General features: G+C 66.3%; 3 protein-coding genes across 3 annotated transcripts; all 3 read right to left on the reverse strand.

Moving 5' to 3' along the window:
* Positions 1-5,211: 5,211 nt before the first annotated feature.
* LOC120394853 (laminin subunit beta-2-like) lies at positions 5,212-38,548 on the reverse strand. Its single transcript, XM_039519017.1, is given in 37 exon segments — positions 5,212-5,406; positions 5,505-5,664; positions 6,331-6,507; positions 7,209-7,350; positions 7,554-7,761; positions 9,941-10,085; positions 10,833-10,966; positions 10,969-10,983; positions 10,986-11,031; positions 11,460-11,701; positions 14,877-15,061; positions 15,236-15,608; positions 15,725-15,821; positions 18,209-18,426; positions 18,971-19,195; positions 21,961-22,124; positions 22,941-23,172; positions 23,442-23,585; positions 24,101-24,293; positions 24,506-24,626; positions 24,758-24,885; positions 25,505-25,660; positions 25,964-26,099; positions 26,233-26,312; positions 26,986-27,098; positions 28,044-28,223; positions 28,354-28,463; positions 28,465-28,537; positions 29,101-29,124; positions 29,127-29,217; positions 29,471-29,632; positions 32,413-32,553; positions 33,709-33,897; positions 34,799-34,872; positions 35,593-35,722; positions 36,157-36,326; positions 38,453-38,548. Coding segments are annotated over 37 exon segments (5,343 nt in total). The 5' UTR covers positions 38,481-38,548; the 3' UTR covers positions 5,212-5,269.
* Positions 38,549-45,757: 7,209 nt separating this feature from the next.
* Positions 45,758-103,179, reverse strand: LOC120394854 (laminin subunit beta-2-like). Its single transcript, XM_039519018.1, is given in 37 exon segments — positions 45,758-45,908; positions 46,106-46,262; positions 46,857-47,033; positions 48,781-48,945; positions 49,104-49,245; positions 50,657-50,864; positions 51,108-51,252; positions 51,523-51,726; positions 57,202-57,443; positions 57,561-57,745; positions 58,104-58,482; positions 60,250-60,346; positions 60,533-60,747; positions 61,409-61,633; positions 62,932-63,095; positions 63,878-64,109; positions 66,858-67,001; positions 68,005-68,197; positions 70,790-70,910; positions 71,324-71,445; positions 76,926-76,995; positions 76,997-77,082; positions 78,508-78,660; positions 79,110-79,266; positions 81,671-81,750; positions 81,826-81,938; positions 82,931-83,110; positions 84,165-84,353; positions 85,618-85,738; positions 86,091-86,293; positions 86,679-86,742; positions 91,721-91,909; positions 92,344-92,417; positions 92,816-92,939; positions 94,477-94,640; positions 101,954-102,001; positions 103,045-103,179. Coding segments are annotated over 36 exon segments (5,649 nt in total). The 5' UTR covers positions 101,985-102,001; positions 103,045-103,179; the 3' UTR covers positions 45,758-45,774.
* Positions 103,180-117,982: 14,803 nt separating this feature from the next.
* LOC120394861 (coiled-coil domain-containing protein 71-like) lies at positions 117,983-129,621 on the reverse strand. Its single transcript, XM_039519035.1, has 2 exons — positions 129,570-129,621; positions 117,983-121,432 (listed from the first exon to the last, which is right to left on the reverse strand). Exons 1-2 carry the CDS (start codon positions 129,614-129,616, stop codon positions 120,193-120,195), a joined length of 1,287 nt encoding a protein of 428 aa, XP_039374969.1. The 5' UTR covers positions 129,617-129,621; the 3' UTR covers positions 117,983-120,192.
* Between the last annotated feature and the right edge of the window lie 8,611 nt (positions 129,622-138,232).

Genomic DNA, 138,232 nt, shown 5'->3' on the forward strand with positions numbered 1-138,232 from the left:
CGGGAGGGGCTGGGGGGAGCTGTGCCCGGGGGGGGGGCTCCGAGCGGGAGGGGCTGGGGGGAGCTGTGCCCGGGGGGTGGCTCCTTTGCGCTGGCAGCACCTGGGCAGCGCCAGGGGAGACCCGCTGCTCTCGCTCTGACACCCTGGGAGCTTGCCCTGCCCCCGCAGCACCCTGCCTGGTCCCCAGCTGGGACGTCTGGCTCTCCAGCGCCCGGGTTCCAGCCCCGCGCGGGGTGCTCAGGGTGGGGGGTTCCCTAGGCACTCTGTCCCGCTCCGCGCTGCGTGTCCCGGGGCCGGCGCCTGGCAGAGCTGGACACAGGCTGTGGCTGGAATCCGCGCCAGTGGAGAATGCGGAGGCCCGGCTGGCTGGGATGTCACCGCTGCATGACTGGGCCAGCCAGTGCCCTGGTGGGCACAGAGGGCACAGGCCTAGCCGGTGCCAGCCTCACTGCAGGGATCGAGCAGGACCCCACAGAGCCGGAGAGGACGTGGAGCGCGGCAGAGCTGGGCAGCTTGGGCCTGGGCTCTGGCTCTGCCTTAGGGGGATCGCAGGTGACCCACTGGATGCTCCTCGCCCTGCCCCCGCAGCACCCCTTGCTGCAGCCCAGGGGAAAGCCCTGTGTGGCAGGCTGATGGTGAGACGCACTGGCGGGAGCCATGGGTGGGCCGGCCCCGGCAGGCTCTGTCCAGGTGCTGGCAAGGCTGTGGGGCCTGGCCTCGTGGAAGGGTGGGGCTGGAGGGGCCGGCGTGCTGCAGGGAGGCTGCTTGAAGGCCCCGGCAATGCACACTCCGTGCCCCACGGACCCAGAACCACCCGATGGGCCATCCCCACTCGGCTACGGCAGCCACTGCCTGAGGCTGCACAGAGAGGTGCAAAAGTTCCCCTCTGTCTACAGGGCATCTGGGGTCGTGCTCTGGAGCCCGAGGACAGCGGGCGGCACAAGAATTCCCGGGGCCTTGCAGCAGTGTTCCGGGCCGGGCACGCTGCTGCCTGCCCTGTGCCCACAGCCCAAGCGCCAGCCACTCGAGCCCAGGGCATGGCAGGCAGCAGGACGTACTGGGGGCAGGTGGAGGCTGGGCACTTACAGCTCAGGCCCCAGAGCGGGAGCCCATGTCACACCCCCCCCCCCGCTCATTTCCTGCCAGCAGGACGTGATCCTGGCAGTACCCACAGCCCAGGGCCATGCTGTACTGGGGCCTGCCGGGGGCTGTTTACAACAGTTTCCAGCTCAGAGCCGCTCCCCCGGTGTTGTTAGCGCAGGCTACATGGTGCCAAGGTGCCATGCCCCGAAGTCAGGGGAGATGAACCCAGTCAAGGGGTCACCACTGCCCCCCCTCCCAAAGCCGAGCAGTGAATGTGCTAATGCGACTCCCACAGGTTAACCAGGGCCTGACCCCAAGTACTGGAGGGGAGGGTGAACCACTGACAGTGGGTTTGGCAAATGTGATACTAGCCCCCAGGGCAGGTCCCTGCCAGCTGAGGAAGCAGGGGCCATTCCTGCCAGCCAGGGACACGACTGGGAAATGTAACGAGAGAGAGAGTGTGTGTGTGTGTGTCCCCTTCCCCCGAGGGACGGGGAAGGGTTCTCAGCCCCTCGCCAAGCCCTCGGAGCGGGAGGTGTGCATGGCAATGCAGCAGGCAAGGTGGTGGGTGCATCTTTTACACAACTTCCCTGGGCTCAGAACGAACCCACTGGCCCAACACACTAGTGCAGAGCAGGGCTGCCAGGATGACACCAGCGTGGAGAACCTGCCTCGTGAGCACAGTCTCAAAGAGCTTGGCTTGCTTAGCCTGGCCCACCGCAGGCCAGGGGAGAGCTGATCGCTGGCTATAAATCCGGCCGAGGGGGAACACCAGGCAGGGAGAGGAGTTATTTCAGTTACGTGAAAGTCTCAGCTGGAAATCAGGAGAGGGTTTCTAGCCATCTGTGACAAAGTGGGAATGTTTTAATGTTTGCTCTGAATACTGGGTGGGTGCCTCAGTTCCCCCTATGCCTTTCTTAAGGATCTAGGTGGTGGGATCAGGGGGTGGGATTGTGGCAGAGCCCTAGAGGGCCAGTGTGATGGTGTCTGCACAGAGAATGGCCGACACCCTGTCTCCTGGCAACTGGTGGCCTGAGCCCCTCCCCTGCCGGTGCCAACAGGTGGTGTTGGAGAACAGAGAGATCAGGGGCCTCCTGGCCCGGGAAAGAGACAAAGGGCAGAGGGGGGGCTGGAGAGAGTCTGTTTGGGGCTGGCTGGGGAAACAGGGAGGCCCAGGACCGGGGTCTGGGCTCCCCACCCGCAAAGATGAACATGGCTGAGGGGGCCTGTTCTCTGGACCTACAAGCTCTGTTAGGGACCATGTTCCTGTCCTCTAATAAACCTGTGTCCCCAGCTGGCTGAGGCCCAGTGAGTCGCAGGAAGTGGGGGGTGCAGGGCCCGGCCTCCCCCACGCTCTGTGACACCATCAGAGGAGTGAGGTTCTGGAGCAGCCCCCAAGGGGTGCAGAGGGGGCAGAAACCCTAACTGGCTTCATGCCTGAGCTGGATCCGTTTTCGAAGGGATGGTGTGATGGGGCTGCCTCCGCTGGCATGGAGCCGATCGGGGACTGCCAGCAGCACGATCCCGACCGCCGGGGATGGGCCACTAGCTGGGAAGGGCTCCGAGTCACTGCCGAGAATTCTCTCCCGGGGGTCTGGCTGCCGGGGCTTGCCCATGTGCTCAGGGGCTAACCCAGGAGCGCGCAAACTTTTTGGCCTGAGGGCCGCATCGGGTTTCGTAAATTGTATGGAGAGCTGGTTAGGGGAGGGGGTCACGGCCCAGCCCCATCTCCTATCTGCCCCCCTGGACTCCTGCCCCATCCAACTCCCCCGTTCCCTGACGGCCCCCGGAACCCCTGCTCCCATTCAACCCCGTTTCCCCCCAACCCCTATCCACACCCCCTCCCCCTCCCCACCACCCCGAACTCCCCTGCCCTCTATACAACCCCCCCGCTCCCTGCCCCTTTACCGTGCTGCCTGGAGCACCGGTGGCTGGCAGCACTACAGCCGCGCTGCCCAGCTGGATCCAGCCACCGCCACCGCACAGCACTGAGCACCGGGTCAGGCCGGGCTCCGCAGCTGCGCTGCCCCAGGAGCTCGCAGCCCCACTGCACAGAGCGTTGCTCCTGAGCCAGGAGCTCGGGGCCTAGGCAGGAAGATCCCGGGGGCCGGATGTAGCCCACGGGCCATAGTTTGCCCACCTCTGGTCTAACCAATCACCAGATCTGGGGTCAGGAAAGAACTTTCCCCTGGGGGAGTTTCGCCTTCCCCTGCAGCCTGGGGCACTGGCTGTTTTGAACTAGTGGCAGTGGTGGACGCCAGTGACTCAGGCAGAGGCTGGGGTCTATGCCCGGAAGGGGTGGGTGAGACTCTGTGGCCTGCACCGTGCAGGGGTGAGGCTAGATGAGCTGCATGTCTGTATTGTAGGGCTGTCGTGGGCACAGGGCCACACAGGAGTATCTGGCCTTCGGGGGGTTGGTCGGAGGGGATGTGCTATGTGGATAGAAAGCTGGCTAGATCATCGGGCTCAACGGGTAGTGATCAACGGCTCCATGTCTAGTTGGCAGCCGGTATCAAGTGGAGTGCCCCAAGGGTCAGTCCTGGGGCCGGTTTTGTTCAATATCTTCATTAACGATCTGGAGGATGGTGTGGGCTGCACCCTTAGCAAGTTTGCAGATGACACTAAACTGGGAGGAGTGGCAGATACGCTGGAGGGTAGGGATAGGATACAGAGGGACCTAGACAAATTAGAGGATTGGGCCAAAAGAAATCTGATGAGGTTCAACAAGGACAAGTGCAGAGTCCTGCACTTAGGACGGAAGAATCCCATGCACTGCTACAGACTAGGGACCGAATGGCTGGGCAGCAGTTCTGCGGAAAAGTACCTAGGGGTTACGGTGGATGAGAAGCTGGATAGGAGTCAGCAGTGTGCCCTTGTTGCCAAGAAGGCTAATGGCATTTTGGGTTGTATAAGTAGGGGCATTTCCAGCAGATCGAGGGATGTGATCATTCCCCTCTATTCGGCATTGGTGAGGCCTCATCTGGAGACTGTGTCCAGTTTTGGGCCCCACACTACAAGAAGGATGTGGAAAAATTGGAAAGAGTCCAGCGGAGGGCAACAAAAATGATTAGGGGGCTGGAGCACATGACTTCTGAGGAGAGGCTGAGGGAACTGGGATTGTTTAGTCTGCAGAAGAGAAGAATGAGGGGGGATTTGATAGCTGCTTTCAACTATCTGAAAGGGGGTTCCAAAGAGGATGGAGCTCGGCTGTTCTCAGTGGTAGCAGATGACAGAACAAGGAGTAATGGTCTCAAGTTGCAGTGGGGGAGGTCTAGGTTGGATATTAGGAAACACTATTTCCCTAGGAGGGTGGTGAAGCACTGGAATGGGTTCCCTAGGGAGGTGGTGGAATCTCCTTCCTCAGAGGTTTTTAAGGTCAGGCTTGACAGAGCCCTGGCTGGGATGATTTAGTTGGGTTTGGTCCTGCTTTGAGCAGGGGGTGGGACTAGACACCTCCTGAGGTCCCTTCCACCCCTGATAGTCTATGATTCTGTGAGAGGATCTAGAGGGCACAGAGGAGCTGGGGCATAAGGGCTGCCCTCCCCCTCATGGCCACGCAGCTCCCCCCGCCCCGCTGGGTGGGTGCACAGCTGGCAGCTCTGCTTCCAACCCACCATGTTCCCTCCCCTCACGTGCCCAGGCCAGGCCCAGCTCCGGCTCCGAGCAGGCTGGTGCAGTGGTGGAGGACACAGTCTGCCGGCTGCCTTGGTTTGCATGAGAGCAGGTGGGGGCAGGGTGGGCAGCGTATGCCTGGGACCCGGCTGTCCTGCACCGTCTGTCACCAGCCCAGGAACCACAAGGAGAGGCAGTGAGTCCAGGCGAGGGCTTTATTCACACGCAAGCTGCCCCCGCCACGTGCCAGGGCAAAGCACCACAGGATGCAAGACCTCGTCTCGCGGCCCCTGTGCCCCGCCCCGCCCGCTGTGGCAGGTGCGAGTCCCCCTCAGCCCCCCAGCCTAGCGCTGGGTCAGGGTCTCGGTGCCCCCGGCCGGAGGCAGCGCAGAGCCCTGGGTTGCGGAAGGGGCACCGTGCCAGCCCGGGACAGGGGCCCAGGACGTCCCGAGGGGGCAGGGCTCTCCCAGGGGGCTGGAGCCAAGCAGGAGCCCAGGTCCTGCAGACATGGAGGGGGCTGGGCATGGGGACGGGCTGGCTGGGTTGGGGGTGACAGGCCGGTGGGCACTCGGGGTCACTGGCAGGTGTTGTAGATCTGGATCTGCTGATTGATGGCACCCACGATGCCCTTCACCTTGGCCTCCAGCCCATCTAGCTGGGCCGCCTTCTCCTCCAGCACCAGCTCGTTCTCCTGGTATGACCCCTCCAGCGCTGGGGAGACACAATGCAGGGTGAGCCCTGCCCCGCTGGCACCCTGGCATGGGCAGGGCCCAGGGCTGTTCCCGCAGTGCCCCTGCCCCACTCCTCACCTGTCAGGCGCTGCAGCTTGCCTTGAGCATCCTGCAGGAGAGCCTTGGCCTCGTCACGCAGCCGCTCCGCCCGGAGCCTGGCCTGCAGCGCGGAACGTGCCTGGCTCTGCACCAGCTCCTGCGCCGCCTGGTACCCGGCCTCCAGCCGCCCCTCTGCCAGCTGTGCCACATTCAGCCGAGTCATGAGTGATGTGGAGAAAGTGGATAAGGAAAAGTTATTTACTTGTTCCCATAATACAAGAACTAGGGGCCACCCAATGAAATTAATAGGCAGCAGGTTTAAAACAAATCAAAGGAAGTTCTTCACGCAGCGCACAGTCAACTTGTGGAACTCCTTGCTGGAGGAGGTTGTGAAGGCCGGGACTATAACAGGGTTTAAAAGGAAACTGGATAAATTCATGGTGGCTGAGTCCATAAATGGCTATTAGCCAGGATGGGTAAGGAATGGTGTCCCTAGCCTCTGTTTGTCAGAGGGTGGAGATGGATGGCAGGAGAGAGATCACTTGATCATTGCCTGTTAGGTTCACTCCCTCTGGGGCACCTGGCATTGGCCACTGTCGGTAGACAGGATACTGGGCTAGATGGACCTTTGGTCTGACCCGGTCTGGCCGTTCTTATGAGGGCCAATGGGCTCCCCACAGGGCCAGCACAGACCCACAAGACAGAGCCAGCCCGGCTCCTCCTCGCCCCGGGCTAGCACAGACCCCTGGACAGAGCCAGCATGGCTCCCCCCCCCTTGGCCACCTCCAGCCCTGAACCAGAGAGCCAAGCCCCCTCCCAGTCCCTGGGCCCCCAGCTGGGTTTCCTCTCCTTTGCCCCCACTCACCTGCTTGACCTCCCGGGCCCGGGCGTGCGCAGTGTTGGCCATGTCCCTGGCCCGTGTGGCCACCAGGCTGTTATTGGCCCGTCTCAGCTTCAGCGCGCCCAGCTGGCTGTCCAGCCGCCCCACCTGCTCCATGGCGCCCTGCAGCTGGCGCTCTGTGCTCGCCGCCTGCAGCTGGATCTGCCCGGGGGGAAGCGGCATCAACCTGGCAGGGCCCCCCCAGCGCTGCCCGGACCGGCTGTGATCATATGAGCGCTCTGTGCCCAGCCCTGGCAAAGCCCGGACCATGGGGGGCTTGGCTGGGATACTGGTGGGGACGGAGTACCAGGTAGGGTTGCCCATCGCTGCCCCATGGTGCAGAAGGGTTCAAATGCCCCTGGGCACCGCAGGGGGCAGGAGCTGGCTGGGGCAGCAGGACTGGCTGGAACCGACCCAGAGTGTCGAGAAAGACCCAGCGCCTGGCCGGCTGACCCCTAGCAAGGGAGAGTTGGCCGGCAGCTGTGAGCCCAGCAGGGCCTGCAGGGAGAGGGGCTAGGCACAGGGCTCGCCGGGGGCTGGCGGACGCGGGAGAGACGAGGAGGGAGGCCGAGATGGGCTGGCCAGGCTGCCCCTTCGCTGCTCCCCGCTGAGCCAGGACTGGAACCCGGCCCCGGCCGCGCGGCACAGGGGGACGCTCCAAGCAGGGGCTCGCTCGGTGGCCTGGCCGGGCCGAGCTCCCGGGGGTTGGCAGGGGCTGCAGCCCGGCGGTTTGGGCTCAGAGGTGGGGAGGCCACGTGACCCCGGCCCACGGAAGGGAAGTGCGCAGGCTCAGCTCTCTCCCAGCCCATGGGGAGGACAGAGCTGCCCGGCCCTGGCTGTGGGGCTGGGGGTACCCGGCTCACCGTGCTCAGGGTGCCCTCCGTGTGGCGGATGTCGTTGCTGGCGCTGCGGATGGCGCTCTCAGCGGCGCTCTGGGCTCGCCTGGCATCCTCCAGCGCCCGCCTCCCCACTTCAGCCCCGTTCTTCACACTCTCTGCCCGCGACCTGCACCCGGGCACACGGCAACACATGGGGCCCTGGGCTGGCCCCACCGCCCGTCCCTGGGGCCAGGGCCCAGCCCCCTCCCCTGTCCGTTACAGTGGGCTCCCCACAGCGTCGCGGCAGGCTCGGGGGCTGTGCAGGAAGTGGGCGTCGCCGGCGGGTAGCCCCAGAGCCGGTGTGCCTGGCACCCCGCCCCGTGGTCTCACCTGGCCCTGCGGGCGTCCTGCAGCAGCTGCTCCGCCCGGCGCACATTGCCTGCCGTCTCCTCCAGGATGGCATCCACGTTGGCCAGGCTGCGGACGCGCTCCTTGATCTCCTCGGCCAGGTGGCGGATCTGGTCGGGCGAGGCCGGGATGGAGAGCGCCAGCACCCGCCCGGCCACCGCCTCAATGCTGTCGGGGTCGGCCCCCTCCTCTGCAGAGCGGGGAGCGGGTCAGCACCACCGCCCCTGCCCCCCCAGGGCCCGCCCTGCCCCCCCCAACACCCCGCCCCACTGTGCTCCCGATGCCCCTGCCCCAGTGCCCGCCCCATCCCCAGCGCCTGCCCTGCCCCACCCCAACACCCCGCCCGACTGTGCTCCCGATGCCTCTGCCCCAGTGCCCGCCCCATCCCCAGCGCCTGCCCTGCCCCACCCCAACACCCCGCCCGACTGTGCTCCCCATGCCCCTGCCCCCAGTGCCCGCCCTGCCCCACCCCAACACCCCGCCCGACTGTGCTCCCCATGCCACTGCCCCCAGTGCCCGCCCCATCCCCAGCGCCTGCCCTGCCCCACCCCAACACCCCGCCCGACTGTGCTCCCCATGCCCCTGCCCCCAGTGCCCGCCCCATCCCCAGTGCCTGCCCTGCCCCACCCCAACACCCGCCCGACTGTGCTCTCCATGCCCCTGCCCCCAGTGCCCGCCCTGCCCCACCCCAACACCCCGCCTGACTGTGCTCCCCATGCCCCCAGTGCCCGTCCATCCCCAGCGCCTGCCCTGCCCCACCCCAACACCCCGCCCGACTGTGCTCCCCATGCCCCAGCCCCCCCAGTGCCCGCCCCATCCCCCAGCGCCTGCCCTGCCCCACCCCAACACCCCGCCCGACTGTGCTCCTGTGATGGAATAGGGACTGTCTGTGTGCTTAGTAGGCAGAGACAGGTCTGCAGCTGTAACATGAGCCTGGCCTGGGGGAGGGGAGGTCGCACCTCTGGCTGGAGCTAGACAAAAGGGAAGTGGGGAGTGGAGTCAGTTCGTTTCTGGAAGCTGGGGGGTGGGTTTCAGGGGATCCTAGGCAGGGATCCAAGCACCCTGAACCCCCCAGAAAGGCCTGATTGAGGGGTCCTGGCTCTGAACCCAAGCTGGGCCGTATCCTGTGTTCCTGTTGTTCAATAAACCTTCTGTTTTACTGGCTGGCTGAGAGTCACTGTGAGTTCAGGAAGAGGGGTGCAGGGCCGGACTCCCCCACACTCCGTGACAGCTCCCCATGCCACTTCCCCCCCCAGTGCCCGCCCCATCCCCAGCGCCTGGCCTGCCCCGCCCCAACACCCCGCCCGACTGTGCTCCCCATGCCCCTGCCCCCCGCAGTGCCCGCCCCATCCCCCAGCGCCTGCCCTGCCCCACCCCAACACCCCGCCCGACTGTGCTCCCCATGCCCCTGCCCCCAGAGTGCCCACCCCAGGTCCAAAATGTGCCCTTGCTGACACCGCCCCCACACTGCCCCCAGCCCAGACACCGCCTGCGAGTCCTGGCCTGCTCCCCAGACAGTGCTTGCCCCCCAACCCACTGCCTTGGCACCCCCCATTCCTTCCCCTCCCCACCCAGTGCCCTGCCATCCTCCATCCCCGCCCCATGACAACACCCATCCTGCCCCGGGGGTACCCAGCGCCACAGCCCCACGACACTCGTGTGACGAGCTGGGAATGTTCTTAATGTTTGCTCTGAATACGGGGCTGGTGCCTCAGTGTCCCCTCGGCAGTTCTTAAGTATCCAGGTGGGGGGATCAGGGGGTGTGATTGCTGCAGAGCAAGGGGCCAGTGCACCGAAATGCCTGACACTGTCTCCTAGCAACTGATGGCCTGGGCCCCCCCTCTGCACAGGTGCAACCAGAGGTGTTGGAGACAAAGGGGTCAGGTGACCTCCTGGCCCGGGGAAGGAGCTGAGCAGAGGAGGGGCTGGAGGGGGTGTCAGTCTGGAGCTGGCTGGGGACGAGGAGTGAAGTGCAGCTGTGGGGACCTGGCTCACTGCCCCCCAGAATGGACCCGGCCGAGGGGTCCGGTTCGCGGTACCTACAAGCTCTGTGTTACTGGCTGGCTGAGAGTCACGTCTGACTGTGAAGTGGGGGGGCAGGACCCTGTGGCCCCCCCAGGACCCCGCCTGGGCGGACTCGCTGTGGGAAGCGCACGGAGGGGCAGAGGAGGCTGAATGCTCCCAGGAGAGACCCAGGAGGTGAAGCCGTGGGAGCTTCTTGCCCTGCAGACAGGCTGCTCCCAGGGAGAGGAGGCTCCCAGAGTCCTGCCTGGCTTGGTGGGGAGCAGCCCCAGAGCAGCGCCCGGGGCCCCCGGGACAGCTGGCGCAGGGGAGGGGCTCCCTGGCGGGGGGTGGGGCTGGGCACTCACGGCTCAGGAAGCCCTTGATCTGGTGGATGAGCTCGCGCAGAGCCACGTTGGAGCGCTCCACACGCGCCCTGCTCTCGTTGGCCTTGTCCAGCGCCGCCTGCGCCCTCAGCCGGGCTGAGTCAGCCTTCCCCTTGGCCTCGGCCACCTGCCCAGAGAGGTGAGAGCCACGCGCCCACACTGCCCAGGGACGGGAGAGCCACGCGCCCACACTGCCCAGGGACGGGAGAGCCACGCGCCCACACTGCCCAGGGACGGGGGAGCCACGCGCCCACACTGCCCACGGACGGGAGAGCCACGCGCCCACACTGCCCAGGGACGGGAGAGCCACGCGCCCACACTGCCCAGGGACGGGGGAGCCACGCGCCCACGGGCACTGCCCAGGGACGGGGGAGCCACGCGCCCACGGGCACTGCCCAGAGAGGTGAGAGCCACGCGCCCACACTGCCCACGGACGGGAGAGCCACGCGCCCACACTGCCCACGGACGGGAGAGCCACGCGCTGCCCACGGTCACTGCCCAGGGACGGGAGAGCCACGCGCCCACACTGCCCACGGACGGGAGAGCCACGCGCCCACACTGCCCACGGACGGGAGAGCCACGCGCCCACACTGCCCAGGGACGGGGGAGCCACGCGCCCACGGGCACTGCCCAGGGACGGGGGAGCCACGCGCCCACGGGCCCTGCCCAGGGACGGGGGAGCCACGCGCCCACGGGCACTGCCCAGGGACGGGGGAGCCACGCGCCCACGGGCACTGCCCAGGGACGGGGGAGCCACGCGCCACCCACAGCCCCTGCCCACGGATGGGAGTTGCAGCCCACGCCCTGCCCCTGGAGTCCCTCTCCGTGCCAGGTTCCCCTGCTGTCCACTCCCTTCCCCGCCCACATCGCGTACCTTGTGGAAAAGCTCGTCCACCTCACCCATGGCCTGGTGCAGCTCGGCCTGGGTGTGCCGGGCCCGCTCCCGCGCGCTGCTGGCCGTGGCCACCGCCCCCTGGCAGTTGAGGCCCCCACAGTGGCGCCTGCCGCCTCGTCCCGGCAGCCGGCCCTCCGCAGGGGCTGCTGGCGCAGGGGCATCCCGGGGCACCACACACCTATGAGCAGCAGGGCACTGTGGGCCGGACACCCCGGAGCTAGGGGTAGCCGCCTGAGCTGCTGTGCCATGGGCTTGCTGCCCCTGCCCCACATCCTCATCCCCGCCCCACTTCCTCAGCCCCCATCCCCGCCCGCCCCACTTCCCCTCAGCCCCAGTCCCCGCCCGCCCACACTGCCCGTCCCCCGCCCGCCCCACTTCCCCTCAGCCCCATCCCCGCCCGCCCCACACTGTCCATCCCCGCCCGCCCCACTTCCCCTCAGCCCCCATCCCCGCCCGGCCCACACTGCCCATCCCCGCCCGCCCCACTTCCCCTCAGCCCCAGTCCCCGCCCCGCCCCACACTGCCTGTCCCACTTCCCCATCAGCCCCATCCCCGCCCGCCCCACACTGCCCATCCCCGCCCGCCCACCCCACTTCCCCACCCCACCTTCTCGTTGACCTCCCGCAGCTGCAGCGTCTCGGTCCTGGTGGCCAGCTCGCTCAGCGCCCGCCGGTTGGCCGCACTCTGGCGGTTGAAGTCGTCTCTCCTCCGTGCCATCAGCTGCTCCGAGCGGCGCCGGGTGGCAGCCGAGTCGCTCACAGAGCTGGGCACTGCCAGGCTGGAGGCATTGGCATCGTGCTCAGCCGCCCGTGACTGGGCGTGGGACTGGCGGATGCTGTCGTAGGCACCTGGGGTGGAGCAGACGGGCAGTGAGAGACACCTGCCCAGGGCAGGGAGCCTCCTGCTCCCTCGCGCCAGCCCCCCACAGCCTCCGTCCTGGGGGCCCCCTGCTCCCTCCCCCCAGAACCAGCCCCCCACAGCCTCTGCCCCAGGGGCCCCTGCTCCTCCCCAGAACCAGCCCCACAGCCTCTGCCCCAGGGGCCCCTGCTCCCTCCCCAGAACCAGCCCCCACAGCCTCTGCCCCAGGTCCCCTGCTCCAGCCCCCGAACCAGCCCCACAGCCTCTGCCCCAGGGGCCCCTGCTCCCGCCCCCAGAACCAGCCCCTCACAGCCTCTGCCCCCAGGAGACCCTGCTCCCTCCCCAGAACCAGCCCCACAGCCTCTGCCCCAGGGGACCCTGCTCCAGCCCCCAGAACCAGCCCCCACAGCCTCTGCCCCAGGGGACCCCTGCTCCCTCTGCCCCCAGGGACCCTGCTCCCTCTGCCCCAGAACCAGCCCCCACAGCCTCCGCCCGGGGCCCCTGCTCCTCCCCAGAACCAGCCCCCACAGCCTCCATCCTGGGGGCCCCTGCTCCCTCCCAGAACCAGCCCCACAGCCTCTGCCCCAGGGGCCCCTGCTCCCTCCCAGAACCAGCCCCACAGCCTCTGCCCCAGGGGCCCCTGCTCCCTCCCCCAGAACCAGCCCTCCACAGCCTCTGCCCCAGGGGCCCCTGCTCCCTCCCCAGAACCAGCCCCCCACAGCCTCCGTCCTGGGGGCCCCCTGCTCCCTCCCCAGAACCAGCCCCCACAGCCTCTGCCCCAGGTCCCCTGCTCCAGCCCCAGAACCAGCCCCCCACAGCCTCTGCCCCAGGGCCCCTGCTCCCGCCCCAGAACCAGCCCCACAGCCTCTGCCCCAGGGGACCCTGCTCCCTCCCAGAACCAGCCCCACAGCCTCTGCCCCAGGGGACCCTGCTCCTCTGCCCCCAGGGGACCCTGCTCCCTCTGCCCCAGAACCAGCCCCCCACAGCCTCCGTCCTGGGGCCCCTGCCCTCCCCCAGAACCAGCCCCACAGCCTCTGCCCCCAGGGGACCCCTGCTCCCTCCCCAGAACCAGCCCCCACAGCCTCCGTCCTGGGGCCCCTGCTCCTCCCCAGAACCAGCCCCCACAGCCTCTGCCCCCAGGGGACCCCTGCTCCCTCCCCAGAACCAGCCCCCACAGCCTCTGCCCCCAGGTCCCCTGCTCCAGCCCCCGAACCAGCCCCCAAAGCCTCTGCCCCAGGGCCCCTGCTCCCTCCCAGAACCAGCCCCCACAGCCTCTGCCCCAGGGCCCCTGCTCTCTCCCCAGAACCAGCCCCACAGCCTCTGCCCCCAGGGGACCCCTGCTCCAGCCCCCACAGCCTCTGCCCCCAGGGGACCCTGCTCCCTCCCAGAACCAGCCCCCCACAGCCTCTGCCCCCAGGGGCCCCCTGCTCCCTCCCCCCCCGAACCAGCCCCCCACAGCCTCTGCCCCCAGGGGCCCCTGCTCCCTCCCCCCCAGAACCAGCCCCCCACAGCCTCTGCCCCCAGGTCCCCTGCTCCAGCCCCAGAACCAGCCCCCACAGCCTCTGCCCCCAGCTCCCCTGCTCCAGCCCCAGAACCAGCCCCCACAGCCTCTGCCCCCAGCTCCCCTGCTCCAGCCCCAGAACCAGCCCCCCACAGCCTCTGCCCCCAGGTCCCCTGTGACGTTATTGATATAAATTGGGACCATATAGAACATGGTTTGCAACCAAGGTCCTGTAGTGGCACCAAATCTTAGGTAAAGGGGGTCATCTAAGGTGTCTAAGACCAGGTTAGGGGTTGCTGGTTAGGATTGTGCTGTCTGGGTGCATGTGTCATTTTGTAGTTGAAGTTATAAGTATTGGCTCTGTACTGTCTGTATTTTGTATTGTGCTCTGCTTCTGGGTGACACCCCAGACAAGCTGGTGTTAGCTCTGCCTAGCTGGCTTGATGGCCCATTAAGGACCATCAGCTACACAATTGACCCATGGAGAGAAGGCAGACACGCCTTGTGACTCAGCGAAGTGCAGGGACTGGCCCCTGTGACTCCAGACTCCATTTTGCTGTAATTTTCCACAGTGGGGACAAAGAGATTCTTACACCTGGAAGAGCCTATATAAGGCTGATGCCTCATCTCCATCTGGTCTTCAATCCTGCTTCTGACCTCTGGAGGGACTTTGCTACAAGCTGAAGCTCTGCACAAAGGACTGAATGACCCATCCCAGCGGGGGATGTTCCAGAGACTTGATTTGAACCTGCAGTTTATTCTGTTACTGCTACAAGCCTGAACTAAGAACTTTGCCATCACTGTCTGTAATTGATTCCATTTAACCAGTTCTAGCTCTCAGCTCTACCTTTTTCCCTTTGTAAATAAACCTTTAGATTTTAGATTCTAAAGGATTGGCAACAGCGTGATTTGTGGGTAAGATCTGATGTGTATATTGACCTGGGTCTGGAGCTTGATTCTTTGGGATCGAGGGAACCATTTTCTTTTATTGGGGTGTTGGTTTTCATAACCATTCATCCCCAGGACGAGTGGCACTGGTGGTGATGCTGGGAGACTGGAGTGTCTAAGGAAATTGCTTGCGTGACTTGTGGTTAGCCAGTGGGGTGAGACCAAAGTCCTTTTTGTCTGGCTGGTTTGGTGCCTTAGAGGTGGAAAAACCCCAGCCTGGGGCTGTGACTGCCCTGTTTGAGCAATTGGTCCTGAATTGGCACCTCAGTTGGGTCCTGCCAGAACTGCATCGTCACATCCCCCTGCTCCAGCCCCCCCAGAACCAGCCCCCCACAGCCTCTGCCCCCAGGTCCCCCTTGCTCCAGCCCCCCCAGAACCAGCCCCCCACAGCCTCCGTCCTAGGGGCCCCCTGCTCCAGCCCCCCCAGAATCGCCCAGTGCCAGCCCCCTACAGCCTCCGTCCCGGGGGCCCTCTGCTCCAGCCCCGACGAGCCCCTCAGTGCCAGCACCCCCAGAGCCTCTGCCCCCGGGGCCCCCTGCTGCCAGCCCCCCCAGAGTCGCCCAGTGAGACTACTGCCTCCTAAAAGCCCTCACCTCTGGGGCCCCCAGTGCCACCCCCCCGAAGCCCCTGCCCCTGGGGCTCCTCAGTGCCACCCGCAGGGAAACTCCTGCCCCCGTGGTGCCAGCCCCAGAGCCCGCTGCCAGGGCCCAGCTCACCCAGGAAGTTGGAGTTTTTGAGCAGGTGGAGCTGGCGTGCCAGGTCATGCAGGGTGAGGTTGAGGCCGCGGGCGCCACGGTCCAGGGTGCCCAGGGCGCGCTTGGCGTTGTAGTTCTCATCCTGTGTCGTGGTGAGTTCGCCCTCCAGCTGGGTCAGCGTCTCTGTGGCTTCACCGATGTGCTGCCTGTGGGCAGGGCAGGGTGAGGCCCTGGGGCACAGTGCCAGCCTTGCTCCTGCCCTCCCCACCCCGCCTGTGGGACACTGATCTCTGCCTGGCGTGGGCTCAGCCCCACCCTCATGACCCAAGCCCAGGCAGTGCCCAGGCGCTGGGCGAGGCGCCTCTGCACCCCCCGCTCACCGCAGCTCCTCCATGGTGCGCAGCAGCTGGGTCACAGCTGCCGCGGTGGCGTTGCGGGCGTCCACGATGGCCCGGGCCGTGCCCAGCTTCTCCTCCAGCTGGCGGAAGTTCCTCTCGAAGGCGCCTGCGACGCCCGTCTGCTGGATGTGTTTGGCACGCAGTGCCAGGCCCCGGGTGCGGGCAGCCAGGTCCTGCACCACACGGTCCCAGTCCCCGAAGCACTGGTGGCAGGGCTGGCAGTCGGGGAAGGCACCAGAGAAGCCGCGGGCGCACTGGTCGCAGCGGACGCCCGACACCCCCTGGCGGCAGGAGCAGTGCCCGGTGGCGCGGTGGCACTGGGAGCTCGTGACCCCGCGGGGATCACAGTCACAGGCTATGGAAAGCAGAGACACGTCAGCGGTGTCCCCTGAGCCTGGCATCCTCCCCAGTGCCTCGTGCACTCTGCCAGCAGGGCACTCCAGCCCGCTCTGCCCCCGCCCACACACTCACCCCGGCACTCCCGCTCTGGCTCGCCCCAGTGGTTCTCCTGGCAGTCGGCGCAGGTGCGGCCCCCGAAGCCCGGCCGGCACGGGCACTGCCCTGTGAACTGAAGACAGACACTGCCTATGGTCAGTGCATGCGAGCCCCTCCCCACCCTGCAGGCAGGCCTGTAGGGGGAGGGGCAGGGGCAACTCAGCCGGGGGTGGGGGGGTAGATGGACCTCTCAGCTAGGGGTCCCACTACCTCGCCTCCTCCTCCGGGTGCCAAGGTCTCTTCATCATCCAGCCCCTCACCCATTCCAGGCCCCATCCCCCTGCCCCAGGCTCGGCTGCCCCAAACCCTGTGATAATGTGGGAATATCTGGTCATGTTTTTATGAAGCCTGTCCGTGCCTCGGTTTCCCCGCAATGCTGCCTGGCTTCCCAGTGGGTGGGGAAGGGCTGGTTGCTCTCAGGGTAGGGGAAGCGACATGGCCGTCTGGGCCTTGCTCCCCATGTCAGTGGGGCATTTGAGAAGACACTGGCGACTCCACTCGCCAGGACGCTGGCACCGAGCACGCAACGCCCCCGAGAGACCTGCCTCCCCTGGGGGGCTGAACCATCCCCAGCTGAGATCAAAGCACTGGGGGGCAGGGGGAAGATCTGGGGGCTGGCAGGAGCCAGGGCTCTGCCGAAGGAGGGCAGACAGACAGAGCCTGCACCCAGGGGCTGGGCGCTGGCTGAGCAGGACGGCCCATGCTGCAACCTTCACTTCTCTGGGCTGCCCTACGGACTCCCTGTGCCGCACCGGGGGACAGTGCTGGGCGAGTCGCTGCAGGCGCTGGGCAAGGGGCATTGGCAGAGCGAGACCCCTGGGGGTCTGGACCACTGCAGGGGGCCCCCAGAGCCGGTCCCAAAGCTGCTGACTCCGGAGGGCAAGTAACTACAACGTGGCGGCTCCAGCCTGGCATTGGGGAGCACAGGCCCCTGGCTGCACGGGGTGGGAGATCATGGGGCAGCTCCCCCCGGGACATGGACTCAGTGGTGAGGCTGCACCCAACCCTGACACAGCACAGGGACCAGGCCTGCCCCAGAAACACCCCAGGGCCCTGCCCCTCCATGCCAGCTGCACCGGAGTGGGCAGGCAGGATCTTAGCGTCGGGGGATCCAGGGGTGGGTTGAGAGGGTGGGACTGTCTGGGTGCGGGCTCAGTGCAGAATCTGGGTTGGGGGGGTCTGGATGCACAGGGGCTTGTTGGAGGGTTCTGGGTGCACTGGTGATGGGACTCTGCAGGGGGGTCCAGGTGAAGGTGGTTGGGGTTCAGCAGGGATCTGGCTGGGGGATCAAGCTTGGCAGGGGGGGTTGGCTGGGGGAGTGGGGCTCAGTGGGGTGGGGATCCAGGTGTGGGTAGCTCATTGGGGTGGTCTGGGTGCAGTGGGAGTGTGGCTCATCGGGGGGGTGAGGCTCAGCAGGGGGGTTGGGTGGATGGGGGTGCAGCTAAATAAATAAATGGAGACATCCTGTCTCCTAGAACTGGAAGGGACCCTGAAAGGTCATCGAGTCCAGCCCCTGCCTTCACTAGCAGGACCAAGGACTGATTTTTGCCCCAGATTCCTAGGCGGCCCCCTCAAGGATTGAACTCACAACGCTGGGTTTAGCAGGCCAATGCTCAAACCACTGAGCTATCCCTCCTGTAAAGGGATCCCTCCCCCTGCAGCTTAGAAGCAATGGGTGCAGGAAGCGGGTAGGAGTTGCAGGGGCGGCTCTAGGAATTTCGCCGCCCCAAGCACGGCGGCACGCCACGGGGGGCGCTCTGGCGGTCGCCGGTCCCGCGGCTCCGGTGCACCTCCTGCAGACGTGCCTGCGGAGGGTTCGCTGGTCCCGCAGCTCCGGTGGACCTACTGCAGACATGCCTGCGGATGCTCCACCGAAGCCGCGGGACCAGCGGACCCTCCGCAGGCACGTCTGCGGGAGGTCCACCGGAGCCGCCTGCCGCCCTCCCGCGGCACGCCGCCCCAAGCACGCGCTTGGCGCGCTGGGGTCTGGAGCCGGCCCTGGGAGTTGGCAAAGCTTCCTGCAGCCAGGGGAGAAATCTCGGGATGGGTCTGACACAGCCCCAGATGCCATGCAGGGAACAGGAAGTCCCATGCTCACCAGCCCAGCCGGGACTAGCAGCTGAGCCCGGTGTAGGGTAGGAGCCACCAGACTGGGGGTCTTCCCCAGTCTGACCCCCCCCATGGTGATTTACCTCTCTGCTGGCACCCAAAACATACTGCTGGGGAGGGTCACATCACTACTCTTGTGGCTTCCCTTCGCTTCCCCATCAGAAAGGCATTTTTCTGCGGGGAAGCAAAGAAATGTGCGGGGAACATAAATTCTGTGCATGCGCAGTGGCACAGATTTCCCCCAGGAGTAAAACCTGGGGCCATAGCCCCGCTCCTGGGGGCCATGATACTCCCCTGACCTGCCTATGCCCCCTCCCCAGCCCAGCACCCCTCCCCCCCGCTGGCTCTCACCTGGTTGCAGGCGGGGCCCAGCGAGTGCTGGGGGTGGCAGGCACAGGGCTCACAGCCCTTCCCACTGGCCAGGTTCCAGAAGTTGGGGATGCAGCGGTCACAGCTCTGCCCCTGCACGCTGGGCAAGCACTGGCACTGCCCACTGCGCCGATCGCACTGGCACTCATCCTGCGCACTGCACTCGCTGCGCTCTGTGCCCAGGACGTTACAGGAGCAGCCTGGGAACCCAGACAGCAGGGGCATCAGCAGGAAAGGGGGGGCCCAGCTGAGACCCTGGCTAAGGGCATGGGATGGGATAGGGCCCGGCGGCATGGCACCGGCACCAGTACCCATCGGGCGGACTTAGCATCGGGGCCCTGGGGGTGACGGGGGGGCGGTTTGCCCGGTCCCAGGAGGGGTGGGGGGATCTGTGCACCTGGGCCCTGGGGGTGAGGGGTCTGTGCACCCCGTCCCAGGGGTGGGGAGTCTGTGCACCTGGTCCCAGGGGAGGGCCTGTGCGCCCGGTCCCAGGGCAGGTCTGTGCACCTGGTCCCGGGGGGGCGAGGGGTGGGGTCTGTGCGCCCGGTCCCAGGGGTGGGGAGGGTCTGTGTGCCCAGTCCCGGGGGGGCCGTATGGGGTCTATGCGCCCGGGGGGGGTGCTGTGCGCCCGGTTCTGGGGGTGCTCAGATGCGAGGGTAACAAGCCTGGTCCAGGAGACTGGCAGGGCAGAGCAGGGTCCGCCCAGGTCAGCGCCCGCAGTGCCCGAGCCCGGCCCGTACTCACGCCGGCAGCTGTGGCGGGTGGCATCGCCGTAGTAGCCGGCCTGGCAGTGCTGGCAGTGCGCCCCCTGCGTGTGGTGCAGGCAGCGCAGGCAGCGCCCCGAGCGTCGCTCACACGCCTCTGCGTCCAGCAGGTCAATGTTGCCGTTGCACTGGCAGGGCTGGCAGTGCCCGCCGGCCCGCGAGGGGTTCCCGTAGTAACCAGGGGCACACTCCTCGCAGCGCAGCCCTGCGGGAACGCCGATCTCATGAGTATTGGCTCTATCCTGTCTGTATTTCAAACTTCTGCTGTGCCTCGGGGGGACACCCCAGACAGGTTGGGGTTAGCTCTGCCTGGCCGGCTTGACGGCTATACCAGGGGTTCTCAAACTGGGGGTCAGGGCCCCTCGGGGGGTCGCGAGGCTATTACATGGGGGGTCACGAGCTGTCAGCCTCCACCCCAAACCCCGCTTTGCCTCCAGCATCTATAATGGTGTTCAATCTATAAACAGGTGGTTTTAATGTATAAGGGGGGTTGCACTCAGAGGCCTGCTGTGTGAATGGGGTCACCAGTACATAAGGCTGAGAACGCCTGAGCTATACAAGTGACCCACTGAGAGGAGGCAGATCCCCCTTGTGACTCAGCAAAGTGCAGGGACTGGCCCATGTGACTCCAGACTCCATGTTGCTGTAATTTTCCACAGTAAGAACAAATTGGTTCTTACACCTGGAAGAGCCTATATAAGGCTGATGCCTCATCTCCATCTGGTTTTCAATCCTGCTTCTCACCTCTGGAGGGACTTTGCTACAAGCTGAAGCTCTGCACAAAGGACTGATGACCCATCCCAGCTGGGGATGTTCCAGAGACTTGATTTGAACCTGCAGTTTATTCTGTTACTGCTACAAGCCTGAACTAAGAACTTTGCCATCACTGTCTGTAACTGATTCCATTTAGCCAATTCTTGCTCTCATCTGTATTTCTTTCTTTTTATGAAAAAAGCGACAGAGTCCTGTGGCACCTTACAGACTAACGGACATATTGGAGCTTGAGCTTTCGGGGGTGAATACCCACTTCGTCGCATGCATCCGACAAAGTGGGGATTCACCCATGAAAGCTCATGCTCCAAAACGTCTGTTAGTCTATAAGGTGCCACAGGACTCTTTGTCGCTTTTTACAGCTCCAGACTAACACGGCTCCCCTCTGATACTGTCTTTTTATGAACAGACCTTTAGATTTTAGATTCTAAAGGATTGGCACCAGCGTGATTTGTGGGTAAGATCTGATGTGTATATTGACCTGGGTCTGGGGCTTGATTCTTTGGGATCGAGAGAACCTTTTCCTTTTATTGGGGTGTTGGTTTTCATAACCATTCATCCCCAGGACGAGTGGCACTGGTGGTGATACTGGGAGACTGGAGTGTCTAAGGAAATTGCTTGTGTGACTTGTGGTTAGCCAGTGGGGTGAGACCAGAGTCCTCTTTGTCTGGCTGGTTTGGTGCCTTAGAGGTGGAAAAACCCCAGCCTGGGGCTGTGACTGCCCTGTTTGAGCAATTGGTCCTGAATTGGCACCTCAGTTGGGTCCCGCCAGAACCGCACCGTCACAGGGAGAGGGGAGGCAAGGGGGGGGACCAGCCACGCGGGGGAGGGGAGGCAAGGGGGACCAGCCACGCGGGGGAGGGGAGGCAAGGGGGGGACCAGCCACGCGGGGGAGGGGAGGCAAGGGGGGGGACCAGCCACGTGGGAAGAAGGGGATGTGACGAAGGGGGGTTTTATTCACCTTGATATGTTGCATGTAAGTCTGGCTAATACTGGGTGTGCCTCAGTTTCCCTGTGTGCTGCAACAATGTCCTGGGGGTGGGAATTGGGTGTGTGAGTTTTGCTGAGGCCCTCAGGGCAAGTGAAGTGGCTGGAGCTGCCTGCACTAGGTGATGGTCGATGCCCTTCGTAACCTGAGACCCAGGAGGGGGATGCGACCAGGTGACTCTTGGCCGGGGAAGCGAAGTGAGACAAAGGCCGGAGGAGGAGCAACGGGCTGGGCAGGGGCCAGGCAGCTGGAAGGAGTCAGTCTGGGCTGGCTTGGGGCGCAGGGGGAGGGGCAGAGCGCTGGTTCTGGGCTCCCCTCCCCCCAAGATGGACTTGGCTGAAAGTCCCTGATTTCTGTGCTAACGAGCTCTGCCCTTCGCCGTGATCCTGTCGACTGATAAACCTGCTGTTTCCCCGGCTGGCTGAGAGTCCCGGCTGCCTGCGGAGTGGGGGGGCAGGACCCTCTGGCTGCCCCAGGACCCCGCCCGGGCGACTCGCTGCGGGAAGCACACGGTGGGGCAGGGGATGCTGGATGCTCCGAGCTCAGCCCCAGGAAGGTGGAAGCTGTGGGAGCTTCTTGCTCTGGGGACCGTCTGCTCCGAGAGCGGAGGCTCCCCCAGAGTCCTGCCCGGCTCCGTAGGGAGCAGAGCCGGCATCGCCCGGGGACTCCGTGATGGGGTACAACGGTGCGGGGGAGGGGTGGGACGGGGGTACAGCCAGGAAGCGGGGGAGGGCCGGGGCTCACAGCTCAGACAGAGCAGCACTGCGCTGTAGGGCCCAGGAGGACGAAGGCTGTGCAGGGCTGTACCCCCTAGCGCCCCCAGCCCGGCACCTCACTGCAGGGAGCTGAGCTGCCCCACCGCCCTGGGGGTCCCCAGTGCAGCCGGGCAGAGTGCCAGCTGCTGGCACAGCCACGCCCACCACTGGTGCCACCCCAGGGCAGAGGAGCCGGGCAGACGGGGGCCCCGGGCAGACGGGGGGCCCCGGGGCGGAGGAGCCGGGCAGACGGGGGGCCCCGGGCAGACGGGGGTTGGGGAGGAGCCGGGCAGACGGGGGCTGGGGAGGAGCCGGGCAGACGGGGGCCCCGGGCAGACGGGGGTTGGGGAGGGGCTGGGCCCGGCTCCGGCTCCGGCTCCGGGCAGGGAGAGGCTGGCATGTCAGGCCCTGGGGCAGTGGTGCCAGCGGGTGCCCGAGGCCAGAGGGGGCACCCACCTGTGTAGCCGGGGTTGCAGTTGCAGATCACCTGCCGGGAGCGGCTGTCCTGGCGGCAGGAGGCGGCGAAGTGGCGGCTGCTGCTGGGCCCGTCGGGGCAGGGGCAGGGGCGGCAGCGCTCTCCCGAGGCCAGTGCGGGGTTCCCATAGTGACCAGCTGCGCACCTGTGGGGGGAGGCAATGAGCACCAGGCCCCCCAGCCCTGGGGACACCCGACTGCCCCCCTTCCCCACAGGGGGCCAGCCCCACAAGTCAGAACCCCCGCGCCACGGGGCCAGCGCCAGCCGGTCGTGAGCTGGGGTATGAACTGTCCCTGTAACTCTGGGGAAACGGAGGGAGACCCAGGGCCGGGGTCTGGGCTCCCTGCCCCCCAAGACGGACCGGACTGAGGGGGTCCTGTTCTCTGTACCGGACTGTGTCCCTGTCGTCCAATAAACCTTCCGTGTTACCGGCTGGCTGAGAGCCCCGGGGACCTGCAGGTAGTGGGGGGTGCAGGGCCCGGACTCCCCCACACTTCCTGACGCCAGCCCCTTGGCACGGCCACCCGTGGGGGGGGGGACTGATGTTCTCCCTGGCACCGCATCCCTCGTTCCAGGAGAACCTGGCCAGCACCACTACCCCTGCCCCGGGAGAGCCCCACCGGCCCCCACCCTCGGAGAACCTGGCTGGCACTGCGACCCCTGCCCCGGGAGAGCCCCACCGGCCCCCAGCCCCGGAGAACCTGGCTGGCACTGCGGCCCCCGGCCCGGGAGAGCCCCACCGGCCCCCACCTGGCTGGCACTGCTACCCCTGACCCGGGAGAGCCCCACCGGCCCCCACCCCCGGAGAACCTGGGTGGCACCGCGGCCCCCGTCCCAGGAGAGCCCCACCGGCCCCCCCCCCCCGCGAACCTGGCAGGCACCGCGGCCCCCGTCCCAGGAGAGCCTGGCCAGCACCATGGCCCCCGGCCCGGGAGAGCCCCCTGGCACCGCGGCCCATCACCTCTGGCATCTGTCGCCATCCGTGTGGTCGCGGCAGTGCAGGCAGCTGCCGGTTCGTGGGTCGCACTCCTCTGAGTGCCCATTGCACTGGCAGGGCTGGCAGTGGGGGAAGCCCCAGGAGCCAGGCTGGCAGCGGTCGCAGCGGGGCCCGAAGGCGCCTGGCCGGCAGGGGCACTGCCCACTGAAGCTGTCGCAGAAGCTGCTCAGGGCCCCGTCGCTGTTGCACTGGCAGGCTGCAAGGGAGAGGCCGTGAGAGGGGCTGGGCACTGCCCGGGCACTGCCCACCCAGCCCGGCCAGGGCCCCAGGGCGCTCACTGGGGCAAAGGGCAGGCAGGAGAGACACCTCCACTGCAAAATCCATCCCCTGGGAACCGGGGACCCTCCCCCGGAACAGAGGCCCCCAAACAGGTGTGAGGGGAAGGCCTGGATCCTGTCCTCTGGGGAGCCCTCGTCGGGGGAGGGGCGGGGAGCCCTCGTCGGGGGAGGGGCGGGAGTCACTCACCTCGGCATCCGCTGGGCCCAAAGCCGAAGGTGCCCGGGGAGCAGTGGTGGCAGCGACGCCCCATCACGCTGGCCTTGCACTGGCACTGCCCCCCATTGGGCTCACACTCAGAGCTCAGCGAGCCCTGGGGGTCGCACAGGCAGGCTGGGGGCAGACAGACGAGCGCCTGACCCATGGGCAGAGGGAAGGGGGCAGATTGTGCATCGGCATCCCAGCCCAGGCACCGGGCGCACCCCCTCCCCCAGAATACACCGCCTGGAATCGGGGGACCCCCCCAGAATACACCGCCCTGAACTGGGGACCCTCTCCCAGAATACACCGCCCGGAATCGGGGGACCCCCCCCCAGAATACACTGCCCGGAATCGGGGGACCCCCCCCAGAATACACCGCCCTGAACCGGGGACCCCCCCCAGAATACACCGCCCGGAACCGGGGACCCTCCCCCAGAATACACCGCCCGGAATCGGGGGACCCCCCCAGAATACACCACCCTGAACCGGGGACCCTCTCCCAGAATACACTGCCCGGAACCGGGGACCCCCCTTGATATATACCACCTGAAAACCCCACCCCACCCCCCACCCCAGAACCAGGCCAGCAGATGGCAAGGGACTGGCTGGCGCTACCCAGGAAGCGCCTGGCAGACGGGGGCACTCACGCAGGGCCCCCCCGTGGATGATGGCCGACATGCTGGTGAGCAGGCTGGTGCACACTTGGCTGGCGGGCGCCTTGCCCACGGCCCAGGCGTGCTGGTCACAGCGGTACCGCTCGAAGGCCTCCCTGCGCCCCATGGCGCCCGCGTCGCCCGCAAGGAACATCTCCATGGAGGAATAGCGCGGCACCAGCACCAGCTGGAGGGGAGAGAGGTCAGCCAGTGGCAGGGTATGCTGCCCCTCCCCCGCGCCCTGTCCCCCAGCACAGCCCTGTCCCTGCCCAACGGCCCTGTCCCCACGGCACACAGCCGGGCCTGGCACGGCCCTGTCCCCCCAGCACAGCCCTGCAACCCCCGCACACACACAGAGCCACCGTGGCCCCATCCCCCTGGCCCAGCCCCCAGGCTCACCGAGTCGAGCAGGACGCTGGCACCGGGCACCGCCTGGCGGGACGTGTAGCGGGTGAGCTCCAGGCGCAGGGTGTAGCTGATGCCGCGCTCCAGGCAGACGGGCTGGGGCAGGAGCACGTACCTGCGGGGACGGGAGCCACGGCTCAGCTGCCCTCAGTGCGGGCCCGGGATGGGGGCCCCCCGCCCAGTGCCAGCAGGGCAACTCCCCCCAGCGCCACCCAGGCGCCTGGCCCCGCCCCCGCCCCCGCTCACCTGGCCCTGGGCGGCAGCGCCGTGGCCAGCCGGTCGTCAGCAGGGATGGTGTTCCCGCAGGGGCTGCCGGTGGGGATGGGCCCGGGGCGCAGCACCCACAGCTTCACCTCCTCCCACGGCTCCGGGAGCTGAGAGCCGGGAGAGGCCAGTCAGAGCGGGCAGGGGCAGGGGCAGGGGCACGGGCCTCAGGGAGGAGCCAGGAGGAGGCAGGGCTGGCCCGGGGCCGCAGGTGGGAGCCCAAGGGGTGGGGGCAGAGGCCTGGGGCCGCAGGCACGAGCTCAAGAAGGGGGCAGTGGCCAGGGCAGGAGCCCAAGGGGGCAGGTGGGAGCCCAGGGGGCAGGTGGCCCGGGCCGCAGGTGGAAGCCCGGGGCAGGTGGGAGCCCGGGGCTGCAGGTGGGAGCCCGGGGCAGGTGGCTCGAGCCGCAGGTGGGAGCCCGGGCTGCAGGTGGGAGCCCGAGGGGGCAGTGGCTCGGGCCACAGGTGGGAGCCGGGGGCAGTGGCTCGGGGCCGCAGGTGGGAGCCCAGGGGCAGTGGCCCGGGGCCGCAGGTGGAAGCCCGGGGGCAGGTGGGAGCCCGGGGCTGCAGGTGGGAGCCCGGGGGCAGTGGCCCGGGGCCGCAGGTGGGAGCCCGGGGGGGGCAGTGGCCCGGGGCCGCAGGTGGGAGCCCGGGGGGGGCAGTGGCCCGGGGCCGCAGGTGGGAGCCCAGGTCCGCGGGCTGGGAGCTGGGAGGTGCCGGCCCAGGGCTCACCTGGGGCTCGTAGCGGATCACCACGTCGTACTCCATGGAGGCGGGCACGTTGCTGACCAGGAACTCCACGGCACCGCCCTCTGGCACATGGGCAAACCCTGCCCCCGTCCACGTGGCTGGCCGGCCCGTGGGCTGCGCCCGCTCCACCACCGTGCCCTGTGCGAAGGAGCCGTCAGGAATGGCCCCTCCTCCCGCGTGTCTCCAGGGGGCCCAGCCTGGCCCTGCACACCCGCCCTGGGCCCCGCTCTGCCCGCTGGCTGCTGCATGCTGAGCGGGCGCGGGGGGGCCGGGCTGGCAGCTGGGCTCAGAGGCAGCCGGGGTCCCAGTCCCACGGCTCCGGATCCCAGGCCCAGCTGTTGTGGGTACTGCCGGGGCCTCGCCCCCCAGGGCACCCTCCCCAGGCAGCCCCAGCCCCACCCTGTGCACAGGCGGCGGAACGCCGGGGCTCCCCCGCCTCACCTGGCGCAGCCGGGCCTCCTCCGCCTCGTAGGTCTGGTGGTCCAGGTGGGCGAGGTAGAAGCCGGCCTCCACCTGGCTGCACGTCCGGCCCGCCATGTGGCTGCGGCAGTGGCACTGCCCGGTCTCGGCGGCACACCTGGCAGCAGAGCGGCGTCAGAGCAGCCGCGCCAGGCCCCGCCGCCCATGGAGAAGGGGGTGACCCCCACCGCCCCCCAGCCCGGCCCTGCCCCCGCCCCACGGGGTCATGGCCAGGCCCAATGCCCACTCACTGGTTGTGGTGGGCACCGCCCACGTCGCAGTCACAGGAGCGGCAGCCGAGCAGGTCGTGGCTGAGAGCCCAGTGCTCCGGCTGGGGACAGACGCAGCGTGCAGACGGTCCGCCCGGCCTCTGCCTGGCCCCGCCCAACCCCATCCGGCCTCTGCCTAGCCCCACCCAGCCTGCCCCCTGCCCAGCCCCGTTCAGCCTGCCCCGCCCTGCCCGCCCCCGCTCAGCGTGCACGGCCCCACCCAGCCTGCCCCCTGCCCAGCCCGACCCCGCTCAGCGTGCACGGCCCCGCCCAACCCCCGCCCAGTCGGCCTAGCCCCGGCCCCCGGGTGGGACAAAGTGGGAATGTTCTTAGTGTTTTCTCTGAATACTGTGGGTGTGCCTCAGTTTCCCCTGTGTGTTACTCAAGTGTCTAGGGGGTGGGTTAAGGGTGTATCATCATGGCAGCGACCCCTACAGGACAGGTGTGAGGGCCACGGTCTGCACTGTAGCCGGGTAACTGATGGCTGGAGCCCGTCCCCTGCCAGAGGATCCTGGCTAACTTCATTCAGGGCAGTTCCAGAGTACCCGGCCTGTGACAGCGGGACACCTGGCCCCTGCCCTCCTCCCACCAGCCAGTACCCGTGATCCCCGGGCACTGGCCAGGCCAGGCCCAGCCCCAGGAAGGGGCCCAGCCAGTGACACACCCTGGGCGGGATGAGGCAGCAGCCTGGGGCCAATGCCGTGGGGCAGCGCTGCCTGGAGGGCCGGCACTCACCAGGCACTGGTCACAGCTTTGGCCGGTCACCAAGCGCTTGCAGAAGCAGTTGCCACTGACGGGGTCGCACTGGGTCCCGTCCGACACCGTCCCCTGCGGGTGGCACTGGCAGCCTGACATAGAGAGCGGGTGAGAGGGTGGCACTGGCCGACACCACCCCACAGCCCTCACCCCCGCCATGCCCGGCCCCCCCCAGCACCCCCTGCTGGGAGCTCCCCGCCCAGCACCCCCGGCCCCCCCCAGCCGGGAGCTCCCCCCCAGCGCCCCTGTCCCCCGCCAGCGCCCCCTGCCAGGAGCTCCCGCCCCAGCACCCCTGCCGGGAGCTCCCGCCCAGCACCCCTGCCCCCAGCGCCTGCCGGGAGCTCCGCCCAGCCCCCCAGCACCCCTGCCGGAGCTCCGCCCAGCACCCCTGCCCCCAGCGCCTGCCGAGCTCCCCACAGCGCCCCTGCCCCCAGCACCCTGCTGGGAGCTCCTGCCCAGCGCCCCTGCTGGGAGCTCCCCCACAGCCAGCGCCCTGCCCTGCCCCCACAGCGCCCCCTGCTGGGGGCTCCCCCACAGCCAGCGCCCTGCCCTGCCCCCACGCCTGCTGGGAGCTCCCACAGCCAGTGCCCTGCCCCGCCCCACAGCGCCTGCTGGGAGCTCCCCACAGCCAGTGCCCCGCCCCAGCGCACTGCTGGGAGCTCCCCACAGCCAGCGCCTGCCCCGTCCCACAGCCCCTGCTGGGAGCTCCCCACAGCCAGTGCCCTGTCCCCACAGCACCCCCTGCTGGGAGCTCCCCACAGCCAGCGCCCTGCCCCGCCCCACAGCGCCCCCTGCTGGGAGCTGCCCCAGCCAGTGCCCTGTCCCCACAGCACCCCCTGCTGGGAGCTCCCCACAGCCAGCGCCCTGCCCCGCCCCCACAGCGCCCCTGCTGAGAGCTCCCAGAGCCACCCCCTGCCCCCCCCCCACAGCACCCCCAGCCGGGAGCTCCCCAACAGACACCCCCCGCCCAGCCCCCACAGCCCCCCCAGCTGGCCGAGGCGGGAATGGCAGCATGCCAAGTGGCCCGAGGTACCCACCCTGGCAGCCCTGGGGGTTGTCGCCGCTGAGCCCGAAGAATCCTGGCTGGCACTTGTCGCAGCGCGGGCCCCAGGTGTGCGCCTTGCAGCGGCACTGCCCGGCAAGGAGCCCCAGCGCCGGGCTGTCGTGGGCGTCACAGATCCCGCCGTCCAGGGCGCCGGCTGGGTCACAGTCACAGGCTGCGGAGCCCCAAACGGGCAGAGTCAGATGTGGCCCAGCCCCGCAGGCCATGCCTCCCAAGGGAAAGGCCCCCCGCCCCCCCACCCGAGACAGGCCTCAGTTCTCCACCCACGGCCCCGGGCCCCTCACCTCGGCAGGCCCCGGGGTCCCGCAGGTCCCTGCCAGGGTCCCTGTAGTAGAAGGGTTTGCAGAACTGGCAGCTGCGGCCCATCGTGTTGTGCTGACAGTCGTCACAGACGCCCGCTGGCGTTGCCCGTGGCCAGGCACGGCCATGTCGGGTGGCACCGGCGCGAGTGCTGGTTACAGTTACACCCTGCGAGACACCGGTGCCATGCGGTAACCCAGCCCCCGGCCACGCCGCCCGGCCCCCGGCCACGCCACCCGGTCACACCGCCCAGCCACGCCACCCAGCCCCTGGCTACGCCGCCCGGCCACGCCGCCCGGCCCCCAGCCACGCCGCCCGGCCACACTGCCCAGCATCAGCCATGCCACCCAACTGTGCCACCCAGCCCCCAGTCACACTGTCCAGCCCCTCCCAGCCTGGCCTCCAGCCATGCCCCCCGGCCCCTGGCCACGGCACCCAGTCACACCGCCCAGCCACGGCACCCACTCCCCCGCCACGCTGCCTGGTCACACCACCCAGCCACAGCACCCGGCCCCCAGCCACGCCGCCTGGTCACACCGCCCAGCCCCCGGCCACGCCGCCCGGTCACACCGCCCAGCCACAGCACCCGGCCCCCAGCCACGCCGCCTGGTCACACCGCCCAGCCCCTGGCCACGCCGCCCGGTCACACCGCCCAGCCACGCCGCCTGGCCCAACCCCCAGCCCAGCTACCCAACCATGCTGTCTGCCCGGCCGCCCCGCCTGGCACTCACTCCGGCAGGCGTTGGTGCTGCCCCGGCCGGGCGCCAGGGCAGGTCGTTGTAGAAGCTGTCGCACTTCTCGCAGTTCAGGCCCTGCGTGTTGTGTTTGCAGGCGCACCTGCCATGCACCTGCCGAGGGGGTGGGGCGTGAGAGACATGCCAAGGCCCAGGGCACGCAGCGCTGTCCCTGCTGCCCCAGCCAGACTCCCAGGGGAGCGTGGCCTCCAGTTCTCAGACTCTGCTGCAAACGGGGCCAAGCCGCGCCAGTGCAAAGGGGGCCGCCGAGACCCACAGCCACCCCGGGCCAAGCCAGCCCACGCCCGTCAGCCCGCGGGGCGGCGCTGAGCCCAGCCCTCCAGCGTGGGCGTGGGAGCGCCCCTACCATGCCCTCCACGTTGGCCTGGGCGCCGGGGCGGGCGCGCGCTCGCAGCAGAGCGTCAGCTCCCGCGCAGCACCAGCTCAGAGGGCGAGTAATACTTCTCCTGGATCTCCGCGCGAGTCCAGCAGCCGCCCAGCGTGCAGCCCGGGTCAGGTTCACCGCAGGCTGGTGAGTCAGATCTGGGGCAGACGCAGCCAGTGCAACGCCTCCAGGGCAATGCCGGGGACCCAGCCCATCTCTCCTCGGGAGCCATGTGGGAGCCCCGGGCCCCAGGAGACCAGCAGCTCCCCAGCAGCCCCCAGGCGGAGCAGGCAGGCCCTGGATCCACCTGCCCGTCCCCAGGAACCCCCGCGCGGCCCCAGAGCCCCTCACCCTGAGTCCCCAGGACCCGCCCAGGAACCCCCCTGCCCCCCCCCAGGAACCCCCGCGCTGCCCCAGGGCCCCTCACCCTGATTCCCAGGACCCCCAGGAACCCCTGCCCCCAGGAACCCCGCGCTGCCCCCGAGCCCCTCACCCTGATTCCCCAGGACCCGCCCAGGAACCCCCCTGCCCCCCCCCAGGAACCCCCGGGCTGCCCCAGAGCCCCTCACCCTGATTCCCCAGGACCCACCCATAGAACCCCTGCCCCCAGGAACCCCGCGCTGCCCCAGAGCCCTCACCCTGATTCCCAGGACCCACCCATAGAACCCCTGCCCCCAGGAACCCCCGCTGCCCCAGAGCCCCTCACCCTGATTCCCAGGACCCACCCAGGAACCCCTGCCCCCAGGAACCCCCGCTGCCCCAGAGCCCCTCACCCTGATTCCCAGGACCCACCCAGGAACCCCTGCCCAGGGCCCCTCACCCTGATTCCCCAGGACCCACCAGGAACCCCTGCCCCCAGGAACCCGCGCTGCCCCAGGGCCCCTCACCCTGATTCCCAGGACCCACCCAGGAACCCCTGCCCCCAGGAACCCCGCGCTGCCCCAGGGCCCCTCACCCTGATTCCCCAGGACCCCCAGGAACCCCTGCCCCCAGGAACCCCTGCGCTGCCCCAGGGCCCCTCACCCTGATTCCCAGGACCCACCCAGGAACCCCTGCCCCCAGGAACCCCCGCTGCCCCAGGGCCCCTCACCCTGATTCCCCAGGACCCACCCAGGAACCCCTGCCCCCAGGAACCCCAAGGCTGCCCCAGGGCCCCTCACCCTGATTCCCCAGGACCCCCCAGGAACCCCTGCCCCCAGGAACCCCTGCGCTGCCCCAGGGCCCCTCACCCTGATTCCCAGGACCCACCCAGGAACCCCTGCCCCCAGGAACCCCGCGCTGCCCCAGGGCCCTCACCTGATTCCCAGGACCCACCCAGGAACCCCTGCCCCCAGGAACCCCGCGCTGCCCCAGGGCCCTCACCCTGATTCCCAGGACCCCCCAGGAACCCCTGCCCCCAGGAACCCCGCGCTGCCCCAGAGCCCCTCACCCTGATTCCCCAGGACCCCAGGAACCCCTGCCCCCAGGAACCCGTTGCCCCAGGGCCCCTCACCCTGATTCCCCAGGACCCACCCAGGGACCCCTGCCCCCAGGAACCCCGCGCTGCCCCAGAGCCCTCACCCTGATTCCCAGGACCCACCCAGGAACCCCTGCCCCCAGGAACCCCGCTGCCCCAGAGCCCCTCACCCTGATTCCCAGGACCCGCCCAGGAACCCCTGCCCCCAGGAACCCCGCGCTGCCCCAGAGCCCCTCACCCTGATTCCCCAGGACCCCCAGGAACCCCTGCCCCCAGGAACCCCGCTGCCCCAGAGCCCCTCACCCTGATTCCCAGGACCCACCCAGGAACCCCTGCCCCCAGGAACCCCGCGCTGCCCCAGAGCCCTCACCCTGATTCCCCAGGACCCGCCCAGGAACCCCTGCCCCCAGGAACCCCGCGGTGCCCCAGAGCCCCTCACCCTGATTCCCCAGGACCCCCCAGGAACCCCTGCCCCCAGGAACCCCCGCGCTGCCCCAGCGCCCCTCACCTGATTCCCAGGACCCGCCCAGGAACCCCTGCCCCCAGGAACCCCGCGCTGCCCCAGGGCCCCTCACCCTGATTCCCAGGACCCCCAGGAACCCCTGCCCCAGGAACCCCAGCGCTGCCCCAGGGCCCCTCACCCTGATTCCCAGGACCCCCCCAGGAACCCCCCTGCCCCCCCCAGGAACCCCCGCGCTGCCCCAGAGCCCCTCACCCTGAGTCCCCAGGACCCGCCCAGGAACCCCCCTGCCCCCCCCAGGAACCCCCGCGCTGCCCCAGAGCCCCTCACCCAGATTCCCAGGACCCGCCAGGAACCCCTGCCCCCAGGAACCCCGCTGCCCCAGAGCCCCTCACCTGATTCCCCAGGACCGCCCAGGAACCCCCTGCCCCCCAGGAACCCCGCGCTGCCCCAGAGCCCCTCACCCTGATTCCCCAGGACCCACCCAGGAACCCCCCTGCCCCCAGGAACCCCGCTGCCCCAGAGCCCCTCACCCTGATTCCCCAGGTCCCGCCCAGGAACCCCTGCCCCCAGGAACCCCGCGCTGCCCCAGAGCCCCTCACCTGATTCCCCAGGACCCCTGCCCCAGGAACCCCGTGCTGCCCCAGGCCCTCACCCTGATTCCCCAGGACCGCCCAGGAACCCCTGCCCCCAGGAACCCCGCGCTGCCCCAGAGCCCCTCACCCTGATTCCCAGGACCCGCCCAGGAACCCCTGCCCCCAGGAACCCCGCGCTGCCCCAGGGCCCCTCACCCTGATTCCCCAGGACCCGCCCAGGAACCCCCTGCCCCCAGGAACCCCACGCTGCCCCAGGCCCCTCACCCTGATTCCCCAGGACCCACCCAGGAACCCCTGCCCCCAGACCACCCGCACCGCCAGGATCCCCACCCCACCTCAGGCCCCCTCGTGCCTCTCCAGGCCCCCCGCCCCCCCCAGGCTGTGCCTGTGCTCAGGGCTGGATCCCCCCCGCCTGTGCTGCTGAGACCTGGGCCGGGATCTCCCCGCGTGGTCCCGCTGGCGCAGAGCCGCGGCGTGAGCTGGACTCACCCTGGATGGCCGGGCTGTAGGGGTCTCGGATGGGGATGGCTGGGTCCAGGACTCTGTAGATGACCTGAAATACGGGGAAAGGCCCCTCAGTCCCAGGGCCGGCTGCGGGACAGTCCAGGGGCCCCGGCGGGGGTGGGGGGCAGGCCTGTCGTGCTCATTTCACTGGGCCCCGGGGCCCGAGGTGCTGCCCGGCTTGGCTCGGGCCCCGGGCCAGACGCAGCCCGGGGGAGCAGGCCCGGCCCAGCCCGGCCCCTTGCCCGTTAGCTGGGAGGCTCCCATGTTTGAGCGTCTCTCGGCTGCTGCCAGCCTCCCCGGGGGAGAAGGGACGAGGCTGGGGCTGAGCTGGCCCGGCCCGGCCCGACGAGCGCCCAGGAGGGGACGGGGAGACCGGACCAGCAAGGAGAAAATGCAGCTCCTGGCTCGGCTCCTGGCTTCCCGGGCCAGTGGGAAACAGGCCCAGGCGGCCGAGCAGCCACCCGCAGCCCCAAGCGGCCCGGCGCCAAGCGCTCCGAGCCCAGCTTCCGCCAGCCTCTCCCCGTGCCCAGGCCTGGCAGCCTCTGCTCAGACACACGGTATGGGGGGGCGGGAGGTCTCCCTTCCTCTTGCTGTTTGGGATCCAGCTGGAGCCGGCGGAGGTGACGTCCTCTGGCTTCAACCTTTGTCTGGTCGGGCCGGCCCTCGGGACCGGGACTGGGGTCGGGCCGGCCCTCGGGACTGGGGTGGGGGTCGGGTCGGGCCGGCCCTCGGGACCGGGACTGGGGTCGGGCCGGCCCTCGGGACCGGGACTGGGGTCGGGCCGGCCCTCGGGACCGGGACTGGGATTGGGGTCGGGCCGGCCCTTGGGACTGGGCCCGGGACGGTGAAGGCCCAGTGACGTTACGGCAGAGCTGGGATCCCAGGACATGGAGGGGATGAAGCTGACAGCAGGAGCCAGGTTTTCCCCCAGCATCTCTCTCGGAGGACCCCGGAGGAGAGCTGGGGGAACAGTCCAGCCCCATCTCCCAGCCCCGATGGCGGCTCACTGATTTCCCGCCCCTCCTCTTCTCGTTCCCATGCGAGAGCTCAGCAGCACTTTGGTCTGCACTGACCGCGGGTGCCTCGGCTGCTCGCGCTCGGGGAAACGTCCGCGCCGGGCGCAGGATCTCAAAGGCCCGCGGTGAGCCCGGCATTCGCCCAACCCCTGGACACGGGCCAGGGCCAGCCCAAGGACCCCACTCACCTCCCCCTCGCTGGACGGCTCGATGTCTGAGTAGCGGGACTCACAGATGACATCGTCCACCCTGCGCAGGGGCGCCGCGGCAGCGCCGGGGAAGGCCGACGCGCAGTCATAGGCGAAGTAGCGATAAACCTTCCAGGTGCGGCCGAAATCCGCCGAGCGCTCGACCAGCATGGCCGCCGGGCGGAAGGTCTGGGGGAGAGACACGGGGGGCTGGGCGCACCGCAGCAGGGCCGAGTGGGATGCTGGGGGGGGGCAAATGGGTGGCACAAGCGGGGCGTCGGGGGAGGGGAGTGAGCCCCCAGGGCATCGGGGGAGGGGAGTGAGCCCCCAGGGTGTCGGGGGCGGGGCGTGCGCCCCCCGCAGGGCCCGGGGGGGCTTTGGGGGCGGGGAGTGAGCCCCCAGGGTGTCGGGGGAGGCGAGGGAGCCCCCAGCCTGGCGCGGGCAGGGCATCGGGGGAGGCGAGGGAGCCCCCAGGGCGTCGGGGGAGGGGTGTGAGACCCCAGCCTGTCACGGGGGGGCGTCGGGGGAGGGGTGTGAGTCCCCACGGTGTCGGGGGAGGGGTGTGAGCCCCCAGCCTGTCACACGCGGGGCGTCGGGGGAGGGGAGTGAGACCCCAGGATGGCGCGTGGGGCATTGGGGGAGTGAGCCCCCAGGGTGTCGGGGAGGAGTGAGCCCCAGCATGGCACGGGGCATTGGGGAGGGAGTGAGCCCCAGGGTGTCGGAGGAGGCGAGGAGCCCCAGCCTGGCGTGCGAGGGCGTTGGGGGAGGGCAGGAGCCCCAGGATGTCGGGGAGGAGGGAGCCCCAGCATGGCACACGAGGGGCGTTGGGGAGGGGCGGAGCCCCAGGGTGTCGGGAGAGGGGAGTGAGGCCCCAGGATGGTGCGCGTGGGGCATTGGGGGAGGAGGAGCCCCAGGGTGTCGGGGAGGAGGAGCCCCAGGGTGGCGCGTGGGGACAGGCGGGGGGCTCCCGGGAGGCTGGCGTGTCCCCCATGTCCCAGGGGAGGACGGGTCTGGGCGAGGGGCCCCGTGCCCGCAGGGAGGTGGCCTGGCCCCACAGGGCTCCCCACGCCCGCCCCAGGCAGGGACCCACCTTGAAGGTCATGATGAGGTGGGTGAAGTGGAACTCGGCCTCCAGGTCCAGGCGGATGCTGACGTGCTCCACGCCTGCGGAGACGGGGCTGTGAGCTCCGTGGGGCCGGCAGTGGGGCCGGCAGTGGGGCCTGGGGCATCGTCCCGGGCGCTGGTGCTGCTGTGGGGCCGGGGCGAGGCCCCCTCCGAGCCCGGTCACTGCCAAGGACTCGGCCGCCTCCGCCTGGCAGGGCCCCGGGGCAAAGGGCCAGGCCAGGGTGGGTCCGGCCGGTGAGTCAGCGCTTCCCCGCGTGGGAGGGCCCCAGGGACTCCCAGCCCCACATGGCTGCCAGCCCCTCTCCTGGCTAGGGGAACACAGGGGCCGTTCGGCGTCAGAGCCTGGCCCGTCTCTGTGGCGGGGGGACCCCCATGGCCCAGCCCCCCGAGGCAGCCACCTACCCTGGGGCTGGATGGGGATGGCTTGGCCCGGGGGGGCAGAGTGGGCCAGGGCTCCTGGGCCCCACACACGGCCAGGCAGTCTAGGCAATGGGGCTCTCTGCAAGGGAGCTGGGGGCTACATCGGGGGACTGGGCAGGGCCTGGGGGCAGGGCTGGGGGGCAGGAGGGCTGAGCCAGGGGGGCTGGGGGCTAAGCTGGGGGCAGGGGGGCTGAGCCAGGGCGGTTGGGGGACAGGGCTTGGGGCAGGGGGGCTGACTGGGAGACCTGGGGGGCTGAGCCAGAGGTGGGGCAGGGCTGAGCCAGGGGGGCTGGGCACTGGGGGGCAGGGCAGGGAGCCGAGCCGGGGCTGGGGGCTCACCGTTCTCTGACTGCCACCAGGCCTTCCTGCGGTGGGGAGGAAGGAGGACGGCGTTCTCCATGCGGTGGCTGAGGGGTTGGCCAGGGGCGTAGGGCCGGCGCGAGTCGCACACAAAGCACTTCTTCTCCTCCTGCAACAGAGCCGCCTTAGCGAGCCCCGCGGCCCGGCGCCCCCCGCTGCCCGGCACCCCCCACCCCACCGCTGCCCCGCGCCCCCCGCCCACGAGCCCCCCGCAGCCCGCGCCCCCGCAGCCCAGCGCCCGCAGCCCGCGCCCCGCGCCCCGCAGCCTGGCGCCCGCAGCCCAGCGCCCCGCCCACGAGCCCACTGCCCTGCAGCGCCCGCCCACCCCACCGCTGCCCAGTGCCCCTGCCCCAGCACCCCGGCCCTGCAGCTCCCCGCACCCCAGCATACCCCTGCTCCATGAGTCCACTGCCCTGCAGTGCCCTCCGCCCCACTGCTGCCCAGCACCCCCTGCCCACGAGTCCACTGCCCCAGCACCCCCTGTCCAGGGCGCCCCCCCAGGACCCCACCCCAGCACTCCAGCCCCCAGCGCGCCCGTCCCACCTGCAGGTGGCTGACGATGCAGTAGGGCTGGGGTCCCTGCAGCCCACACGTGGAGGAGGCTTCCAGCCGCTCCGCTCGGCCCACAAGCAGGTCCCCGGTTACCGGGTAGCAGCTGCCCATGGAGCAGCCATGTGGGGGCTCGGGGTGCTGGCACAGGCCCCCCCCCAGCACTGTGGAGAGAGGTCAGAGCTGAGAGGGGAGCAGAGTCTGCACCCCACCCTGGGCGAGGGAGCTGGGGGTCCATGCCCTGTCCTGGGGCAGTGGGGCACCTCCCTGCCAGCCATGGAAGACAGGGGGTCTGCCCCGTCCACAGTGGGGAGCCGAGAGGTGTCTGCTTCGCCTTCCCGGGGAGCCCAGGGCGCCCCAGCTGCCTTTGCCTGGGGATCGGGGCGGCAGGACGGGGCCGCCCGGCGCCCGGGAGGAGCGCGCGGGCGGAGGGCGCCCGGCGCCCGGGAGGAGCGCGGGCCGAGGGCGCCCGGCGCCCGGGAGGAGCGCGAGGCCGAGGGGCCGCCCGGGAGGGGAACGCGGGCGGAGGGGCGCCCGCGCCCGGGAGGAGGCGCGCGGGCGGAGGGGCGCCCGGGAGGAGCGCGCGGAGGCGGGCGCCCGGCGCCCGGGAGGAGCGCGAGGCGGAGGGGCTGCCCTGGCGCCCGGGAGGAGGCGCGGGGCGGAGGCTGCCCTGGCGCCCGGGAGGAGCGCGCGGCGGAGGGGGCTGCCCGCGCCCGGGAGGGAGCGCGCGGGCGGAGGGGCTGCTCCGGCGCCCGGGAGGAGGCGCGGGCGGAGGGGCTGCCCGGCGCCCGGGAGGAGCGGGCGGAGGGGCGCCCTGGCGCCCGGGAGGAGCGCGCGGGCGGAGGCTGCTCTGGCGCCCGGGAGGAGCGCATGGGGCGGAGGGGCGCCTGGCGCCCGGGAGGAGCGCGCGGGCGGAGGCTGCTCTGGCGCCCGGGAGGAGCGCGCGGGCGGAGGCGGCTCTGGCGCCCGGGAGGAGCGCGCGGGCGGAGGGGCGCCCTGGCGCCCGGGAGGAGGCGCGGGCGGAGGCGCCTGGTGCCCGGGAGGAGCGTGCGCGGGGCGGAGGGGGGCGCCCTGGCACTGCAGGGTACAGGCACTGATGGGCACCGGGACCTTTGTTCTGCCATCACCCAGGAACTGGGGCTCCCTGGCGCAGAGCAGGGCCAGAGCCAGGGGCTGGTGGTCACACAGACGGGGGGACAGTGCCGAGGGTCTGGCTCCAGGCTGTTCTGAGCCCCCCTTGGCCACCTGCCCCTGCCCCTCAAGCAGGGCCAGTAATGTGACTGGCCGAGCCCCTTCCGCTGGCCGGGGCGGAAACAGCTGCCAGCTAGAAATAGCCAGGCCCTCACCCTCGCGCGCCAGGGCTCTGGGCCCAGCCGGGCAGGCAGCCAGGGGAGGGGTGGGGGCTGCTGCCTACAGCAGGGCCCTGACTCTGCATCCCGGGGTCCCAGGGCGCCGGCCACCCAGCCAGGAAGAGGGACCAGGACAGGGGGTGGCTGGGCCAGGAACCCAGGAGTCCGGGCTCCCTCCTCCCCGACCTGCGACGCTATTGTGCACGGGGAGGGGTGCAGGGGAGGCCCCAGCACAGTCCCTGCCCTCCTGCTGGGGGGTCGCTCACCCTGCCCCCCCCCGGGCAGGCTGCGTTCTGGGCCCCCAGCCAGCCCCCTCCCCTACCACTGAGCTTCAAAGACAGATGAGAACCAGCTGCCCTGGGGTGTGCCCCCCAGCACGGGCAGCCATGCACCCCGCCCCCCGCTCATGGCAAGGGGGCAGCACAGAGGCAGCCCGGCAGGGCTCTGGGGCCAAACTGGGGGGTGAGGGGTGGCTGGCAGCTGGCGCTGGGCACAGGTAACAAGGGAGCGGTGGCCAGCGCCAGGCACAGCTGGGACTGGACCCAGGAGTCCCGGCTCAGGGAACAGGCCCAGGGCCCTCCCTGCCCCACAGCTCCCTGCAGGAGATGGGGCCAGGCCACTGCCGGGGACGGGCCAAAGATGAAGCGTGAGCCCCAGGGGTGCCAGTGGGGAATGAGCCAGCGCGACCCCCACCTGGTAGCCCCACCGCAGCCCCCCATGCGGGTGCACAGGAGGGAGGGCGTGAGCCAGCTGCCCAGGGGCGGGGTCCCATAGGACCTGGGGGCAGTGGGGAGGGCAAGTGAGGGGCAGGGGCCATGGGAGGAGCTGCCCGGCCCCAGAGGTCCCAGGACCCCCCCCGGACACAGCGCATCTGGGGCGGGGCATCGCTCCAGGCCCCTTGGCTCCTGGTGCCCCCCCACCCCCCAGCGGGCCGGACTCACCCGCCAGCAGCCAGCCCCACAGCCTCATCGGGGCAGCCCCGGGTCCCGCTAGTCCTTCGCCGCAGCCTCCTCTTCACCCTGCGGGAGAGGCCGGTGAGCTGAACCGAGCCGAGCTGAGCCGAGCCGGATCCCCCCTCCCCCGGGGACGCGCCCAGCCCCGTCCCGCTCACCCGCCCGGTCCGGCTCGGCTCGGTCCCGCTGTGCCCGAGCCCGAAGTTGGAGAAGTTGGCGAGGGGCCGGAGGCAAAGTGCGGGGCGGATTCGCCGCTGGGATCCGGGGCCGCGGCCAGGGGAGGAGCCGGCCGGGGGCTCCCGGGGGCGGTGCCTCGTAGCGGGCCAAAGGGAAAACGGGACCCCCGGCCCGTTCCCAGCCCCGGGGCTTGGGAAAGGGCCTGTCCCGGCACGTGCCAAGGCCCCCCCCACCCCGGGCACGAAGCGGCGCAGCCCTGGGAGCCGTAGCCCAGGTGCTGGAACTGGGGGGGCTGCAGCCCCCCCTGGCGTAACGCGGTTTCCATCATATCCAGGGTTTGCAGTTTGGTTCCCTGGCTCAGCCCCGTACACATTGCACCAGCGCACATTGCACCAGCGCCCCTGGCCGGCGGGCACGGCCCCGGGGAGCTGGCGGGCGCAGACGGGGGGAGCTGGCAGGCGAGGCCCTGGGGAGCTGCCGGGCACAGACGGGGGGAGCTGATGGGTACAGATGTGAGGAGCTGCCGGGCGCAGACGGGGGGAGCTGCCGGGCACAGACGGGGGGAGCTGGCAGGCGAGGCCCTGGGGAGCTGCTGGGCACAGACCGGGGGAGCTGCCGGGCACAGATGTGAGGAGCCGGCGGGCACGGCCCCGGGGAGCTGCTGGGCACAGACGGGGGGAGCTGGCAGGTGAGGCCCTGGGGAGCTGCTGGGCATAGACCGGGGGAGCCGGCGGGCGCAGACGGGAGGAGCCGGCGGGCGCAGACGGGGGGAGCTGGCGGGCGCAGACGGGGGGAGCCGGCAGGCGCAGGCCCGGGGGAGCTGCTGGGCGCAGACGGGGGGAGCTGCTGGGCACAGATGTGCGGAGCCAGCGGGTGCAGATGGAGGGAGCCAGCGGGTGCAGATGGGGGGAGCCGGCGGGCACGGCCCCAGGGAGCTGAAGGGCGCAGACGGGGGGAGCCGGCGGGCGCAGATGGGGGGAGCTGCTGGGCACAGCCGGGGGGAGCTGGCAGGCGAGGCCCTGGGGAGCTGCTGGGCACAGACCGGGGGAGCTGGCGGGCGCAGACGGGGGGAGCTGCCGGGCACAGCCCTGGGAGCTGCTGGGCACAGACCGGGGGAGCTGCCGGGCACAGACAGGGGGAGCTGGCAGGCGAGGCCCTGGGGAGCTGTTGGGCGCAGACGGGGGGAGCTGGCGGGCGCAGATGTGAGGAGCCAGCAGGCACGGCCCCGGGGAGCTGTTGGGCGCAGACGGGGGGAGCTGGCGGGCGCAGATGTGAGGAGCCAGCAGGCACGGCCCCGGGGAGCTGGCGGGCGCAGACGGGGGGAGCTGGCGGGCGCAGATGTGAGGAGCCAGCAGGCACGGCCCCGGGGAGCTGGCGGGCGCAGGCCCCGGGGAGCCGGCGGGCGCAGACGGGGGGAGCCGGCGGGCGCAGGCCCTGGGGCTCAGCTCCTGTCCAGGCGGCTCCGGCTTTTCCCCCGCGCTGGCAGGCCCGGGCTGGAATGCAGGTCCGGGGCGGGGGCTGCAGGACAGACGCTGACAGCCAAGGCCGGATTTCAGTCAAGGGCAGCTGGGCCAAATCCCGCCCCCACCCCACCCGCTGGAGGGTTTGGGAAGCTGCGTCCCTTCCTCAGGCCCCACCCTCGCCAGTGAGCCTGTCCCAGCGCCCAGCGAGGGGGCCCTGTGTAACCAGCCCCCACCCCAGAGGCAGGCGCCTCAGTGCCGAACCAGGGGGTTCGGTGAACTGATGGCTCGGTTCAGCTAACTACACACTGGCACCGCCGGCTCGATGCTGCCCCACCCCGTGCCGGAGGGTTGGGGCTTCCTGCCCGGCTGCAGCATGCGGGGCGCAGGGGCGGGGGTGCCCTTGCGGGTCAGTGTTAACGCTCCATGGTGCTGGATGGCACCGCCCTGAGCTCCTGGTTCAGGCTGGCAGCAGCCCAGGCAGGCAGTGCGGCGCTGGCCACGCTTGGGCAATGGACGCTGGGTCTGGGCCCCTGCTCAGCACCGATGCGGGGCCCTGGCCAGCCTGGGACCCCTCCCTGGAAGGGGTGAGCATGGTGGCACCCAGCAGGGATGCAGCTCACGCTGCCTGCAGGGATGTGGGGACTCCGCAGGGTGCCCTTGGTGGGCACAGCTTGGGCAGCTCAGTCCTTGGGCAAGGCAGCCTGACCCCCATGCCAGGCCCAGCCCTGCCCACCCCGCAGGGCCGGCTCCAGACCCCAGCACGGCAAGCACGCGCGTGGGGCGGCCCTTTCCCGGCACGGGATTGGGCAGCGGACCTGCGGTCATGCCTGCGGCAGTCAGCCGCGGACCTGCTGGAGGTCCGCAGCCGCGGGAGGTCCAGCCGAGCCACGCGACCAGCGGACCCTCTGCAGTCATGCCCGCGGGAGGTCCGCTGCTCCTGCGGCTCCGGGGCGCCTCCCGCGCATGACTGCTGGGGGCGGCCAAAAAGGTAGAGCCGCCCCTGCCACCCCGCTCACGCTGGCACAAGCAGGGCCAAGCCCTCGGGCTGGAAGCAGAAGGGCCCAGCCCAGAGCTCCCCTTGGACCAGCTCCTGGGGTTTGGAGCCTGCTCCTGCCCCCGCGGCTGGGGCCTGCCTGGCCGGCGCTCACCAAGCAGCGATGGCTCCAGTCCCGTGCCAGCCTCTGGCCCGGCCACCAGCCAGGCTGCCCCGGCAGCTGCCTCCTTTGGGCGAATCTGACGCTCCCACGCTGGAGGGGCCAGAGCTGGACTCCCTGAACGGGGGGCTCTGGCTGCCCCTGGACAGGGTGGGGGCAGGGTGTTCCAAGAGCCGGTTCCACCCCAAAGGCACCGTTCAGTCATTGAGCCCGACCCCCACCTAATCCAGGGCAGAGCCCCCGGGAGCCCCGTGTCCAGCTCACAAGGGCAGCCAGTGCTTGGCCAGCCCCTTGGGGTACAAGCCTCTGGCTGCGGGAGCCGGCCCAGGGGGCAGATCCGCTCTCTGACTGCATCTGCCCCGAGCTCCCTGCTGGCCGCTGCTCCCGGGGGCGCTGACGGACCGGGGCGGAGCAGCCGTTCCCTGGACATGCTGCCCGGCCCAGTCCCACTTGCCCAGGCCTCGGCTCCTCACAGAGCGCGGTCCCAAGCGCCTCCACGGTCTCACCCAGACCTGGCTGGGTTTGGGATGCGGCCCACACGCCAGCGCCTGCAGGTGGGGCAGGGGCAGCATTGGGCCTGGGATGAAGTGGGGTTTTATTCATCTGGTTACTGTCCTATACCAATATGGTGTGTGCCTCAGTTTCCCTGTGTGCTGCACCATACTTGGAGGGTGGGAACTGGGTGTGTGATTTTTGCTGAGGCCCTCAGGGCAAGTGAGGCTGCCCAGCTGTTTGCAGCTGTGTAACCTGAGAGGGGGGGGGGGTGCGACCAGGTAACACCTTTTGCCCAGGAAGCGAGACAGAGAGAAGGAGGAGGAACAATGGGGTGGCGGAGGTGGGGTGGCTGGAGGCTGGCAGTCTGCGTGGGGGGCTGGAAGGGGGGGAAGCCAGGCCGCCTGGCCCAGGACTCCCAAGATGGACTTGGCTGAAAGTCCCTGATTTCTGTGCTAACGAGCTCTGCCCTTCGCCGTGATCCTGTCGTCTGATAAACCTGCTGTTTCCCCGGCTGCCTGAGAGTCCCGTCTGCCTGCGGAGTGGGGGGGCAGGGCCCTCTGGCTGCCCCAGGACCCCGCCCGGGCGACTCGCTGGGGGAAGCACACGGTGGGGCAGGGGATGCTGGATGCTCCGAGCTCAGCCCCAGGAAGGTGGAAGCTGTGGGAGCTTCTTGCCCTGGGGCCCGTCTGCTCCGAGAGCGGAGGCTCCCCCAGAGTCCTGCCCGGCTCCGTAGGGAGCAGAGCCGGCATCGCCCGGGGCCCCCGGGGCAGAGCCAGCATCGCCTGGGGCAGAACCAGCATCGCCCAGGGCCCCCGGGGCAGAGCCAGCATCGCCCAGGGCCCCCGGGGCAGAGCCGGCATCGCCCGGGGCCCCCGGGGCAGAGCCAGCATCGCCACGGGCAGAACCAGCAGCGCCCAGGGCCCCCGGGGCAGAGCCGGCATCGCCCAGGGCCCCCGGGGCAGAGCCAGCATCGCCCGGGGCCCCCGGGGCAGAGCCAGCATCGCCTGGGGCAGAACCAGCATCGCCCAGGGCCCCCAGGGCAGAGCCAGCATCGCCCAGGGCCCCCGGGGCAGAGCCAGCATGGGGCCGTGGTCCCTTTGGGCGCTGGGGCCGTGCCCAGTGCAGAAGCAGGCACGCAACACAGAGCAGCCAGGGCCACGGGCTTAGGCCTTTATTTGCAGTGTCCAGGGGTGCTACAGGCGCTGGCCAGGCAGAGCCTGGAGCCAGGAGGGGCCCCTGCCAGGTGGGGCCCGCCCCTGGCTTCCCACTCGCTCCCTAGTACAGTGCTGGCCCCACGGCATTGCCTGCCCATGAGCCCAGAACCCCCGGCTGGCTGGCAGCGGGCACAGCCTGTGGCCAGGGAGGGCAGCGACAGGGCACAGAGCAGGCTGCCAGCAGAACTCCTGACTCCCCCCCCCCCCCCCGGGCGGGCAAAGGGTGTGGGGGCTGGGGCATCCCTGCCAGTGGAGGGGCCTGCACGCCAGCTCTGAGCCCCATGGCAGCATGGGCACTTGGCTCTGCCCTCCCTGGGGGGCATTCCCCAGCCCCACCTGCTGTGGGGTATGGGAGGGGCAGGAAATAATCCCATTAATGTCTGGGGGGGGCAGGGGCCTCATCACACCATGAGCCTGTGGCCCCAGGGGGGCCCCTCTGGATAGGGGGGGTCCGGGGGGGGGCCGTGCCGGGGGCGTCTCTCTGCCCCAGGTCCCTGTGGGAGGTCCTGTGGATTGGAGGTGTCCTTGGGGGCCTGTGGATTGGAGGTGTCCTTGGGGCCCTGCTGGGGTGTCTCTCTGCCCTGGGTCTCTGTGGGGGGCCCCTGTGGATTGGAGGTGTCCTTGGGGGCTGCTGGGGTGTCTCTCTGCCCCGGGTCCCTGTGGGAGGTCCCTGTGGATTGGAGGTGTCCTTGGGGGGGGGCCTGTGGATTGGAGGTGTCCTGGGGGGGGGCCCTGCTGGGGGTGTCTATCTGCCCCGGGTCCCTGTGGGGGGCCCCTGTGGCTCAGGGGTGTCCTGGGGGGGGCCCTGCTGGGGGCATCTCTCTGCCCTGGGTCTCTGTGGGGGGCCCCTGTGGATTGGAGGTGTGCTTGGGGGGGGGCTGCTGGGAGGTGTCTCTCTGCCCCGGGTCCCTGTGGAGTGGAGGTGTCCTTGGGGGGGGGCCTGTGGATTGGAGGTGTCCTGGGGGCCCTGCTGGGGGTGTCTCTCTGCCCCGGGTCCCTGTGGGGGGCGCCGGGGGCTCAGGGGTGTCCTTGGGGGGGCCCTGCTGGGGGCGTCTCTCTGCCCTGGGTCCCTGTGGGGAATTGCGGGGGGGAGGGGGCAGGCACCCTCCACAGCTCCCCCAGGGGAGCCCCCCACTGCTGCCAAGGGCCCACTGAGCCCTTCCAAGGGTGGCCAGTGCCCAAGGTCACAGGCCCAGCCCAGCAGTGCAGAGGGGGCGTGGGGGCAGCACAGAGGGAAGGCGTGGGGGTCCAGACGGGCAGTCGGGCCTGGAACAGGGGGTAGGGGGCTCCGTGGGGGTCCAGATGGGCAGTCGGGCCTGGAACGGGGGCAGGGGGCTCCGTGGGGTCCAGACGGGCAGTCAGGCCTGGGGGTGGCTGGGGGCTCGCGGGCGTCCAGATGGGCAGTCAGGCCTGGAAGGGAGGGCAGTCGGGAGGCTCCGCGGGTCCAGACAGTCAGGCTGGTGGGTGGTGGGTGGGCTCCGCAGGGGTCCAGATGGGCAGTCAGGCCCGGGGGGGTACCATGGGGGTCCAGATGGGCAGTTGGGCCGGCGGGGGGGCTCCGCAGGGGTCCAGACAGACAGACAGGCTGGTGGGCGGCGGGGGGGCGGCTCCGCGGGTGTCCAGACAGGCTGGTGGGCGGGGGGGGGGCTCCGTGGGGGTCCAGACGGGCAGTCAGGCCTGGGGATGTGTGATGTTATTGATATAAATTGGGACCATATAGAACATGGTTTGCAACCAAGGTCCTGTAGTGGCACCAAATCTTAGGTAAAGGGGGTCATCTAAGGTGTCTAAGACCAGGTTAGGGGTGGCTGGTTAGGATTGTGCTGTCTGGGTGCATGTGTCACTTTTAGTTGAAGTTATGAATATTGGCTCTGTTCTGTCTATACTTCAAACTTGTGCTGTGCTTCTGGGAGACACCCCAGACAGGTTAGTGTTAGCCCTGCCTGGCCTGCGTGATGACACAACTGACCCATGGAGCGAAGGCAGACACGCCTTGTGACTCAGCAAAGTGCAGGGACTGGCCCATGTGACTCCAGGCTCCATTTTGCTGTAATTTTCCACAGTGGGGACAAAGAGGTTCTTACACCTGGAAGAGCCTATATAAGGCTGATGCCTCATCTCCAGCTGGTCTTCAATCCTGCTTCTGACCTCTGGAGGGACTTGGCTACAAATTGAAGCTCTGCACAAAGGACTGACTGACCCATCCCAGCGGGGGATGTTCCAGAGACTTGATTTGAACCTGCAGTTTATTCTGTTACTGCTACAAGCCTGAACTAAGAACTTTGCCATTACTGTATGTAATTGATTCCATTTAGCCAATTCTACCTCTCAGCTCTACCTTTTCCCCTTTGTAAATAAACCTTTAGATTTTAGATTCTAAAGGATTGGCACCAGCGTGATTTGTGGGTAAGATCTGATGTGTATATTGACCTGGGTCTGGGGCTTGGTCCTTTGGGATCGAGGGAACCGTTTTCTTTTATTGGGGTGTTGGTTTTCATAACCATTCATCCCCAGGACGAGTGGGACTGGTGGGGATACTGGGAGACTGGAGTGTCTGAGGGAATTGCTTGTGTGACTTGTGGTTAGCCAGTGGGGTGAGACCAGAGTCCTTTTTGTCTGGCTGGTTTGGTGCCTTAGAGGTGGAAAAGCCCCAGCCTGGGGCTGTGACTGCCCTGTTGGAGCGATTTGTCCTGAATTGGCACTCTCAGCTGGGTCCTGCCAGAACTGCATCGTCACAGGGGGCCAGCGGGGGGGGGGCACCACGGGGCTCCTGACATGCAGTCGGGGCAGCGGGCAGCACCCGGGCACTAGCAGGTGGCGTAGGCGTTGGCCTTCTCCCGGATCTCCTCCAGCAGCCCGGAGACGCGTCTCTCCAGCGCCTGCAGCTGCCTGGCCTTGGCCTCCAGCAGCTCCTCGCCGGCCCCAAAGCGCCGCTCCAGCTCTGCAGACAGGCGGAGACCGCAGTGAGCCCCCCCGCCATGCCCCCCCCGGGCCCACAGCCAGCTCGGCCTGCAGCCCCCCGCACCACGTGCCCATACCCCTCCCAAGTGCCCGTCTGAATGGGGGGCGGCAGGGCCCCCGGCAAGTGGGGCTGGGCACGGCTCCTGCCACCCCCAGCCGCGCGCCCGCCCCGGGTACCTTCCAGCTTCCTCTGGCTGCCGCTGGCCTTGTCCAGGAGCTGCTGGGCATCCTGCAGGAGCCGCGTCACCCGGAGCAGCGCCGCGCCCGAGGCCCCGGCCAGCCCGCCCACCTGGCTCCTCAGCGCCACGTAGCGCGGTGTCACCGCTGCCAGCGCCTGGGGCAGAGAGGCACAGGCTGACACCCAGCGCCAGGCCCACTGCCCCCAGTGCTGAGCAGACTGGTGGGCGTAGGTTGGGGGGAGGGGGAGGGCGCTGTGTGGGGGACGGGGAGGGCAGGGTGCTGTGTGGGAGGAAGAGCAGGGGCTGGGGAAGGGGACGTTGTGTGGGGGAGGGAGGGCAGGGGCTGGGGAGAGGGGCGGGCACTGTGTGGGTTTGGGGAGGGCAGGGGCTGTCATCCAGGAGCCCAGGTCAGGGACTGGGGAGGGGAGGGCGCTGTGCGGGAGGGGAGGACAGGGGCTGGGGGAGGGTGCTGTGCGGGGCAGGGCAGGGGCTGGGAGGGGAGGCGCTGTGCGGGGACGGGGAGGGCAGGGGTTGGGGAGGGGCAGGGGCTGGGGAGGGCGAGGCGCTATGCGGGGAGGGCAGGGGTTGGGGAGGGGCAGGGGCTGGGGAGGGGAGGCGAGGCGCTATGCGGGGAGGGCAGGGGTTGGGGGAGGGGCAGGGGCTGGGGGGAGGGGGCGGGCGCTGTGTGGGTTTGGGGAGGCCAGGGCAGGGGGAAGACGCTGGAAGCTGGCAGGGCCGGGGGCTCTCACCTGGCCCAGCTCCCCCGTGGCCGACACGGCTCGCTCCGCTTTCTCCTTGGCCTCCTTGGCCAGCCCCCGGTTGGCCCTGGACTTGTCCTGCAGGGCAGCCACCTGCTTCGCCAGCGCCTGCAGGGGCCGCAGCACCTGCGCCTCCTTCTCCTGCAGCCCCCGGAGCCTGCGCTCGGCCTGCGGGGACAGAGGGACGAGGGTGCCCCAGGTCCCACCCGCCCCCGCAGCGTGGACGCTACAGGCTGCCCGTGGGAGCCCCCCCGGCCCCGCCTCACGGCTGAGCCCCCGGCCCGGCCCGGCCCGGCCCCAGGGAGGAGCAGCTGAGGGGGACCGGAGGGGGGGCTCCAGCCAGCGGAGGAGGGAGGGGTTCCCCAGCCCCAGTAAGGGGGCTCAGGGTGTGGGGATGCCCCGGGGAAGGATCAGGCCTTTGTCTGCAGGCAGATGAAAAGAGCAGGCGAGCAGCAGCCATTGGCTGCGGAGCGAGACGTCACGTCCGCACAGGCCAGCTAAGTGACATTGAACCCAGGGCCTAGTGGGCTGGTCGGACGGGGACCCCCCACGGAGCTTGAGCTGGCTAACGACCAGCCCAGCGTGTGTCTGGCAAGAAATCACAGCCCAGAGCGGTGGGTGAAACCCTCCTTCCCCCTCGCTTTGTCCCGGCGGCTCCACCTCCCCCGTGTTGGGCTGGCTGGCGCTTTGCCTGTCCCTCGGCTACATCATTCATTTTGGGAGGGGTAAACGAAGGCCCTGGGGCGGGGCCAGTGGGGAACGTCGTTACCCTGGGGCAGGGCCGGTTGGGAACGTCGTTACGCCGGGGCGAGGCCGGTGGGGAACGTCATTAGCCGGGGCGGGGCCGGTTGGGAACGTCGTTACGCCGGGGCGAGGCCAGTGGGGAACATCGTTACGCCGGGGCGAGGCCCGTTGGGAACGTCGTTACGCCGGGGCGGGGCCCGTTGGGAACGTCGTTACGCCGGGGCGAGGCCCGTTGGGAACGTCGTTACGCCGGGGCGAGGCCCGTTGGGAACGTCGTTACGCCGGGGCGAGGCCGGTGGGGAACGTCGTTATGCCGGGGCGAGGCCCGTTGGGAACGTCGTTACGCCGGGGCGAGGCCGGTGGGGATCTTCGTTACGCCGGGGCGGGGCCCGTTGGGAACGTCGTTACGCCGGGGCGAGGCCCGTTGGGAACGTCGTTACGCCGGGGCGGGGCCGGTGGGGAACGTCGTTACGCCGGGGCGGGCCCGTTGGGAACGTCGTTACGCCGGGGCGGGGCAGGTTGGGAACGTCGTTACGCCGGGGCGAGGCCGGTGGGGAACGTCGTTACTCCGGGGCGGTTGGGAACGCGTCGTTACGCCGGGCGAGGCCCGTTGGGGAACGCGTCGTTACGCCGGGCGGGCCGTTGGGAACGTCGTTACGCCGGGGCGAGGCCCGTTGGGAACGTCGTTACGCCGGGGCGAGGCCGGTGGGGAACATCGTTACTCCGGGGCGAGGCCCGTTGGGAACGTCGTTACGCCGGGGCGAGGCCCGTTGGGAACGTCGTTACGCCGGGGCGGGGCCGGTGGGGAACGTCGTTAGGCCGGGGCGGGGCCGGGGGGAACGTCGTTACGCCGGGGCGGGGCCGGTGGGGAACGTCGTTACGCCGGGGCGGGCCCGTTGGGAACGTCGTTACGCCGGGGCGGGCCCGTTGGGAACGTCGTTACGCCGGGGCGGGGCCGGTGGGGAACGTCGTTACGCCGGGGCGGGGCCAGTGGGGAACGTCGTTACGCCGGGGCGGGCCCGTTGGGAACGTCGTTACGCCGGGGCGGGGCCGGTGGGGAACGTCGTTATGCCGGGGCGAGGCCCGTTGGGAACGTCGTTACGCCGGGGCGGGGCTGGCTCATAAAATGTTAGGGTAACAACTGGCTAAGGCAGAACTCCCCAGAACTCACCTCCCTACCCAAACCGGGCTCCAAAGGGACGTTCTTGGGAACCGACTCCAGGCCCCAGCCCCACGGCCAGAGCTCAGCTCTCTGCCAGTGACGCCGAGCAGAGATGGGCGCCCCCAAACGGACCCGATCCTGGCTGGCGCGGGGGGCACTGGGTCTGGGGGTTGTTAGTCACTGGAGGCGACGGAGGAGATTACCGGGTGAGGCTCTTTCACTGCACCCCTGCAGCAGTCGTGTACACCCGGAGCCCCACGGATTGGGAATGGGTGGGTGCCCTAATGGCTTGGGGGGGCCACGAGGGTCCCCAGGATGGCAGAGCCCCTCACCTCCTTCACGCTGCTCTCCACACCCCGCACCGCCTCCTTGGTGCTCCTCAGCACGTGCCCCACCATGGAAACCTGGACCGTCGCCCCCGCCAGCACCTCCTGCGTGGCTGCGATCACCCCCCTCACGCCCACCGCTCGGTCCCTGCGGGGACACAGGCAGCGTCACCCTCAGGGCCCCTCCCCCCAGGCAGCTCCCCCACCCTGCCCCCACAGCGCCCCCTGCCGGGAGCTCCCCCAGAGCCACCCCCTGCCCCGCCCCCACAGCGCCCCCTGCCGGGAGCTCCCCCAGAGCCACCCCCTGCCCTGCCCCCACAGCGTCCCCTGCCGGGAGCTCCCCCAGAGCCACCCCCTGCCCCGCCCCCACAGCGCCCCTGCAGGGAGCTCCCCAGAGCCACCCCTGCCCCGCCCCACAGCGCCCCTGCCGGGAGCTCCCAGAGCCACCCCTGCCCCGCCCCATAGTGCCCCCTGCTGGGAGCTCCCCAGAGCCACCCCTAACCTGCCCCCACAGCGCCCCTGCCGGAGCTCCCCAGAGCCACCCTCTGTCCCACCCCCACAGCACCCCTGCCGGGAGCTCCCCAGAGCCACCCTCTGTCCCGCCCCACAGCACCCCTGCCGGGAGCTCCCCAGAGCCACCCCTGCCCCGCCCCACAGCACCCCTGCCGGGAGCTCCCCAGAGCCACCTCCTGCCCTGCCCCACAGCGCCCCTGCTGGGAGCTCCCCAGAGCCACCCCGGCCCTGCCCCACAGCGCCCCTGCTGGGACCTTCCCCACAGCCAGTGCCCTGCCCCGCCCCACAGCGCCCCTGCTGGGAGCTCCCCAGCCAGCGCCCTGCCCTGTCCCCACAGCGCCCCTGCTGGGAGCTCCCCAGAGCCACCCTCTGTCCCGCCCCACAGCGCCCCTGCCGGGAGCTCCCCAGAGCCACCCCTGCCCGCCCCACAGCACCCCCTGCCGGGAGCTCCCCCAGAGCCACCTTCTGTCCCGCCCCACAGCACCCCTGCCGGGAGCTCCCCAGAGCCACCCCTGCCCCGCCCCACAGCACCCCTGCTGGGAGCTCCCCCAGAGCCACCCCGGCCCTGCCCCACAGCGCCCCTGCTGGGACCTCCCCACAGCCAGTGCCCTGCCCGCCCCACAGCGCCCCTGCTGGAGCTCCCCACAGCCAGCGCCCTGCCCTGCCCCACAGCACCTGCTGGGAGCTTCCCCACAGCCAGCGCCCTGCCCCGCCCCCACAGCGCCCCCTGCTGGGAGCCCCCCCCCACAGCCAGCGCCCTGCCCTGTCCCCACAGCGCCCCCTGCTGGGAGCTCCCCCAGAGCCACCCTCTGTCCCGCCCCCATAGCGCCCCCTGCTGGGAGCTCCCCCAGAGCCACCCTCTGTCCCGCCCCCACAGCACCCCCTGCCGGGAGCTCCCCCAGAGCCACCCTCTGTCCCGACCCCATAGCGCCCCCTGCTGCAAGCTCTCTCCAGAGCCAGCCCCCTGCAGGGAGAGGCTGGGACCAGAAACTCCCCCCACGCCCTCAGCCAGAGCCCCTGGCCTGCTCCCGTCCCTGGTAACTCACCTGGCCTGCTCTGCCCGTGTGAGCAGCTCCTTGGCCGCAGCCAGGCCGTGGGCCGTGCTGTTCAGGACAGCGTCCACCCCGTCCAGCTGCCGGATACTGGCCTGGATCTCCTGCAGCAGGTACCGGATCCTGCTGGGGCTGCTGGGCAGGGAGATGTTCAGCACCTGCCGGGCCACCAGCTCGATGCTCTCCGGGTCGGCTCCCTCCTCTGCAGACAGGGACAGCCCTCAGCGTGGGCAGCAGGTCCTAGGCATGCCAGTGGGGCAGGCTGGGGCATGGCTGGGCACCCACGGGACTGCAGCAGCTGCCAACTTGGGCCCCGGCTCACCCCATGCCTGCCCATGGCTCGGCCCGGCGTGGCGGGGCCTGGGATGCCCACCGCGCCAGGCTGCGGGGGTGCCAGAATTCCTAGGAACCCCCGGCCCACCCCAGCTCAGCTCCGGCTCCATACCTGCCAGGAAGTCCTTGATCTTCTGGATGAATTCTCGCAGCCTGGCTGTGGACTCCTCCATGTGGCCTCTGGCTGCCTGGGACCCATCCAGTGTGTCCTGGGCTCGTCTCCTGGCGCCCCGGGCCAGCTCCTGGATCTCCTGCACCTGGAAGAGACTCACAGCTGATTGCTCCAGGCTGGTGCCAGCTGTGTGCCACACCCAGTGTGGGGGGAACAAGCAAGGAGGTGCCCAGCTGGCAGCACAGGCATGGGACTGGCACATTTGTGTGTGCACAAGGCTGTGTGGGTTCCCACAGACGTGTGAGGCTAGTGGGGACACACTCACGGGGACCCCTGCAGCTTAAATCACAGGCCTGATGCCCGAGGAGACCGTCCCCTCCCCTGGAGACGGGACCAGCCCCTGCCCACACCCTACCTTAAGGGCAATGGTGCCCAGCTGCCCGGCCGCGCTTTCCAACTGGCGTGAGACATCCTGGGCGGTGCGCAGGGCCTGCGTGGAGACGGGGAGCACCCCCTTGCAGCCTGGGCCCCCACAGCGCCGCTGCCCGGAGTCGTCCTGGCAAGAGGCCCCTCCACAGGGGGCTTGTTGGCAGTCCTGATCTCCCTTCGCTCCACAGATCTGCAGGGCAGAGAGCACATGGCAGGGGGTCAGCCAGAGAGCCAGCCGGCCTTGCAGGGCCCCAGGGGAGGGGGGCAGAAACCTGGGCTTGCCATTGCATTCGCTGGGAGGGAGGCTGCGACAAAGGGCGAATGATTTGTATGACTCCAGGGTGTGCCTCAGTTTCCCCCTGTGCTCCACATGGCTACCGGGGACAGGGAGGAGGATTCAGTTTGCTCTCAGGGCGACCGAGGCCTGTTCTACCCTAGGAAATGAAGTCAGTGTTACCACGTCGCTCAGGGGGCTGAAAAATCACCCTCCCGTAGCGCCGCAGTGCCCCGAGCTGAGCCCGGTGGAGGTAGCGCTCAGTAGATGGGAGAGTTCTCCCAGCGAACCTGCCACCCCTCTCGGGGAGGTGAATTGGGACAAGGTGGGAATATTTGGTCATGTTTTTATGAGGCCTGTGCATGCAGGGCCGCCCAGGGGATTCAGGAGCCCTGGAGCAAAGCGGGGGAGCTGCGGTGCTTGTACTCACCTGGCGGTGGTCCGGGTCTTCGGCAGCACTGAAGGGCCCCCGCCGCCGAAATGCCGCCGAAGACCCGGACCGCCACCAGGTGCCCCACTTGCACCCTCCCCGGGCAGCCCTGTGTCCGTGCCTCGGTTTCCCCGCAATGCTGCCTGGCTCCCCAGTGGGTGGGGAAGGGCTGGTTGCTCTCAGGGTAGGGGAAGCGACATGGCCATCTGGGCCTTGCTCCCCATGTCAGTGGGGCATTTGAGAAGACACTGGCGACTCCACTCGCCAGGACGCTGGCACCGAGCACGCAACGCCCCCGAGAGACCTGCCTCCCCTGGGGGGCTGAACCATCCCCAGCTGAGATCAAAGCACTGGGGGGCAGGGGGAAGATCTGGGGGCTGGCAGGAGCCAGGGCTCTGCCGAAGGAGGGCAGACAGACAGAGCCTGCACCCAGGGGCTGGGCGCTGGCTGAGCAGGACGGCCCATGCTGCAACCTTCACTTCTCTGGGCTGCCCTACGGACTCCCTGTGCCGCACCGGGGCACAGCGCTGGGCAAGTCGCTGCAGGCGCTGGGCGAGGGGCACCGGTCCCTGCGCAGTGGGCAGGGCTCTGCCCGGCTCTGTCCCAGGGGGCTCGCAGGGCGGAGCAGGGGCTGCAGCCCAGAGGGCCAGTGTCAGAGGGTGGGGAGGCCACGTGGCCGACCCTGGCAGAAGGGTGGGGCCCATTGTGGGGCTGGCCCGCAGAAGGGCTTCTCCCAGGGACTGTTTAAAAGCTGGGGCCTAGCACCGACCCTGGGGATCCATGGCGGAGGGACACCCGAGCCCTGTCCCAGCTCTCCCTGGAGGGCTCCTGGCGGTAACCCTGCCTGGGCACTAGCCCCTGCAGCCCAGCAGCCCAGAACGCCGTCCTGGCGCGAGACGGCCAAGGAGGGGGCTCGGGATCCACCCGAAGGGGCAGTTGGAAAGAGCTGGAGGGGAAGAAGGATGCAGAGGCGGAGCTAGCGAAGGGATCAGATAAGAGGAGAACTGGGAAGCGAGAAAGAGGAAAGAAGGAAAAGGCGAAAGGTCTGAGGTCCGGAGACGCAGGAATGTCAGACCTGGGTCTGGGAGCAGACACTCAGCGAGGGAAATGGAGGGACGCGCAGGAGAGGGCGTCACAGCAATCCACCCGCTGAAACGGGACCAGCTCCAAAGGCAGTTTTAGCTTAAACCAGACCCTGCAAAGGGGAAGCGAGACCCCCCCCACCTCAAGCCCATGCCCAGAGACTGAGCGTCTAGTGAGGCAATACAGGTCGAAGGGGCCCAGTGCCCAGGTGAAGGCCCCGAGTGAAGAAAGCTGCTTGGTGACAAACCGGGTGCAAAGGGACAGCGCCAGGGGCCAAGCCAAGGAGAGGCAAAGACCAGGCCAGCGAGAGCGGAGCTGCCCTGCCAGCCCAGGAGAGGAAAAGCTGCCCAGGCTGCTGGCGAGAGACCCCACGGCTCTGGACCGAGCTGGGCAGCGTGGCCAAGGCCCCCCGGGTCCTGAGCGGGGAGCCTAGAGCTGCCCCTTCGAAGCATCAGGCCTTGGCCACGGGCGGGCAGATTTCAGCTCCCGCTCCCTGTGGGGCTTTCCCAGCCCGTGTGTCCTGGTCTGCTCCGCCTCCCCTCCCGGTTAGCCCAGCCGGGTCACCCACTCCTCCCAGCAGGCCCCGGCCCTCCTGCTCTGCCCGCCCCCGGCCTCTCCTCCCAGGGGCCCAGCCCGACCCCATCCAGAGACCTGCCCCCGGCCTCTCCTCCCCAGGGCCCCAGCCCGACCCCATCCAGAGACCCGCCCCACCTCCCAGGGGCCCAGCCCGACCCCATCCAGAGACCCGCCCCGGCCTCTCCTCCCCAGGGCCCCAGCCCGACCCCATCCAGAGACCTTCCCGCCCGGCCTCTCCTCCCAGGGGCCCAGCCTGATCCCCATCCAGAGACCCGCCCCGGCCTCTCTCCCCAGGGGCCCAGCCCGACCCCATCCAGAGACCTTCCCGCCCCGGCCTCTCCTCCCAGGGCCCAGCCTGATCCCCATCCAGAGACCCGCCCCCGCCCCGGCCTCTCCTCCCCAGGGGCCCAGCCCGACCCCATCCAGAGACCTTCCCCTCCGGCCTCTCCTCCCAGGGGCCCAGCCTGATCCCCATCCAGAGACACCCCCGGCCTCTCCTCCCCAGGGGCCCAGCCCGACCCCATCCAGAGACCCGCCCCACCCGGCCTCTCCTCCCAGGGCCCCAGCCCGATCCCCATCCAGAGACCCGCCCCACCCCGGCCTCTCCTCCCAGGGCCCAGCCCGACCCCATCCAGAGACCCGCCCCCGGCCTCTCCTCCCAGGGCCCCAGCCCGACCCCATCCAGAGACCCGCCCCGGCCTCTCCTCCCCAGGGCCCCAGCCCGACCCCATCCAGAGACCCGCCCCGGCCTCTCCTCCCAGGGCCCCAGCCCGATCCCCATCCAGAGACCCGCCCCACCCCGGCCTCTCCTCCCCAGGCCCAGCCCGACCCCATCCAGAGACCGCCCCCCGGCCTCTCCTCCCCAGGGCCCCAGCCCGACCCCATCCAGAGACCCGCCCCGGCCTCTCCTCCCAGGGCCCCAGCCCGACCCCATCCAGAGACCCGCCCCGGCCTCTCCTCCCAGGGCCCCAGCCCGATCCCCATCCAGAGACCCGCCCCAGCCTCTCCTCCCCAGGGGCCCAGCCCGACCCCATCCAGAGACCCGCCCCGGCCTCTCCTCCCCAGGGCCCAGCCCGACCCCATCCAGAGACCCGCTCCCCGGCCTCTCCTCCCCAGGCCCAGCCTGATCCCCATCCAGAGACCTGCCCCCGGCCTCTCCTCCCAGGGCCCAGCCTGATCCCCATCCAGAGACCCCCGGCCTCTCCTCCCCAGGGGCCCAGCCTGATCCCCATCCAGAGACCCGCCCCATCCGGCCTCTCCTCCCCAGGGCCCCAGCCCGACCCCATCCAGAGACCCGCCCCACCTCCTCAGGGGCCCAGCCCGACCCTCATCCAGAGACCCGCCCCACCTCCCCAGGGCCCAGCCCGACCCCATCCAGAGACCCGCCCCACCCGGCCTCTCCTCCCCAGGGCCCAGCCTGATCCCCATCCAGAGACCTGCCCCCGGCCTCTCCTCCCAGGGCCCAGCCTGATCCCCATCCAGAGACCTGCCCCACCCGGCCTCTCCTCCCCAGGGGCCCAGCCTGATCCCCATCCAGAGACCTGCCCCCCCGGCCTCTCCTCCCCAGGGGCCCAGCCTGATCCCCATCCAGAGACCCGCCCCGGCCTCGCCTCCCCCGGGGCACAGCCTGATCCCCACCCAGAGCCCCGCCCCCCCGGCCTCTCCTCCCCAGGGGCCCAGCCCTACCCCCATCCAGAGACCCGCCCCCCCCGGCCTCTCCTCCCCAGGGGCCCAGCCTGATCCCCATCCAGAGACCTGCCCCACCCGGCCTCTCCTCCCAGGGGCCCAGCCCGACCCCATCCAGAGACCTGCCCCCGGCCTCTCCTCCCCAGGGGCCCAGCCGGATCCCCATCCAGAGACCTGCCCCCCCGGCCTCTCCTCCCAGGGCCCAGCCCGACCCCATCCACAGACCCGCTCCCCCCGGCCTCTCCTCCCCAGGGGCCCAGCCTGATCCCCATCCAGAGACCTGCCCCGGCCTCCTCTCCCAGGGGCCCAGCCCGACCCCATTCAGAGACCCGCCCCACCCGGCCTCTCCTCCCAGGGCCCCAGCCCGACCCCATCCAGAGACCCGCCCCACCTCCCCAGGGCCCAGCCCGACCCCATCCAGAGACCCGCCCCACCTCCCCAGGGGCCCCGCCCGACCCCCCTCCAGAGACCCGCCCCCACCCGGCCTCTCCTCCCCCGGGGCCCAGCCAGAACCCCAACCAGAGACCTGCCCCCGGCCTCTCTCCCCAGGGGCCCAGCCTGATCCCCATCCAGAGACCCGCCCCGGCCTCTCCTCCCCAGGGGCCCAGCCTGATCCCCATCCAGAGACCCGCCCCATCCGGCCTCTCTCCCCAGGGCACCAGCCCGACCCCATCCAGAGACCCGCCCCACCCGGCCTCTCCTCCCCAGGGGCCCAGCCTGATCCCCATCCAGAGACCCGCCCCATCCGGCCTCTCCTCCCCAGGGCACCAGCCCGACCCCCATCCAGAGACCTGCCCCCACCCGGCCTCTCCTCCCCAGGGGCCCAGCCCGACCCCCATCCAGAGACCTGCCGCCCCCCGGCCTCTCCTCCCCAGGGGCCCAGCCTGATCCCCATCCAGAGACCTGCCCCCCCCCGGCCTCTACTCCCCAGGGGCCCAGCCCGACCCCCATCCAGAGACCCGCCCCCACCTGGGGTCGTGACTCATGGGGGCGAGGGGTGCACAGCCCTAGGAAGCTGCGGGTCGGGGGTGCACTGCCCTGGCTCTGGCCCCTGCTGCAAGGGGGAGTCTCAGGGCTGGGGCAGGGGGTTGGGGCGCAGGAGGGGGTTCAGGGTGCTGACTCCAGGAGGGAGTTTGGATGCAGGAGGGGGCTCAGGGTTGGGGTGCAGGGTGCAGGCCCGGTGGAGCTTACCTCAGGCAGCTCCCTGGAAGTGGTGATATCTCCCTCTGGCTCCTAGGCGGAGGCACAGCCAGGAGGCTCTGCACACTGCCTCGCCCACAGGCACCACCCCTGCAGCTCCCATTGGCCGTGCTTCCTGGGCAATGGGCGCTGTGGAGCCAGCGCTTGGGGGCGGCGTGTGGACCCCCTGGCTGTCCCTGCACCTAGGAGCAGCAGGGACATGTCACCACTTCTGGGGAGCTGCACAGAGCTGGGTAGGGAGCCTGCTGGCCCCGCACCAACTGGACGCCTGGCAACCTTTCAATATCGGGACTAAGGGCGTCCTGATCATTCATCGGTCGGGACGCAGGACGAGGAGTTAAATATCGGGACATCTGGTGACCCTACTCCCGGCCCTGCCCATCCGGACTCTCCCAGCCCCGCCCCACCCTGCTCACCCTCTCGTTGAGCCTGGAGACGCTGAGCGCAGCCGCCCGTTTCTGGGCCTCCCGCAGCGAACTCCTCTGTGCTGACAGGGTCCTGCGGAAGGCGCCGCCAGTGTCGTGCAGCAGCTCCTCCGCGGCCTGCCGTGTGCGCTGGGCCTGGCCCACTGGGCTGGCTGGCCCCTGCACCGAGGCACTGGCCCGCTGCGCCGCCTGCGCAGAGATCTCAGAGTAGGCCTGGATGCTCCAGTAGGACTCTGCCAGGGCACAGGAGCAGGGCATCAGGCCGGGCCGTGCGGCCAGGGAGACGTGGCTGCCCCACGTGGGGGCTGGGCAGTTAGGGAGGGGCTCTCGTGGGGACTCTGCCCCCTTACCCCAAAAGCTGGCCTCTTTCCAGTCTGCCAGCTGCTCCTGCTGGCGGGAGAGGGTGCGGTTCAGCTCCTGCAGCTCCCTGCTCAGGTTGGCCAGGCGGCCTCTCTGCTCCGCGTCCGCCCCAGCCAGCCCGTCCAGGCGCCCCTCCGCAGCCTGCAGCTGCTTCCAGACCTCGTCCATGTCCTCCCTACGGGCACAGCTCGGAGTGGGCACAGGGCGGGACCTGCCCCCCACCCTGTCCCAGGGCCCAGGCCCAGCGACCAGGCCCTTCTCCCCAGCACACCGGCGGGCGCATGGGCGCAGGAGATGGACGTCCGCAGGGCTGGCCAGCCTTGCCAGTGGGGCTCAGCCCTGCACCCACACAGGGCCTCCGTCTCCTTGGCCTCTGCTGGGCCTGCTCGCGAGGGACCAGCCATGCCAGCTGGGGCAGCAACATGGGCATCTGCCCCCAGCCCAGCTGGAGGGGAGGACCGGGCCGGTCTCGCCGGGTGCTCAGGGTGAGGGGTCCATCACCCAGCCCCTCCCCGCCGGTGCTGCCCCCTTGCCTGGTGTCGTCCAGCCGGCGGCCCAGGTGGCGCAGGATGGGGGCGCCCTGGCTGCTGCCGTCCCCGACCAGCTGCTCCGTGCGCCTCAGCTTGCTTTCCAGGTCCTGCAGGCGGCTGTTGCTGAGCTCGGGCCCAGGGCCTCCCTCCTGCAGCGCCCGCGCCTGCTCCTGCAGCTGGCGCAGCCGGTCGTGCAGCCGGGCCAGGGCCAGGTCCCACTGGGCGAAGCAGGGCGGGCAGCGGTCGCAGCGGGGGAAGTTGTCCTGGAAGCCGCGGAGGCAGCGGTCGCAGCGCTGCCCGGTGAAGCCGGGCTGGCAGGCACAGTGCCCGCTGAGACGCTCACACTGCAGGCTCTCCGCCCCGGCCGGGTCACACGCACAGGCTGCCGGAGCAAAGGGGGCACGTCACAGCCCAGCCGCCTGCCAGAGTCTGCACACAGCCTGGCACGCCCGCTGCTGACCCCTCCCCAGCCGCGCCCCCCGCACAGCTCCCACAATGCAGCGAAGCCCCACGCCTTTCTCTGGGGGGCAGGGGGCTCGGCAAGGGCTGAGTAAAGCAGCCTGCCCAGTGTGGGGGACCCCCATGGTTCGCTCCCCACCCCTCTCCGGCTCACCCCCACCCTCCGGGCTTGCCTCCCACCCCCCTCTGGCTCACCCCCACCCCCCTCGGCTCGCCCCCCCCAAGCTCACCCCCCACTCCTCTCCGGCTCGCCCCTCATCCCCCCGGGCTCACCCCAACCCCTTCCAACTCGCCCCAGCCCCGGGCTCGCCCCGCCCACGTTCACCTCCCACCCCTCTGGCTCACCCCCACCCCCTCGGCTCGCCCCCAAGCTCACCCCCACTGCTCTCGGCTCACCCCTCATCCCCGTCCAACTTGCCCCCACACCACCGGGCTCGCCCCTCTCCCGGGCTCACCCCATACCCTTCCAACTCGCCCCCAGCCCCGGGCTCGCCCCCACGTTCACCTCCTACCCCCTCTGGCTCACCTCTCATCCCCCAGGCTCACCCCATCCTGCTCCAACTCGCCCCCATCCCCCTCCGGCTCACCTCCATCCCCCCGGGCTCACTCCCATCCCCTTCCAACTCACCCCCATCTCCCCTCCAGGCTTTCCCCCTACCCCTTCTTGGTCTAGCCCCTGTCCCCATCCCAGCTCTCCTCCCATCCCCTGTGCCTGCTGTGACGAAGTAGGGGGCGTTTCTTGGGGTTTCTGTGTTTTCCAGGGGGTTGCATGCAGGGGGGGTGGGACTCAGTGTCCCCGGGTGTTACGGGTTTAACGAGGGGAGGGGAGAGGGAGTTGTTGGTGCACAGGACCAGAGAGGGAACTTGGGACCCCGGCCCACGGCCTGGAGGATGGAGACCCCAGCGACTGGTGACCTGGTGACCCGGAGACCCAGCTCAGCCGGTTCTGGCCAGTGGGGGACAATGGGCTGCAGGGAGAGGACCCCGGTGACCTGACCAGCCGGTTCCAGCCAGAGGGGCCAGCGGGGGGCTGAGAGCAGAGGAGACCCAGGTCTGCCTGTTTACGACCCTGTTTCCCTGGAGAGAAGCCAATGGACAGAGGGGGCCTGGGGCCGGGGATATCGGAGCCCAGCTGGGGGCAGGGGGGCTCGGGGCTGGAGAGGGGGAGCAGGCAGAGCCCACCTGGCTGCAGGGGGACTGGGATGTGCTGGGCTGAGGGAGGCCAGGCCTGAGGCCCTGAGTGTTTCCTGTGCTGGGTTCAACGCTCACTAAACCCTCCTGTGTTACACGTTGGCTGAGAGTCACTGGGCGCTAGAGAATAGGGGGCATCAACCCCTTCGGGGGTGAGGAGGCCCCGGGGGTCCAGAGCAAGGGGACTCCCTGAGGGGCCCACGGCACAGACAGACGTGCTGAGGCTCAGAGAGGTGCGGCTCCAGGAGGAGGGGCCTGACCCCGAAAGAGAGCAGCCCCCCGAGAAGGGCTGTCGCCCTGAAAGGGGCACCCCCCACGGACCACACGGGGCCACGAGTGGGCCCGATCTGTGAGTCTGTGACACCCCACTCCTGGCTTGCTCCCCCCACTCCCCTCCAGCTCACCACTCCACACTCCACTCCAGACTTTCCCCCCGCCCCGGATTTGCACTCCAGGTCTCTGCTCACAGACCCCCCCTCTCCCCCCCGCTCACACTCACCCCAGCACTCCCGCTCTGGCTCGCCCCAGTGGTTCTCCTGGCAGTCGGCGCAGGTGCGGCCCCCGAAGCCCGGCCGGCACGGGCACTGCCCTGTGAACTGGGGGGCAAAGCAGACACTGAGGTGGAGCAGAGGGAGCCCGGGCACCCCCAGATGCAGGCCTCCCTGGGCTGTGCACAACCCAATGTGCATGCAGTGCCCAGCTCGCCTACCCGGGGCCGAGCACCAGGCCCTGCCGGACGCCGGGCAGCACCCAGCCCCTGCTCCCTGGCACGGGGCACTCACCATGTTGCAGCTCTGCTGCAGGGAGTGGGCCGGGTGGCAGCTGCAGGGCTCGCAGCCCTGCTCCCCACCAAAGCTCCAGAAGCCAGGGGCGCACTGGTCACAGTTCCTGCCCACCACGTGGCTGCGGCAGGGGCAGCTGCCCGTGAGCCGGTCGCAGGAGCAGGTGCCAGAGGCGCAGTGAGCGGGCAACGTGCCCAGCTGGTTACAGGTGCAGCCTGGGAACAGCAACAGAAGGACTGGAGGAGCGGGGGGGCAGGGTTCAGCCCCCCCGTCTCCCCACAGATACCCACAACCCTAGGGCACTGCCCTGCTGCCCCCGGGCACCTCCATCTCCCACACTCAGGAACAGGGTCAAGCTGGGTCCTCTCCCCACAGGCCTTCGCAGTGCCAGGGCCTGGGACACCAGGCGCTGGCACCCCAGCCCGTTCCCTGTAATGTGATGCCAGACCCAGCCCTGCCCCTCCCCACAGCCCCACCCCACAGTGCCAGGCCCAGCCCCCATCCCCCATCCCCACTCCCCCAGTGCCAGGCCACCCCCCCACTCCCCCAGCCCCACTACCCAACTGCCAGGATGTGCCCCGACTCCCCAGCCCCACTCCCAGTCGCAGGCCCGCCTCATCCCCAGCCCCACTCCCCAGTGCCAGGCCACCCCACTCCCCATCCCACAGTGCCAGGCCCAGCCCCAGCCCCACTACCCAACTGCCAGGATGTGCCCCGACTCCCCAGCCCCACTCCCCAGTGCCAGGCCACCCCACTCCCCAGCCCCACTCCCCAGTGCCAGGCCACCCCACTCCCCAGCCCCAGTGCCAGGCCCTGCCCCACTCCCCCAGCCCCACTCCCCCAGTGCCAGGCCGCGCCCCTGCCCGCCCCGCTCACGTCGGCAGCTGCGTTGCAGGGCGTTGCCGTGGTAGCCGGGCTGGCAGTGCGCGCAGCGGGGCCCAGCCGTGTGGTGCAGGCAGCGCAGGCACTGCCCGCTGTGGGGGTGGCAGGCCAAGGGGTCGCTGGGGTCGATGTTGTTGTTGCACTGGCAGGGCCGGCAGCCCCCGCCCTCCTGCTGTGGGGCCCCGAAGTAGCCGGGGGAGCAGCGGTCGCAGCGCGGGCCTGGCAGCGACAGCAGGAGACACTCATGGGCTGCTGGGTGATCCCCGGAGAAACGCCCCAGCCCCGGCCCGCGGGGAGCGTGCAGCCCAGCCCAGCCTCAGGGACCAGGAACGCGCCCGGAGCCCTGCGGGCCTGGCGCAATGCACACGTCCCTGGGACGGCTGCCCAGTCCCCATGGCCAGCACGGAGCCCTGTCCCGCCGTGGCACCGCATGGGGCTAGGGGCAGCTACGGAGCCGATCTGCCCCACGTCGCCAGCCCTTCCCGCTGCATCCCCGACACCCCACGGGGAGGGGCTGGGGCTGAGCGCGGCGGGGGCGGGAGGCTGGGTTTGGTTTTCTAAAGGAAAAGGGTAAACCCTGAACTCCCTGCCCCACCCCCGCCCTCCCTGCCGCCCAGCAGGAGCCCCCCCGCCCACCGCCCTCCCTGCCGCCCAGCAGGACCCCACGCCCACCCCGCCCTCCCTGCCGCCCAGCAGGACCCCACGCCCACCCCGCCCTCCCTGCCGCCCAGCGGGACCCCGCCCACCCCCGCCCTCCCTGCCGCCCAGCGGGACCCCCCGCCCCACCCCCGCCCTCCCTGCCGCCCAGCGGGAGCCCCCGCCCCACCCCCGCCCTCCCTGCGGCCCAGCTGGAGCCCCCGCCCCACCCCCGCCCTCCCTGCTGCCCAGCGGGAGCCCCGCCCACCCCGCCTCCCTGCTGCCCAGCGAGCCCCGCCCCACCCCGCCCTCCCTGCTGCCCAGCGGGAGCCCCGCCCACCCCGCCCTCCCTGCTGCCCAGCGGGAGCCCCGCCCCACCCCGCCCTCCCTGCTGCCCAGCGGGAGCCCGCCCCACCTGCCGTGACAGGCTGGCACAGCGCCCAGCCCGCAGCTGGGGTAGTGCCAGCAGCAGACACTGCAATTCCAGTGGGGCAGGCCGTGGTGGGAGGCTCTCTGTGCCTGCAGCCCCTGGGAGCTGGGGGAGGCCCTGGAGCCCTGGGCTGGGCCCAGAGAGCAGTTGGAGGGAGCCAGGCCCTTCTCTTTCCCCTCCCCAGAGTTGTGGGTGCAGCGCAGGCCGGCTCCCTTCTCCCCCCGCGGCTCCAGCGCAGGGGCTGTGTCCTGAGTGCTCTGCCGGCAGCCGCCCGGCCGGGGGGTGCCCGGGGGCTCTGCAGAGGCTGAGCAGCATCTCAGGGGACAGACGGGAAAGGCCCTTGCGGAGCCGAGGGCCCCCCCGGCTCTGGCCCCCGCTGCCGCCGGCCCCACACCCTGGCTGAGGGGGCTGCCCCCTGCTCCCCGTGCGGCCCCCCCTTACCCCCGCTCACCTGTATAGCCTGGTGCACACACACAGACGATTTGATTGGTCTCCTTGTCGGCGTGGCAGGAGTTGCCATGGTAATGTCGAGTCCCAGGGTACCCAGGGCAGGGGCAGGGCCGGCACTGCTGCCCGGAGCCCAGCACCGGGTCGCCATAGTAACCCTCCAAGCACCTGCCCACAGCACAGAGAGAGAGAAACCACCTAGCGACCCCCCCGCCTGTGCCCCCCATTCCCACCGCCAGCCCCCGCTGACCCCAGCCCCCGCCAACACCCCCAGCCAGTCCCCACCGCTGCCCCCATTCCCACTGCCAGCCCCGCTGACCCCAGCCCCCGCCAACACCCCCCCAGCCAGTCCCCCACCGCTGCCCCCCATTCCCATGGCTAACCCCCCATCGCTGCCGACCTCTGGCCAGGCCCCCGCGTCTGCCCCCCGTCCCCACCGCCAGCCCCCGCCAGTCCCCACCGCTGCCCTCATTCCCACCACCAGCCCCCGCTGACCCCAGCCCCCGCCAACACCCCCAGCCAGTCCCCACCGCTGCCCCCATTCCCATGGCTAACCCCATCGCTGCCGACCTCTGGCCAGGCCCCGCCTCTGCCCGCCGTCCCCACCGCCAGCCCCCAGCCAGTCCCCACCGCTGCCCCACATTCCCATGGCTAACCCCATCGCTGCCGACCTCTGGCCAGGCCCCGCCTCTGCCCCTGTCCCCACCGCCAGCCCCCAGCCAGTCCCCACTGCTGCCCCCATTCCCACGGCCAACCCCATCCCCTGGCCAGCCCCTCCACTATCCCCTGGCCAACCCCCGCCGCCCCCCATATCGATGGCCAGGGCCCCCACCGCTGATCCTCGTCCCCACGGCCAGCCCTCCCTCCCCCACACTCTGGCTGTCCCCCATTGCGTCTTCACCACCCATCCCTCAACAGCTGTGCCCCGCCCCATGGGCCCACACACCCACCTCTCACAGTGGCGCCCCGTGGTGGTGTCACGGCACTGCTGGCAGGCCCCAGTGTGGGCGTCGCACTCCTCCGAGTGCCCGTTGCACTGGCAGGGCCGGCAGGCCGGAAAGCCCCACTGGCCCGGCAAGCACTGGTCACACTGGCGCCCCATGGCACCATGCTGGCATCGGCACTGCCCACTCACGGGGTCGCAGAGCTTGGAGACCGAGCCCTCGGGGGAGCAGGCACAGCCTGTGGGACAGGCGGGTGGGGCGTCACCCAGCTGGGCAGACAGACGGACAGCAAGCATGCCCAGAGCACCACCGGGCCCGATGCTTGGAGCGTTACTGTGACAAAGTGGGGATGTTTACAATATTTTTATGAATCCTTTGTCTGCCTCAGTTTCCCTGGAGGAAGAGCAAGACCCCGAAAGGCTCTGATACACCACAGGGGTTCCTCCTAGAGACCTCCAAAGGTGGGGGTGTAGCCCAGATCCTGTGGGTCTGCGACAGTCACTGTGGGATGAAGTGGGGGATTTGCTTGTGTTTTCCTTGGTTTTCCTTTGCATGCCAAGGGGGTGGGACTCAGTGTCCCCGGGTGTTACGGGTTTAACGAGGGGAGGGGAGAGGGAGTTGTTGGTGCACAGGACCAGAGAGGGAACTTGGGACCCCGGCCCACGGCCTGGAGGATGGAGACCCCAGTGACTGGTGACCTGGTGACCCGGAGACCCAGCTCAGCTGGTACTGGCCAGTGGGGGACAATGGGCTGCAGGGAGAGGACCCCGGTGACCTGACCAGCCGGCTCCAGCCAGAGGGGCCAGAGGACAGAAGAGGGGAGAGGAGGCCCAGGTGTGACGAAGTGGGACTGTTCGCACTGGGGGCTGGGTACAGTTCCTAAGTATCTAGCAGCAAAAGGCCATGCAGCAAATGCCTGACACTCTGTCTCCTAGCAACTGATGGCCGGGCCCCTCCCTGCAAAGGTGCATCTAAAGGTGTTGGAGACAAAGGGGTCAGGTGACCTCCTGGCCCGGGAAAGAAGCTGAGCAGAGGGGAGGGGCCGGAGGGGGTTGGGCAGACTGGAGTTGGCTGGAGAAGAGAGGGGAAGCAGGGAGACCGGGCTCTGATCCCCGGGGGGGGGCTGTGAGGCCCCAAAATGGACCTAACCGGGGGGATCCGGTTATCTGTGCCTGCAAGACCTGTGCTGGACTGTGTTCCTGTCGTCTAAATAAACCTTCTGCTTTACTGGCTGGCTGAGAGTCCTGGTGAATCAGCAGGGAGCCCGGGGGTGCAGGGCCTGAATCCCCCACACTCCGTGACCCTGTGTCCCTGGAGAGAAGCCAATGGACAGAGGGGGCCTGGGGCCGGGGATATCGGAGCCCAGCTGGGGGCAGGGGGGCTCTGGGCTGGAGAGGGGGAGCAGGCAGAGCCCCCCTGGCTGCAGGGGGACTGGGATGTGCTGGGCTGAGGGAGGCCAGGCCTGAGGCCCTGAGTGTTTCCTGTGCTGGGTTCAACGCTCACTAAACCCTCCTGTGTTACGCTGGCTGAGAGTCACTGGGGGCTAGAGAACAGGGGGCATCGTCCCCTTCGGGGGTGAGGAGGCCCCGGGGGCCCAGAGCGCGTAGACTCCCTGGGGGGGGGGGCACGGCAGAGACAGACGTGCTGAGGCTCAGAGAGGTGCGGCTCCAGGAGGTGGAGGGGCCTGACCCCGAGAGAGAGTGGACCCCCGAGAAGGGCTGTCGCACTGAAAGGGGCACCCCCCATGGACCACACGGGGCCACGAGTGGGCCCGATCTGTGAGTCCGTGGCACCCTGTCCTGGGCAGTGGGCTTTCCCCATCTCCTACCCTCCACTGCGACGGGTCGGACAGCTGGGACAGCTGGGCGGAGAGGTAGGGGAGTCTACATCCCTCTGGGGCCTTGGAGTCCCTATTGTCTCCCCATGCCCGCACCCCACCCCTGCCCCAGCCCGGATCCCCTCCTGCACCCCAAACCTCTCATCCCGGCCCCACCCCTGCCCCTGCCGGATCCCCTCCTGCACCCCAAACCTCTCATCCCGCCCACCCCTGCCCCAGCCCGGATCCCTCTCCTGCACCCCAAACCTCTCATCCCGGCCCACCCCTGCCCCAGCCCGGATCCCCTCCTGCACCCCAAACCTCTCATCCCGGCCCCACCCCTGCCCCTGCCTGCATCCCCTCCTGCACCCCAAACCTCTCATCCCGGCCCCCACCCCTGCCCCAGCCCGGATCCCCTCCTGCACCCCAAACCTCTCATCCCGGCCCCACCCCTGCCCCTGCCCGCATCCCCTCCTGCACCCCAAACCTCTCATCCCCAGCCCCACCCCCTGCCCCTGCCCGCATCCCCTCCTGCACCCCAAATCTCTCATCCCCGACCCCACCCCTGCCCCAGCCCGGATCCCCTCCTGCACCCCAAACCTCATCCCGGCCCCACCCCTGCCCCTGCCTGCATCCCCTCCTGCACCCCAAACCTCTCATCCCGGCCCCACCCCTGCCCGCATCCCCTCCTGCACCCCAAACCTCTCATCCCGGCCCCACCCCTGCCCGCATCCCCTCCTGCACCCCAAACCTCTCATCCCCGGCCCCACCCCCCTGCCCGCATCCCCCTCCTGCACCCCAAACCTCTCATCCCCGGCCCCACCCCCCTGCCCCAGCCCAGTGAAAGTGACGGAGGGTGGGGGAGAGGGAGCAATGGGGGGGAATAGTGAGCGGGGGTGGCCTCAGAGAAGGGGCGGCCGGGGCAAGGTGTTTGCTCAGTTTTGTTTGGCTAGAAAGTTGGCAGCCCCACAAGGCAGCTGCAGCTCCAGCCCAGCAGAGAACGGGGCCCGGCCTTGGGGAGGGCTGCAGTCGCAGGCAGCTCGGGGCACGGCCCTTTGGCACATCCCCCCAGGGGAGCACCCGGTGGGGTGAATGGGGAGAGGTCCCTGGGGCGGGCAGCACCATGGCAGTCACCAGGGCAGACAGACAGACACACACACAGGTACTCACGGCTGCAGCCGGAGGGCCCAAAGCCATAGGTGCCTGGCGCACAGTGGTCACAGCGCCGGCCGATCACGTGGGGTTTGCACGTGCACTGCCCACCCACCGGCTGGCACACGCTGCTGGTAGAGCCTTGGAGGTCGCACTGGCAGGCTGAGGAGGGAGGGGCATTAGTGGTGCTCATGGGGAAACTGAGGCACGGGGTGGGGCCTCCCCTTGGCACACACAAGACTAGAACTCAGGAGCTCATGGAGGAGCATTAGCTGCCATTTGCCCCACTCCGACCCACCAGCAAGAGCTGCCCCCCAGAGTCCCAGCCCAGGGAGCCCGCCCCTCCGACCAGAGCCCACCCAGTGCCAGTGGTGCGGGAACAGTTTTTGGAGTGGGGGTGCTGAGCTGCACCCCTCTTACCCCGTCTGTGCCCCTCACCGCCCTCTAAACCTGGGGCCGGGAGCAGGGCCGTGGCTCCGGGAGAGGGGGACGCAGACAAGGGTAAGGCAGCAGAGCTGGGCCCAAAGCTAGGGGTGGATGTGGAGCCCTGGTGTGGGGCTGGCCGCCGGGATCCCTCATGCAGGGCCGGTGGTCGGGACCATGGGGCTGGAAGCAGAGCCCCTGGGCAGCAGGGGCCAATTGCCAGGACAGCGGGCGCAAAACCTGGGGGTCCTGCAGCATCCCCTGCATCCCTACTTCCCATGCCTATGCCCAGTGCCCCTCCCCCCACCAACACTCTCCCAGTGCCCCCCCCAGGCAGCACTCACCCAGTGCCCCTCCCCCCCAGCCAGCACTCACCCAGTGCCCTTCCCCCGGGCAGCACTCACCCAGTGCCCCTCTCCCCGGCCAGCACTCACCCAGTGCCCCCTCCCCCGGGCAGCACTCACCCAGTGCCCCTCCCCACCAACACTCTCCCAGTGCCCCCAGGCAGCACTCACCCAGTGCCCCTCCCCCAGCCAGCACTCACCCAGTGCCCCTCTCCCCGGGCAGCACTCACCCAGTGCCCCCAGGCAGCACTCACCCAGTGCCCCTCTCCCCGGGCAGCACTCACCCAGTGTGCCCCGGGCAGCACTCACCAGTGCCCCCTCCCGCCCGGGCAGCACTCACCCAGTGCCCTCCCGCCCGGGCAGCACTCACCCAGTGCTCTCCCCCGGGCAGCACTCACCCAGGGCCCCATCGTGCAGCAGGGCCGAGATGCTGCAGAGCAGGCGGGCACACATCTCGGCCAGCGCTGGCATGGTCGCCATGCGGAACGCCTCCTGGCACAGGTCGCGCTCCAGCTCCTCGCGGTGCTGCACCGCTGCCGGGTCGTGGCCATGGAAAGCCGGCAGCTCCAGCACTCGCGGCAGAAGAACGAGCTGGGAAGGGAGAAGCATGAGTGCAAACGTGGGGCCCAGCCTGTGAGGCACGGGCTGGGCAGGGCATGCGGTGGGGGGCAGCAGGCTGGGCCAGGCCAGCAATGTGGGGGGCAGGGAGCAGGACCGGCTGCACGGGGGGAGCGGGGGGGCACTGGACAGGCTGCACTGGGGGAGCGGGGGGGCACTGGACAGGCTGCACTGGGGGAGTGGGGGCACTGGACAGGCTGCACTGGGGGAGTGGGGCACTGGACAGGCTGCACGGGGGGCAGGGGCATTGGACAGACTGCACTGGGGAGCAGGGGCACTGGACAGGCTGCACTGGGGAGCGGGGGCACTGGACAGGCTGCACGGGGCGCAGGGGCACTGGACAGGCTGCTCGGGGGAGCGGGGGCACTGGACAGGCTGCACGGGGGCACAGGGGCATTGGACAGGCTGCACTGGGGAGCGGGGGCACTGGACAGGCTGCACTGGGGGCGGGGGCACTGGACAGGCTGCACTGGGGGAGTGGAGGGCACTGGCTGGCTGCACTGGGGGAGGGGGGGGCACTGGACAGGCTGCACTGGGGCGCAGGGGCACTGGACAGGCTGCACGGGGCACAGGGGGCACTGGACAGGCTGCACTGGGGCGCGGGGGCACTGGACAGGCTGCACGGGGGCACAGGGGGCACTGGACAGGCTGCACTGGGCGCAGGGGCACTGGACAGGCTGCATGGGGGCACAGGGGCACTGGACAGGCTGCACGGGGGCACAGGGGGGCACTGGACAGGCTGCACTGGGGGAGTGGGGGGCACTGGCTGGCTGCACGGGGGATCAGGGTGGCACTGGACAGGCTGCACTGGGGGACTGGAGGGCACTGGCTGGCTGCACGGGGGGAGTGGGGGGCACTGGACAGGCTGCACTGGGGCGCAGGGGGCCCTGGACAGGCTGCACGGGGGCACAGGGGGGCACTGGCTGGCTGCACTGGGGGAGTGGGGGGCACTGGACAGGCTGCACTGGGGCGCAGGGGGCACTGGACAGGCTGCACGGGGGCACAGGGGGGCACTGGACAGGCTGCACTGGGGCGCAGGGGGGCACTGGCTGGCTGGCTGAGAGTTATGTCTGACTGCGGAGTTGGGGTACAGGGCATGGTGGGGGCATGGCCAGGCCAGGTGCAGAAGGGACTGAATGGATGGGCAAGTGCAGTGGGGCTGGTTGTGCTGTGGGCACATGGGCCTGGTAGGACAAGGTGTCGGCTGGGCAGGGCCAGGCAGGGGTGCAGTGGGGCTGGTGTTTGGGGTTATGGGGAATGAGAGCCAGAAGGGGCACCCAGCAGTCCCGGAGCAGCCCCTGGGGCCCTCCCCACCTCAGCACACCATGGTCCTGCCAAGCGAGTGGCACGGTACCCGTGGGCGCCTGCCAGTGGGCGAGCAGTGTGGTACTTTCAGGCAGCAGATGCCAAGAGCCACCATGGCTAATATGGTGGTGTGACAAAGTGGAGATTTTCCCTTGTTATGTTGTATGTGAGTCTTACTGTTTTGCATGAATTGTGCGTGCCTCAGTTTCCCTGTGTATTGCACCAATGTCTGGGTGGTGGGACTAAGCGTGTGTGACTTGTGGGGGCTGCTCCAGCTGCCTGCAGGGATGCTATGGCCGCCCCTTCGTAACCTGAGACCCAGGAGGGGGATGCGACCAGGTGACTCTTGGCCGGGGAAGCGAAGTGAGACAAAGGCCGGAGGAGGAGCAACGGGCTGGGCAGGGGCCAGGCAGCTGGAAGGAGTCAGTCTGGGCTGGCTTGGGGCGCAGGGGGAGGGGCAGAGCCCTGGTTCTGGGCTCCCCTCCCCCCAAGATGGACTTGGCTGAAAGTCCCTGATTTCTGTGCTAACGAGCTCTGCCCTTCGCCGTGATCCTGTCGACTGATAAACCTGCTGTTTCCCCGGCTGCCTGAGAGTCCCGTCTGCCTGCGGAGTGGGGGGGCAGGACCCTCTGGCTGCCCCAGGACCCCGCCCGGGCGACTCGCTGGGGGAAGCACACGGTGGGGCAGGGGATGCTGGATGCTCCGAGCTCAGACCCAGGAAGGTGGAAGCTGTGGGAGCTTCTTGCTCTGGGGACCGTCTGCTCCGAGAGCGGAGGCTCCCCCAGAGTCCTGCCCGGCTCCGTAGGGAGCAGAGCCGGCATCGCCCGGGCCCCCGGGGCAGAGTCAGCATCGCCCGGGGCAGAGCCAGCATCGCCCACCGGCTTCGTAAAGAGCCGTGACAGGTGGCCGCTGGTGGAAAGTGACTTACGGCTCAGCCAGGGCACCAGCAGGTTCCCTGTCACATCCAGAGCTGGCCTGGCCCATGGCTCCAGCTGGCAGCGCCGTGGGGCACTGAGCAGCTGCTGGAAGGACACTCCCTGCTCTGCGAAGCCAGGCGACGTGGCTTCAGGCCTGGCCTGGCATCTCCCTGCCCAGCGCAGGAGGCAGCCGGCCCATGCCTGGCCCAGGGCAAAGTGGGTGCTGTGAGGCACCCGGAGAGGCCACGCGGGAGCTCCGGGGCCAGGACCTGGCGCCTCCCTGTGCAGCCACGGGGGGAGGGGGAGGCTGCTGAGGGCAGCTCCCGCCGGCCCCTGCCCTTACCGAGTCGATGAGGATGAAGGCAGCCGGGTGGCGCTGGGCCACGCCTGCCCGCTGGAGCCGCATGGCGACCTCGTACTGGTTCCTGGGCTCAAAGCAGAAAGGCCGGGACAGCAGGGCGTACCTGGGGGCAGGAGGGCGAGCTGTGTGGGTGGGCCGATGGGGCAAACAGTGGGGGCTGTGACACAGGGGGGCTCTGAGCTCAGCCCAGCGTGGGACAGGGCCCGGGGAGGGGGGGTGACCCCAGCCCAGCCTGGGACAGGGCCCGGGGGCGGTGGGGGGGTGAGCCCAGCCCAGCGTGGGACAGTTTGCCAGGCAGGGGCTCAGCTGGCACGGGCTGGGCTCGGCTGCGCAGGGCATGGCTGCGATCCCGGGGGTGTGCCCCCTTGGCGGCCTGGCTCCTAGCCCGGGCAGCAGCGGGTGAGGTGCTGCATTGCGACATTGGGCCGAGCAGCCTGGCAGCGAGGGCACTGGCACCGCCCGAGGGTCCCCAGGCAGGGGGAGCGGATCTGGCCAGGAGCCCCCGTCGGCTCTCACCTCTCGGTGTGTGGCAGGCTCTCCCTGTACCTCTGCTCCGAGGGCAGCACGTTCCCGCAGCGAGGGCTCGTGGGCAACGCCTGGGCACTGACGCTGACGCTGGCCTCCCAGTCCTCTGTGGACTGCAGGGAGAGGGGTTAGGGGGCGCCCCCCAGCTGGGTCCCCGAGGGCGGCAGCCTACGGCCCGACGGAGGGAGTGGGGGCACTGCCAGGGGGTGTGAAGAAGTAGGAAGCACAGACTGCCTGTGCGGGGGAGGGGAGAGCCAGAGGTTTAGGTGAGATGCAGGAATTCAAAGGGTGAGTGGAGCCTGGCCTGGGGGAGGGGAGGTGACACCTCTGGCCAGGGGAGACAAAGGAAGGAGGCGGAGGAGAGAGGAGGGGCCGGAGAGGACGGGGAGACGAAAGTGGGCTGGAGAAGAGAGAGGAGCAGGGAGACCGAGCTCTGATCCCCGGGGGGGGGGGCTGTGAGGCCCCCCAAGATGGACCGAACCGGGGGGATCTGGTTATCTGTGCCTGCAAGACCTGTGTTGGACTGTGTTCCTGTCGTCTAAATAAACCTTCTGCTTTACTGGATGGCTGAGAGTCCTGGTGAATCGTAGGGAGCACGGGGGTGAAGGCCCTGGGTCCCCCACACTCCGTGACAACTGGTGGCAGCGGTGGGATCGGCGGCACCCCGTGGACGGCGCTTCCTGCAGTAAGTGACTGGGGAGCAGGAAAACGAAGGGGCGATTCACTCCTGGGCGAGTGTGGCCAGAGAGCAGGACTTTGCAGTAACAGGGTCCCCGGGGATCACAGCGAGCGATCCCGGGGCGGAGGAGTCTGCAGCTCGACCCTGGCAGAGAGGGGGTGACCTCAAAGACTGGCACACGAGGGGTCCCCCTGGAACCCGTGGGGAGCGGCGAGCACCCCGGCCTGCGAGTGGCCAGCAGGAAGATGTATTCCCAGAAGCCCAAGTGGGAGCTGGTGGAGCTGTGCAAGCAGGGGGGGCTGCGCCATGGGAAGCTCACCAAGGCTCAGCTGATTGCCCGGCTGGAGGAGAGAGATCGCAGGAATGCACCGGTCCCTGTCTCTGAGGGAAGCAGCCGGGCAGATGCAGCGCAGGCACCAGTGTCTGTACCCGCTGGGAGTGGCCAGTCGGCGGATGAGGGCTCCTCGAGACCCCCCACCCCTAGGCCTAGGGGGAGGAGGAGCCCAGCTACGGAGGGCACCGTGACCCCCCCGGCCAGCAGGGGATCATCCCGGCGACGCTCGGCCTCCGTGGAACTCAGGCGGCTGGAGTTGGAGAGAGAGATCAAACGGATGGAGATGGAGGAGCGTAAGGAGCTGAGGGCATATGAGGAAAGACAAAGCCAACGTGAATTTGAGGACAGGGAGAAGCAGCGCAACCATGAGCTGGCCATGGCCCAGCAGAACAACAGTAAGACCCCGGCTGCGGAGAGTGAGGGGGGGCCCAAGCCTACAAAGAGCTTCGATACGAACTTCCTGGCCCCGCGTAAGGAGGGGGAGGACATAGACACCTTCCTGACGGCCTTTGAGAACGCCTGCGCGCTGCACCAGGTTGACCCCGCAGACAGGATCCGGCGCCTCACCCCCTTACTGGACTCCACCGCCGTGGAGGTGTACAGCCGAATGAAAGGGGAGGAGGCGCGGGACTACAACCTGTTCAAAGAGGCCCTGCTCCGCGAGTTTGGGCTGACCCCGGAGATGTACCGGACGAGGTTCCGGAGTCAACGTAAGACCCGGGAGGTCACATACCTGCAACTGGTCAACCGGGCGCAGGGGTACGCCCGCAAGTGGACGGCTGGGGCCCAAACCAGAGAGGACCTGCTTGACCTAGTCGTACTGGAGCACCTGTATGCGCAGTGCCCGTCTGACCTGAAGCAGTGGCTGATGGACCGGAAGCCGGAGAACCCGCAGCATGCAGGCCGGCTGGCCGACCAATACATGGACAGTCGGGCGGGGGATGGCAGGGAGGAGTCTCGAAGGAGCAGATCTGCCTCAACGCAGAGAGAGAGTCACCATGGGACCTCCCAGAAGGAGCCGAGGGAGGGCCCCCACCAAAGGGAAGCATCTGGCGTCAGGTCCAGCCGTCCCCCTCGAGGGGACCCACGAGACATGGGCTGCTATCAATGTGGCCAACCGGGCCACGTACGGGCCCAGTGCCCCAAGCTCCGGGACAAACTGAGCAGACCAACCCCACACCAGGTCAACTTGGTAGCGACCCAGCCGGATGAGGGGCAGCAGTCGCACGAAAGGGGGGCGGGCCGCGTACCCCCTGCGAAGGAGGGAGGGGGGCCCCGGGTCGACCCCTCCGAGGGGCTGGATGCTCCCAGCCCTGAGTTTGGGGTTTACAGGGTGGGCACGGGACTACCCCTCCGGAGCGAGTGCCTTGTTCCCCTGGAGGTAGACGGGAAGGAGGTCACTGGGTACTGGGATACGGGCGCAGAGGTGACGCTGGCCCGGCCGCAGGTGGTGGGCTCAGATCGGATGGTGCCCAACACCTTCCTGAACCTGAGGGGTGTGATCGGGACCCCATTCAAGGTGCCTGTCGCGAGGGTACACCTGAAGTGGGGGGACAAGGAGGGCTTCAAGGACGTGGGGGTACACTCACATTTGCCCACGGAGGTGTTAATGGGGGGGGACCTCGAGGACTGGCCAAGTAACACCCAGGGTACCCTGTCCGTGAACCGTAGCCAGGGTCGACGCAGGGCTCTGCACCCTGACCCCGGGGAAAGTACTTTGGCCGAGACACCGGACCCTGACCCGGTAGGGAGGGAACGCCCAGGGACAGGGCTCAGAGAGGCTGTGGCCCCAGACCCAGCCAGTGAGAGAGAACAGATCCCCGCCCCTGCCCCAGCGGCTGAGTACCAGGCCGCGGTGCGGGGAGACCCCTCCTTGCGGAGGATAAGGGACCTGGCCAGCCTCGGGGGGGGACAGACCATGGGACGAGGTGGCCGGAAAAGGTTCCTGTGGGAGAAGGGGCTCCTGTACCGAGAATGGGCTCCCCCAGGGAAGACGGAGTTGGGGGGGATCAGGAGGCAGCTGGTGGTACCCCAGGAGTATCGCCACCAGCTGCTGTGCCGGGCCCATGACATTCCCCCCTCAGGGCACCAGGGAGCCTGGCGTACCCAGCAGCGGCTGCTGCAGAACTATTACTGGCCTGGGGTCTTTGCCCATGTCCGGCAGCACTGCCGCTCCTGTGACGTCTGCCAGAGGGAGAGGAAGGCCCGGGACAGGGGGGAGATGGCTGTAAGGCCCTCGCCCCGCCCTGGGGAGCCTGTCCGGAGGGGGGCCAGGGTCAGAAGGGCTCTGAACCGAGAGATCCCGAATCCCAGCCCCCCAGACTGGAACGTGGGGAGAAGGCCCCAGCCCAGGGTGCACCCCAGGGGTACTGGGGTGGGGAAAGGGCGCGGGCGGCATAAGGTTGTAGGTGGGTCCGAACTTCCCCGGGTCACTGGCTGGAGTGACCCCGCTCAGTTCAGTCTCGAAGGGGGGAGAGGTGTGAAGAAGTAGGAAGCACAGACTGCCTGTGCGGGGGAGGGGAGAGCCAGAGGTTTAGGTGAGATGCAGGAATTCAAAGGGTGAGTGGAGCCTGGCCTGGGGGAGGGGAGGTGACACCTCTGGCCAGGGGAGACAAAGGAAGGAGGCGGAGGAGAGAGGAGGGGCCGGAGAGGACGGGGAGACGAAAGTGGGCTGGAGAAGAGAGAGGAGCAGGGAGACCGAGCTCTGATCCCTGGGGCTGTGAGGCCCCCCAAGATGGACCGAACCGGGGGGATCTGGTTATCTGTGCCTGCAAGACCTGTGTTGGACTGTGTTCCTGTCGTCTAAATAAACCTTCTGCTTTACTGGATGGCTGAGAGTCCTGGTGAATCGTAGGGAGCACGGGGGTGAAGGCCCTGGGTCCCCCACACTCCGTGACAGGCAGGCTGACGGCTGACGTGGGGGGCAGGTGCTGGCAGGGGAGGGAGCCCTGGGCTGGGAGATGAACAGAGCCATCCTCGGGGCAGCCTGCTCCCGGCGTGGGCCCCTTGCCAGGGCAGCCGAGCTGGGCGCTGAGTGTGGACTCGGGGCTGGCCCCACGCCCGGGGAGCCCCTCCCCCAGCAGCCAGGCCTGCCAGGTGCCCAGCTTTGGACCTGGCCGGGTTCGGTCAGACGTACGACTGGACACCCGGAGCCAGTCCCCGCCGGCGGAGGGAGGCACCAGCCCCTGCTCAGCTAGGGCCGCCCCCTAGGCGGGCAGCAGCAGTTCCCCCCCTCCCGGAGCAGGGGGAGCCCAGCTGTGGGGAGGGCGGGGGAGGAAGGGGAGATGGAGACATCCACCAAGTGACAGAGGTGGGGCCTTGGGGGCGAAGAGGCAGAAAAGGGGCGGAGCCTGGGGAGAGGCGGGGCAGGGGGTGGGGCTGGGAGTTTGGTTACCAGCAATTCGAAGGTGGCAACCCCATGCCAGCCCCCTCCCCACCAGCCCCATGCCCAGCCCCCTCCCCACCAGCCCCACACACCAGGGGAGCCCGGCGCCCAGCCCCTCCCCATCAGCCCCATGCCCAGCCCCCTCCCCACCAGCCCCACACACCAGGGGAGCACGGCGCCCAGCCCCCTCCCCATCAGCCCCATGCTCAGCCCCCTCCCCACCAGCCCCACACACCAGGGGAGCCCGCGCCCAGCCCTCCCCACCAGCCCCACACACCAGGGGAGCCCGGCGTCCAGCCCTCCTCCCCCACCAGCCCCACACACCAGGGGAGCCCGCGCCCAGCCCCCTCCCCACCAGCCCCACACACCAGGGGAGCCCGGCGTCCAGCCCCCTCCCCACCAGCCCCACACACCAGGGGAGCCCGCGCCCAGCCCCCTCCCCACCAGCCCCACACACCAGGAGCCCGCGCCCAGCCCCCTCCCATCAGCCCCATGCCCAGCCCCCTCCCCACCAGCCCCACACACCAGGGAGCCCGGCGCCCAGCCCCCTCCCCATCAGCCCCATGCCCAGCCCCCTCCCCACCAGCCCCACACACCAGGGGAGCCCGGCGTCCAGCCCTCCCTCCCCACCAGCCCCACACACCAGGAGCCCGGCGTCCAGCCCTCCTCCCCACCAGCCCCACACACCAGGAGCCCGGCACCCAGCCCCCTCCCCATCAGCCCCATGCCCAGCCCCCACCAGACCCACACACCAGGGAGCCCGGCACCCAGCCCTCCTCTCCCCATCAGCCCCATGCCCAGCCCCCTCCCCACCAGCCCAACACACCAGGGGAGCCCAGCGCCCAGCCCCCTCCCCATCAGCCCCATGCCCAGCCCCCTCCCCACCAGACCCACACACCAGGGAGCCCGGCGCCCAGCCCCCTCCCCATCAGCCTCATGCCCAGCCCCCTCCCCACCAGCCCCACACACCAGGGGAGCCCGGCACCTGCCCCATCAGCCCCACACACCAGGAGCATGGCACCCAGCCCCCATCAGCCCCATGCCCAGCCCCCTCCCCACCAGCCCCACACACCAGGGAGCCCGGCGCCCAGCCCCCTCCCCATCAGCCCCACGTGCCCTGCAGGAGCTCGGCCATCCCCTCCCCTGTTGGCATCCCGCCCCGGGGCAGCCTGGTGCCCCTCCATGCCCCGCACACCTCGGGCTCGTAGCGGATCAGGATGTCGTACTCCATGGCGTAGGGGATGTTGCTGATGTGGAAGGACAGGCGCCCCATCCGCACGCCGGGCGAAGCCGGGCCCTGTCCATGTGATCATGTGACCCGCGTGCTCCCGGGACACCACTTCCACGTCGGGCTAGGGGGCAGAAACCTGGGTCAGTGACCTGCCCCTCCACTGCTGCCCTTTGCCCCCACCTCGCCCCATCCTTTCCCCCCCGCTACCCTCAGCCCATCCCTGTCCCCACCCCTCCACCGCTGCCCCGTGCCCCCACCTGCCCCCACCTCGCCCAATCCCTGCCCTACTCCCACTCCTGCTCCCTGCTATCCTCCCTTGTGTGACAAAATGGGAACTCTTTGTAGTGCTTTGTATTAATCTTTTGGGTGCCTCAGTTTCCCCGTACACCCTGCATTGCTGCCCAGTGGTGGGAGGATTTCAGCAGACACTACCGTGCGCAGCTACAGCACGGCGTCACGGGGCTCTCCCCTCGCCTCACTAGCCCCCTCCCCAAGAGGTGGGCACAGTGGTCAGGGAAGAACCCCCCGTGGGCCTAGCGCTGTTCACTGGGGGGGAGCGGTCCCTGCGCAGCAGTCAGGGCTCTGCCTCCGTGGGAATTCTGTCCATCCCTGCCTCAGTTTCCCCTGGGTGCTGCAGTGCTGGGTGCTCTCTGGTGGCGGGGCTCCTGCCGCCTGGCCTCGGGCCCCGGACCCAGCAACCAGAGAGTGTGGCTGCCCTGCCCGGGGACCCAGCCGTGACTGCCCAGCTGGGAACAGAGGGCGGGGGGGCGGGGGGGTTAAGCACTGGCTGCGGGAAGCGGGTGCCCCTGGGGGTCCGGCAGGGGATCAGACAGACGGGAGGCAGAGTGGGAGCCCAGGGGGTCTCTACAGCTTGGCTGGGCTCTGCGGGAACTGTCCTTTCTCCGGGCTCCCCTGGGGCTGCCTGCGCTGGGTTCAGGGGACTGATGAGCCGGGCTGGGCCCACGCTGCCTGTCTCTCTGCTGGCGCTGGCAGAGGGGGGCTCCTCCCTAGGGTGCTCCGAGTCTCTGCCCGGCTCTGTCTCAGGGGGACTTGCTGAGCAGAGCTCGTGGGCCAGAGCAGTGGGATGGAGCCCAGAGGCCCGAGCGGGACCCCTGGGGCTCTGGCCCACTACAGGGGGCCCCCAGAGCCGGTCCCAAAGCTGGGGCCATGCCAGACGGGCTGGGCAGAGCTCCCAGGGGTCTGTCTGCACTTGAGGGCCAGCGCTGGCACAGCTGCGGCGCTGTGGGCCGACCAGAGGGGCGCTGCCATTAGCCCCACATCCCGAGGCAGCAGCTGGGTGTAGGGCAGACCCCCCATCGGCCTAGCGCTGTGCACAGCGGGGCAGGTCGGCTGGGCATCGGCGCCCCCCGAGCACTGGAGCAGGTGTAGGCCTGGTGGGGCCGCATGGGCGACCTTGGGGGAGGAATGGGACCCGGGGGGCTGGCCCAGGGGACTGTTTGAGAACTGGGGCATAGCCCCAACCCTGTGGATCTGTGACACCCACCACCCTCCCCCATTCCTCTACCCCAACCCCCCCGCCTCTCACCTTGTGCTGGGGCTGCCGGCCACGCCGGGACAGAGCTCGGTGCTGCAGGAGCCGCATGGCTCTGCGCTGGCGCTGCAGACGCCCCTTCCGCCCGTTTGGGAGCCCGCTGGAATACTCCAGGCAGTCCGGGGGGGCCTCGGGGCGCAGTGCTCCCTGCAACGGGCCAGGGTCAGCCTGGCAGAGCGCCGGGGCACCCCAGGGGGGGACTGATGAGGGGGCAGGAGGCTGCCGAGGGGGGCTGGGGTTAGCCCGAGGAGACCCCGTGACCACGGCAGGCTCTGGCTGGCCAGAGGGACGCTGACACCCGGCTGCTGCTGGGTCCTGTTGCTCAGTGGGGGGCACAACCCCCAGCCCAGACCCCAGCCTGGCACCAGAGACTGTGCCCCACAGTCATGGAACTGCACTCAGGAGGGGCACTGAGCCCTGGCCCCACTCAGCCCTGGACCCTGCACGCTGCCCCCCTCAGCCCCGGGACCCATGGGTAGCCCCCCCCCAGCCCCAGGATCCCATGTGCTGCCCCCACCTCAGCCCCAGGACCCTGCCCCCCTGGCACCCCCACCCCCTCCCCCCGCAGCAGCCCAGCGTCTGGTGCCCGCACTCACCGGCAGCGTGGGGTGGCTGGGCGCGTGGCCTGTGGCATGCTCTGCCTCGTAGCTGTAGTAGTCCAGGGGTGCACAGAAGTAGCCGGGTTGCACCTGGTCACACTGGCGCCCGATGAGGTGGGGCCGGCAGGGGCACAACCCGTCCTCCATGGAGCACCTGGGGGCGGCACAAGCCCTGTCCGTCCTGGGCTAAGGGAGCCTGCCCTACCCTGTCCGTGTGTCCGGGGGAGCCGGCCCAGCCCAGGGCACATGTCTGTGTGTCTGCCCCAGGGCAGAGGCCGTGGGGGAGGGGTGAAAGGCCAGCCTGTTACCAACCAGCCCTGAGTGCCCTGGTTCCACCCCACAGCTTGTGTCCCACCCCCGGGGGGATGAACTGGGCATGGTCTTACTGTCTTCTCCAAAGACTGTGTGTGCCTCAGTTTCCCCTGTGTGTTACTCAGGTCTGTGACCCCTAGAGGCCAGGTGGGGCTGTGATGGCCAGGCCCCCTCCTCTGCCAGGATCAGCCTGGGGGGTTGGTGCAGCCCGGGTGACCGGCTGGCCCGGGGAACAGAAAGGAAAGAGGGGCAAGGGGTGTGAGGGAGGGTTGCCAACTCTCCAGGGTTGGCCTGGAGTCTCCCGAATCGGCATCGGTCTCCCGGTGACTATTGCAAGCCATCCGGCAGTTCTACGCCTGGTTCCCGCCCACCACCCGTCCGTCACCCAGCTAGCGACCGGGGGGGCCTTGCTCCCTCTGGGGGTGGGGCTCCAGTCAAAGCCAGGCGGCTGGAGGCTCAGAGGTGCGGTTCCAGGAGGCGAGGGGGGGGGAGAAGGGGGTTCCTCCCAGGGGCCGAGAGAGCCCGGGGCCTGGGAGTGCCTGACACCCGGCACCCCTGAGCCACGGTGCCACCACTGCCCCATGCCCTTCCCCCCGGTCATGGCACTGCCAGCGCCCCCCCGGCCATGGTGCCGCCCCCTTCCCCACCCGGTCGTGGTACCGCCCGCTGTGCCCACTCCCCCAGCCATGGTACTGACCCATTCCCCCCCGGCCATGGTACTGCCTGCTGTGCCCACTCCCCCCGGCCGTGGTACCACCCCCTTCCCCCCAGCCGTGGTACTGACCCATTCCCCCGGCCATGGTACTGCCACCTCCCCCAGCTGTGGTACCGCCCGCTGTGCCCACTCCCAGCCGTGGTACCACCCCTTCCCCCAGCCGTGGTACTGCCCCTCCCCAGCTGTGGTAGCACCCGCTCTGCCCTCTCCCCAGCCGTGGTACCGTCCTCCTCCAGCCATGGTACCGCCCCTTCCCCGGCCATGGTACTTCCTCCCTCCCAGCTGTGGTACCGCCCACTGTGCCCACTCCCTCCAGCTGTGGTACTGCCCCCCAGGGCTGCCCAGAGGGGGGGGCAATTTGCCCAAGGCCCTGGGCCCCGCAGGGGCCCCCACGAGAATACAGGATTCTATAGTATTGCAACTTTTTTTTATGGAAGGGGCCCCCGAAATTGCTTTGCCCCAGGCCCCCTGAATCCTCTGGGTGGCCCTGTTGCCCCCTTTCCCCACCAGCCGTGGTACCGCCCACGGTGCCTGCTTCCCCTAACTGTGGTACCGCCTCCCCGGCTGTGGTACCGCCCCTTCCCCATGGTACCACCCCTTCCCACCCAGCCATGGCACCGCCCCTTCCCCATGGTACCACCCCTTCCCACCCAGCTGTGGTACTGCCTCCTTCCCCGGACATGGTACCGCCCCCTTCCCCCCCCCAGGCCGTGTTACTGCCTGTGACGAATTGGGGCTGTTCTTAACGTTTCCCCTGGATACTGTGGGGGGGCCTCAGGTTCTGGCCAACCCTCTGTCTCCTGGCAACTAATGGCTGGGCCCTTCCCCCCGCCAGGGGATGCTAAAGGTGGGGGAGAACAAGGGGATCAGGTGCCTCCTGGCCCGGAAAAGGGACACAGCCCAGAGAGGAGGGGCTGGGGGGGGGTTTCAGTTTGGGGCTGGCTGGGAAATGGAGAGGGGCGCCCCCCCCAACGGGGCTGTGGCCTCCCTGGGGCCCCAATGGACCTAACTCAAGGGGGTCCTGCTGTCTGTGCCAGCAAGGCCTGTCCTGGACTGTGTCCCTGTCATCTAATAAACCTTCTGTGTTACTGGCTGGCTGAGAGTCCTGGTGCATCGCAGGAACCCGGGGGGGCCGGGCCTGGTCTCCCCCCCTCCATGACACTGCCCCCTCCCCTCCCAGCCGTGGTACCACCTGCTGTGCCCCCTCCCTCCAGGCCGTGGTACCACCTGCTGTGCCCGCTCCCCCCAGCCATGGTACTGCCCCCTCGCCCCCGGCCGTGGTACCACCCGCTGTGCCCCCTCCCCCCCGGCCGTAGTACCACCCGCTGTGCCCGCTCCCCCCAGCCATGGTACCGCCCCATTCCCCACCCCAGCCCTGGGACTGCCCGCCCCAGCCATGGTACCGCCCCAGCCGTGGTACCACCCCTTCCTCCCCCCGGCCGTGGTACTGCCCCCTCCCTCCCGGCCGTGGTACCACCCGCTGTGCCCACTCCCCCCAGCCGTGGTACCCCCCCCCGGGGCACATGCCTACCTGTTGCTGTGGGCGCCCCCCAAGTCACAGGCACAGGGCCGGCAGCCGGCCATGTCGTTGCTCAGGCCCCAGAACTCGGGCTGTGGGGAGAGCTGGGTCAGACACTGGGTGGGTCCCACCGGGGGCCGGGGAGGGGCAGGGCACAGGGCACTCACCAGGCACTGGTTGCAGTACCGGCCGCTGACAAAGCGCTTGCAGTAGCAGTCTCCATTGATGTGGTCGCAGGGGGGGCTGCCCGCGATGATGCCCCGAGGGTCGCACCTGCAGGCTGGGCACAGACACAGCAGCTTACCCAGCAGGGCCCGAGCCCACGGCCCCCACGAATATCCCAACCTCACCCTCGTGTGAGGCCTGGCACACACACAGCTCTGGGGATGCCCGAGGGGTTGTCCCACGCAGCACATGGGGCCCTGCCCGCCAGCGGCTGTCCTGAGGAGCCATGTCCCCCGGGGCCCTGCAGCACGGCCAGGCTGGGTGGCTGGGATGAAGTGGGCATGTTCTTACCATCTTCTCTGAATGCTCTGTGTGTGCCTCAGTTTCCCCTATGTGTTACTCAGGTATCTAGGAGGTGGGACAAGGGGGGTGATGTCTGCAGCGACCCCTAGAGGGCAGGTGTGGATCCTGACAGGCTGCAAAGAACAGCCGACACTCGTAGCCTGGCAACTGCTGGCTGGGCCCCCTCCTCTGCCAGGATCAGCCGGGGGTGTTGGTGCAGCCCGGGTGACCTGCTGGCCCGGGAAAGGGGCAACAGGCGTGAGGGAGGCCAGGCAGTTGGAAGGGGTCAGTCCCCTGCATAGGGGCTGGAACTAGGGGGCTGCAGCACCCCCTGGCGTGACAGGATTTCCATCATGTCCAGGGTTTGGTTCCACGGCTCAGTCGTCTTCCCCCCGCACCTCGCCGTACACTGCTCCAGCGCCCCGGGGGTCCAGGGGAAGCAGGCCCTGGGTCTCCCCAAGCTGGACTCTGCTGCAGGCACCTGCTCCCTGTTCGACGCTGGGTTCCCGACGTCCGTGTCACACGCTGGCTGCGGGGCGGGGGGAGAGGGCCCGTTGGGGGCATGTGAGGCTCCCTGGGGTCCCGTCCAGGGGGACTCGCTGCAGGGAGCGAACGGGGTGACCATGGGGCTGAAAGCACCGACGCCGAGAGGCTCCTTGCCCTGGTGAGTGCGGCCCTGAGCGGAGATGCTGCCCCAAGTCCTGCCTGGCTTCACTCCAAGCAGTGCCAAGGCCGTGCCCGTGCCGTGCCCCCGCCCACACTCACGCTGGCAGCCCTGCGGGTCGGTGCGGCTCAGCCCGTAGCAGGCCTCCTTGCAGCTGTCGCAGCGCACGCCCTGGACGTGCTCCTTGCAGCGGCACTGCCCAGCGATCATGCCCAGTGCCACGTCCGTGTGGCTGTCACACACTCCACCGTCCAGGGAGCCCACCGGGTCACAGTCACAGGCTGCCAGCACAGGGGAAGAGAGCGGGAGTCACACGCCAGGAGCCAGCTCTGGCCCCGCCCGGATGCCAGCGACTGGCACCGCAGTGACCCCGAAGCAGGTGGCACTGCCAGGGCAGCCAGGATCAGACATGCCGGGCAGAGCGGGGCAGGGACGGGGGAGCTACAGTCGGTGGGGTAGAGAGGGCAGCCGAGTGCCTCAGCACAGCCAAACCCCCGGGCACACGCCCAGGCCAGGGAGTGGAGCGTGGGGGCTGCCTTGGCGTGAGCCCCCTGCGCAGCACTGTAGCCAAAGGGCTCATGCGCTCCCTGACCGCATCCCGGGACCGTGACCAACATGGGTGATATGTGCCTCAGTTTCCCCAGGTGTTGTCCTGCCGCACTGAGCGCCACATGAAGTGTGGGCCACGCAGCTAGCTGGGGAGACGCATGGGGCAGCAAGGCCTAGGGGGACCCAACAGACAATGGGAACCCCAAGGACCTCGTGAGGCTGCAGACGGAGAACGAGGGGGCGATGCCAGGCGAGCGCAGAGAACAGGGGAGCCCCTGGCGTTGAGACATGGGAGAGACGAGGAGGGAGGCCGAGATGGGCTGGCCAGGCTGCCCCTTCGCTGCTCCCCGCTGAGCCAGGACTGGAACCCGGCCCCGGCCGCGCGGCACAGGGGGACGCTCCGAGCAGGGGCTCACTCAGTGGCCTGGCCGGGCCGAGCTCCCCGGCGCGGCAGGGGCTGCAGCTCAGTCTCGGAGGCAGGGAGCAGCCAGCCTCACGATGCGCAGCGGTGACCCCAGCCCAGGAGCCGTGCAGTGCCCTGGCCTCCCCCCCGGCACAGGCATGTGTCAGGGGGCCCGTCTGGGCTGGGAGCAGACCCGGGGACAGCACACGACTAGTGGGGGCCTGGCGAGCCCCTGGAGACCCTGAGAGAGAGGATGCCCCCCTGCGCTGTGGGCACCCGGCCGGCCCCAGCTCTAGCTTCAGAGGAAGGGGAGCAAAGCCCCAGACCCCCGGGGGCGACTCCGCCCGCTGCAGGCTGCCCAGGCCCGTCCGCCGGGCACTCACGGACGCAGGCGCTGCTGGCCCGGATGTCGGCCCGCGGGCTGTGGTAGTAGAAGGGTTTGCAGAGCTGGCAGCTGCGGCCCATCGTGTTGTGCTGACAGTCGTCACAGACGCCCCCGCTGGCGTTGCCCGTGGCCAGGTACACGGCCATGTCGAAGTGGCACCGGCGCGAGTGCTGGTTACAGTTACACCCTGCGAGACACCGGTGCCATGCGGTAACCCAGCCCCCGGCCACGCCGCCCAGCCCCTGGCCCCACCACCCAGCCCCCGACCACGCCGCCTGGTCCCCGGTCACACAGCCCAGCCACGTCGCCCAGCCCCAGCCACACCGCCCGGCCCCGGCCACGCCACCAGGCCAGGCCGCCCGGCCCTGGCCCCACCACCCAGCCCCGACCACGCCGCCTGGTCCCGGCCATGCCACCCAGCCACACCGCCCAGCCCTGGCCATGCCGCCCGGCCCCGACCACGCCACTCGGCCCCCGGGCACGCCTCGCGGCCCCTGGTGACACAGCCCATCCACGCTGCCCGGCCCCCAGCCACGCCACCCGGCCAGGCCGCCCAGCCCCTGGCCCCACCACCCAGCCCCCGACCACGCCGCCTGGTCCCCGGCCATGCCACCCAGCCACACCGCCCAGCCCTGGCCATGCCGCCCGGCCCCCGACCACGCCACTCGGCCCCCGGCCACGCCACCCGGCCACACCGCCTGACAACAGACTGGTTCCTCAACACCGGCCCGGGCACACTCACCCCCTGGGCACTGCCCCCCAGTGCACTTGCTTCATTAGGCGTGAAAGCAGGCAGGGGGCAGAGCCGTGGGGAAGGGGCGGGGAGAGCTGTAGGGAAGTAGGGGGGGCAGAGCTGCGGAGACGGGGAGGCAGAGCCGCGGGGAAGTGCGGGGGGCAGAGCCGTGGGAAGGGGGAGAGCTGTAAGGAAGTAGGGGCAGAGCTGCGGAGAAGGGAGGCAGAGCCGCGGGAAGTAGGGGCAGAGCCGTGGGGAAGGGGCGGGAGAGCTGTAGGGAAGTAGGGGGCAGAGCTGCGAAGAAGGGAGGCAGAGACGCGGGGAAGTAGGGGGGGCAGAGCTGCGGAGAAGGGGAGGCAGAGCCGCGGGGAAGGGGGGGGAGAGCTGTAAGGAAGTAGGGGGGGCAGAGCCGCAGGGAAGTGCGGGGGGCAGAGCCGTGGGGAAGGGGGGGGAGAGCTGTAAGGAAGTAGGGGGGGCAGAGCCGCAGGGAAGTGCGGGGGGCAGAGCCGTGGGGAAGGGGGGGGAGAGCTGTAAGGAAGTAGGGGGGGCAGAGCCGCAGGGAAGTGGGGGGGCAGAGCCATGGGGAAGGGGGGGCAGAGCCGTGGGGAAGGGGGGCCGAGCCGTGGGGAAGGGGGGGCAGAGCCGTGGAGAAGCGGGGGCAGAGCCGTGGGAAAGGGGGGGCAGAGCCGTGGGGAAGGGGGGCCGCCTGCTCTCTCACCTTGGCAGGCGTGCGGGTCGGTGCCCCCGGCAGGGCGCCAGGGCCGGTCCTGGTAGAAGTCCTGGCACCGCTCGCAGTTCAGGCCCGTGGTGTGGTGCCTGCAGACGCAGCGGCCATGAATCTGTGGGAAAGGCGGCGATGGGGCCCAGGTCAGCTGTGGCCCCTGGTCCACGTGAGACACTGCCACGGCCCCAGGCTGGCCCCTGCCCCCTCATGTCAGGGGCCCAGGGCCTTCAGCTGCCTTCAGCAGGCCACACGCCAGGCCTGAGTGGGTCTCGTCTGCACTGGGGCACAGGGACCTCTGAGGCCACCCCACACCCCCTGACACCCGCCTGCTGCCCCAGGAATCATGGGCACAGCAGCCACTCAGGGCTCCCCGCTTGGCTGTGCCTGGCTGCCTTGTGGTAGGTCTTGGGGTGAGGCTCTGCCCCCTTACTTCCCCCTCCCCCTGGGGTGGAGCCATGCCCCCTTACCATGCCCTCCACGTTGGCCTGGGCGCCGGGGGCGGGCGCGCACTCGGAGGCGTGGCCGTAGCAGAAGCAGCTCCCGCGCAGCACCAGCTCGTAGAGGGCGTAGTAATACTTGTGCAGCACCTGGCGCCGCGAGTCCAGCAGGTTGTCGCCCAGCGTGTGCAGCTTGGTCAGGTTCACCCGCAGGTTGGTGACACGCAGCAGATCTGGGGGCAGGGGGAGCTTAGCACTGGCCCCCCTCCTGGCCCCGCTACCCACCCCAGCCCCCAACCTCCCAGCCCCTGCTGCTCCCAGTCTCCCCCAGCCCCTGCACTGCCTTGCCCTGATGCCTCCCACTTTCCTCAGCCCCCGGCTATGGTGCCCAGTTACCACCCGCATGCCCCTGTCTCCAACACTCCTGGGGCCCCTGCAACCCCCCAGGCCTGCCTGTGCCTCCCCTGCCATGGGCATCTCCCTGCACCACCCGCGGCTCTGGACCCGGTGCCCCACGGCGCCGCCCACGGCTCTGGACCCGGTGCCCCAGGGCTGCAAGCTCTAGGGCAGGGATTCCAGCCCGTCCTCCCGGCCGAGCCCCCCGCCTCGTGCCCCTACCCTGGATGGCTGGGCTGTACGGATCCTCCACTGGGATGGACGGGTCCAGGACCTTGAAAATCACCTGGGAGATAGGTGAGGGGCAGCATGAGACCCCAGAGAGCCCCCAGCCCCGGCCTGCCCCCAGCTCCCCACCATGCCCCAGGGTGACAAAAGAGGGTGACGTTATGCGTGTAATATAATCTCTCATTGAAAGGTGACAGGGCCAGAAAGAGTTAATTACCTCCCAGACTGACCTGACCCAGGGCCAAGTTTAAAGACTTGTTAGGAAGATCTGTAAATGAATGAACCATTATCTTTGATCGGGGGAGGTCCCGGATGACTGGAAAAAGGCTAATGTGGTGCCCATCTTTAAAAAAGGGAAGAAGGAGGATCCAGGGAACTACAGGCCAGTCAGCCTCACCTCAGTCCCTGGAAAAATCATGGAGCAGGTCCTCAAGGAATCAATCCTGAACCACTTAAAGGAGGGGAAAGTGATCAGGAACAGTCAGCATGGATTCACCAAGGGCAAGTCATGCCTGACTAACCTAACTGCCTTCTATGAGGAGATAACCGGCTCTGTGGATGAGGGGAAAGCAGTGGATGTGTTATTCCTTGACTTTAGCAAAGCTTTTGATATGGTCTCCCACAGTATTCTTGCCAGCAAGTTAAAGAAGTATGGGCTGGATGAATGGACTATAAGGTGGATCGATGGTCGGGCTCAACGGGTAGTGATCAATGGCTCCATGTCTAGTTGGCAGCCGGTTTCAAGCGGAGTGCCCCAAGGGTCGGTCCTGGGCCGGTTTTGTTCAATATCTTCATTAATGATCGGGATGATGGGATGAATTGCACCCTCAGCAAGTTTGTAGATGACACTAAGATGGGAGGAGAGGTAAATACACTGGAGCAGGGCCGGCTTTAGGAAGTGCGGGGCCCAATTCAAACAGTTTCGACGGGCCCCAGCAAGGATGACTTAAAAAAAATAAACGTAAAAAACCACGGGGGGGCTTGTACTCACCGGGCGGTGCTCCGAGTCTTTGGCAGCACTTCAGCGGTGGGTCCTTCACTTGCTCCAGGTCTTCGGTGGCACTGAAGGACCCACCGCCGAAGTGCCGCTGAAGACCCAAAGCGCTGCCAGGTGAGTAAAAATTGGAAGGGATTCTCACTGGGTGTGGGGCCCTCTTAGGCGCGGGGCCCGATTCAGGGGAATTGGTGTGTAGTGAGTCGGCCTGGCTCCCGGCCGCACCGGAGAGAGAGGAACCAGAACAGCCACCTCAGTGGGCGGAGCCATCACCACCTGTCCCTGCCCCCCGGAAGTCAAGGGGCGGGACAGGAAGTATAAAGGCCCGGCCCCAATGCTCAGTTGGAGCCCGGCGGCCGGAGAGGACAGACGCTCCTGCCCGATCTCCTGCTAGACCGAGCCTTGCCCGAGCTCCTGCTAGACCAAGCCTTCCCCGAGCCAGGTATCCGGAGGTGGACGGACCGAGCCTTCCCCGAGCCAGGTACCCGGAGGAGGACTGGCCGAGCCTTCCCCGAGCCAGGTACCCGGAGGAGGCCTTCCCCGAGCCAGGTACCCGGAGGAGGACTGACCGAGCCTGCCCCGAGCTCGGTACCCCGAGGAGCTGTTGGAGCATCCCCCCGACCCAAGTCCGGAGGAGCCGCCTGAGCTAGCCGGCTCTCAGCATGGCGAGGAGCCCATGGTGTTGGACCCAGCGCCCGACCCCAGAGACGAGCAGGTACCCGAGGAGGGGGAGATGGAGTGGAGCCCGGGGGTAGCCGACCCCTGTCAGGCTGAGGGCACTGACATGCCCATGTCAGTGTGTTGCGGTCAGGACCCCACTGACCGGCGGCAGTGATAGCCGCTACTAGGGCCCCGGGCTGGGACACAGTGGAGTGGGTGGGCCTGTGTCCCCCCTGCCACCCCACTCACGGGTGGCAGACTCCCCCTCCCACCAGCGTTTAGGCAGAGAAGCCTGCACTTACCTGCTGTGGCTCAGCGCCTGACACACGGGCCTGAGCCCCTGTATTGTGGTGACTACTCAGCTCCTGCTACCAGGAACTGAGCCCTGGACTAATGCTGGCTGCTCAGCCCTGACTGAGGGCTTGGAGCTTAAATCACTAACCCGGTCTGCTCAGCCCCTGCCTGAGGGTCTGGGCTAGAACTGCTGGTTGTTGCCCCACCCTGACTGAGGGCCCGGGCTTTCTGACTGTGTTATTGCTCAGCTCCTGCTGTAAGGACCTGAGCCCCTTGAACTATTATTTGCTGCCCCGCCCTGACGGAGGGCCTGGGTTTATCTCAGTGACTCTGTGTGCTCAGCCCGGACTGAGGGTCTGAGCTTAGAACTGTTATGTGCTGCCCCGCCCTGACTGAGAGCGTGGGCCTTATTGACTGTTTGCCTTTTGTTCAGCCCGCCTGAGGGGCGGAACCCCTGGACCTTCGGAGACTGATAACGAACTTAGGCCGTGTAGCGAGTCGGCCTGGCTCCTGGCCGCACCTGAGAAGGCCGAGCCCCCCCGCACCGGACTGTTACATGGTGGAATAGGCCTAAAGCCAGCCCTGCACTGGAGGGTAGGGATAGGGTCCAGAGTGACTGTGACGTTATTGATATAAATTGGGACCATATAGAACATGGGTTGCAACCAAGGTCCTGTAGTGGCACCAAATCTGATGTAAAGGGGGTCATATGAGGTGTCTAAGACCAGGTTATGGGTTGCTGGTTATGATTATGCTGTCTGTATGTCTGTATCATTTTTAGTTGAAGTTATGAATGTTGGCTCTATGCTGTCTGTATTTCAAGTTGGTGCTGTGCTTCTGGAGCAAGCATCCCAGACAAGCTGGTGTTAGCTCTGCCTAGCCTGCTTGATGGCCCATTAAGGACCATCAGCTACACAATTGACCCATGGAGAGAAGGCAAACACGCCTTGTGACTCAGCAAGGTATGCAGAGACTTGTCCATGTGACTGCAGACTCCATTTTGCTGGAATTTTCCACAGTAAAGACAAAGAGATTCTTACACCTGGAAAAGCCTATATAAGGCTGATGCTTAATCTCCATCTTGTCTTCAATCCTGCTTCTACCTCTGGAGGGACTTTGCTACGAACTGAAGCTCTACACAAGGGACTGAGGACCCATCCCAGCGGGGGATGTTCCAGAGACTTAATTTGAACCTGCAGTTTACTCCAGCACTGCTGCAAGCCTGAACTAAGAAGTTTGCCATTACTGTATGTAATTGATTCCATTTAACCAATTCTACCTCTCATCTCTACCTTTTTCCCTTTGTAAATAAACCTTTAGATTTTAGATTCTAAAGGATTGGCAACAGCGTGATTTGTGGGTAAGATCTGATGTGTATATTGACCTGGGTCTGGGGCTTGGTCCTTTGGGATCGAGAGAACCTTTTCCTTTTATTGGGGTGTTGGTTTTCATAACCATTCATCCCCAGGACGAGTGCACTGGTGGTGATACTGGGAGACTGGAGTGTCTGAGGGAATTGCTCGTGTGACTTGTGGTTAGCCAGTGGGGTGAGACCAGAGTCCTCTTTGTCTGGCTGGTTTGGTGCCTTAGAGGTGGAAAAACCCCAGCCTGGGGCTGTGACTGCCCTGTTTGAGCAATTGGTCCTGATTTGGCACTCTCAGTTGGGTCCCGCCAGAATCGCTCCGTCACAGTGACCTAGACAAATTGGAGGATTGGGCCAAAAGAAACCCAATGAGGTTCAACAAGGACAAGTGCAGAGTCCTGCACTTAGGACGGAAGAATCCCATGCACTGCTACAGACTAGGGACCGAATGGCTAGGCAGCAGTTCTGCAGAAAAGGACCTGGGAGTTACAGTGGACGAGAAGCTGGATATGAGTCGGCAGTGTGCCCTTGTTGCCAAGAAGGCTAACGGCATTTTGGGCTGTATAAGTAGGGGCATTGCCAGCAGATCGAGGGATGTGATCATTCCCCTCTATTCAGCACTGGTGAGGCCTCATCTGGATACTGTGTCCAGTTGTGGGCCCCACACTACAAGAAGGATGTGGAAAAATTGGAAAGAGTCCAGCGGAGGGCAACAAACATGATTAGGGGGCTGGAGCACATGACTTATGAGGAGAGGCTGAGGGAACTGGGATTGTTTAGTCTGCAGAAGAGAAGAATAAGGGGGGATTTGATAGCTGCTTTCAACTACCTGAAAGAGGGTTCCAAAGAGGATGGATCTAGACTGTTCTCAGTGGTGGCAGATGACAGAACAAGGAGTAATGGTCTCAATTTGCAGTGGGGCAGGTCTAGGTTGGATATTAGGAAACACTATTTCACTAGGAGGGTGGTGAAGCACTGGAATGGGTTCCCTAGGGAGGTGGTGGAATCTCCTTCCTTAGAGGTTTTTAAGGTCAGGCTTGACAAAGCCCTGGCTGGGATGATTTAGTTGGGGTTGGTCCTGCTTTGAGCAGGGGATTGGACTAGACACCTCCTGAGGTCCCTTCCACCCCTGATATTCTATGATTGTATGATTAATAGAGCTTTGAAATGCAGCCGGCATTGTTAGAGGTAGAAGGGTAGATGTTTGCTCAGGTCTTGTGATGTCAGCAAACAAGTCTTGTCTATTACTATGGCTTTGATTCAAAGACCAAAAAAGGAATATTAACATTTAGAAAGACACTTGAGGGAAATAGTATTATTGTCCATATGTCTCTTGGAAGGTTGTGGTAACCTGTATCTGAACGGTTTAATGGCTAAATTACCCAGTGCTAATTGCCAGGATGTTCGGAAGACAGAAAGTTAAGCCTATTGTTTGCTCAGGCCAAAAGGCTGCTGGAAATATATAAAAACCCTGGGACACGATCCTACATCATCTCAGATCTGCTTTGTGTTTCAAGAGGGGGAAACCCTGAGTCATAAGGATTGAGATCCCCAGTCACTGACTGGAGTCACCCTGAATATGGACATTGGACTATAAACCTCAGTAAATTAAACTCAGGCAGCGTGAGACCCCAGAGCCCCCCCAGCCCCGGCCTGCCCCCGGCCCCCCCCATCCCGTTCCCCAGGGCGATAGGTGAGGGGCGGCGTGAGACCCCAGCTCCCCACCTCGCCATGGCTGGAGGGTTCGATCTCGGAGTAGCGCTGCTCACAAAGCACCTGGTCCACGCGGCCTGACGCCTGCACAGCCACGTCTGGGAACAGCCGGGAGCAATTGTAGCCGAAGTAGCGATAAACCTTCCAGGTGCGGCCGAAATCCGCCGAGCGCTCAACCAGCATGGCCGCCGGGCGGAAGGTCTGGGGGAGAGACACAGAGCGGCTGGGCGCACCGCAGCAGGGCCCCGGGCGGGGTGTCGGGGGAGATGAGCTGGGTGCCCCCCAGAATGGCCCCGGGCAGGGTGTCAGGGGAGGGGAGCTGGGTGCCCCCCAGCATGGCCCCGGGCAGGGTGTCTGGGGAGGGGAGCCGGGTGCCGGGCGGGTGTCAGGGGAGGGGAGCTGGGTGCCGGGCGGGCGTCAGGGGAGGGGAGCTGGGTGCCGGGCGGGTTTCAGGGGAGGGGAGCTGGGTGCCCCCCAGCATGGCTGCCCAACCCTGCAGAGCCAGGCCTGGGACCAGTGGGACGGCTGCTCTTCGGCAGGGTTGGCCCTGCTGTCCCCACCCCCAGCCCAGGGGACTAGGCCTCTGGATCCCCCCCGAGCTCCCCTCCCACCTCCCCAGCCCAGGGCCCAGTTACCTTAAATTTCATGATGAGGTGGGTGAAGTGGAACTCGGCCTCCAGGTCCAGGCGGATGCTGACGTGCTCCACGCCTGCGGAGACGGGGCGGGGTCACCCCCATGCACCAGCCCCCGGGGAGACAGGACGGGATGGGGTCACCCCCATGCACCAGCCCCCGGGGAGACAGGACGGGACGGGACGGGGTCACCAGCCCCTTTGCCACCTCCACATCCCAAGCTGTGGTCACTCCCAGCAGAGGCAGGTGTGGTGGCTGCGGCCAGGGGCCTCTCACCCAGCCTGGCGGTCCTGGCATTGGGGGGTCCCGAGGAGCCGTCTCCCGGCCCAGGCTCTCCTGAGGGTCCCCCGTGACTCCTGCAGCCCGGGGCAGCGCAGGCCAAGCATGGGCCATGACCCCTTCCCTCCCCGCTAGTCTGGGCTCCCTCCACTTGCAGGGGAGCCTCTCTCCATGGCCCCGAGGGCCGCCCCTCACCATTCTCCGACTGCCACCAGGTGGGGTGCCCGTCCCGGCCGCTGAGGTACAGCACGTTCTGGATGAGGTGGCTGTTGCGCAGAGACGGGGACCGGGAGTCGCAGGAGAAGCATTTCTCCGAGTCCTGCAGCACAGAGAGGGTCCCAGTGCTGTCCCTGCCCCACGGCACAGCCCCCGCAGCAGGGGCAGACCGGGCTCTGGGGCTGCCTCTGCTCAGCGCCTGCCCTTGGACAGACAGACAGACTCACCCCCGGACACGCAATCCAGACCCGCGGACGGACGGACTCGCACACCCACGGATCCAGGCAGACAGACGGACGGACACAACCACCTTTTCAGCCGGACAGACGGACACATACACACACCCACAGATCCAGGGGACAGATGGACAGACACACACACACACACAGCCGGACAGCCGGACTCACGTGCACACGCAGAGCTGGACAGATGGACTCACTGTCACGGAGTGTGGGGGAGTCAGGGCCCTGCACCCCACTCCCTGTGATTCCCTGGGACTCTCAGCCAGCCAGTAAAACAGAAGGTTTATTAGCCGACAGGAACACGGTCCCACAGCGTGTAGGTACAACCAGAACCCCTCAATCAAGTCCTTCTGGGGGGTTCAGGGAGCTTAGACCCCAGCTTGGGGTTCCCTGCATTGCACCACCCAGCCCAAAACTGACCCTAAAATATCCCTCCAGCAGCTTTCTCCCCCCTCCCCTCTGCTCCTCCTCTCCTTTGTTCAGTCTCTCGAAGGTGTCACTTCTCCCCACCCCGCTCCTGGCTCCGGTTACAGCTCAGGGAGCTTCCTTCTCATCCCCAATGTAACTCCCAGGCCACATTCCCAGGTCAAATCCACCCTGCTCCCTGCTCCATCACACTCACACGCACACACGCAGATCCAGGGGACAGACGGACTCACACACACACTCAGAGCCGGACAGAGACTCACACACACACGCAGAGCTGGACAGAGACTCACACACAGATCCAGAGGACAGATGGACAGACACAACCACCAGTTCAGGCGGACTGACGGATACACACACACACATCCAGACAAACTTGTACACACCCACAGATCCAGGGGGCCAGATGGACACACACACACACACACACACACACACACAGATGGACAGACGGACTCACACACACATGCAGATCCAGAAGACAGACGGACTCACGCACACACGCACAGCCAGAGAGATGGACTCACACGCACACACAGACCCAGAGGACAGACAGACTCACGCACACACGCAGACCTGGAGGACAGACGGACTCACGCACACACGCAGAGCCAGACAGACAGACTCACGCACACACACACGCTGACCCTGGCCCGCCCGCAGACTCTGCCAGCCCGGCTGAGCTGAGTGTTTGGGGCTGGGCACAGGGGACCGAGCCCCCGTCTCCCTTGGCCCGGCTGGCGGGTGCCGGTGAGAGCGCAGGGCTGGTTGCCCTGGATGGGAGGGGCCTGGCTCAAGCCAGCGGGGGCTGGGGGCAGAGGGCCCTGCCCCCCAGGTGCCCAGGCAGAGCGACGGGCAGCGGGCAGCTGTCCACGCCGCACGCAGAGACCACTGTTGGGCCAGGAGCCAGGCCGCACAGCACCCGGAGGGTGGGGCACTGCCCCGGGCACGGCGGGCACGGCGGGCGGGTACCTGCAGGTGGCTGACGATGCAGTACTCCTGGGGCCCCCACAGCCCACACGTGGACGTGGCGCTCAGGTTCTGGGCCCGCCCGATGAGCAGGTTCCCGGTGGCCGGGTGGCAGCTGCCCGTGGAGCAGCCTGGCTCGTCCTGGCTCGCCGCACCGGGCACCTGGCCTGGAGAGACAGACGGACTCACGCAGGCGGGCGCTCTGACAGGGCCTAAGCCCCAGCCCCCACATATGCCCCTGCCCCTGCACGGGCCCGGGCTCACCCCTTCGTCCCCCCCGCGCACCCCTCCCCCCCACACCTACCCCTATGCAACCCCTCCCCCTGTGCACCCCCTGCGCGCACCTTCCCCTGTGTAACCCCATACCCCTCCTCCCACACACACTGCCCCATGCACCCCCACCCTCCCCACACCTCCCCTATGCAACCCCGCACCTCCCCTGCACACCCTCCCCTGTGCACCCCTGCGCACACCTTCCCTGTGTAACCCCATACCCTCCTCCCACACACACTGCCCCCATGCACCCCCACCCCTCCCACACCTACCCCTATGCAACCCCGCACCCTCCCCACACCTACCCCTATGCAACCCCGCACCCTCCTGGCACACCCTCCCCTGTGCACCCCTGCGCACACCTTCCCTGTGTAACCCCGCACCCTCCTCCCACACACACTGCCCCCATGCACCCCCACCCCTCCCCACACCTCCCCTATGCAACCCCGCACCTCTCCCCTGCACACCTCCCCTGTGCACCCCTGCGCACACCTTCCCTGTGTAACCCCGCACCCTCCTCCCACACACACTGCCCCCATGCACCCCCACCCTCCCCACACCTCCCCTATGCAACCCCGCACCTCCCCGCGCACCCTCCCCACACCTACCCCTATGCAACCCCGCACCTCCCTGGCACACCTCCCCTGTGCACCCCTGCGCACACCTTCCCCTGTGTAACCCCGCACCCTCCTCCCACACACACTGCCCCCATGCACCCCACCCTCCCCACACCTCCCCTATGCAACCCCGCACCTCTAGCCCTGCACACCCTCCCCTGTGCACCCCTGCGCACACCTTCCCTGTGTAACCCCGCACCCTCCTCCCACACACACTGCCCCCATGCACCCCACCCTCCCCACCCCTCCCCTATGCAACCCCGCACCCTCCCCGCGCACTCCTCCCCACACCTACCCCTATGCAACCCCGCACCTCCCTGGCACACCCTCCCCTGTGCACCCCTGCGCACACCTTCCCTGTGTAACCCCGCACCCTCCTCCCACACACACTGCCCCCATGCACCCCCACCCTCCCCACACCTCCCCTATGCAACCCCGCACCTCTCCCCTGCACACCCTCCCCTGTGCACCCCTGCGCACACCTTCCCTGTGTAACCCCGCACCCTCCTCCCACACAAACTGCCCCCATGCACCCCCACCCTCCCCACACCTACCCCTATGCAACCCCGCACCCTCCCTGGCACACCCTCCCCACACCTACCCCTGTGCACACCTTCCCCTGTGTAACCCCGCACCTCCTCCCACACACACTGCCCCCATGCACCCCACCCCTCCCACACCTACCCCTATGCAACCCCGCACCCTCCCCACACCTACCCCTATGCAACCCCGCACCTCCCCTGCACACCCTCCCCTGTGCACCCCCTGCACACCTTCCCTGTGTAACCCCGCACCCTCCTCCCACACACACTGCCCCATGCACCCCACCCCTCCCCACACCTACCCCTATGCAACCCCGCACCTCTCCCCTGCACACCCCTCCCCACACCTACCCCTATGCAACCCCGCACCTCTCCCCTGCACACACCTCCCCTGTGTAACCCCGCACTCTCCTCCCACACACACTGCCCCCATGCACCCCACCCCTCCCCACACCTCCCCTAGGCAACCCCGCACCTCTCCCCTGCACACCTCCCCTGTGCACCCCTGCGCACACCTTCCCTGTGTAACCCCGCACCCTCCTCCACACACACTGCCCCCATGCACCCCCACCCTCCCCACACCTACCCCTATGCAACCCCGCACCTCTCCCCTGCACACCCTCCCCTGTGCACCCCTGCACAGCTTCCCTGTGTAACCCCATACCCTCCTCCCACACAAACTGCCCCCATGCACCCCCACCCTCCCCACACCTACCCCTATGCAACCCCGCACCCTCCTGGCACACCCTCCCCACACCTACCCTGTGCACACCTTCCCCTGTGTAACCCCGCACTCCCTCCTCCCACACACACTGCCCCATGCACCCCCACCCTCCCCACACCTACCCCTATGCAACCCCGCACCCCTCCCCACACCTACCCCTATGCAACCCCGCACCTCTCCCCTGCACACCTCCCCTGTGCACCCCTGCACACCTTCCCTGTGTAACCCCGCACCTCCTCCCACACACACTGCCCCATGCACCCCACCCCTCCCCACACCTACCCCTATGCAACCCCGCACCTCCCCTGCACACCCCTCCCCACACCTACCCCTATGCAACCCCGCACCTCTCCCCTGCACACCCCTCCTGTGCACCCCTGCGCACACCTTCCCCTGTGTAACCCCGCACTCCTCCTCCACACACACTGCCCCCATGCACCCCCACCCCTCCCACACCTACCCCTATGCAACCCCGCACCTCCCTGGCACACCCTCCCCTGTGCACCCCTGCACACCTTCCCTGTGTAACCCCGCACCCTCCTCCCACACACACTGCCCCATGCACCCCCACCCCTCCCGCCACCTCCCCTATGCAACCCCGCACCTCCTCCTGGCACACCTCCCCTGTGCACCCCTGCACACACCTCCCCTGTGTAACCCCATACCCTCCTCCCACACACACTGCCCCCATGCACCCCCACCCCTCCCACACCTACCCCTATGCAACCCCGCACCTCTCCCTGGCACACCCTCCCCTGTGCACCCCCTGCGCACACCTTCCCCTGTGTAACCCCGCACCCTCCTCCCACACACACTGCCCCCATTCACCCCACCCTCCCCACACCTACCCCTATGCAACCCCGCACCCCTCCTGCACCCTCCCCACACCTACCCCTATGCAACCCCGCACCTCCCCTGGCACACCCTCCCCTGTGCACCCCTGCGCACACCTTCCCTGTGTAACCCCGCACTCTCCTCCCACACACACTGCCCCCATGCACCCCCACCCTCCCACACCTACCCCTATGCAACCCCGCACCCTCCCTGGCACACCTCCCCTGTGCACCCCTGCGCACACCTTCCCTGTGTAACCCCATACCCTCCTCCCACACACACTGCCCCCATGCACCCCACCCCTCCCACACCTCCCCTATGCAACCCCGCACCTCTCCCCTGCACACCTCCCCTGTGTAACCCCGCACTCTCCTCCCACACACACTGCCCCCATGCACCCCCACCCTCCCCAAACCTACCCCTATGCAACCCCGCACCTCTCCCCTGCACACCCTCCCCTGTGTAACCCCATACCCTCCTCCCACACACACTGCCCCCATGCACCCCCACCCTCCCCAAACCTACCCCTATGCAACCCCGCACCTCTCCCCCTGCACACACCTCCCCCTGTGTAACCCCGTACCCCTCCTCCCACACACACTGCCCCCATGCACCCCCAACCCTCCCCCCACACCTACCCCTATGCAACCCCGCACCTCTCCCCCTGGCACACCCCTCCCCCTGTGCACCCCCTGCGCACACCTTCCCCTGTGTAACCCCATACCCCTCCTCCCACACACACTGCCCCCATGGACCCCACCCCTCCCACACCTACCCCTATGCAACCCCGCACCTCTCCCCTGGCACACCTCCCCTGTGCACCCCCTGCACACCTTCCCTCTGTAACCCCATACCCCTCCTCCCACACACACTGCCCCCATGCACCCCCACCCTCCCCACACCTCCCCTATGCAACCCCGCACCTCTCCCCTGCACACCCCTCCCCACACCTACCCCTGTGCACACCTCCCCTGTGTAACCCCATACCCCTCCTCCCACACACACTGCCCCCATGCACCCCCACCTCCCCACACCTACCCCTATGCAACCCGCACCTCTCCCCTGGCACACCTCCCCTGTGCACCCCCTGCACACCTTCCTGTGTAACCCTGCACTCTCCTCCCACACACACTGCCCCCATGCACCCCCACCCCTCCCCACACCTACCCCTATGCAACCCCGCACCTCTCCCTGGCACACCTCCCCTGTGCACCCCTGCGCACACCTTCCCTGTGTAACCCCGCACCCTCCTCCCACACACACTGCCCCCATGCACCCCCACCCTCCCCACACCTACCCCTATGCAACCCCGCACCCTCCCTGGCACACCCTCCCCACACCTACCCCTGTGCACACCTTCCCCTGTGTAACCCCGCACTCTCCTCCCACACACACTGCCCCCATGCACCCCCAACCTCCCCACACCTACCCCTATGCAACCCCGCACCTCTCCCCTGGCACACCCTCCCCTGTGCACCCCTGCGCACACCTTCCCTGTGTAACCCCATACCCTCCTCCCACACACTGCCCCCATGGACCCCCCTCCCCACACCTACCCCTATGCAACCCCGCACCTCCCCTGGCACACCTCCCCTGTGCACCCCTGCACACCTTCCCTGTGTAACCCCATACCCTCCTCCCACACACACTGCCCCCATGCACCCCCAACCCTCCCCACACCTACCCCTATGCAACCCCGCACCTCCCCTGCACACCCCTCCCCACACCTACCCCTGTGCACACCTTCCTGTGTAACCCCATACCCTCCTCCCACACACACTGCCCCCATGCACCCCACCCTCCCCACACCTACCCCTATGCAACCCCGCACCTCTCCCCTGCACACCTCCCCTGTGTAACCCCGCACCTCCTCCCACACACACTGCCCCCATGCACCCCCACCTCCCCACACCTACCCCTATGCAACCCCGCACCTCCCCTGCACACCTCTCCCCTGTGCACCCCTGCCACACCTTCCCTGTGTAACCCCATACCCTCCTCCCACACACACTGCCCCCATGCACCCCCACCCTCCCCACACCTACCCCTATGCAACCCTGCACCTCTCCCCTGCACACCTCCCCTGTGCACCCCTGCGCACACCTTCCCTGTGTAACCCCATACCCTCCTCCCACACACACTGCCCCCATGCACCCCACCCTCCCCACACCTCCCCTATGCAACCCCGCACCTCTCCCCTGCACACCCTCCCCACACACCTACCCCTGTGCACCCCACGTACCCTCCTCACACTTCCTCCCACACACCCCTCCTGTGTAACCCCATACCTCCTCCCACACACACTGCCCCCATGCACCCCCACCGCTCCCACACCTACCCCTATGCAACCCCGCACCTCTCCCCTGGCACACCCTCCCCTGTGCACCCCTGCACACCTTCCCTGTGTAACCCCGCACTCTCCTCCCACACACACTGCCCCCATGCACCCCCACACCTACCCCTATGCAACCCCGCACCTCTCCCCTGCACACCCCTCCCCACACCTACCCCTGTGCACACCTCCCCTGTGTAACCCCGTACCCCTCCTCCCACACACACTGCCCCCATGCACCCCCACCCTCCCCACACCTACCCCTATGTAACCCCGCACCTCTCCCCTGCACACCCTCCCCACACACCTACCCCTGTGCACCCCCACGTACCCTCCTCACACTTCCCTCCCCCACACACCCTCCCCTGTGCACCCCTGCGCACACCTCCCCTGTGTAACCCCATACCCTCCTCCCACACACACTGCCCCCATGCACCCCCACCCCTCCCCACACCTACCCCTGTGCACCCCCACATACCCCTCCCCTCACACTTCCCTCCCCCGCACACACCCTCCCCTGGGCACCCCCCGCACCAACACTGGGTCCCAGACCCGCTGACCCGGCAGGGAAGCACCATGACCCTGAAAGCCCCCCACGCAGCAGCCTGTGATGGGGGGAGCAAAGGCCTTTGTCTGGCCTGCCATGACTGCCCCCCTCCCCGACTCTGCCCTGCCCCTGCCAATGATTAACTAGTGAGGCCCTGCCCAGGGACACACTCCACACCCTCGGGAGCAGGGCCCCACCTGGGCATGACCTGGGGAGTCCCCAGCACCGGGGCAGAGCAGGGGGTGGGGGAGGGGTCAGTGGGGGGGCTCTGCGTAGCCCCCTGCTCTGTCTCGGACCGGCCGCCAGGCAGCACCAGGCACCGGGGGCAGGGGGCTCGGGGCTGCCCTGGCCGTGCCCGTCCCCGTCCCGGGAGCTGTGAGCACGGTCAGGCGCTGCCCTAATTCCGCTGCCGGGGCTCAGCGGAGCCAGGACGTCTGGGGATTTACGGCTCAGCTTCAGGGGCACTTTGCCACGTGGGGAAGGAGCGGGTACAACCCCCCGCCTCCATCCGGCCCCCACCCTCAGGGCCCCCCGCCTCCATCCGGCCCCCACCGGGCCCCCGCCCTCAGGGCCCCCCGCCTCCATCTGTCCCCCTCTGGGCCCCCGCCTTCAACTGGGCCCCCGCCCTCAGGGCCCCCCACCTTCAACTGGACCCCACTGGGCCTCGCCTCAGGGCCCCCACCTTCATCTGGCCCCACCGAGCCCCCGCCTCCATCCAGCCCCACCAGGCCCCTGCCCAAAGGCCCCCGCCTCCATACGGCCCCACGGGTCCCCGCCTCAGGGCCCCCGCCTCCATACGGCCCCCACTGGGCCCCGCCTCAGGGCCCCCGCCTCCATCTGGTCCCCACTGGCCTCGCCTTCATCCGGCCCCCACTGAGCCCCCGCCCCATCCAGCCCCCACCGGGCCCCCGCCTCAGGGCCCCACCTTCAACCTTCCGGCAGGCCCCACCCCTCAGAGCCCCACCTCCATCTGGCCCCACCAGGCCACCGCCTACATCCAGCCCCCACCAGGTCCCTGCCCTCAGGGCCCCGCCTCCATCCGGCCCCCACTGGGCCCTCGCCTCAGGGCCCCACTGGCCCCCGCCCCCAGGGCCCCCGCCCTCAGGGCCCCGCCTCCATCCGGCCCCACCAGCCCCCGCCCTCAGGGCTCCCCACCTTCATCTGGCCCCACCGAGCCCCGCCTCCATCCGGCCCCACCGAGCCCCCGCCTCAGGGCTCCCACCTTCATCTGGCCCCCCACCGAGCCCACGCTCCACGGCCCCCACCAGGCCCCCGCCTCCCCACCAGGCCCCGCCTCAGGGCCCCGCCCCATCTGCCCCCACTGAGCCCCCCCCCCATCCAGCCCCCACCGGGCCGTCCTCAGGGCCCCACCTCATCATCCGGCCCCACCGGGCCCCTGCCTCCATCCAGCCCCCACCAGGCCCCCGCCCTCAGGGCCCCCCGCATCCATCCGGCCCCCACTGGGCCCCCGCCGCCATCCAGCCCCACCGGGCCCCGCCAGGGGCGCCCAGGGCACATGGTGCACAGCCGGGGTCTGCGGCCGGCGCTGCCCGCCTGCCCTGGGAGGGGAGGGGAGAACGTGCCCGGGGCTGCGTGTGAGCGGGGACTTACCCAGCAGCAGGAGAGTGAGCAGCAGCTCCATGGGCCCGGGGGTCCGGCCTGGGGAGAGCGAGGGGAGAGGGTTACGCCGGGCTGGCTGGGCTGGGTGAGGGGAGTGTGGGTGGAGGTCAGAGCTGCGGGGAGCCGTGGGCCCAGGGTGCAAAGGGCGGAGGGGAAAGAGACTGGGGGTGATGGGAAGGGGGGGGGGACAGGGCTCCCAGTGGCCCAGGCCTCCTTCCTGCCAGCCCCGCAGGTGGGAGGTGCCAGGGCTCCCTGGTACTGCTAACGCCCGACGCCGGGGCTTGGCCACAGTCAGCAGAGCCAGGGCGCCCGTGGGGCTGGCTGCCCCAGAGGTCAGGCGCTGCTCAGCCACCCCCAGGACAGCACCTCACCTTGCCAGGCCTCTCCCTGCTGCCCCCCTGCGGAGCTGGGGGGTCAGGGGCAGGCGGGAGCTGCCTGTGGCTGGGGGGTCCCACGTCTCGGAACAGGCGCATGTGCCCCGAGCCAGCGCCAGCCCCAGTGAGGGCAAAGTGCCCCGGTGGGCAGTGCCACCCCGCCAGTGGCATGAGGGGAGCTGCCAGGCTAACCTGGGGCCGGGCATGCCAAGCAGCCAGCACAACTCCTAGCAAGAATTGGAGCAGGAGACAGGGATCCCGGACACCTGGGTTCTCTTCCTGGCGCTGCCCCGACTGATGTGAGGTGCTGAGCAAGCCCATTCCCCTCAGTCTGATCCCTCGCTGCCCCGGGCACCCTCCTGCCAGCTCACCCGCACTGGGCACCGGGCTCGGGGCTGGAGGAGAAATCCAGGCAGCTTGAGCAGTAATGTCGCTGCCGGGGCCAGGCACCTTAGGGCCGCGTGCAGCCCCCTCCTGCTCGCCCCAGAGCCGCCCCGGTACTCACGTCTGAGCGGTGCAGCCCGCGGCCCTGGCAGCCGCTCCCCACTACGCGCGGGGGGACGGGGGAGCTGGCTGCAGGCGGGGCGGAGGCGGCCCCCGAGAGCGCCCCTCCTGCTCCTGCGAGTCCCCGAGCCCTGGGCGGGCAGCGTGAGAACTCGGAGCACAAAAACAAGCTGGCAAACAAGGGAAGCGATGGGTAAAACTCACCCGGCTCCTCTCCCAGGCGCAGGGAGGCCGGGACAGAGCGATTCTTATTCAAATCGGCGCTGGGGCTGTGAAAGGGGCTAACGGTCTCCAGGCTACGGGAATGTCACAGCCGATTCTTTCTGCTCGGCAGTGCACACAGGCCAGCCGGGGCGGGGACGACCGGCCTCTGGGCCCTGGGCCGGCCCCGGCCAGGCTGACCCAGGCCAGGCTCCCAGCTCACGAGGGGCTACAGTTACCGTCAAGCCGGTCGCCCTGTGGGGTGTGAGCCGAGGGAGCTGCTCCGGTCTCGCCACCTCCTGGGGCACACGGCGGGTGCAGACACCTGGCTCCCCCGGCCACGCTGGGGGGAGAGGGCCCACTCCTTGCCCCCCGCTGGCCTCAAGCCCCAAAGCGTGGGAAGCGGGGCCCGCCCAGGGCCGGGGCGAGGGAGAAAGGAGCAGGCCCGTTCCCAGGGTGCTGGCCCCAGCCAGGCAGGAATGTGCGTGTTGTGTCTTGCAGCAGGCTCTCCGGTGCAAGCTGCGCGTCCCACAGCTGCTGCCACCAGGACGGGGAGGGGGCAGGGTGGGAAACAGCCAGTGTCCCGGCACGGCCCGCTCTGGGGGCTGGGCAGGGAGGGAGCCGGCTCCATGCCCGGGGGCATCCAAGCTGGCACTCCAGGATCCCCTTGGCTGGGTGGGCCACGAGCCCCTTGGACTGGGAGGCAGGTGGCCAGCTGGCCACCAGATCTCTGGAGAGCGGCTCAGTGCCGGGGGCCGGCCAGGACCCAGATGAGCCTTGCCCTGGGGGCAAGGGGGGTCTTTGCAGGAGGGTGGAGCCTGAGTTTTACTCCCAGGAGGGGCTGTGCTCTGGCCACACCCCTGTCCCGGAGGGCACCACATGGGGACCCCCCCATACCTCCGGTTCCCTGCTGCTATAGGGCCCTCTGTCCCCTGCCCCGCAGCCTCAGGGAGCTGCTTCATCCCTGGGGCTCAGAGATGGGGCCTGGCCCAGCAGCCTGCAGGGCTCCAGCTAGCCAGACCCACCCCTTGTCCCAGCGTCGGCTTTGCCCCCGTGCAGGTGCAGGAGCAGGAGCGGCCTCCCCCAGCCCCGGCGGCCGGAAGCCTGGGGGGCCAGCCCGGCTCAGGGACCCTCCTGTCGCCCCCAGAGCTCCCCCGCCCCAGGGCGCTGGGCAGGGCAGAGAGGCCCAGCCCCCATGGGCTTTGCCTCCAGCCCCGCACCATGACACTGGCCCAGGCTGGGCACCGTGTGGCCTGTTCGCCAGGGCACGTGCTGAGACTCCAGCTGGGGCCCTGGGCCCGGCAGCGCCGCCCCAGGGGCACGTTCACCCCTCAGGGAACAGCAGCCCAGTGTCCTGGGCCCACCCCTGGGAAGGCTGTGAGCCCCAATGGCTCTGTTCCAGCCCCAGCTGTGAGCACAGCACCCCGAGCTCCCCCACCCCTGAGCTGGCCAGGGCAGGACACCACATGCTCACAGGGGGCCCCTCCGAGCAGCCCCGGCTGCCCTCTGCCAGTGTGCAGGGCACCGCGCCCGCCCCGCGAGCTCTGGGCACCTCCAGGCCTCCCACCCCCTCAGCACTGCCCAGCCTCCAGGCCAAATGCCCCCCCCACTGCAAAGCTGCCACCTCTGGGCGGGAGTGGGGCAGCTTGTTGGCACTGGCAACCCATGGAGACTGCCCGCCGGGGGGGCAGCACAGACAGGCCAGGGCACAGGGTTCACACCCCCCTCAGCCAAGCCAGCCCTGCCCCGGGGAGACGATCAGCCCTTCCCGCCCCGCCCCGCCCAAGCAGGGCGCCTCAGCTCTGCCCAGGCAGCGAGAGTGAGCCAGGCGGGGCGCTGGCTGGGGCCGCCCGGCCAGGGAACAGCACGGAGGCAGCACGCAGAGCCAGGGCCGCACTGGTACCTGTACGGCTGTCGCTGCTCGGGGTCCCTGGCAAGGGCCACGCTTGGCCAGGTGGGCACACGCCCCTCCGGAAGCCCCTGGCAGCGGCCTGCAGCAGCCGACTCCCAGCTCAGTCTGCTCAGGGCTGGGCTGTTTGTTCCTGCAAAGGTTCCCTCCCTCAGGCTCCTCCTCCCGCCACCGGTGCCAGGTGGGGCGGGCCCCGCAGCTCAGCCAAGGTGAGCGGGAGGCCAGGTGCAGCGACTCTCCCAGCCCTGCGCACGGGGGAGAGGAGGGAGTGTGCCCCTGCCCCCTGAGCTGCCAGCCCTCAGCTCCCCGCTGTGAGGGAGGTGCAGCATGCGAGGGCCTGGGCCCTGGGGCCCTGCAGCCATGGGGAGGGGCGGGGACCTCAGGCTGTGGCTGGCACAGATTGCAGGTAGGCCCCGGGGCTTGGGGTCGTGCCACGTGCCAGGGAGTGCCCGGCTCTGCCCGGGCAGGGCGCCCAGGCCTGTCCCTACGTACAACACTTGGAGCATGTCTCCTGCCCAACAACATGCTTGGAGCCGCCCGTCGGCCACCCTGACACGCGACCATTGGCGCCAATCAGTGCCTAGCTGCCTGGCTCCGGGCCGGAGCCGCTGGGTGCGTGGTGTGGGACGTCACGCAGCGCCGGGGGTGGGCCCAGCACACCCTACTTTGCTCCTTGCAGGCAGGCCCGCCCCTGCCCGCTTGCTGGCACCATTAACACTTTTGATCCTGCAGCGAGCCCCTCCCTCGGTGTCGCTGGGCACGGGCAGGGTGTTCCCCAGCGCGCTGGGCACGGCACGGCTCTCCGGGGGATCTCTGCCCAGTGCCAAGCCCATCGCAGGCGATCCCTTCTGTCACGAGTCCCCGGGCGCTGCTCTGGAGCTGCTCCCCACCAAGCCAGGCAGGACTCTGGGAGCCTCCTCTCCCTCGGAGCAGCCTGTCTGCAGGGCAAGAAGCTCCCACGGCTTCACCTCCTGGGTCTCTCCTTGGAGCATTCAGCCTCCTCTGCCCCTCCGTGCGCTTCCCCCAGCGAGTCCGCCCCGGCGGGGTCCTGGGGGAGCCACAGGGTCCTGCCCCCCCACTTCGCAGTCAGACGTGACTCTCAGCCAGCCAGGGACACAGAGGTTTATTCGATGACAGGAACAGGGTCTAACACAGAGCTTGTAGGTACCGTGAACCGGACCCCTCGGCCGGGTCCATTCTGGAGGGGGGGGCAGTGAGCCAGATCCCCACATCTGCACTTCACTTCTCGTCCCCAGCCAGCTCCAGACTGACACCCCCTCCAGCCCCTCCTCTCTGCTCAGCTCCTTTCCCAGGCCAGGGGGGTCACCTGACCTCTGTGTCTCCAACACCTTCAGTTGGCACCTTTGCAGAGGGGGGGCCCAGGCCATCAGTTGCTAGGAGACAGTGTCAGGCATTTAGGTGCACTGGCCCCTTCCTCTGCAGCAATCACACCCCCTGATCCCCCCACCTGGATACTTAAGAACTGCAGAGGGGACACTGAGGCACCAACACCATATTCAGAGCAAACATTAAGAACATTCCCAGTTCGTCACAGTGCCCCAGCTACAGGGGTGTCCCTGACAGGGAGCTGGGCCCAGCCGGCGAGTCAGGAGGGTACAGTACCCGCTGCCAGGGGTGGCAGGTTTGTATAATTGTTGGTGGTGCCAGTGGTGAGCTGGAGCAGGTTCCCACAGGTTCTCAAGAACCGGTTGCTAAAATTAGACCTCTGTGAAGAACCGGTTGTTAAAGGGCCAGGGGGTGGGCAAAGAACTCTGGTCCGTGGGCCGGACCATCCTGTTGCTCCCAGGATTCCCAGCTGGGGAGGCTGAGGCTCCCCCGGCCCTTCCCCCCAGCTGCAGCGTGGCCAGCCGCCGGCACCAGCTGGGCAGCTCAGCTGAGCTCTGGAGTTGTCCTGCTGCCACTTTTTGAATGGCCCAGCAAGGTGGGGGTGGGGGCTGCTGCAAGCTCCAGGGCTGGCCAGAGGGGAAGGGAGGGGGCAAGTGGGCAATGGCCCAGGCCCTGCAGGCCCCGGCCCCACAAGGATCTCTCCCACCCCCTTAAATCAGAACTTTTTATAGGGAACCAGTTGTTAAGATTTTGGCAGCTCATCACTGGGTGGTGCCCAAAGAATCATAGAATATCGGTGGTGGAAGGGACCTCAGGAGGTGTCTAGTCCCACCCCCTGCTCAAAGCAGGACCAAACCCAACTAAATCATCCCAGCCAGGGCTTTGTCAAGCCTGACCTTAAAAACCTCTAAGGAAGGAGATTCCACCACCTCCCTAGGGAACCCATTCCAGTGCTTCACCACCCTCCTAGTGAAATAGTGTTTCCTAATATCCAACCTAAACCTCCCCCACTGCAACTTGAGACCATTACTCCTTGTTCTGTCATCTGCCACCACTGAGAACAGTCTAGATCCATCCTCTTTGGAACCCCCTTCAGGTAGTTGAAAGCAGCTATCAAATCCCCCCTCATTCTTCTCTTCTGCAGACTAAACAATCCCAGTTCCCTCAGCCTCTCCTCAGAAGTCATGTGCTCCAGCCCCCTAATCATGTTTGTTGCCCTCCGCTGGACTCTTTCCAATTTTTCCACATCCTTCTTGTAGTGTGGGGCCCACAACTGGACACAGTCTCCAGCTGAGGCCTCACCAGTGCTGAATAGAGGGGGATGATCACGTCCCTCGATCTGCTGGAAATGCCCCTACTTATACAGCCCAAAATGCCGTTAGCCTTCTTGGCAACAAGGGCACCCTGTTGGACCCCAGAATGGGTCCAAGTCCCCCCCACACACACGCACCTGCCTAAGGCCCTGGGAGGGAGTTTGGGTGCAGGAAGGGGGTCGGGGTGCGGGTTCTGGGCGGGGGCAGGGGTTTGGGGTGCAGGAGAGGGGTGCAGCGATTACCTTGGGCAGCTCCCGAAAGCGACCCGCACCCCACATTGGCAGCGGCTTAGAGGCAGGGGGGCCGCAGGCACCAACCCCATAGCTCCTATTGGCTGCAGTTCCCAGCCAATGGGAGTTGCGGAGTCGGCGCTTGGGGCAGGGACAGCGTGCGGAGACCCCCTGCTCTCCAGGGGCCGTAGGGCCGTTCTGGCTGCTTCCAGGAGTAGCGCGGAGCGAGGGCGGGGAGGAAGCTGCCTTACCCAGCTGAGCTGCCGATGGTGGTGGCCAGGGGTCTCCGGGCCCTTTTAAATCACCCGGGGGTATCAGGCGGGGCTGGGGGAGAGACCCAGCCCGAAACAGTGGTGGAGCTGGGCCCCTGGGCCTGGAATATTCCTGGAGCCTGGGCACCATGTCCATCTAACTCGCCGCCCCTGCCCGCAGCCCCTGGCCACGTGGGCGCCCCCGGCAGAGGCCTGGCCAGAGGGGCTCGCGGAGCCCAGCCCGGGAGCGGCCTGCCCGGTTAGCTCCAGCTTGCCCATGAGGGGAAGGCCAGTTCTCACACCGCCACTCAGGACTGGCAGAGCTGCCAGCTCTCCCTGCCGGTGCCAACGGCCTGTCTCACTGCCAGTGCCAGCCCCTCTGCCCTAAGCTCTGGGCGCAGGTGAGAGGGAACGAGGGGCAGAGCCCCTTCCCCACTGCCTGCGCCACAGGCGCATTGACTGGCCATTTGCTACAGGCTCAGTGCCCAGCCAACACACTGCCACGCGGCGCAGCGACACATCCCATCTCCCTGGGCACACGCTGGCACCGGCAGCCTGGAGAGCCCGTGCCCAGCCCCTCCCCTTGTGCTGCAGGCTCCACAGGCTGCCAGCCAGCCCCCAGCACCGGCACCGGCAGCCGGTCAGACAGGGGCTTGGGGTGAACGTGCGGCAGAGGGGGGGCATGGGAGCGGGAGTCCGGGGTCCAGGCCACGCTTCGCCCACAGCTGGCTCGGGCATCGGCTGTGGGGCACCATGCCGGGGCTGGGCTCCCCAGACAGCAGGCGCCTGCTCAGCGACCTAGAGCACAAGAAAGGATACGTCACGCCAGACTGCGGGGACAAACCTGCTCCCCAGGCCCCCAGACACATGTGTGTCCCTGCACGACATGCACACGTGCAGGCACCCCCCAGACACACGCATGTACCTGCACGACATGCACACGTGCATGCCCACACCCACACAGCACCCCCAGACACGTGTGTACCTGCATGACATGCATACATGCAGGCACCCCCCAGACACACGCTTGTACCTGCACAACATGCAGATGTGAATGCCCACACAGCACCCCCCAGACACGTGTGTACCTGCATGACATGCACACGTGCAGGCATCCCCCAGACACACATGTCCCTGCACGACATGCACATGTGCACAGCCGCACACGCACGGGCACCCGCAGACACACATGTACGTGCAGGGAGCTGCACATCAGATGGGATGCGTTGCCTGAGAGTAAATAAGCTCTGCACCAGCAAGCCAGCCCCACCCATGCGCCCCCAGCCGCACACACCTCCCTGGAGGGCCCTGTGCAGATAGCGGGCCGGCCCCTGCGCCCCCCGGCTGTCATGGAGGTCGGCGAGCGGCTCCCTGGCCAGCAGCAGGCTGGTTTCGTCCTGGTGCAGCTCCCCCAGCCGGTGCATCACATGCAGCTGCCGCCTCCACCGTGCCACCCGCTGCATCCTGGGCGTGAGAGCGGCGCGTCCCAGCCAGGGCACCTGCAGGGGGCAGCGTCACGGGGCAGTGGGGAGAGACAGAGCACAACACCCAGCCATGGCACCCACACACGGGGGGGAGGGGCACGGGGCCCTCATGTAGTGGGGGGGACATGGGGGTCCCCAGCCCATTCAGCCGTGGTGCCCTGCCAGGGAGGCTCCCGCAGACCCCCCCGAGGGGGGCCCACCTTTGTGGGGTAGGAATCAGGGCAAAGCCAGCTCCCACCCATGGCAATCCCACATGCAGGGACAACCTGCCGCAGCCCAGGAGCCCCTCACCTGCTCGGCGAGCGTCTGCCCCGTCCTGGCCTCTGCCGCCTGCCGCCGGCGCTGTGGCTCCTCGTGCAGGACTCGCCAGAGCTCCTCAGCGCCGGCCCCTGGGGGGAGGGACGGGGCGAGTGTCCAGGCCAAGTGCCCCAAGCTGGTGGCCGCAGGGCTGCTGCTATGTACCCAGCCAGCCTGGCCAATGGGCTGGGCCCGGGGCAGGCCCACGGGGCTGAGAAATGGAGCCCCCCCCCGACCCGGGGTGCAGCCAGCCCAGACCACGGGGCTCAGAATGTGCAGCCAGGGCCGTGGGCGCTGGCTCCGGGGGCCAGGGAGCTGGGGCTGGGCCCTTACCTCCCGCTGCCTCCAGCAGGCCCAGCTCCCCAGGGCTCCTGCATCGCGCCAGGGCTGGCGGGCTCAGGAAGTATTTGGCTCTTTCAGGGCCCAGAAGGCTGCGGGCAAGGAAGCAGGTCACACCATGCAGCCTGACCCGCTTGCTGTGCCTGGCATGCCCAGCCCCCACCCACGATGGCAGTGCCACCCCCCCTAAGCCCAGGATCCACCCAGTTTGCCATGGCCCACCCCTCAGGATCTAACCCACCTGGAATCCACCCAGGATCTGGCCCAGCCCACCACGTCCCTGCCCGGCTGGTGCCCACGAGTGCCCAGGCAGCCGGGGTGCCGGCCCTGTTAGGACACCCGGCGTTTCCATGGGGCGACCCCACCCCACCCTGCCAGCGGCCTGCAGGGCTCCCCTGGGAGGGGCTCGCCTCCCTCGCTCACCTGTACAGGTGCTGCCGATAGTCGGGTGGGGGGCCGGCCGGGGGCTCCTCCTCGATCCCCGGCAGCCTCTGGCTCTTGCTCCCCTCACAGGGGGCTTGGCTGCTGGGTGCTTCCTCCATGGGGCCGGACCCCTGGTGCCCCCAGCACTGGGACTCAGCTAGAACAGAGGGGGAGGGGCGAGGAGCAGGGGAGACCCTTCACCATGGTACCCCCCCTTCACTGGGCCCCACCCCATCCCCACCACACTCACGGTTCCCCACACCCTGCCAACCCCCCGCCTCACCCCAGCACTCGGCCCCAGGCTCTGCTGGGGAGCAGGGAGAACCAGCCCCCCACATGGCGAGGTCCCTGGCACCCCTGGGCCCCGGCTCACTGTCACCTGCTGGCCCCGCGGCTCCGGCCTCTTGTGCAGGTGTTGCCATGGCACCACCGTCTCCTCCCGCCCAGATCACCGGGCAGCAGAGCCTGGCAGTGGGCAGGGCACTGGGGAGGAGCGTTGGGGGCAGGGAGGGAAGGGGGGCTGGGCTGCCCCGGGGATGGGGGGGGGATATAAGGACATGCTGTGGGTCCGGCCCCTCTTGCTGACCGTGGGCTGTGGCCAGGCCCCCCACCAGCCAGCTCCTCAGGCCAGGGCTTGCTGGGGTTCCCGGGGGGGACACGGGGAGTGGGGGGCAGAGCCATAGCCCAGGCTCACACTGCCCCCTTCTGGCTGCCTGGAGCAGGGACTGCCGGGGGCTGGAGGGTTGGTTCTCGGCTGCCAGCCCATCCCCAGCCCAGGCGGAGGGGACGCTGGGCACCCCCAGAGCCAGGCAGGCCTCTGTGCTCAGCCCTTCAGCTTCATTTCTGCCACATACACCTGGCAATAAGTGCCAGCTCCTGCCCCTGCTGCCAGAGACGCGAACAAAGGGCTGAAATGCGCTACGGGGGCTGGGGAGTCCGATGCTATTCGGCAGCATGCCCGCCCCGCCCCCCGGATACCAGGCCTGGTCACCCCCCTCCCACCGCAGAGAGGAGAGGCGGGTGGTGGGAATGACTAGGGGCCAGGAGAAACTCCCGTACCGAGAGAGACGGAAAAGACTGGGCCTGCTTCCCTCTCTCACAGCCAGTTCCCCCAGCCTTGGGATCTGCCAGGAAACATGAGCAGAACATCTGTGAAGCCACGTTCGGTGCTTGCCTGAATGGTTCTCCAAGTTCAAAGCATTACCAGAGACCACTGCCTTGTCAGCAGCCACTGCGCAGGGAGCAGGCTCTGGGTGTGGGGAGCTGGAGGGACCAGGGCGTCACCCCAACCCCAAGGATACAGAGCGAAGCAAAGAGGCAATTAGCGCAATGCATGCCCAGCACCGACGTCACCTGAGTTCCAACCCCGCTGCTCCCAGGGAAGCCAAGGGGGAGCGCCGCCCCCACCCCCTTTTAGAGGTGATCAGTGTGTTTGCACAGTGGATGGCAGAGGCAGGGCTGAACAGGTGGAGGAAGGCACACAGACAAGCCCTGCATGGCACTGCACCTCCCTGCTCCTGCCCTGGGAAGCCGTGTCCTAGCTGCCAGGGAGAGGGATCCTGGAAGCCTGTGTGTCCCTCGCAGCTCCTGCACCTGGCTACGCCTGCTTTGCTGGCAGGACCGTGACATTACAGCACATCACTGTGAACACTTCCCTTGCAGAGTAATTCCCTGCCAGCAGCTCCTGGACACCTGGGCCTGCCCAGCCAGGCACCTCAGGCCTTCATGGTTGCTGCGAGAGAGAAAAACGTTAATGAGCTGGGACAAGATGCTGCGTTTGCTTGGGTGCATGTATTGGACTGGCTGACGCTGCTGCAGGGTGCGAAGGAGAGGCAGGATGGGGGAGCAGGGCTCATAGTGCTGAGTTTTAGAGAATCCAGCCCCGTGCAGCAGCCAGTCACACCTGAGGCTCTGCCCCGTTCACTTGACAATGTGTGATTGTCATTAGCACCCACGGCAGCAGCCTGGCCAAGGGCACGGAAGGGCCAAAGAGGAGCCGGACGCAGCTGGCTGGGTTCTGAAGCACCATTTTACTGAAGGACGGCAAGGCCAGATCGCCCGCTCCCATTTCACTTCACTGAAGAGAGAGTTTGATTTTGGCCTGTTTCCTCGTAAGAGTGGGACGCTACCATTGCCCTTCCCTGAACAGCGGCGTCCGAGTATACACAGCACGCGGGGCACCATCTGCCCAGCAACTGGCCACGCTGCACACACACTTCACTCCCAGCACAAGGGGACCAGTTGTTTCAGATTCACAACACAAGCAGCATGTGGGGTTCCCTCCTGCAGGTGATCCCATTCCCAGGCTGACAGCAGGGGCGGCAGGCTGGTAGGAAATGGCCCGCTGGCTCTGGGGCCTAGCACTCTGCTGGTATGGGGCTGGCCTGGATTGGCACCAAAGAGAAGATCCGTGGCCAAGCCGGTGGCTCCAGTCCAAGCAGAAGCAGCCAGTCACGCTGCAGCAATGGAAGGTCTCTCACAAGGCTGCTCGGCAATGATGGACAGTTCCCCCGGCCCATCGGAAATGCTGCAGGCAGAGAGGACGCCAGTGTCTCTCCAGACACTAACTGCACCGCTTGGTAAACTCCAGGTGCCAACGGACGTCCCTGGCGCGCTGTGGCCGGAGGCGGGTTTCCAAGTGCTCTGGGTGCCCCCAGGAGTGGGGAGAGGAGCATGGCTGTTGGCATGTCACTGCAGCACTGCGTGCCTGGCTTTGCCTCTGGGGAAGGCCCCAGCCGCCCTCTGCGGAGCCCTGTGTGCAGCTACAGGAACTGAACGGGATCATTAAGACTCCACAGGAGGCACAGGCCAGGGGATATGAAGGGATTCCTCAGGGCAAGGGCTAATTGCCGCTGAGGGGAACTTGCTTTGGATGCTCATGCTGGGAGGAGACGCACTCCTCGATCGACACGGCCTGGGCAGGGCTCTGGGCGCGAGCGCTGCAGAGCCCAGAGGCACATCAGCTCCCCGCAAAGCCCCCAGCCGCCCCTCCACAGCGCCGCGCCCGCCTGGTGCCCACACGGCCCGACCAGCTCAAGGAAAAGCTGCCTGCAAAGGGAGCTCTCTGGTGCTTCCCAGCCTGCGCTGAGCACAATCCCCCAGCCGCTCACGCCATGTCCAGGAGCCAAACAGGCCTGGCAGCCACCACAGCCGGCTTCCTTGGGTTCCCCTAATCCCAGCTCCTTGCTTCTGCAGCAGCCGGAGGGGCCCCCTCTCGGCAGCAAGGGAGCTGTGCTGGCAGAGCTCAGGGCCAGGGTATTACACACTGACCCAGAGGCTGGGCTGAGCCGCTCCTGGGGCACAGCCCAGGGAGCAATACTGGCCCTCGGCCCCGCCCAGCACAGCTTAGCAAGCCACGCGCTGCACCCCGGGAAGGAACAGTAGGGGCAGGGACAATCTGCCACAGGGCACTGTCGCTACCTGCTGGAAGGTGCCCCCGACCACAGGGGTTCCAAACACACTGGTCTACAATTTTTTAGAAGTCGTCTGCTTCAGAAATAAAATGTGCTATTTATTATGTATTTTGATGTGCTGAATTCAAATATGACAATTAAAACGGATTGGCTACTGTTTCTCAAAGAAGTTCACGAATCTGAGGACCAACAAAGACACCTTCCTTTATCTTAGCTTCACTTAACCTTGGAAATTTTCCACGGAGGTACTTGAAAAAACTTGTGTTTTGTCACTGGCCTTGACAAAGTTCTTCATCAGACCCAGCTTGATGTGTAAGGGTGGTAACAAAATCTTCCTTGATTCAACAAGTGGTGGATGCTGAACACTTTTCCTCCCAGGCTCCAATGACTGTCGGAGTGGCCAATCTTTCTTGATGTAGTGGGAATCTCTTGCACGACTATCCCATTTGCAGAGAAAACAGCAGTACTTTGTGTATCCAGTCTGCAGACCAAGCAAGAGAGCAACAACCTTCAAATCGCCACAAAGCTGCCACGGATGTTGGTCATAGTTTATGCACCTCAAAAGTTGTTTCATGTTGTCATAGGTTTCCTTCATATGGACTGCATGACCAACTGGAATTGATGGCAAAACATTGCCATTATGCAGTAAAACAGCTTTAAGACTCGTCTTCGATGAATCAATGAACAATCTCCACTCATCTGGATCGTGAACGATGTTGAGGGCTGCCATCACACCATCGATGTTGTTGCAGGCTACAAGATCACCTTCCATGAAGAAGATGGGACAAGATCCTTTTGACGGTCACGGAGCATGGAAACCCTAACATCACCTGCCAGGAGATTCCACTGCTGTAGTCTGGAGCCCAACAGCTCTGCCTTACTCTTGGGTAGTTCCAAATCCCTGACAAGGTCATTCAGTTCACCTTGTGTTATGAGGTGTGGTTCAGAGGAGGAGGATGGGAGAAAATGTGGGTCCTGTGACATTGATGGTTCAGGACCAGAAGTTTCATCCTCTTCCTCGTCTGACTCAAGTGAGAATGATTCTGGTGCATCAGGAACCGGCAGTCCTTCTCCGTGGGGTACTGGGCGTATAGCTGAGGGAATGTTTGGATAATGCACAATCCACTTTTTCTTCTTTGACACACCTTTCCCAACTGGAGGCACCATGCAGAAGTAACAATTGCTGGTATGATCTGTTGGCTCTCTCCAAATCATTGGCACTGCAAAAGGCATAGACTTCCTTTTCCTGTTCAACCACTGGCGAAGATTTGTTGCACAAGTGTTGCAGCATATGTGTGGGGCCCACCTCTTGTCCTGATCTCCAATTTTGCAGCCAAAATAAAGGTGATAGGCTTTCTTAACCATAGTGGTTATACTGCGCTTTTGTGATGCAAAAGTCACTTCACCACAAACATAGCAGAAGTTATCTGCACTGTTCACACAAGTACGAGGCATCACACTTTGGCTAAACAGAAATGTGTCCCTTTGCAAAATCAAACACTGATAAATAAGAGAGCATGACACTGTATGATTTCTAGAGCTGATATAGGGCAATTTGTTCAGCAGAGTGATGTAAGCTTCGTTATGATTGCATCATCCATGACTTCTAGGAATAACATGATGCAATTCATATCATGTATGATGCGATACCAGCTTCAGATTGTATCCTTCATTGTTTTGCCTAAAAAGCAAGTACTGTCCAAACCCATTCATAGATTTATTCATAGATCCAGTCAAAGATGGATTTTAGTCATTTCTGGTTTAAATTGAGATCCCTTCCCTTTATAACTCACTTATCCTCCGCTATTCCCAAGTCAAGGGTCGTATATACTGACCCAATAGCATAACTTGAAAACTAGAGCCAACCAACAATTTTAAGCATCATTTTCATTCTCAGTGACCCAGAATTAGTAAAGTTTGACTCCATTTATTTCAGAAGCATTTTGGCTGTAGAGCAGTGACATCAGCATCACTTGAAACCCTGCACAACGAATACACTCACTTCTCTAGGACACAAGGCTGAACTTGGTCAAACTGCAGGTGCCAAAGCAGCCTGGCCCCACTCATCAGCTCTGCCAGAAACTCAGGCCCGTGCGTGGAGCTTCCCCCAGTGCTACAGGCAGGGGAGAGAAACCTCCTCCTCTCCCCAAGGCAGGCACTGGGTGTCTCCCATTCGTGGGGTTTTCACACACCCACTGGCCACAGAGAGCACTAAATGAGGAGCCTGTGGGGGGAAATGGCACTGGGCACAGGACTCACACTGCAGATTTTCAACCAAACCTCTGAAAATCAGATCCTCCCCCCTTTCACCGACCTGCGCAGACACATGCTGCTTTCCCTGCAAGAACACGGCCTCCCTAACACAAAGCAGGAAGTGCAGGGGCCCCTACCCTGGGTGCAGCCAACTCAGGCAGGGGAAACACAAACTGCCTCCTGGCAGGTAAGTAAAAGCGGAAATGATTCCCCAGGAAGGTGGGTGAGCACAGCCCTCGGCAGAGCATTAATCCACACAGCACAAGCACTGCTGAGCGTGCTGACTCTCCCGGGACCAGCACCGCCAGACTAGGTGGTCTACACAAAAGCAGACTGAAAACCACCTGTGTGCAGGGCACTGCAGTGTTACACATTCAGCACTTACTGGATCAGTTCCTGATACGGCCCTGTGGCTGCCCAAAATGCCAGTCAATCAGTAAAGAACGATCCCGCAGACCCTTACACCTCTGTGCCAACCCAGCCCCTACGGGCAGGAAGGGTTAACCCCAGGCCTCAGGGCACAGAATGCAGCCCTAAAAGGCCACGCCACCTCTCCTGAGCACCCATCCCCTCAACTCCAGCAACCCTCACACTGGGGTCCGCGGCTACCACAACCACCCGTGGCATGGAGCTGGATTCCCTCCAGCAGGGCCCCAAGGGCTGTCTGCAGCCCCCCTTGAAACAACAAAGGGGAAGGGGTTGGCAAGTGGGGTTTCTGCATTCCCCACCTGCGCTGGACCAACCCCCTGAGCACCCCTCTGCACTGCCATCTCTGCCCACGACGACCCTCGCTCGCTCGCTCAGACACCTACCTGCTCTGCGGGATTCTGGGCAGGACGAAGGTATTGCCGTGCCTATCGCTCACACACACAACCTCACGCACACTCCACCGACCAAGCCAGGGGAGAGCTCCAGCGGCTTCCAGCTCTCCCAGGAACCGGGCTGCCACGTCCCACCGCCCCCACCCCTTGCAGGAGAACCTGGGTGGACCCCCTTTTCCACACATTGTAGGAACTCATGTAGGAAGTCATGAGCGGGTGTGAAGACAACAAGCCCCGTTTGACGTGTGCAGTCGCAGGGAGAGAGCCGCGTGAGCCGCCTCAGGGACACGGAGATTTCGGGAGCTGAGCCATGTGGGGAGGAGGGCAGCAGAGTGCTGCAGCAGGTAACGCACCCGGGGGAGCCCCAGCTGCTCACCTCTCGGGAGCGGCTCAGCATACGCTGAAGGAAGAGGCCTAGGCCTGGGTATAAGCAGGTGCATGTCTCACTGGCTTCAATGGGAGCTGGACTCGCTGCTGCAGGTTCCTAGAAGCTGCCTGAGAGCAAAGCCGGCCAATGCACTGCTGTGGCCAGAAGAGGAGATAATGCTGCAGCACCTTAGAGAGGAGAGGAGAGGAGAGGAGGCGGAACAGAGCGCTCTCCCGACGGGGAAGACCCACTGGAGGGCAGCCTATTCCTCTGCCTGCTTGAAAACCAGGGAGGGAGCTGAGCATAGGGAAGGGAGGGAAATGGGAAAGACAGTGATCAAACAGCCCCCGCTCACCCAGTGCCGCTCCTGCAGTGGGAACACTGCAAAATTCAAACACAAGGGCTGTGAAAACAACGAGTGAAAAGGAAACATTTCCATCCTATAGCCACCCCGGGGCAGCCACTGAAGGTCACGTCCGGGGGGGGGGGGGGGGGGAGCACCTGGCCCGCGATGGCATTAGCAGAAAGCAACTCCTGACAGCACGACTGCTGTGGGGCTGGGGGGGCAGCTGTGCCCTCTTGAATGGTGCTCCACAGATTGGCCGGAATTGCCAATTGCATGTGAACTAGTGTAAAATTCCGACTGTCAGTGCTGGATGGGGTGTGACCATCGCCCTGCACAGAGACAGCCTTCATCATCTCGCTCTTGACTGACAGGGAGTCTCGAGCCAGAGACCATGAAAACAGAAAGGGGCATTTTCCCCCCTTCTCCGGAGGAGAATCGACCCAAAGTGCTGAGGCTGTTTGTGGGAGGGCCCCGTCTCTCATTACCGGGCGGCCCTGTTTTGTTAACACACAAGCACACCAGAAGGTCGCACACTTTGTTGCATGCATTGACGACCTGTGCGTCCAATGAGGGAGCAGCATATTAAGCTATTGCCTATGATGCACAAGCAGCAGCAGGGGGCGTCAGAGAAGCTCCTCTGCCTGCAGCACCAACTGGACCCCGGGGCCTGATCTCCCTTTCCCTTACACAGGCTTTTCCAGGTCCCCCAGCCCACAGCCTTCTGCCAGCTGATGCCTAGAGCATCCTCCGGAACGGCTCTGGGGTGCCGCAGCAGGGTGGATTCAGCCACCCCGGGCCATGGCGTGCAATGTCCCACCTGGCGTCGGCTGGCTCCGCTCAGCTGCTCTTCCACGGCACACGGCGGCTGGCAGCTCTTGCTTCCTTGGAAAGCCAGCACCCTCCATAGAAGGCAGAACCAACTGTACCCAGTGAAGGCTCTGCCTTCAGATCACACCCAGCAACGCAACTGCGATAAGCATATTCCCAGCCTGTACCTGCCAGACTTCCCCAGTGAGGAGGGAAGGAGGCACCTACCCCTTGTTTTCTCATGCTCCCCTGAACATAGAACTAAGCACGGAGACTCTAAGCAGAGAAAGATTTTATACCCTGCAGCAGATCATCACCCTAAAATCCCAGAAGAGCTGGCAAATCTGAAATCCAGGATGAGAAATAAATATACAGTGGCTTAACCCCGCGCAAACCACTCCCCAGAAACTAATACCTTATTCTCTTGAAATGTTAAAAAAATTGCTGGAAACTCCTTTGATGAACCTGCTGCTGCTGTGCTCTGGTTCTCAGCCATACACATTCCCCTGGAGCCAGCAGAACATTAGCAACACTCGATACATTCAGAAGCACAGTGGGCGAGTTCTCAACCTAACCCGCAAGTCACTGGAATGTCCAGCAGCACTCAAGTGATGACGCTCTGGCCAGGAAATATTCAGTATCCGCTGATGGGCAGCCCCAGATCTTGGGTCGACAACCAGCCACAAATTCATTGCTTAAGTTAACGGACGGGGCCTGACAGCACCTTTCCCGCGGTGTCTTTGGAAGCAAACCCGCAGGAAGCATTTAGTATTTCTGCCAACAGCGAAAGGGGCGGCAGACAGACTCAGAGCGAACAGCCCAATCAGCCCTCCCCTACGTTCCATTTTCTTTGCCGAGGTCACCTGAGCAGGACAGACCTACGAGCTGGTAAGCCTCCATCCAGCATGGTGTTTCCAGAGACAAATGTGTGGCTATAATTCTGCCTGCTTCTGAGCTTCTCAAGAGAGCCCAGAACAGACAGGTAAGAACACTGACGATGGGAAAGAAACCCTGGCACCTTTCGACAAAAGACTGACTGAAGGGTGAACCCAGCTCCAGAGGGGCGGAGGAGACGTGTCTTCAGACAGTGCCAGGGCACTGTGTGTGTGTAGATAGATAGATATAGAATAAAGTTATAAAATTTGATCAAAATAAAACTAATAAATGTACAGCTTGAAAAAGAGCAAAACATCACAGTGCATGAACGTCAGGAGAAAGTCCGGCGCTCCTCACTGCACAGACATACGCTCCAGCACGTTCAGAAAAGCACAGCACAGAACGCTAGCACCTGGCTTCGCTCAGCTCACCATGGGGGCTGGGAGTCGTTGTCCTGGATTTCTAAACACGGCTTTGTACTCGCGCAGTCCAACTCTGCAGAACGTTGCCAGGCAGCCAGCAACAGCTGCGGAGCAAGGTGCCCAAAGTCTGCAGGTCCCGGCTGTGATACTGCTGCCGGACACTAGAGAATGAAAGTGGCTCTTACACATCTCCACAGCCTGGCAGCTGGTTCACACTTACGTATTTAAGAGAAAAGTGACAAAAGGAAGGAACTCAGGGGACATTGTGAGAGGGGGACAATGGCTGAATTCTGATCACAGGGGACAGGTTAACCCTAAGGATCTTCTGTGCTCTCCTCCTCACTTCTTCGTCTGACGACGAGCTGTCCACCTTAATGGCCCGGGATCTCAGCAGGTTCAAAGTGCTCTGACCTAGTTCAGGTTTATTCATGGCATTTTTCTTCTTCTTCTTCTGTGGTGCTTCTTTCACCTCCTCGGCTCTTTTCCTTTTCTGCCCAACAGTCTCCTGACTACTGCTGTCTTTCCATTCAGTTCTCCCCCCCGGAACTTCCTTGGCTTTATTTGTAAAGGCCTTGGTCTGTGACCCCCCACTGCAACACTGAGATGAGCTGCCTGTAATCCTCCCATTCAGGATTCCAGATGCTTTGCAACCATTGCTCTCCTTTAGCACCCCACCTCGAGTTCCCTTCAGAAGCGTTACAGCTAGAGCGGGAGAATCTGGCGCTTTCGTAACGACGTGTTTGTAGCCTTTGAGGTCTACCTGCCCCGCGGGTAGCTTAGCGTTCTGCCTTGAGGCACCCGACGCCTTGAGAAGCTTCAGGTCCGAGGGGGAGATCCCAAGATGCCCCTCTTTGTATTTGGACTCCAGACAGGATGCTGTGGCTTTCAGTGGGACCAAGGCTTCCAGCACGACAGAGAGTCTCATGGCTGGATACACATCAGGGTACATATTAGCTGGGAAGCCCATTGCTGAGGCCTTCGACGTGCCTGACCGTGTCTCTTTCAGCGAGTTCAGCAGCAGGTTTGTGGTCCTCCCTTTAGAGACAGGCTTGGTGCGAACGTTAGGAGAGCCGACCGACACCTCCGCACGTGTCCCAGGCGCCTCTGCTGTTACGGCAGGGCTTCTAACCGGAGCGTTAGTACAGTCAGAGACAGCAGCGCCTGGGTTTGAATTGTCGGGTGTCTGGCTGGGAGTAGCCGCCGTGCAGGAGCTGTACCCATAAACATCCTTGCTCCTTAAGACTGTGGGCTGGTAGCCTTCCTCCTTGAGGCCTTGGAGAAAGGCCACCAGCTGGGTTTCGGTGTCTGAAAGGTCCTTGGACATGGGGTTGAAGACTCTGAGAGCTTCCTCCAGGGCTTTCTGTCCTGCAGAAGAGATTCTTGACCAAGAATGGACAGCTTTTTCTTCCGCATTGTTCACCTCAATATTCATGGCATTAGGGTAGTAGGCACTTCCAATAGGTCCAAATTCCTTGAAAACCAGCGCTGGACACCTCAAAGGGAAAGAGAAGACAGTTAGCACAACCCAAACACCAATCTCCAGGCTTCTAAGGGAAGGCTATGGAGAACCCTCTGAGATCTTAAATGCCAGTGACCATCTAGTCCAGGGATCGGCAACCTTTGGCACACGGCTCACCAGGGTAAGCACCCTGGTGGGCCGGGCCGGTTTGTTTACCTGCCGTGTACGCAGGTTCGGCCGATGGTGGCTCACACTGGCCGCAGTTCGCCGCTCCAGGCCAATGGGGGCGGCGGGAAGTGGCGCAGGCCGAGGGATTTGCTAGCTGCCGCTTCCCGCAGCCCCCATTGGCCTGGAGCGGCGAACCGCTGCCAGTGGGAGCCGCCGTCAGCCGAACCTGCGGACGCGACAGGTAAACAAACTGGCCCGGCCTGCCAGGGTGTCACGGAGTGTGGGTGAGTCAGGCCCTGCACCCCCGGGCTCCCTGCCGATTCACCAGGACTCTCAGCCAGCCAGTAAAGCAGAAGGTTTATTTAGACGACAGGAACACAGTCCAACACAGGTCTTCAGGCACAGATAACCGGATCCCCCGTTAGGTCCATCTTGGGGCCCCACAGCCCCCCTTGGGGATCAGAGCCCTCTCTCCCTGCTTCCCCTCTTTCCCCAGCCAACTCCAGTCTGCCCCACCCCCTCCGGCCCCTCCTCTCTCCTCCGCTTCCTTCCCGGGCCAGGAGGTCACCTGACCCCTTTGTCTCCAACACCTTTAGATGCACCTTTGCAGGGAGGGGCCCGGCCATCAGTTGCTAGGAGACAGAGTGTCAGGCATTTGCTGCATGGCCTTTTGCTGCTAGATACTTAGGATCTGTACCCAGCTCCCAGTAAGACCAGTCCCACTTCGTCACACAGGGTGCTTACCCTGGCGAACCGCGTGCCAAAGGTTGCCGACCCCTGATCTAGTCTGACCCCCTGCGTAACCCAGGCCAGAGAACCTCACCCAGTCATTCATGCATCCAGACTAATCATTTGGGGTTAAACGACCACATCTCGTTTAGAAAACCAGCCGTGCCTGGTGTGACGATTTCAAGTGACGGAGAATCCACCACGATTGCTAGGCCAGCTGTTCCAGTGGTTAAACACCCGCACTGGAAACCGTGCACCTTATTCCAGACTCACACTTCAGCCTGCAGCCACTGGCTCATTCTGCTCTGTCGGCGAGATCAAAGCGCTCTTGCTACAGAGATCCTCTCCCTGCGCAGGCGCTTACCGGCCAGGATCAAGCCATCTCAGCCTCTTCAGACACCGAGCTCCTTAAGCCTCTCATTATAAGCCATGTTTCTTCCAACCCTCAGACCATTCTCTGCTCCAGGTGTTCAATGGCTTTTCTGAAGTACGGAGCCCAGAACTGTAGTGCTCTCACTAGTGCCATGTACAAAGACAGCATGACCTCCCTCCCTCCCTCCTTCCTCCCACTTCCTCTCCCTTGTTTATACAAATGTCTGCAATTTGCTGTCATCCAAGGACGCTCACTCCACAAAGACAATACAAACGTGTTTTTCACTGAGGCAAGAAACCACAACAGAACCCCGGCTATGATGCAGGAACTGGAACTCACTGGAGGTCTGCGCACCCAGGGCTGAGGGCCAGCACTGCTATTCCTTTAGCAGCACTCAGCTACCTATGCTGGGGGAATGGCGCTAGCAGCTGAGTACAGGATGCAAACCCCGAAAGGAACCAGCACTGCAGAACACTGTGCGGGAATTGGAGTCAGCCGACACTAGGCCAGCAGGCTGAAGCCAACACGGACGCAACAGGCTGATTCTACAGCTGGAAATGGCAACTAAAGGCTGACAAAAGCGGTAAAACGTGAAGAGTTGGTAAAACCTGCAGCTGCTGAGACACCTCTCAAACCAGTAAGAAAGTGGAATTCAGTGTTTATCAAACATTCCCTTCAAAGCCAGTCCAAGGTCTGAGATAGATAATGAAAGAGGAACGCACCCAGTTGATGGTGGACTGAAAAATGACCACCTCACAGATAGATTCCACAGGTATTCTCACATCCGCCACCTCCTTCCAGAGTCATTGTTTTTATTACCAGAGCACCTAGGAGCCCTAGAGAGATGGGCTCTCCCCAAAAGCTTCTAACCCAACTATAAAATGAGACCCAAGCGAAGGATTTAAACAGACGAGTGGCACAAGGGAACAATGAGACAATATGGGCCAGCATGATCAGCAGTGGTCTCCGTCAATGTTTGTGTCGGTCTCATGCCAAGGAGAGGTTTAGGAGGGTTTTGAAGGTGGAGATGAAATAGTTCCGGGGGAGTTACTGGGAGCTCCTCCCAAGCACGAGGGACAGCGCTGGAGAAAGCGTGTGTAGGCAATGGAGGCTGACCTCACAGCCAATGGGAGATGGAGGTTGACATCCTGATAGTGAATGAGAGGAGAAAGGGAGGGAGGAGATAGGCCAGAAAGGCAAGTGAAGACAAGTAGCTTGTGTTTGATAGGCTAGAGAATGGGGAGCCGGTGGACGGATGCAGAATCGGTAACATGTTTTGAACAGGGTGCAGAATATACAATTGTCATCTGGGAATTGGAACCTGCACCAAGAACAAAGATGGCCAGCACACCTTACTGTGGATTTTTGAAATGCCATTTTAATACAGAAACAGACCAGGAGGTGTTCTTACTTTAATATATATTTATGTTCATAAAACAGTATAGTTTAAGAAATGACTGTCTGATAAAATGTAAATGGTATCTCGTCTAATCAACAAAATTGTCTCTTGCTGCACCCCAAGTTTGTTCACCCACATGCCAGGTGATGCCCTCAATAAATCAAGCGATACCACGTGCATCCACTGGGATGGCGAATCTATGATTCTATAGTAATGACCCAAAAGTCCATTCTCCTAGAGTCACCAGAATAGCTTTTGGCCAACAACATAATGCCTCCAAACACCAAGGGGCAATTAAAGTGTTAACAGGACAAACCCTTGTGACAGGTTCAGACGCTTCGGCAGAGTCAATAATCTGACACTCTGCAGGAGTGATCAGTGAAAGGACTTAACGCCTCAAAACTTCAATGATATTTGGAAGCGGCAAGCAGAGGCTCCTTAGCAAGGCGGTGTGGTGTGGCTGAAGGCTGTAGAGGGGGGATAGAGAAAGACACAATCTGCACAGAAAGAAACCAACTGAAAACCTCCCTATGGCAAGGCCATTCCTTGCCCTTGGCTTCTCCTCCATTCCATGCTCATTAAAAGCTCAGCTGTGCATACTTTCCCTCCTAGGGTGAGGTGCACATTCCTAATCAGCACATCCTACACAGACACCAACTAGCAGCCATCTCCCAGGGCTTGGGGTGAAAGGAATTGTCTGCATGACTCCACCTTCTCAAACCGAGCCATCTGCATCACTTTTTGGGTAGTCAGGAGCCAGGTTAGAGAGATGGGGTTTACCACCCAGCCTACCCATCGAGTGTTTAGTGGCCAGGGGCGGCTCTAGGTATTTTGCCACCCCAAGCATGGCAGGCAGGCTGCCCTCGGCGACACGCCTGCGGGAGGTCCCCGGTCCCGCGGATTCAGCGACACACCTGCGGGAGGTCCCCGGTCCCGCGGATTCAGCGACACACCTGCGGGAGGTCCCCGGTCCCGCGGATTCAGCGACACACCTGCGGGAGGTCCCCGGTCCCGCGGATTCAGCGACACACCTGCGGGAGGTCCCCGGTCCCGCGGATTCAGCGACACACCTGCGGGAGGTCCCCGGTCCCGCGGATTCAGCGACACACCTGCGGGAGGTCCCCAGTCCCGCAGATTCAGCGACACCCCTGCGGGAGGTCCCCGGTCCCGCGGATTCAGCGGCTTGCCTGCGGGAGGTCCCCGGTCCCGCGGATTCAGCGACACACCTGCGGGAGGTCCCCGGTCCCGCGGATTCAGCGACACACCTGCGGGAGGTCCCCAGTCCCGCATTCAGCGACACACCTGCGGGAGGTCCCGGTCCCGCAGTTCAGCGACACACCTGCGGGAGGTCCCTGGTCCCGCAGGATTCAGCGACACACCTGCGGGAGGTCCCGGTCCCGCGGATTCAGCGACACACCTGCGGGAGGTCCCCAGTCCCGCGGATTCAGCGACACACCTGCGGGAGGTCCCTGGTCCCGCGGATTCAGCGGCTTGCCTGCGGAGGTCCCGGTCCCGCAGGATTCAGCGACACACCTGCGGGAGGTCCCCGGTCCCGCAGGATTCAGCGACACACCTGCGGAGGTCCCCAGTCCCGCCGGATTCAGCGACACACCTGCGGAGGTCCCGGTCCCGCGGATTCAGCGACACACCTGCGGAGGTCCTGGTCCCGCGGATTCAGCGACACACCTGCGGGAGGTCCCCGGTCCCGCGGATTCAGCGACACACCTGCGGGAGGTCCCGCGGATTCAGCGGATAATCTCTCCACTGATTATCCAGCGTCAGAAGAGACGTCTGTTCAAAGGGCAATGCGGGAAAGCTGCCCGACGTGGGGAGAGGAGCCGGATGGGCATGGCACTGTGGAGCACCCGTGACTGAACAGAAGGACAACGGCAGAGGGGCTTAGCCCCCAGTGGGCAGGTCGCACCTGCCCAAGACAGGTCCTGGAAGGCTCTGACTTTCCGACACTTTGGCGATACCTGGAGGGTTTGTTGTGCCAATCAAGTCTCGATGACCCAAGGGTGTTGGCAGCACAGGGCGGGTTGCCCAGGTGCACTGCACCGCTGTGTATTTCTTTCATGGCCTCATTGCTACTTTTTATGACCACTTGAAATTACTCACATTACTAACCGAATCAACAGCCTGGGCTAGAACCCCCAGAGGAAAAGCCGCCCAGCCCTGCCCGAACCCAGACCCGCTCCTGCCCCCCCACTCACACTCAGCACTACGTGACTCCGGTGCAGCCCTGGTGGGATGTGTAGCCCTGGGGCAGACAACGCCTGTCGAAGGAGGATTTAAAGCTGGCCCCTCTGCCCAGGAGAAAGGGTCACTCCTAGCTCCCCGTTCCCCCCAAAAGACCTCCCCAGCTACCGCATCTTTCCCACCCCTACCCGACGCCCTGGCTCACTACAGGCCCAGATCCAGCTCTCTGGTCCTCGTACCACACGAGTATGGGTCACTAACGACATGGGGGCAAGTACTGACTACATCAATGAGCTGGGGGATCAGGGGAGCCCTCTGAGGGACAGGGGGCTCACCCCTGTGGAGGAGGGGCCTGAGCATCTCTTGGGAACATAAGGCAGACGACAGATGCTGAGGATAACAGATCACCCTGGGGGCAGGGTGAGGATGGACGCCCCCAGGGCAGGGCAAATAGGAGCAGGGAGCAGGGCATTGGGACGGCCATCGGGCGGGAGGAGCCGGGGCGAGGCAGTGGGACGGGCCATCAGGCGGGCGGGAGGAGCCGGGGCTGGGCAGTGGGACGGGCCGTCGGGCAGGCGGGAGGAGCCGGGGCTGGGCAGTGGGACGGGCCGTAGGGCAGGCGGGAGGAGCCGGGGCGGGGCAGTGGGATGGGCCGTCGGGCGGGAGGAGCCGGGGCGGGAGGAGCCGGGGCAGGGCAGTGGGGACGGGCCGTCGGGCGGGAGGAGCCGGCGGGCTGGGCAGTGGGACGGGCCGTAGGGCGGGCGGGAGGAGCCGGGAGGCGGGCAGTGGGACAGGCCATCGAGCGGGTGGGAGGAGTCGGGGCTGGGCAGTGGGACGGGCCGTCGGGCGGGAGGAGCCGGAGGGGCTGGGCAGTGGGACGGGCCGTGGGGCGGGCGGGAGGAGCCGGGGGCTGGGCAGTGGGACGGGGCCGTAGGGCAGGTGGGAGGAGCTGGGGCTGGGCAGTGGGACGGGTCATCGGGCGGGCGGGAGGAGCCGGGGGCTGGGCAGTGGGACGGGCCATCGGGCAGGTGGGAGGAGCTGGGGGGCTGGGCAGTGGGACGGGTCATCGGGCGGGGCGGGAGCCGGGGCTGGGCAGTGGGACGGGCTGTCGGGCGGGAGGAGCCGGGGCTGGGCAGTGGGACGGGCCCGTCGGGAGGAGCCGGGGGGCTGGGCAGTGGGACGGGCCGTCGGACGGGAGGAGCCGGGGGGCTGGGCAGTGGGATGGGCCGTCGGGCGGGCGGGAGGAGCCGGGGGGCTGGGCAGTGGGACGGGCCGTCAGGCGGGAGGAGCCGGAGGGGCTGGGCAGTGGGACGGGCCGTGGGGCGGGCGGGAGGAGCCGGGGCTGGGCAGTGGGACGGCCATCGGGCAGGTGGGAGGAGCTGGGGCTGGGCAGTGGGACGGGTCATCGGGCGGGCGGGAGGAGCCGGGGGCTGGGCAGTGGGACGGGCCATCGGGCGGGCGGGAGGAGCCGGGGCTGGGCAGTGGGGACGGGCCGTCGGGCGGGAGGAGCCGGGGCTGGGCAGTGGGACGGGCCGTCGGGAGGAGCCGGGCTGGGCAGTGGGACGGGCCGTCGGGAGGAGCCGGGGGGCTGGGCCGTGGGACGGGCTGTCGGGCGGGAGGAGCCGGGGGGCTGGGCAGTGGGACGGGCCGTTGGGCGGGAGGAGCCGGGGGGGCAGGGCAGTGGGACGGGCCGTTGGGCGGGAGGAGCCGGGGGGCTTGGCCGGGGACCAGAGCCGAGGGGCAGGGGTGGGCAGTGGGCTAGGGGCTGGGCAGTGGGACCAAGCAGTGGGGCAGGGTTGGGGACTGGGGCAGAGTGGGGCTGGATCTGGGGACCAGGTCGCATGGCAGGGTCACTGAGGCAGCGCGGGGCTGCAGGCTAGGACTCAGGGCTAGGTGACGGGGATGGGTAGTGGGGCAGAGCAGGGGCAGGGGCTGGCAGTGTTTTGGGGCCATGCGTTTGGGCAGACGATGCGGGCTGGGGGGGGCAGTGGGGCCAGCAATGGGGCAATGGGGCATAGCGGGGATCAGGCGGACTGGGCAGAGCAAGGGGTGGCAATGGGGCAGAGCGGAATACCGAGGGCAGTGGGCGGGGTGGCAAGCGGGAGGACTGGGGGCCAAGCCGAGGCGGGGCTGGGTAGTGGGGCCAGCAATGGGCCAGAGCAGGAAACTGGGGGGCTGGCAATGGGGCCAGGCAGTGGGGCAGTGGGCGGGGCGGGATGGCAAAGTGGGGGGGTTGGGGGCCAGCGATCGGGCAGAGCAGGGGAGCTGGCAATGGGGCCAGGTGGTGGAGTAGTGGACGGGGCAGTGCGGCAGAGCAGTGGGGCCGGGGGCAGTGGGCGGTGGTGAGGCAGAGCAGGGGCAGCTTGGTGGGGCAGTGGGCGGGGTGCGGTGGCAGAGTGGGGACTGGAGGGCCAGGTGGTGGGGCTGGCGATGGGGCAGCACAGGGGCTGGGCAGGGCAGTGGGGCCAGCAGTGGGGCAGGGGCGGGGGTGGAGCAGAGCAGAGAGCGGGGCCTGGGGCAGAGCAGGGGCAGGCGGGGCCCGGAGCAGTGGGGCAGTCGGTGGGGCAGGGGCCGGGCTGGCGGTGGGGCAGCGCAGGGGCCGGGCAGTGGGGCAGGGGCGGCCCGGAGCAGTGGGGCAGTCGGTGGGGCAGGGGCCGGGCTGGCGGTGGGGCAGCGCAGGGGCCGGGCAGTGGGGCAGGGGCGGGGCCCGGAACAGGGGCAGGCGGTGGGGCGGGGCCCGGAGTAGGGGCAGGCGGTGGGGCAGAGGCGGGGCAGTGGGGCCGGGCAGTGGGGCAGGGGCGGGGCCCGGAACAGGGGCAGGCGGTGGGGCGGGGCCCGGCAGTGGGGAGGTGATGGGGCAGGGGCGGGGCGGGTGGCAGAGAGGGCGGGGCCCGGAGCAGGGGGCAGGTTGGTGGGGCAGGGGCGGGGCGGTGGGGCAGCGCAGGGGGCGGGGCAGGGCAGTGGGGCAGGGGCGGGGCGCGGAACAGGGGGCAGGCGGTGGGGCAGGGGGGCCCGGGCAGTGGGAGGCGATGGGGCGGGGCGGGGCCCGATAGGGGCAGGCGATGGGGCAGGGGGCCGGGCAGTGGGGCAGGGGCGGGTCCGGGCAGTGGGGCAGGCGATGGGGCGGGGCGCGGGGCAGTGGGGCAGTGGGCGGCCCGGGCGGTGGGGAGGCGGGGGCGGGGCGGGCGGCAGAGAGGGCGGGGCCCGGGCAGGGGCGGGGCCCGGCGGACGCGGCTCCTCCTCGGGCCCGGCGGGCGCAGCGCGGGACCCGGCAGCGCCCCGCCCGGGCCCGGCCCCACCTACCGGCCGCCGCGGAGCCCGAACCCGCCGCTGCGCCGCCGCTCCAACATGGCTGCCGCCGAGCGCCGGAAGTGCCGGCCGCTTCCGCTTCCGGCCCCGCCTGCTGCCTCGCCCCCGACCCCAGATCCCCAGGCCCCCTCCCCAGTCTCCTCCCACTGACCCCACCCATGAAACCCCCAATCCCCACCCCAGAGCCCCAGACCCCACCCCCCATGAAACCCCAGACCCCACCCCAGGCTTCTCCCACTGACCCCAGACCCCCACCCCCATGAAACCCCAGACCCCACCCCAGGCTTCTCCCACTGACCCCAGACCCCACCCCCATGAAACCCCAGACCCCACCCCAGGCTTCTCCCACTGACCCCCAGACCCCCACCTCCCATGAAACCCCAGACCCCACCCCAGGCTTCTCCCACTGACCCCAGACCCCCACCCCACCCATGAAACCCCAGACCCCACCCCAGGCTTCTCCCACTGACCCCAGACCCCCACCCCACCCATGAAACCCCAGACCCCCACCCCAGGCTTCTCCCACTGACCCCCAGACCCCACCCTCAGATCCCCAGACCCCCACCCCACCTATGAAACCCCAGACCCCACCCCAGGCTTCTCCCACTGACCCCAGACCTCCACCCCAGAGCCCCAGACCCCCACCCCACCCATGAAACCCCAGACCCCACCCCAGGCTTCTCCCACTGACCCCGAGACCCCCACCCCAGAGCCCCAGACCCCTCCACCCCACCCATGAAACCCCAGACCCCCACCCCAAGCTTCTCCCACTGACCCCAGACCCCACCCCAGATCCCCAGACCCCCACCCCACCCATGAAACCCCAGACCCCACCCCAGTCTCCTCCCACTGACCCCCACCCATGAAACCCCCAATCCCCACCCTCAGATCCCCAGACCCCACCCCACCCATGAAACCCCAGACCCCCACCCCAGGCTTCTCCCACTGACCCCAGAACCCCAACCCCAGATCCCCAGACCCCTCACCCCACCCATGAAACCCCCAGACCACCTCCCCAGGCCCCCAGGCTTCTCCCACTGACCCCCACCCCAGACCCCTGGTCCCCACCCATGAAACCCCCAGACTCCCACCCCAGGCCTCCCCAGTCTCCTCTCACTGATCCCTCTGACCCCCTCCCCAGGTCTCTCATTGACCCCCTAGATCCCCACCCATGAATCCTCAGGTCTCCTCCCACTGACCCCCAGGCCCTCTCACCCCATGACCCACCTGACCCCACCCCAGACCTCTAACTCCTTCCCACTGACCCCTGGCCCCCAACCTCCCCTCCTAACCCCAGTTGATCCCCTCACCCATGACTCCCTACCCCAATGAACACCCCTGACCTCTCACTGACCCTGCCAGACTCCTCTAGCCATGAACCCTTTGATCCCCACCCCACTGACACCCCCAGACCACTTCACCCCATGACCCTCCAGAACCTCTCACCACATTCCCCCTCCCCTCAGTGACCCCACCCCTGCCCCCATGAATCCTTCTGACCTCCCCAGACTTGCCAGCACTCTCCCAGGTTCCTCGCTGACACCTCAATAGGCCCTCATAACCCTGCCAGTGACCCCACAATAGGGCCCCTAATTCTCCATTGACCCAGCACCCTGCACTGAACCTCATCAGCTCCCACTCTGCCATGATTCCCAGGGAGTTTCCTAACAGGCTCCTCTTGACCTCCACTGACACTCCCAGGAGTCCCCCTAGACTCCTCACCAGCCCTCAGAGACTCCCCCTCCCCGGTCCCCCAGATCCCGTCCCCTTGGCTCCTCAACGCTCCCTACAATCCCTTCGCCAATACGCCTCCACCCCCACCAGCCCCAAACCTGTCCCCAGCCCCCCCCCCACCATTCTCTTGGAGAGACCATTAACGTCCCCCAGCTCCTTCACCAACCATCTCATGGCTTCTTTAACACCTCTCTGGCCCCCACATAAAGCCCCCATTACCTTTATGATGAACCCTTTCCCTCAGTGACCCCCACATCCCTTCACTGACCTCCTCCGTCAGTGAATCCAACACCTCCCAGTGATGCTCTCTGCAAGCCTGAGATCCTCCCCAATGGCATCCACAGAGTCCCCGATGTCATCCTTGACTCCCTGCACTACCAGCGTCCATGAATAATCCACTTCACATCCCCTGGCACTCGATGACAGTCCTTCATTCATCAATCCTCCTCGCACCCTCTCACTGCCTGATCTCCACTTCCCAATGTATCCTTTCCACGTCTCAGTGACACCCCACCGACATCCCTGATAAACCCCAACTTCTCCTGACTGACATCACTTCTCTACTTGCGCTACATTGATGACATCTTCATAATTTGGACCCATGGAAAAGAAGCCCTTGAGGAATTCCACCATAATTTCAACAATTTCCATCCCACCATCAACCATCAGCCTGGACCAGTCCACACAAGAGATCCACTTCCTGGACACTACAGTACTAATAAGCGATGGTCACATAAACACCACCCTATACTGGAAACCTACTGACCTCGATACTTACCTATGTGCCTCCAGCTTCCGTCCAGGACACACCACACAATCCATTGTCTACAGCCAAGCTCTAAGATACAACCACATTTGCTCCAATCCCTCAGACAGAGACAAACACCTACAAGAGCTCTATCAAGCATTCTTAAAACATTCTAAAAATACCCACCGGCTGAAGTGAAAAAACAGATTGACAGAGCCAGAAGAGTACCCAGAAGTCACCTACTACAGGACAGACCCAACAAAGAAAGTAACAGAACGCCACTAGCCATCACCTACAGCCCCCAACTAAGACCTCTCCAGCACATCATCAAAGATCTACAACCTATCCTGAAGGATGATCCCTCACTCTCACAGATCTTGGGAGATAGACCAGTCCTCGCTTACAGACAATCCCCAAACCTGAAGCAAATACTCACCAGCAACTGCACACCACACAACAAAAACACGAACCCAGGAACCTATCCTTGCAACAAAGCCCGTTGCCAACTCTGTCCATATAACTATTCAAGTGACACCATCATAAAACCTAATCACATCAGCCACACCATCAGGGGCTCGTTCACCTGCACATCTACTAATGTGATATATGCCATCATGTGCCAGCAATGCCCCTGTGCCATGTACATTGGCCAAACCGAACAGTCTCTACGCAAAAGAACAAATGGACACAAATCTGACATCAGCAATCATTACATTAAAAAACCAGTAGGAGAAAACTTCAACCTCACTGGCCACTCAGTAACAGACTTAAAAGTGGCAATTTTGCAACAGAAAAGCTTCAAAAACAGACTCCAACGAGAAACTGCTGAGCTTGAATTACTATGCAAACTAGATACTATTAACTTGGGTTTGAATAGAGACTGGGAGTGGTGGGGTCATTACACACATTGAATCTATTTCCCCATGTTATGTATCCTCACACCTTCTTGTCAAGGGTCTAAAATGAGCCATCTTGATTATCACTACAAAAGTTTTTTTTCTCCAGCTGATAATAGCTCATCTTAATTAATTAGCCTCTTTCAGCTAGTATGGCAACTTCCACTTTTTCATGTTCTCTGTATGTATAAATATCTTCTTACTATATGTTCCATTCCATGCATCTGATGAAGTGGGCTGTAGCCCACAAAAGCTTATGCTCAAATCAATTTGTTAGTCTCTAAGGTGCCACAAATATTCCTGTATCAGAGGGGAGCCGTGTTAGTCTGGATCTGTAAAAGCAGCAAAGAGTCCTGTGGCACCTTATAGACTAATAGACGTATTGGAGCCTGAGCTTTCGTGGGTGAATACCCACTTCGTCGGATGCATCTCCTGTTCTTTTTGCGGATACAGACTGACACGGCTGCTACTCTGAAACCAGTTAAATACAGCAAACAGAGCAAAGCAATGCAGGAAGAGAAGACATCGCCGTGAGGGGCAGAACGCCCGATGGACAATGCCAGTCCGTGAAGTGAGGTTAGAGAAGAGCATTTCTTTGGAGTTCCTGTATTTGGCTCCACTCTGCACTACCCCAGGCATAAAGCTTTTTTCTTTGCCTGTCATCTGTTTCTAGGGTCACCCTGTGTGCACTACAGACCTGACAGCAACACTGCTGTACCTCGGCATCCGTGTCCCTGTCACGTCTCCTGCGTAGCCACTGAGTGCTGACAAAGAGAGATCTCTCCCACCAGCATAATTAACCCACCCCAACAAGCAGCAGTAGCTATGTCGGCGGGAGACGCTCTCCTGCTGACATAACACTGTCCACAGCGGCGCTTTGTCTGTGAAACTTAGGTTGGTCGGGGGGTTGTTTTTTTCACACCCCGACCAACAAAAGTGCTAGTGTAGACAGAGCCTATGATGGCTCAAGCTTTATGTTGTGACATTATTGCTAGGCAGATACTTTTCCTCAATTCACTGTTCAATCCCTCTGCTTCCCATCCATCCATCCATCCATCCAGTCATCTATGTATAGTTTATATGGCTCCCATTACAGGAGTCTTTGTCATTGTCAGCTCCTGGCCACCCCAGAGCTCCCCGGTACTGCAGTGGATCTATGTTGGACAGAGACCAAGGGGTCTTGTCCTTTTCACTTTTTGACAACAGCTGCAGAGCCTGTCATGGCAGGGAACCGGACACATGGACCATTCGCAGGACTGAAGCTCCTGCATTATGGGAGGGCGACTGTATTCTGCTGAGAAAGAAGTGGACTAATGCTGGTATGTACATGTGGCAGGAAGGTCTGGGCTGGGGTTAAGTTCTACTGGTAAGAAATCATGGAGCTAAGCACTTACGGAAGCTCCAGAAATGCAGTGGTAATGCAGCTGTTAGCGTGGGACTCCGGCGTGATACGTCCCACGCGGTATGAAATGGGGTGCTCACAACTTGCCCATTTGGGGAACAATGTGAAGAAAAATCTCTCTCTCCAGACTGACAAATGATCCCAAGAGAGGGGCTAAGGGTTAATGAGAGCTCCTGGACGCAATCCACCTGCCCCTCTACAACTGCAGCAGGTGTCAAGCCGGGGGGAGGCTGGTGGGGGCTGACCGGGAAGGAGAGCAAATTTCTGACTCTCTCTCAGGGAGCGAAGGCTGGCTGGAGCCAGAGAGCGGGATGGCCTGGTGGCAGACAGGAACAAGTCATAAGAAGAGATGGAGGTTAATGGGGACCAGATACTCAACACAATAATATTAGCAAGAGGGAAGGAACACAAGCCAGAACAGGTGAAAGCATATTTAGAGAAGTTAGATGTATTTGTGCCAGCAGGGCCTGATGAAATTCACCTGAGGGTACTTAGGAAGTAGCTGAACAATCTTGAACTCTTAGCAATTATCTCTGAGAACTCCTGGAGGACGGGAGAGATCCCAGAGGACTGGAGAAGGGTAGACATAGACATATTGCCTGTCTTTAAAAATGGGGAACAAAGGGGACCTGGGGAATTACAGACCAGTCAGCCTAACTTTGATATCTGGAAAGATACTGGTGGCACAAACTATTAAACAATCAATTTGTAAGCAGCTAGAGGATAATAGGGTTATAAGGAACAGCCAGCATGGATCTATCGAGGACAAATCATGCCAAACCAACTTGGACAGGGTTACTGGCCTAGTGGAGGGGGGAAGCTGTAGAAATGATATATCTTGATTTTAGTTTCAGAGTAGCAGCCGCGTTAGTCTGTATCCGCAAAAAGAACAGGAAGACTTGTGGCACCTTAGAGACTAACACATTTATTTGAGCATAAGCTTTCGTGGGCTAAAACCCACTTCATCGGATGCATGCAGTGGAAAATACAGTAGTAAGATAGATATATACACAGAGAACATGAAACTATGGGTGTTACCATACACACTATAAGGAGAGTGATCAGTTAAGGTGAGCTATTATCAGCAGGAGAGAAAACAACTTTTTGTAGTGGTAATGAAAATGGTCCATTTGCAGCAGTTGACAAGAAGTTGTGAGGAACAGTGTGTGTGTGGGGGGGAATAAACATGGGGAAATAGTTTTACTTTGTGTAATGACCCATCCACTCCCAGTCTTTATTCAAGCCTAATTTAATGGTGTCCAGTTTGCAAATTAATTCCAATTCAGCAGTCCCTCACTGGAGTCTGTTTTGGAAGTTTTTTTGTTGTAATATTGCGACTTTGAGGTCTGTAATCGAGTGACCAGGGAGGTAGAAGTATCTCCGACTGGTTTTTGGATGTTATAATTCTTGACATCTGATTTGTGTCCATTTATTCTTTTGCGTAGAGACTGTCCGGTTTGGCCAATGTACATGGCAGAGGGGCATTGCTGGCACATGATGGCATATATCACATTGGTAGATGTGCAGGTGAGGTTTTGACACAGTCCCCCATGACATTCTCATAAGCAAACTAAGGAAATGTGGTCTGGATGAAATTACTATAAGGTGGGTGGGTGTGTGATGTTGTTGACATAATCTGTAACTGTATAGATCCTGGTTGCAACCACTGTTATCTATATGCAGCAAAGATTGTACAAAGGTTATCGTGTGGCGTCTATGAGAAGGTTCTGGTTTGCTGGGTATGATGATGCTATCTGTGTGTGAGTATCGTTTTCAGAGTTGAAGTTATGAATATTGGCTCTGGGTGTGTCTATTGATGTGTTCTGATTCCGTAGTAGCCTGAGTCATTGGTCAGCTTCTTGAGAAAGCAATTTGCAAGTTAAGAGCCCAGTCAAGAAACATTTAACTGACAACGGACCTTGGGAGCAGGCGGCTCTAGACCCCAGCACGCCAAGCAGGCGCGTGGGGCGGCCGTTTCGAGCGGCAGGCGGCTCCGGTGGAGCTCCGCCGGCATGCCTGCGGCAGCTCCACGAGCCGGGACAGCGGACCTGCCACAGGCAGGACTGCGGAGTCCCGTCTTCCTGCGGCTCGGTGGAGCTGCCGCCGCGCATGCCGGCGGAGCTCCACGGGCCGCTGGAAGGACCCGCCAGCGGACGGGAAGGGCGGCGCAGCGCTCCCGCTGCTTGGGGCAGCCTACTTTCTAGAGCCGCCTGCTTGGGAGACTCAATCCACATGAGAAGTCTTCCTGGGAACGCAAGGTAGCATGTGAGCCATGGCTGCCACCTGTAAAGAACGGAGTCATACATGGACATGTGACTTGCCCATGTGACTCCAGACTCCATTTTGCTGTAATTTTCCACAGTAAGGACAAAGAGGTGTCCTTACATCTGGAAGAGACTATAAAAGGCAGCTGCCTCATCTCCATCTTGTCTTCATTCATCCCCATAACGAGTGCACTGGTGGTGATATGGGAAACTGGAGTGTCTGAGGAATTGCTTGTGTGACATGTGGTTAGCCAGGGGGGTGAGACCAAAGTCCTCTCTGTCTGGCTGGTTTGGTGCCTTAGAAGTGGAGAACCCCCAGCCTGGGGCTGTGACTGCCCTGCTCTGAGCAACTTGTCCTGAATTGACACTCTCAGTTGTGTCCCACCAAAGCCAGCATTGTTACAGGGTGCACAACCAGTTACCAGTGGTTTGCTGTCAGTCTGGGAGGGTGTATCTAGTGGGTCCACCTGGGATCATGGCTGGGTCCAGTACTAGTCAATATTTTCATTAATGACTTGGATAATGGAGGGAGATGCGCTTATAAAATCTGCAGGTGGCACCAAGCTGGGAGGGGTTGCAAGCACTTTAGAGGGCAGGATTAGAATTCAAACTGACCTTGGGAAATGGAGAATTGGTCTGAATTCAACAAGATGAAATTCAATGAAGGGCAAAGCACTTCACTTAGGAAGGAAAAATCAAAAGCACAACTACAAAATGGGGAATAACTGGCTAGGTGGTAGTACTGCTGAGAAGGATCTGGAGTTATAGAGTATCACAAACTGAATATGAGTCAACAATGGGATGCCCTTGTGGAAAAGGTAAGTATCATTCTGGGGTGTATTAACAGGAGTGTTGTATGTCAGACATGGGAGGGGATTGCCGAGCAGAGTGGGACACTGGCGAGGCCTCAGCGGGGGTTCGTGTCCAGGTCTGGGGGCCGCACTGTAGGGCAGATGTGGACAAACTGGAGACAATCCTGGGAGAGCAGCACAAATGATGGAAGGTTTAGAAAACCTGCCCTGGGAGGAAAGCTTTAAAACCAGGGCCTGTTTAGCCTGGAGAGACGAGGACTGAGGGGGACCTGAGAACAGTCTTCACGTCTGTTAAGGGCTGTTCTGAAGAGGACGGGGATCGATTGTTCTCCATGTCCATGGAAGGCCGGACAAGAAGTGATGGGCTCAATCTGCAGCCAGGGAGATCTCGGGTAGATATTCGGAAACCCTTTCTCCCTCTCAGGGGAGCTAAGCTCTGCAATAGGCTTCCAGGGGAGGCTGTGGGATCCCCGTCACTGGAGGGTTTTGAGCACAGGTTGGACAACCCCCCGCCAGGGATGGTCATGGGTTACGTGGCCCTGCCCCAGCGTGGGGGCTGGACTTGATGACCTGTTGAGATTCCTTCAGCCCAACATTGCTCTGATTCCATGGAATATCACAAGCCTAAATGACATTGTGGAGGAGGCTACTGACAGAAAGGCCCCGCAACACCTCAGCTGACTAGAAAGGATGCTCTGGTGGTGAGTCACCCTCTTGCAATCCTACCTAGAGTATTGGGGACTATGTCCTGGAACACAGTGGGGATGGTACAAATCCCACTGAACTTGAGATCCCAGAGTG

The sequence above is a fragment of the Mauremys reevesii genome, unplaced genomic scaffold (assembly GCF_016161935.1).
Source record: "Mauremys reevesii isolate NIE-2019 unplaced genomic scaffold, ASM1616193v1 Contig80, whole genome shotgun sequence".
In the NCBI taxonomy this organism is placed as follows: domain Eukaryota; kingdom Metazoa; phylum Chordata; order Testudines; family Geoemydidae; genus Mauremys; species Mauremys reevesii.

Coding starts and splice junctions, on each gene's coding strand:
- LOC120394861 (XM_039519035.1), bottom strand. CDS start 129,616: ATGTTGGAGCGGCGGCGCAGCGGCGGGTTCGGGCTCCGCGGCGGCCG. Junction 121,433..129,569: donor TTCGGGCTCCGCGGCGGCCG/GTAGGTGGGGCC, acceptor TTTCCCTTTGAG/GTGTCCAGCGCTGGTTTTCA.